This window comes from Schistocerca americana, chromosome 10, assembly GCF_021461395.2.
Source record: "Schistocerca americana isolate TAMUIC-IGC-003095 chromosome 10, iqSchAmer2.1, whole genome shotgun sequence".
Taxonomy (NCBI): Eukaryota; Metazoa; Arthropoda; class Insecta; order Orthoptera; family Acrididae; genus Schistocerca; species Schistocerca americana.
Window position 1 is genome coordinate 31493733 of NC_060128.1, and position 144179 is coordinate 31637911.

Genomic DNA, 144179 nt, shown 5'->3' on the forward strand with positions numbered 1-144179 from the left:
GAATTGGGGAGAAGAGGAGTTTGTGGCACAACTTGACAAGAAGAAGGGACTGGTTGGTAGGACATGTTCTGAGGCATCAAGGGACCACCAATTTAGTACTGGAGGGCAGCGTGGAGGGTAAAAATCGTAGAGCGAGACCAAGAGATGAATAGACTAAGCAGATTAAGAAGGGTGTAGGTTGCAGTAAGTACTGGGAGATGATGATTGCACAGTTTAGAGTAGCATGGAGAGTTGCATCAAACCAGTCTCATGACTGAAGGGCACAACAACAACTACAACAACAACAACGACAATTCTTTCAAATTAGGTTTTGACTTAAAGTTTTGGGAACTATTTATTAATAGAATGTATTATTTCCTTTGAAATTTTCATCTTAGTGGAAGGATGATTGTTGTATCTTCATTTCTATGAAAATGTACTCTTTGTGCCTACAACCAGCAACGTGTGAACACATTTGTCTAACTACTGTTGCATTTTTAGCAGTTACATGGAAGAATGAGTATGCTTTGCAATCTTGTTGGCTAAATCAATGTCAAGAAGTAAAGAAATTCAAAGCAGATTTCCATATCCACTCTGTGAGGAAATATACTGAAGATGCACATATATTCCATCAAAACTAGCTAATACGGAATTTTCCCTTACAAATGAGAAAATACGAAAATCCAGTGCAAAAGAGAACAGAGCCAATATGAGCAATTTACGTACAATGCATTTAAATCTTGCAGTCCAAACACAGATTTCTGAGCAGGAACAGAAATATACGAGAACACAGATCGTGTGGTGAAACCAGATTCTGTATCATACGAAATGAAATCATATGTGAAGTCTGTAGAAACCCTTACACTGCTGCACCTCCACCACCACTATTGCTCATTAGAGTAGTGCACTGTTCACTTGCTTAGTGTCCCGAACAGAAGCCACTGATCTCAATCCTGCACCTCTATTGCCTGCAGCTGAAACAGCTGTCCTTGGCAGGCAAATGTTTCTCATGTAGCTACCTACCTCATACTTATGCTGACACGTCCTTACTAACTAGACCATTTCTAACAGCCACACGTTTTATTGGGTCCAGAGTTAGAAAACAAGTGTAACCAAGTACAACTTTCAAACACTCAGTTTGTGTGACTTTCTTCTTGTACCTTGCCTACGAATGTGGTACCTCTACCACTTGTCTGGCACCAGCAATTTACTATAGCCACCTCGGAAAAACTAGTGGCTACGTTAATGGTTCAGGTTCCACCATCACAGGTGCTACCCACGATGGTTTATGTCATACGACGACTCTGCTGAAGAAGTGAAACATGAAAACTGGCTACACCAACACCTTATTGCATTCAGGATAATTGACACATAAACTTAAGGGTTTGTTGGGGATTCCTGCCATGTGTCCAACAGTAGTTGTGCTTTAAATGAACTGGCCTCACACTTTTGATGAAACGTGTAGTTTGTCATCACCTTATAGCCACGAGCGCATTCAAATCAGTGTCACTTGTGTAGAGTTTTACCAGTAACGCAGGCAGTCACATCAGTCTTATCAGGATTAGGTAGCAGAGCTGAAGGGTTTGAGGGCCCTAAGTGTCACTTTGTTCCTAAAAGCTCCACAGAATCTAACGCAGACTTTGCAGTTGATGATATGATCATCTGCCTAGTGCCGAATAAGGATATTCGTCAGAGAACCCTTTGAAGTGAAGATCTGTCTGCAGAAAACTTTTTAATACTGGTCATTGTCCAAGTCCCCCATGCAGTAGCCTACCAAATCGAAAAACCAGGCAATGTCACCATCATTTACAGTGAACAATTTCTGCACATGGCACAAGATGAAGACATTGTTGCTCAAGCTGGGAAGCCTAGCTGAGATGGATAAACCCAATGATGATGCTGACAAGGAAACCATGTGGCACTTGCAACAAATCCCTCTCACTTTGTGCGGCGTGAGGAGGCTGCTTGGCCCCCAGATGGTGAGAGTTGTGGGACAACAAAAACTACATGGCTTCAATTTGTCACACCCAGCCATCCTCAATATGAATGGACCTTGACATTCATTCCATTTCATTATTGTCTACAGGTTAGAATGAACTTTTTATTTAAGTGTTTGCACTGAAGAAACCATTATATCCAAAAGTGAACACCATATCAACTGTTCCACTCCTCAGCTCTCAGACTCTCACACAGATCAGCTCCCTCCGTCAGCAACCATCAAATGCCATGTGCTAAGCTACAAACGAGCAGCATATTACAATTCTCACTCTGTTTCTGTCCACCACAGCTCATGTGGTTGAACGGACTGCAGATGTGTATTTGGTTATTAATGATACCAACACCAAAAATTTGTTTGGGTTCCATGCTTTTGTTACTTTCGAATTTTCTATAAATTAAAATATGTATCTTTTGTCAGATCTGGTTCCTTATCAAGACCAGGATTAATTGTGTTCTGAATTTTTGGATTTGTTTTCTGTGCGATTATGGTGTGTGAGCAACTTCATAGCACACATCAGTGTAACAATTTGGCTTGACTGCATTTTTTTCATGTCCTTACATGAATGAGTACAACTGAATCTCTCGAGTCACCAGGCATAATTCAACTGCTTTAGACAAGTGAGTGGGCTACATGATTATTTTTGTTTGTTTATTTATTTAATGATCAAAAAAAAATAAACAGGTGTGTCACCTCCAACTTTGTGGAGACATGAAATTTATCACAGTCATGTTATCTGCACATACCTTCTGCCACGAGCTGATGAGTTACTTGCAAAATTGCACTAATCCTTTTCCCAAACTGACTGGGGTATGGTCTCCCTCCAGGTTCCATTAAAAGACCAGACACTGCAGCTTTCCAGTTCACAGTACCACTCTCATGGAGGAGGCCAGCAACTGTGCATCTCTGCACACACAACTTTCATTCCCACTCAGCAGTTCACACAAAATGGGAACTGTTGACACCTGTCATGACCGCTTCAAAACTATGAATGTGTCAACTTTAGTGCACCACAGAGGTGCTGGCATCTGGTCACTTTTCCCCCCCGAAGCAATGAGAGTTTGCAGTAACATACACACTACTGTACCTTTGCCATCACTAATGTACAGTGTGTTGGTATGTGTGCTGATTTGGGTAGCGTGCTGTTCAGCTGTTGTGTGCCCCCACCCGAGAACCCTGACCTCTGTCCAACACCTTTATCACATGCAGACAAAAGCCTAGTGCATGGCATGTAGGAGCTCCAACTGGAAAACTTGTTTATGGTCTCTAAACTGTATTGTACTTATGCCTTCACACCATGACTTAATAGGTATTAGGTTGGGGTATAATTTTGTAGCTTTTGTGTTTTGCATGTTGTTATTCCAATTGCTGTGAATTTATTTATTGCTTATTTTTTATTTGAGGTTCACCATTGCTTGTCAAGTTTATATATTGTCATTTTTTTCAGTTAAAGGCACCTTAACCCACGATGAACTACATCAGTGTACTTGAGAACAGGGAAATACGATTAAGTGTGATCATTTTACCATATGTTACATTTGCATGCAAAAGGGGAATATTCAAAAACTGTTTTTACAGGTATCGTGTGCTCCAAGCCAAAATCACAAAAACCGGCAGGGGTACATCTGTGTCTCACTGCTTGATCGGATTCTAGTGGTTCATTAAGAACACCAATGATTCCTATCCTGTATTGTCACAGGCCTTGAGAAATGGTGTGTGTATGCTAACACAAGGAAAAGAAAGGAATGATTGCGTCCAGACAAAGCAGCAACTCCCCATACAAAGATCTGCACACATCAACAAAAGATTCACAAAGAAAATCCATTCATTTTAAACAACTACGACTTCTTGCAGATGCAATCCTAGAACAATGACCAGGAAGACTGTATGAAGTGATGCTGCTCCATTATAGCAGCCTCTATCATTCTGCTAGACTGACAAAAAATATTGTACATGAGTTTATTTTAGAAGTCATTCCAGACCAATGTGGTTCACTTAATCTTGTGCACTCAGATTTTCACCTTTTTTGCTCTCTGCATAACAACCTTTAAGAAACTTACTTCCTTTCTTTCTGGATGAAAAGGCACTGTGAACATGGATTGGTGAGTTCTTTGCCTCAAAACCACACGATTTCTAGTCACAGAATAGTAAAGTTCTCCCAGTTTTGGCAGACTGTTGTAAATAGTGAAGAACAACACATTAGTGGTGACAAATCTCTTATGTGTGTGTCTTGTGTTTATCTAAATTGGAAAAATGATATGAACATATACACCAACCCAGTATTTGCTTTCTTACTGCCATGACTTTCATCAAGTTCACCATACACACTATCATTTTCTCTCTAAAAGATGTAAATGAATCTCACGCTCAACACAAGCAACATATTAACAGTTCAATTTGGAGACTAAGATGCAGAAGTCCTAATCACATACGGAGGACAAGAAAAAAAAAAAAAATCACACAATGAGATCCACACATTGGACTGAAAAACGTGGAGCACTTCAAATCGCCTAAGAGCATACCAGAATTGTGTTTCCAGAAGTCCCTGCACGAGTTTCAGTCCCTCTACTGTCATGCACAAATGGAAATTCCATCTTTCATTCTGATTTCGAAACTCCTGCTTTCTACACATTAGTTTGTGTGGTGTTTGTTTCCTTTTCTTTTGTTTTGTATTTGGGTGCAAAAGCAACTATAATGATATGCGCCCATATCAGAACTATACAACATGAAGACTAGTGTAGTCATTTCTACCTCCTCTCTTATTCACAATCGATGGAACAGAAGAATGCTAAAACAAAGACGTGGAGAAAAGTGTATAAAGTATGCCATAGAGTAATGGAGGTCCTGAAATAAAAATTACATGGTCTTCGCCATATTGCTTTTATGGATAAAAAGCAACACGCGGTCAACAGCTCGCTTGTCGTTCGCTAAAACAGGCGATAATTCAGATGGAAAACTCAAACAGGCACACAAACTATTAAAAAAAAAACACCATTCTGCCAGGAAATGCCTGACATTTTAACATTGCACCCAATGTCCACAACATGCTGGGGGAGCGCCACTTAACAAATGGCGAAGGCTGAAAAGGCAGTGCAAAATACGCAGCCTAGATAAAATGACCTCATGAAGGGAGGGCTGACAGGAGTTTGTCCAAGCCACAGGGAGAAGCTTCATAACCCAGAGCTTATTCCATTGAATGGAGAACCAGTGAAGCTAAAGTGGCACCACCTTCTGACAGATGGCAACACAGTGATCATTAGAGGGAATTTATGAACCAATGGGCTGAGGTAAAATTACTGCACCCTTGGCACCAGTATCAGTAGCTTTGTTTCCTGCCACACCGACATGGGCATGAACCCACATGAACATCTCAGTGGCTCTACCACGAGTGATCAAATGACAGTTTTCCTGGAACGATTGCACTAAGGGATGGGTGGTGTACAGCCCACAGAGGCTTTCAAGGGTGCCGACAGTGTCTGACACATCTAAAAAGCCTGTGTCGCCAAATGTATTCAGTGGCCTGATACAGGGTGAAAACTACGCTGTAAATACTGAGCAGTGCACCAGAAGCCAATAACTAAAGACGTTGGCACCAATGACAATGGTGTACCCAACACCATGGTCAATCCGAGAACCATCAGTATACACAAAGGTACAGTCACTGAGGAAGGAATACTCAGGAACACAATCTTCAGGAATAAAGGTGATTGAGTTTTCAAGGCCCAAGTGTCCTCTCCCTTGTCAGTCTTTGGTATCCTGTGCACTCTCTACACACGGGACTTTCATGGCAGCCTGAACTATTTCCTTGAGGAATTTTTCAGTCATGGAGCATGTGTCTTAGGTTTTCTCCAAAGCATAAAACATGGTCATAATCTGGGATTTCTGGAGGAAACCATTCATAACACGGGTGGACGTAGTGACGAGATGGTGAATTGCAGAACAGCGTCCTCGATATCCACTCTGTGCAGTGGTTAGTAAATTGCGAGACTCGAGCCAACATACCACCCAGGCATAAAACATATGCTGCATCACCTTGCAAACGAATCTGGCAAGAGAAATTGGGTATAACTAGAAAGAATGCGTTTGTCCTTACCGGGCTTAGGTATGGGTATGACAATGGCTTCCCACCAGTGACTGGGAAACGTGCATTCTGGTTGTCCACAAGAGAGTGTTGCTCTCTCATATCATAGGCAGTACTGTGCCTCACAATTCAGAGAAGGGAAAGGTATCACTCGAGCCACCTCCATTCATTTCTGATGGAAGAAGGCCGGGTGACAGTGGGAAGAGCTTGAAATTTCCGCAAAATGATGACCTAAGGTGTTTGACATGCATTGTATAGACGAAGATCAGGGAACAGAACGTTCTGCGGTGATACGGATAATGTTTGTAAGATATTCTACCTGGCATCACAATTGGGGAAGTGTTGGTCATTGTAAGGACAATCACGATGAGGATAAAAGTCGAGGGGTTTCACCTCCGTGCTCTGGTGGCACGGAGGCTGGCCAGGTGAAGGTAGTACATGATGACACCATCGAAGAGTATCTCCGAGTCAGTTTAGGAGAAGACCGTTTGCCTTTGTTGGATTTCTTGAGCCTTTCCAGTTGGCAGAGGAAGTCTTAGAGGTTGGTTGACTGAAAGGAGATAGGAAGTCTTCATGGGAGTATTTCATCTGTCCTTTCTAGCAGGTCGGTTATGTATCTGGTGACTTCTCCCATTGTGGCGAGGGTTTGATGGCTTGTTGCACAGCTGGACAAGGGGATGGTGATACTACCATGACAATGGAAGATTTCACAATCTCTGAGATGTATTTGAGCTCACATGTCTGCACGGCCATGTCCTTCATGGAGCAAGATGAAGCAAGAACCACATTATAAGTGCCTGACAGTAGGACACAGGGTTTTTAACTAGCCAGTAACTTGCGAGTGACCGGGTAAGGAACTTTTTCCTTTACCCAGATCTCCTACACAGCTGCTCATCAAAACGTAACAGATAATTACAACAGGAGGTGGCATGATAACCATTGCAGTAGATGCAGCAGCAAGGTGGTTAGCTTCCCTACATCAAGTTACACAGTTGGCCGCGTGACAACAGGACTATAAAGTGTGGTTGAAATGATGACACTGGGAGCAGCACTTTAGGTTCATAATGTACAGTCAGACTGTGATAACATCATAGCCCGCTTTGATCCTGGACAGATTCTCCCACTGTAACAAAGATAAGAAAAGGTAGATGCCTCCTTAGTGCCCACAAGCACTATTTTTCTCGTCACCCGATGGACTGCAATGCCACCGTGATCAGACATACATTTGGATTTAGGCCTCTGTTAGACTGTTGAGCAGCACTGTGATGCAGCTGGGAGGGTCTTTGAATTGGGAGCTTCATTCCATTTATGTTTGGTAGACGTGGACTGCAAAGATGATAATTGGCTCACTTTGAGGAAATCTCCCATGACTGCCAGCATGTCTGATGGCTTGCTCCCTCCAACTGGGTGCCCCTTTCAAATGGGCACACAGCAGCCTTAGGTGATTGCTGATTGTTCACTCCTAAGTCACATGTACCAATTTAGGAAGGTAGCAGTTCAGGCAAGCGCCCCTCTCTGGGCCTGGCCTGCACCAGGTGGTACATACAAACATTACTAGTTGGCCCAAGGCTGGGAATTACATGTTACCCAGTCACCTACAACATTTTAGATGCATTTACTGGCCTTCGCGTGGACAAAGGGAGGAAGAAGGACAAAGAGGAGCCTCAAATATTGAAGAGGAGGAAGGATAGGAGAAAGTGAATGAAGGAAGGAAGGAAAATAGGCATGAAAACCAGTGGTGAGACTGTGTATGTCAGCTATGGACAGTGTGCAACATTCCCAAAAAAACACCAGACATGTTCTCCAAGGAAAGGGAAAAATGATACTAACATGATAGACATGCAGCACGAAAGGGAAAAGATGCTGCAAAGGCTGGGAGCCTGTGGTAGCCAAGCATGAACCCACCAAAGAGCACCGAGTCCCGTGGAGGTTGTGAGCTCAAGGTTGAAGTGTAAGGTGGGCATTATGTTGTGAGCAGAGAGTACTGTTAATGGATGTGATAGGAGTTGTTAGTAAACAAAATGCACAGCACACATCTTCAGCATTGGCAGTGTTGTGATATTTTTAGTGCAATACAGATACTGAGCTAATCTGGCATGAAAACAAATGGAATGCAATAACTCTCAAATGAGTTACTGGAGAGCGCAGACCCCTTATGCCAAAATACAGAAAAGGTAACCCTAAATAACCTCTGAAAGCTGGTTGGCGGAGGACTGTTTCACTGTACATGTGGAGTGCTGCTGGATCTGTCTTACGACAGATTTAAACTGGAGTCAGTCTGTCTGTCCTGTTCTGACGATCTTTCTTCATCTGTTTCTATGCGCATCTTCTCCTATGTCGTCTGCCACTCCAATTCTTTGTTATAGACAATTCCCACACAGTATACATCAGAGGCAATACTAGTAACTGAAGAAGTGAAATCGATGGATGGATGGATGGATCAGTGAATAACTGACTTTCTTGCATCTCATCAGCAGAGTGGCACCAGCTCTAACAGATGCAAGAGCTGGGAGACCCCGATGCTGTACATTAGCCACTCCTCCTTTCGCTGCCCCATTCAGCCGCTGATTGATACAGGTGTGGTATGGTACATATGCGTGATCGTGGGCTCAACCACAGGTGCTCAACCACAGGTGCTCAACCACAGGTGCTCAACCACAGGTGCTCAACCACAGGAAAAAAATTTGGAAGTCGGGAGATGTTTAAAAACTGTCAATTAAAACACAACTGGAACAAGAAGAAAACGAGGAGAGACAGGGGTGTATGTGGCTGGCTGACCATTTACAATATACACTGAAAAAGTATTTATAAGTGAGAGGTCCTTGAGGAGCAGAAGTTGGTCATATAGTAATTTAATGAAGCAAGTCAATTTTGTAACTCCCCATGAAGGCTCTAGAAGTTATTCATCCAAAGAATGATGAAGTCAGATTTTATTTGGGGGGGGGGGGGGGTTATGAAACAGTCTGGCTTCCAAGTATTCCGTAACCCCCTTGATGTTCACATGGATGTTTAAATCTAAATTCTTGTGTTCAAAGCGGTTTCTGGAATATAGTCTGGGTATTACTGAGCTAACGAATAACATGGGGATTCTAGTAGCAGTCACAAGACATTTGTGTCACAGGACCAACAGCAACGAAAGAAAGTGGATTATGATCAAATGGCTGTTAACTTAGTGGGGAATAGAAAATGCAATGTTTTAAAGCTGCCACAATGTCCCTTGGGTGACACTTTTGGTTGGCTAAGTCAGAGAAGGAGGCAGCAACAATGAAATTAGCATGTTTAACTGTGCTACCAGCATTGAGGCTCTTATCTGCAAGTAGGATTCATCATGTTCACTTAGTTAGACTCCCTTCTCACTGCACCTGTAGGATCCAGCCACTGGATAAAATGTTCATGGGACTGCTGAAGACCTATTACAGTGAAGAAATGTGGCATTGACTGAGGATGCAATATAACACTAGGACCGGACCAACTAATGTTGCAAAACTCTGGTCAAACCTATATGAAAGTTCAGGATTACTTATTCCTGATGTGGAAAGGTGCTTCTGGATGCTATGGCGAACAGAGGTTTTTGCCAATTGCAGACGGTGGCTCATGTTGGTACTAAAACTGATCTGATCCAAAGCAACACACACAGTGCGTCTGCTTTTGGTGGCTAGCTGATTTGGTAAAGATTGCCTGTCTTGCTATTTGAAGGTGGAGCTCACTATCAATAGCATTATGACAGAATTGACCATGGTCCTTTGAAACGTACCACCAATTCAGCTCTGTATCAGGGGCTACGACAGTCCTGCACTCAGTCTGCAGATTCTCTGACTTGTGCCTTACGGTGTTGTGTTTCCTGGGTTTTGCTTAATATGTCAGGGGACCACTACACACAGGAGGTGCCTACTCGGATAGTGGGGGCTGTGTTGTGGTGAATGGCTGTCTTACTATATTAGAGAGTCTCAGTAAGCTACAGAATGGTTGACAGTTTAAAACAGTCCAGGGCAAAAACAGGATGAAGGTAGTTTTAGATGCAGTTGGTATTGCAACTGTAAATTATTGTAGCTGTGTTCGGAAAGATCCAGAACACCAATCGCTAATAGAAAGCACTGAAGCTTACATACCTTGTTTAACCAACCACCTGAATGAGTTGCTGAACAGCTCAAAGAAGAGCTTAGTCATTCCAAATAGGTACCCCAGTCATACAAACACAGTTGATGATGACTTCAATCTTGCCTCCATATGTTGGCTAAAATACATGTCGCAAGTCGATTTTAGGTATGTCATCTGACATACCAAAAGCTTTCTCAGAGAAGTATTTACAGCAATAATTATTAGTGCAGGTGCCCACATTAATTGTAAATTATTGGAAAAGCATTGTTGACTACTTAGCAACAAATAATAATGAGCAAATAGGGAGCATTACGATGGATACACAGGTCAGTGTCCACATGCTTACTGTAGCGAGACAATGTTGTAAGATCCAAACACACAAAAATAAACGTAAAGTATACATATAGAAACACAGTTAAAAATGCACTTGACACCTTTTTCAGAGGCAGCCTGAACTCCATCTGATCTGACTATGTAGGCCTAGACCAGAGATCATGGATTAAATAAATGGAAACAATGGCAGTTGAGAGCTATAATAAGAGGTCCCACATAGTACACAAAACCGATTGGAACACTATTACAGAAGGTATGAAGAAATGAAAGCCAAATGTAAAACAATGTAAAATCCCAGTGTGAGAGGCTTTTAGTAAGTTCCACAATGAAACTGGCCTTAAAACTAGAAGAATCGATAGAGATATTGGTCATATGTAAAGTACAACAACACCAACAAGGAATCAATACCTTCACTCTGCGATAACAATAGTGATGTTACTGATGAAGTGAGACTAAAGCTGAGTTACAGAAAGCATAGTTTGCTTTGCTGAAAGAATTTCAAAAACCAAGAATGTATTCTAGTATTCAAATCAAGAATGAATGCCAACATGACTAACTTGGTAGCAGGTTTTCTCCATGTTGAGAAGCAGCTTACATTACTTAATAAAGAATGCTTCTGGTCGGGATTGTATGCCACTCAGGTTTGTTTCAGAGTATGCTTACACAGTAACTCCATAATTAGACGAATGGAAAAACTGGTAGAAGCCGACGTCGGGGAAGATCAGTTTGAATTCCGTAGAAATATTGGAACACGTGAGGCAATACTGACCTTACGACTTATCTTAGAAGAAAGATTAAGGAAACGCAAACCTACATTTCTAGCATTTGTAGACTTCGACAATGTTGACTAGAATACTCTCTTTCAAATTCTGAAGGTGGCAGGGGTAAAATACTGGGAGCGAAAGGCTATTTACAATTTGTACAGAAACCAGATAGCAGGTATTAGAGTTGAGGTACATGAAAGGGAAGCAATGGTTGGGAAGGGAGTGAGACAGGGTTGTAGCCTCTCCCTAATGTTATTCAATCTGTATATTGAGAAAGCAGTAAAGGAAACAAAAGAAAAATTTGGAGTAGGTATTAAAATCCATGGAGAAGAAATAAAAGTGTTGAGGTTCACCGATGACACTAATTCTGCCAGACACAGCAAAAGACCTGGAAGAGCAGCTGAACGGAATGGACAGTGTCTTGAAAGGGGGATATAAGATGAACATCAACAAAAGCAAAATGAGGATAATGGAATGTAGTCTAATTAAGTCGGGTGATGCTGAGGGAATTAGATTAGGAAATGAGACACAAAGTAGTGAAAGAGTTTTGCTATTTGGGGAGCAAAATTACTGATGATGGCCGAAGTAGAGAAGATTATAAAATGTAAACTGGCAATGGCAAGAAGAGAAATTTGTTAACATCGAGTGTAGATTTAAGTGTCATGAAGTCATTTCTGAAAGTATTTGTATGGAGTGAAACATGGACGATAAATAGTTTGGACAGGAAGAGAATAGAAGATTTCGAAATGTGGTGCTACAGAAAAATGCTGAAGATTAGATGGGTAGATCACGTAACTAATGAATAGGTATTGAATAGAATTGGGGAGAAGAGGAGTTTGTGGCATAACTTGACAATAAGAAGGGACTGTTGGTAGGACATGTTCTGTGGCAACAAGGGATCACAAATTTAACATTGGAGGGCAGCGTGGAGGGTAAAAATTGTAGAGGGAGACCAAGAGATGAATACACTGAGCAGATTCAGAAGGATTTAGGTTGCAGTAGGTACTGGGAGATGAAGAAACTTGCACAGTATAGGGTAGCTTGGAGAGCTGCATCAAACCAGACTCAATACTGAAGACAACAACAACAACAACAACAACAACAACAACAACAACATCATCAACACACCCATTTGCTCTGGGAAAACAATCTGTTGATACACAGTCAGCATGGATTCAGAAAATGTTTTTCTCGTTAAGCAAGGCAACACATCCACACTTTAGTTCCACAATGTAACAATTGAGACTGAAAGGGGGATCCAAAGTGGTGTCATATTTTTAGGCTTCCAGAAGGCTTTCGACACTATTCCTTAGACACAACTTCTAATAAAATTGCATAGTTATGTGTCAAATCTTAGTTATGCACCGGATTCATGATTTCCTGTCAGAAAGGTCATAGGCCATAATAATTTATTGTGAGCCACTGGGCTGTTATAGGCCCTCTGCTGATCCTGATCCACACAAATGATTTAAGAAACAATCTGAGCAGTCCTCTTAGATTGTTAGCAGATGATGCTTTCATTTACCATCTAGCAAGTTGTCAGATGATCAATACGAATTGCAAAATGATTTATACGATATTTGTATGGTGTGAAGAGTAGCAATTGTCTCTCAATAAGGAGAAATGAGAACATCCACAAGAGTACAAGGGGATACCTGCTAAATTTCTGTTTCACAATATCTCAATCTAAAGGCTATCAATTAAGCTTAATACCTAGAAATTACAATTTCAGACAAATTAAATTGGAATGATCATATAGGCATTGTTGTGAGAAAACCTAACCAATGACTGCACTTCATTGACAGTACACTTTGAGAGAACCACAGGTCTACAAGAAAGAGTGCATATAATCAAGATTGTCCACCGTCATCTGAAGTATTGCTGTGCTTTATGAGATCTGCATCAGATATTATTGACAGACTAAATCAGTTCATAGAAGGGCCACTCAATTAGTATTATTATTGCTCAGTTTTGAATAGTTATTTACTATTCCATAACTGTATCTTTAATGACTGTTGTACAATGTGTTTATAAACTACTTATCCAACATAAGATATACCTAACAAGTTTCATAACTGACAAAAGGTTAATAAAAGTACTTCAGGGGGCAATGCAGCTTCACATGTGCACGTGTCAACCTAAACGGACCCTACACGTGGTCTCTGGGTGTTACTAAAAAACTGACACAACTAGCTAACCTGAATACATGAGAAGTACATACCAGTCAGGGAAGGAATGACTCATCATCACATCAAAAGCTCTTTACCAGGGCCTAACATTTACAGAAGTGAGACCAAGTATTAAAACATGCCAACTCTACAATGAAGGCATTAGTTGAACCAACCAAATTCTAGGGAAGATACTGTTTAAGCATGTTATCAACATGGTTGTCCAACAGCAAAGCCAAACTAATCATGGAGATCAGCTACATACAAGAGGAACGTGGCTAGCAAGCATCAATGTGCAGTAGCGCGTGTGACGAGAAATATCTGTAGAGGTTGTAGGTGAGCAGCTGTGCATTGTGTAAAAAACAAAATTCACCGGAAATCCTCAAACTGTGACAAAGGATGAAAAGGAATAAATAAAGGGCTTCTACTACACAAAATTACTCCAGCATTAGACAAAATAGAGACTAACATTGACAATGCACCTCAAATAACCGCAGATAATGGAACTTTCAGGACAGTCAAAAATGGGCACAGGGTATTCACCTTGGTTGGGTTCAAACAGCTCGAACATTTCAGAAACATTAAACCAAACAGGGCAAAGTAGACGTGTGTTAGCCAGATGTAATGTTAAGCAAATATCCGGGTCATTTGTTTAACAAAAATTTATTCCAATTCTGAAGAATTTAAACCACCTTCATAAACAAATTTTGGTTTTGTGGAAAAAAAGCAGGATTGAAAATAAAATACTTCCAACATATGCCAGAGAGAGTGAAAAACCAATGGCCAGATATTCCAAAGCTCAAGTCATAAAGCTGAAGCTGTAATATGTGAAGTTATGATACAGTAAACTAAATGAATTTTGGAAGTTGGCCACTCAGAAACTGAAATTGTCAGAAAACAACCTAGTGCAAACCTGTCACTGTAGTGAGTTAGGATTTATAGAGGAAGGAGAAATGGAAACATGAATACATTTTAATGCTTTTCATGCGAGGAAGACGGGAGCTATCACAGAAAATCTACATCCTTGCATTTTGAATATTTCCTGTAGATCATTTCCATATTGCCATTGCTGTAAACAATCAATGCAATCCCACCAAAGGCCAGGCACTATTAAATTTCAGAATTCAGGAGAGTATGTACAAGCAGAGTGTATTCATTTTAGCATCACTTGACATCAGTTTAGTTCTCAGAGTTGGCCGATTCTGAATAGCTTTGTAAACGCATTCTCTTGCACTTCCTTCCACTAGTCAGACAGAAATGAACAGAAGAGGAGATAGTTTCAGGATTCATCAAGGGAGACAATTAGGGTGCTCCATTCATAAATATGAGCTTGGGAACTGCATCTTCAAGTAAGTCTGAGGAAATGCTGGTCTGCAGGAGAATAATAATGATTAAGATGCTGTGACTAGTACTCAAAATATGATTCAATCATTAGTGGACATGCCTGAAGGTAAATGGGAGGAACAGGTAAAAATACAAGGGTGTTATGTTGATCTGTTCTAAAAACACCTGGTCTGATCAGATGATGCGCTTGTGAAACTCCAGTTAAGAATCATGAGTCATTCCATAGCAAATTGTACCCAGTATCCTTGCCCTAGAAAGTAGTAGTTAATAAAGCAATTAAGAATATGTAGGAGAATCAGATAATTTATAACTCAGGTAGGGAAGGTTCTATTCCAATCCCCACTGTAACAAAAGATGGCAGTGTCATTTACTAACTGATGCTCATGATGAAATGATGCAGTTTACTGTACAATGTGACCAACTGGAAGATGAAGGCATAGCAGGCAGAACACAGGCTTTCTGTGGAGTGGAAGGTGTTACCAGTTTAAAAGAATGGCCTTTGGTCTGTCAGTATCATCAGTGGCCTTTATGACAGCACTTAACGAAGTTCAAAGAGAAGAATTATTGACACACTTAGTCCGCAGCTCGTGGTCGTGCGGTAGCGTTCTCGCTTCCCGGCAGGGTCAGTGATTTTCTCTGCCTCGTGATGACTGGATGTTCTGTGATGTCCTTAGGTTAGTTAGGTTTAAGTAGTTCTAAGTTCTAGGGGACTGATGACCATAGATGTTAAGTCCCATAGTGCTCAGAGCCATTCAAACCATTGACACACCTAACATTATGTAGGCAGTATACAAATTAGTACTGCCTTTAGAGAGCACATTTAGACATTCTGTGCCATGTAATTGAAGGGTTTAGTGGAGCAAGAGTCACATTAAGGATGGATAAATAAGAATTTGCCAAATTGCAAAACAATTTCCCTGGGCATGTCATTTCTTTGTGTGGAATCATATCTGATCTGATGAAAATGAAACCAGTGAGAAATTTTCCTGCACAAATATGCTGTAGACAACTGAAAAATCTCTCATTTCATTTCATGCAATTTCTATCACAGTATTCATCCTTGATTTTTTTTATCTTCACAAGTCCATCTCCATCTGAAAATGGAATAAGGAATATCAAGAAGCATTTGAGTTAATTAAAAACCAGCTGCATGAGGCACCAGTACTTCATCATCCTGATTTCAGAAGAAATTTCTACATCGGTACTGATTCCATTTATTCCTACTGGTTGCTTAGTACATTTAATCCACCACAGGAAATGAATATGAGTATAGCAATCTCTCTAAATAGGCACATTGAAAGTATTTAGAAACATTCTAGAGAACTACTCAAGCTCTTTGCCTTCTATCCAATCGTAAAGTTACTGAATCACAGTAATAGAGATGAACAGTGAAAGAATGGAAGTGTGCAAACATGTCTAACTTCCCCTACACTGCAAGTCAATGGGAGTAAACTGCTAAATCAAACCTACTGCAGCTCACTATCTTGGTAATGACCCGATCAGATCCCCCAACATAATTACAAGTAAATCACGGAGGAACAACTTATGGAAACAGCTGTCTCATGCTTTTGATGGTATTTGTGGGTCTTTGGATTGTGGTAGTCCACACTCACATGCTCCGAGTCCTGTATCCACTAACAGAAGTTCATATTCAAACAACAACAGTTAACAGACACTTTGTATACTTGGTCCCCTGTATTGCAGTGATCAGTATCAGAAGAAGAATGGAACATGTGTTTAAGTAAAGATATGACATAGGAGAATCAAGAACCTTCCACAGCTGGGAACTGCTTCTAACTTTAGCCATAAATTAATGGATTGAGTTAATGATTTATGACCACCCAACAACCATGTACACAAACAAGATCTACACTAATCAATGTTCATGTACCCAAAATTCTTACACATTAAGTAAGAAATGTGCATGGAGTGGACATGCATGGACACATGCATCTGATGGAGAAAAATCTGTAGCCAATGGCTAGTGTAATAAAAAACAGAAGAGCCCCAATGAAGATGCACTATATTAATAACAAGGCTTTTTGACATAATAAGTCACTTTACAATCAGACAGTATTGCGAAACTAAACATCACTTATTAAACTAATGTTATTCCAGTAACTGACCTTCAAGTTAACTCTTACACTGTGGTACGGGAGATTCAGTTGTATATCCTGGAACCCAGTACCAGTCGCAAGTTGCCTAATTAAAGCCTTCCAGGAACTAGAAAAAATATTTTGCTTAATTATTGATGGACTTTAACACAACAAGACATTTTTGATGTTAGATTATACGTCTTAGCGAGTAGATATTGGCCAGTAGTACAGTGGGAAACTGTGTGCTTGTCAAGGCAGTGTAACTTTATTTGTTGAGTATTTCAGGATGAGTGCACTTACAGTCTTCTGACGACTTCACGCATTTAAGGAAGAAAACGTCAAGCAAATGTTTGCAATTATGCTTTAAGTGAAACATTGAGCTCATTAACTTATTTGCATACCAGTCAGAAGATTAACTCTTGTGTATAAAATGGCATCATAGTCTGAACAATTGGCAATTTGTTGATACCTTTACAAAATCTGGATGGTAAGGTACTAAATTTTCACATATGAACAACAGGAACATGCAAATATCACTCTAATTTGTGTACATATGATTATCACAACAGGGATATTATGAATACAAAGACATTATTGCAGTAACTTGTGAACCACAAAAAAGTTTGTTGTAACAGTAAGTGTGCCATATATACATTCTTGCTGACAGCACATGCACTCAGAATATATTTATGAACAAACTATTGTAATATTACCTGTTGTGTTTCAGTCACATTCTTCACCACTGTAATACTGAATTTACAAGGGAAACATGGAAGTTGATAACTGAAAACTCCAAACTGAGGTGATATTACTACAAAAGATATCTAAACTGAGAATCATATGGACTTCACCAAATAATGATGTTTTTGTATTATTGCATATTTATATTGATTAGGTGAGACTAAAGCAAAGCTTCTTAAATGCAAGATTTTTGTGACTATTGAGCCTACACTCAACACATGCCATCCACCTGCTCACTAATAATTCCAGAGTGTTTCACAATTCCTATTACAGAGAGGTTCTTGAGCAAACTTTATCCACCAGGTTTCATTAATGAACCCATGTCTGGAAACATACAAAGTCCCTTCTATAACTCTTATACACCTGTAATAGGAATTCTGACATGCCTTGGGTACAGCAAGAGGAATCTGTGGCAGTTTTACAACAGATTGCATGTTTTACATTAAATGCATGTAACACCAATGAAAATATCCCAGAAGCATATGGCATTTAAGACTAAATAAATAAATGACCAAAATAACGACTCTACCATTTCTATTACCCATTTAATTCTGAAGTTATGTGATCCTGCCTAACCACACCAGGTCTTACTGGATGTGTCTTAAAACATCTGGAAGGGAATTCCACATCTGAAGTGCTGGGTTAACACTGGAAACTTGCACAATATTTATTTTAAGCTGGCTCCTTCCACACCAGACAATTGTGAAATCCACAACCACTTAACATCACTTTCTGACCAATATGAAGTGCTGTGAGTAGCTACAGTGTCGACACATGATGGAGATTCCACAACTTTTAGTTGACGACACTCGTGAGCTACCCTTAATACATTTGTGCTCTGGCTTTTATAATGCTGATGCACATTTTTGGGAAGGTGAAGCATGCAAATGGCTGGAAAAAGTGTGATGCTCAGCAAGTAGGGCTTCTGATGTGAGACAGTTTGGTGCCTTCCCCAAGTGATAGGCTGCAGGTAAAGGTACTTCAGGAATCTGACAATGCTAGCTGGATGTTGTGTCATCTTCCCGTTAGCAGCCTTGGAGAACATTCACCCATGATGACAATTATCTGTCTCCCAGTAGTGGACACCAAAATACAAATGATAGGAGCAGAGCAGACATCCACGAGGTCTGGGATGAGAGACATCACTCTGAACATAGTAGCATCTGGGAAACTGAAATAGAAATGAGGACAGGACTTCGTGATGGAGCAGTGTTGAAAGTATGAGGTACTGCTGTATCTCCTCACAAGAGAGTATCTTCTTGCTAAACAGTCTTCTCCAAACATCTGGCACCTCCAAATTACTTTTGTGTCCATCAGGGATGTCCAGTCTTTTGCACAACTTCACGGAAATTTAATAATGCTCCACCACAGCATGGTCATCACTCTGGAGAAATCTTTAGCAATACTTGTATCAGAACAGACACTTTGAGGAGATACTAGATTGTATCACAACTGCTTCCTCTTCATCTTGTTCTTGTTCTTGTTCTTGTTCTTGTTCTTCAATACATGAGCATGTCCTCCTTCCATCAGAGAGAAGATTAAATAAAGAAAATGAAAGACGCCCTCTGGCCTCGCAACCTAATACCATTGGGGTCGAAAAGATCAAGAGTTGGTCAAGTGAGACTGACAGGAAAGAAAACAGAATATGTCTGACACAAGTAAGTGGAAGTAATGTCAGACATTTCTAGAAAGGTGATAGTGAGACACACATGATTGTTCTGTTTATGGCAAGTGGTATTTGACCATATTTAAAACCAAAGATCATGTCAAATTTAATACTGTGAGATTTACATGTTTATGCTGAGCCAACAAGTTGGCAATACCATGTTTCCTAACATCACATGTACATTGTTTGGTCATGGTACAATTAACAATGGGTAAATATACAGAAGTGCAACATTAAATTATTCAAAAATGTAACAGCACTTTATGCACTGATGTATGCTGTTAGATATTCCTTCCAAGTTACTGGTACCTTGCTGATATTAAATTGTTTGAAATTTTATTTTTACAACACAGACACATTAATGAAATTTAACATCTAACAAGCATCTGTAGTCAGTACAGGCTACACCTCAGCTAACATTAAATAATAAGTGTTAAAAGGAATTATTAGCACCTATTACAATTTAAATAACTATGCAGCTTGTTTGAGCTGATCATAATACACAAAATAGTATGTCCTACATTACTAAATTGGAACATTGGATTGTCTAAAATGCTCAATTAATTGTATGAGGGATATACAGTAAGTAATGCAACAATTTTTCAGAAAGCAGGTTGGTTCTATTCAGGATTCCGTAACACCATATTATTTCCTATCATCTTTGATACAAAACCTGAGTTTCCAACATAATTTCTGTTCAATTTGATGGCCTTATGCCACCTTTCTGGGAGGCCTTGTATACCTGTGCCACACCAATCTACTGATTGACATTGGTGCCATCTTGTTGCTTCAACAACTACCCTATCATCCACACACTGCTTTCTGTAGAGAGCGTCCTTCAATGGCTAGTTCTTCCTTGTCCACACAACAGTCTGGATAACGCACCTTCTGGCTTTTGTTTCTTTGTCCCAATGAAGTATGTGTGCTCCTCTAAAGTGTGCAGACTTGGTGCAGTGTTGCCATGCCATGGAGAAGGAAAAGTTCGTTTCAATTTTTGTGGTGATCTACATGCTGAAGTCATTTGTCAACTTCCTGATGGTAGTGCAGAACACTACATTATGATGGAGGTAAGCACAAAGAATAACAACTTCAAAATTTCAGAAGACCACCACCATGACTTCATTGGTTGAGGATGCAGCTTTGAACTTTTTCTTCAGAGGAGGTGATGTGGCACTACTCTGTGGATTGCTGTTTTGTTTCTCAGTTCAAAGTGTTTCACCGTCTGACAAATTCAACAAAAATTATCACTATAACCCTCCTAATGCACAGTCTGTTTGGCACAGATGGTCGTTCGTTGGTGTTTACCATCTCTAGTTTGCCGGAACAGAGCAGGGCACATCTTTGATTACCCTAACTGGTGGACAACTGTGTCTGCACTAACAACAGAGATGTCCAGCTGAGAAACAAGATTGTTCCATCCATTGTGATTGCCAGATCACCATCAGAGTGTTTGCATGTTCCGACACAGCAGAGTCACAACTGCAAGTGCCTATGAATAACTGTGATGGTCTGCTTTTGCACTGAAAACTCAACAGGTCCCTGCTTGGAACATACCTCTGTTACAAACAATTTTTAAGGCACAATTAGTGCCGCCACTTAATGGAACTTTGTGGAATATTCCTACTTCAGCTCCTATAGTTTCATCATATCCAAAGACGTTTTGTGCACATTTTTTTGAACTGGAATAGAAACATGAATAGAAATATGTTCCATTACTTAGTGAATGCCCCTCCTACATTGGGTTACAAATGCAGACTGTCATTATACAGAAAAGCATCATACGGAAATATCAAAGTTGAGAGAAACTAGAATTTTAGGGAAACATACTGCTATTGTGGTAATGGTATGAAAATGCGCAGATAACAATTTAATCAACACAAAATATGTTAATTGCCTGTATACACAGGTTACCTAACACATGGTAAATATAACATTCCACAAATTCCTCTGAGTTTCTAAATTATGCTAAAGTAAGTTTTCTATGAATAAATAAAATTTAAAAACTAATAACAATCATATTTACAATGTCATTAACAAACTCCCATACCTTCTTGACCAGCAGTTATGGTAGCTACATTTAACAAGTTTGATTATATGCACGTCCGCAGCCTCCAAATATGATAATCATTTTGTAAAAGAAAACATCGTCCACTGTAGACTGCACTGGAAAATATGCACCATGTTCCATGAAATGTGATATACAGATAATGAACAGCCCACACACACAGGCACACATGAACAACAGTATGTTCTGTATCAAATACAAAGGAAGGAGCAGTACAGTATGTGAAAATATCCATACCTAGTATAATTTAAGAATGAAGATCCTGTCCTTTCACCTCAGAACCATACTGGATCATGTGTAAACTACAACTAATCGAATCTACCAGTAACATCAACACACAGAATGAGGGATTAATCAGCTCTTCCAATTTCCACCACAGACACATTAAAAAACAATATACAAGTCTTCCGATACTGTATGCCAAGGCACATTACATAGTTTTCTGCTGTGCCAATTAGTGTCAGTTGAATCTTACATTCTAAAATAGACCAAAATGGTATAAACACTGTTACTGGAATGTTAGCAACAACTGTATGCAGTGAGACGACTGATCATATCCAGTCACTCACGATTGCCATCTCATACTTTAGTATTATAAAATATGCATCATATTAGTATAGTAAAGTGCTCTGTCAATCTTGAAAGATTGCAGCTTAGTAGAAATGTATGTACATCATGAACTGCTTTTTCAAGTTTTAATGCATGTATCCTTGTAACAAACTACTAACATTCTGATTATTAGGACAATGGCACAATACATTTCAGCCAACACGTGTATCCATTAATTATCTGTGACGTACAGTTAGAAGAGAAACCTATAACTGAAACTTCTAATAATACTTAGTAATCATTTAGGATATATACTATTGTTTCATCTGCATAAGAGAATTTCAGGCATGAGTGACGAGCCACATTATTGTAAAAATATGCTCAATTTATGATGCACAATAAGTATCTTCCATATAAAACTTACTCAGTATGTTTAAGGAATCAAACTACAATGTGTATAACAACTTCATACTTCTGACTGCTTTGCAAATGCACAAGTATGTTCTGACATTTAGCATTTATGAGAGGTTTGAAATTATGTTTGAAGTTTTTGGAAATCACAAAGTGCTCTCATTATGAAACATTGGATATTTGCAGTATATATAAATAGCGCAACTCGAGCAACACTGCTGCAAGACGTGTATGCACAGTTTCCGACTGTAATACTCGTCCTACAGGGTAAAACTTTTGTTGCAACATATAAGTACTAAATTATGGCAGGGATTTAAATTCACTCTACATTTGTATTAAATACTGAAAATCAAAGAAAGAACTTATATAGGCTACATGCAACTGGTACTGTGTGTCATGAACCTGATAAGTCATCTAGTAGTACAGCCAGAACAGAGTTTGGGTAAAGAAACACCTTCTGTCCTTCCGAGTCCTTCAGCATCTCTGATTTATGCTAAGATCTGCCTGCAGTAGTGAATGGTGTATAGTGGAAATGTACCATGTTTACAGATGACACCATCATTGTAACAGAATATCTGTCAAACACAGTCTCCAATAACATTTCACAAAACTTTTGTAACAGGTTCATTAACTCCCTTCCTGTCAATATAAACATGTTAAATTTTATGCAATTTATATGAACTCACAGAAAGCCAGACAAAACACCCAGTGACACTGAATAACCAGCATATTATCAGTTGATACCATCAAGTTATTGGGCATTGACATCCACTGCAAATCATGCAAGTAATGTCACATTTATCACGCTGAGCAGAGTGTCAGCTCAGCAGCTTTTGTTCTCTCATTCTGGATGATGAAGGGGTCAGACAGGTAGCTTATTCTGCTTCTGTGCACTCTATAGTGTCACATAGAAATATGCCCTGGGGGAACTCTTCCTTAATCAAACTGCTGAGAATATTTGCTACTGCTTCTCAACACTTATTTTCTCTAATGTATAGTGTTCCTGGAGACTGGATCCTTTGTGACAGAACTCAGCAGCTCACAGGTGTGGCACTAAACAAAGAATTATGTACACTGTCTCTGCTGCAGCGAGATGCTATGTATGCTGCTGTAAAAATTCTCGACCTCCTTCCCACTGAGCTGAAAATCTTATGGAATAGTGATTCAAGAGAAAGTTATGTAATTTAGTTTTTAATAGATATTTACTATGTTGTAATATATGTTGTAATATATGTTTATAAACTACTTATCCAACATAAGATAAACTTTTATTAACCTTCTGTCAGTTATGAAGCTTGTTAGCTATATCAGGGGTCAATGTAGCTTCACAAGTGCATGTGTCAACCTCAAAGGACTCTCCATGTGATCCCTGGGTGGTACTACAAAAAAGAACACAACTGGCTAATCTCCCAACTACATGAGAAGTACATACATCAAGAAAGGAATGACTCATCAAGAGCTCTTTACCTGTGCCAAACATCTACAGAAGTGAGACCAAGTATTAAAACATGTCAACTAAACATTGAAGCATTAGTTGAACCAAAGGCCTAATTCTAGGAAAGATACTGTTTATGCATGTTAACGTGGTTGTCCAACAATGAAGTCATACAAATACGTGCAAGAAGAAAGTGACTAGAAAGTGATGTCATAGTTACAAAGTACCACTGTAACTAATGAAGGGAGCAGTACCCATACATCTTTGAATCTAATATCCCCGACAGCATTAATGTACAGTAGCACACATGGCAAAAAATGTCAATAGAGGTTGTGGGTGAGTGGTAGTGTGCACTGGAGAAAATGAAATCCACCAGCAAGTCATTCACTATGAGGAAGTGTCGACGGAATAAATAGAGGGCTGCTACTGCACAACATTAATGCAGCATTAAGCAAAGTAGAGACTAACATTGATAATGCAACTCAAATAATTGTAGATAACGCAACTTTCAGGACAATCAAAAAAGGCCACAGGATGTATGCCATGGTTGGGTTCAAACAGTTCATACATTTATTTCAGAGACATTAAACGGAACAGGGCAAAATAGACACATGCATTAGCCACATGTAATGTTAAGCACATATCTGGGTCATTTGTGTAACCAAAAATTATTCGAAAGGTGAAGAATTTTAAGCCACATTCTTAAACAAATTTTGGTTTTGTGAAAAGCAACAGGACTAAAAACCAAAAATTCCAACATATGCAGGAGAAAGAGAGCAAAAATAATGGCTAGAATTTCCACAAGCCCAAGTCATAATATGAGAAGTCGTGATTCAGCAAACTAAATAAAGTTTTGGAAATGGGTCACTCCAAAACTGAAGTTGTCGGAAATGGATCAGAAGTCACAATGAACACTACCAAGTGCAAACCTTTCACTGAAGTGAAAGAAGATTTATAGAGGGAGGAAACACAGCATCATAAATACATTTTAATGCCTTTTGTGGAGGTCCAAATATGCTGAATTATGGATGTAACAGCAATTTCGTTGGGTAGAATGGGAATTATTATGGAAAATCTACCTCATTGCATTTTCGGTATTTCCTGTTAATAATTTGCATATTGCCATTGCTGTGAACAATCAAAGTAAACCCATTAAGGATACTGGGTACTTTTAATTGGTGGAAAAACCTAAATTTTTTAATGACTTTATTACATTCTATAGTCTTTCCCGATTACATTGATATATGTACATTATAGGGTTTCAAATGAAAAATGACCTACATATAGCAAATTTTAGCGTTATGGACATGTATGCCACCACACCCCCTTTATTTCTGTTGCAAAAACCAGTATTATTTTGGGAAGAACAGTGAACTTTCTGTTTCCAGTGATTATTCGTATGATACATTGTATATGTTAGTAACAGTGCAGGTTTCTAGTGTCTGTAAATGATTATCTTTGTTAGTATTTACCACTGTTCTGCTGAAACAGTTTACGCACGTGTTACTGAATGTCTGTTGCCCAAGTGCTACATAAATGACAAAGCAAGCCACACTGTTGAAAGTAACTTGTGTATCATTTCTTTGGGGAGAAATTCCCACCATGCCTCCCAGTGATTAAAATTTTTTGTTAACAATGATGCTGTCTGTAGTGGATTTGTTGTTGGTGATGAGGGCATTTTTTTCTTCTTTGATAAAGGAAGTGGGGAAATGTAAGCAGCGTGATGGTGTAGGCTGTCTGGAGATAACTGAACAACAAGGTAGCAGGAAGGGTTTAGCATCAGAAGTAGCTGTTCTGTGTACATCCTCCAATAAATAACCTCAAAAATGACTTTGAACATTGTGCATAATACATATGGTGTGAATCTAAAGTTAGTGCCTGCATGTGTGCAATACAAAAAGGGAAAAGGCTACTCAAACATTTTGTGGTTTGATGGACCTTCCTCTTCCTCAAACTAGGTTCAACAAGTACATAAAAATACTTTTAGGTGCCTTGACAGTTGTGCCTAAGGCATCTACAAAATGTGCAGTTAAAGAAACTGTAAATATTAGTGGAACCAGGGACATCGCCATGTCCCATCAAGTGCAACAGCAATGTCAAGGACATTGTTTCTTGAATGGTGTTTTAAGTGGTACTTCTCTGGAGAATGGAAAAGTAGTTGATGATGAGTGCTTATCTAAGAACTGCCACACCTGTGATGGTAACATTGAAGTATGTATTGAACATCAGTGTTCTAAGAATTATGGTGTTTACAGTGGTGGTACGGAGTGTGATGGAGCTCTAAAAAATATTTCAGAGGTTGGTGCCCAATTATAATGTTACATATACGAAGTACCTAGGCGATGGGGACTCTAAAGCTTTCAACAAAATTTGTTACAAAGGTGTCACCATAGACACTGAAGTCATTAAACTGGAGTGTTGTGGAAATATGCAAAAGAGGATGGGTGCTAGATTGAGGAAGCTATGATGAGAAACGAAAGGAAAGTTGCTATCGGATGGAAAATCTCTGTCTGGCCAGAGCAGATTGACAGAAACTGAAATAGACCTTCATTCAGAGGTGCATGTCATCTAAAGGTCAGTCCATAACAACTCTGAAGATGTTACAGCAATGAGAAAAGCTGTATGGGCTACCTACTTTTACGAGTTGCCCACAGATGACCACCCTGTTCACAGACTTTGACCTGTCAGATTCTTGGTGTGGTTACAATAAAGAAAAAAAATTTTTTTTTCAGATATATCATTATAAGCATTCTCTTCCTGAGCCTGTTATGAATAAAATAAAACCAATTTTTAGAGATGTGAGTGACCTTGTTTTGCTTAGTAAATGTCTTCATGGGGGCACTCATAATAAAAATGAAAGTTTCAACCACTGCGTATGGGAAAGATTACGCAACAATGTTTTTCTAAGACTAAATACATTAAAAATGGTGTACTAGATGCAGTGATATGTTTCAATGATGGAATGATAGGAAGGTATGAAGCTCTGAGAAATTTAGGCATAAAATGTGGATCTAATATGGAACATCAATTGCTTGTGTGTGATGGACAATGGGTACATGAAGCTGAAAGATTCAGCTCTTGAAGTTACCTAAGAAGCAAGAAGTGCTAAAAGGAGGGCCAAGAGGGAGCTTGAAGATGAATAAATGCTGCAGGGTGAAGAATATGCTTCAGCAATGTTCTGAGGCACGATTTAATTGGACTCCTCTTCAATCACAATTTCCCACAACCTGTATTTTTCAGATTTCAAGTACAAATATTTCCTCGAGTTATATACCATTGCTCTAATATTTTTCTTTAACTTGTAATGGTTGATAGTTAGGTAGTAGGTATAAGGTATATTGCAGAATCAACTAAATTATAGAAAATGTAACATTTTTATTAGGATAAAAATTGTAAAGGTTAAAATGTAAGATACAATGTTTTCATACTTGTAATATACATAATAGGTGGAATTAAATAGGTCTAGCACGTCAGCCATAATATCATGCATATCTGGTAAAAATTTGGTCTCCTTCAAATGTGCAACATTGGATTAAAATGGCATGTCAATTTGAGGAAGCATTTTGGGGAAAACAGTTGCATCAGTTTCTATGTAATGTTTTTGAATAACCTTAAGCAGGTTCAAAAATATTGAAAATACTTCTAATTTATTTAGAAAGTGTGCTGCATAATCTGATATCAACAAAAAAATCTGTAAAACATATACAATATAAACAGTGCCTGAAAGAAATAGGTGTTGATTTTCACATAATATGGAGCTGGAAAAGTACCCTGTATAATTGAAGACCAGGCACTGTTAAAATTCAGAATTCAGGAAAGTATGTGTGAGCAGAGGGAATTCATTTTTGGATCACTTAATATCAGTTTATTTCTCAGAATTGACCGATTCTGAATAGCTTTGTAAATGCATTCCCCTACATTTCATTTCTGTCTGACTAGTGGAGGGAACACAAGAGAAGAGTGTTTCAGGATTCAACAAGGGAGACCATTAGGGAGCTGCAATCATAAATATGAGCTTATTCATTTTCGACAAAAGGGGGAACTGCAACTTTAAGTAAGTCTGAGGAAGATACCGAGTTCCAGGAGAATAATATTGATGAAGATGCTCTCACTAATCCTCACAGTATGATTCAAACATTAGTGGACATGCCTCTAGCTAAATGGAAGAAACAGGTAAAAATATTAAGGTCTATATATTTTAAAAACACCTGGTCTGATCAGATGTTGCACTTGTAAGACTGTAGTTAAGAATCGTGAGTCATTCCATAGCATACTGTATCCAGTACCCTTGCCCTAGAAAGCAGTAGTTAAAGTAATTAATGGTAAGTTGGAGAATCAGGTAATTTAACACTGAGATAGTGAATGTTCTAATCCGATCCACACTGTAGCACAAAGGGATGGCAGTGCGAATTTACTAACTGATGCTCATGGTGCAGTGATGTGGTTTACTGTGCAATGTGACCAACTGGAAGATGAAGGTATAGCTGGAAAAACACAGGCTTTCTGTTGAATGGAACATGTTACGAGTTTAAACGAATACCCTTCAGTCTGTCAGGATCATCAGTAGCCTTTATGACAGAACTCACAGAAGTTCTAAGAGAAGAATTGACACACTCAGCATTATGTGGGTCATATTCTAATTAGTGCTGTCTTTAGGGAGAACATTTACACACACTGTGCTATGTAATTTAAGCATTTAGTGTAGCATGAGTCACATTAAAGATGGATAAAAAAGAATTCACCAAGTCACAAAACAATTTCCTTGGGCACATTTCTTTGTGCAGGATCATATCTGATCTGACAAAAATAGAACCAGAGGGAAAATTTCCTGCGCCAAAATACTGTAGACAACTGAAAGTCACACAGTGTATGTAATTTCTATCACAGTTTTCAACCTCAAAGTTGTTCATCTTCACAAGTCGATCTCCATTTGGAAATGGAATAAGGAATATCAAGAAGCATTTAAGTTAATTAAAAAACCAGCTGTGTAAGGCACCGATACTTCATCATTCTAATTTAAGCAAAATTTCTACATTGGTTCTGATTTTGTTTATTTTTCCCTTGGTGCAGGAAACTGTGAGGGTAACTGAGTCATTTAACATTTCACTGTAGCATTCACAATTAGTGTACTCACAAACTCAATCACTCACTGGGAGACGTAGTACATAGTTACTGGAAGAGATGCACTTTCCATGGCAAAGTTTTGCTGTTACTGGGATGTCATATTGTCACATATAATAATACACTTTGATTCTTACTAAATTGGTGACTACTATCCAGCAGACTAAACCAATTGAGAGTTAGAATTTGAAGGTTGTGATTTTTAAATTCAGTGTATACCAGTACAACAAAAATAATATCTCAGCAAAACCAAGTGATAATTCTTGTTGAGAGAAATTTAGGAGGTGAGCATCTTAGAGAAAATTTTGTGTGTAATACCAGATGGGAGTAGGTGGTGGTTGAAATTCTTAAGAGGAATAATAAAAATATGGTGTTCCTGATGCAGACAATGGTTTTAATGGAAGCATTATTTTCTTGTTAGGAAAAAAAGAAAGAAAGAAAAAAGAAAGAAAGAAAAAAAGAAAAAAAAGAAAAAAATTGTGCTCAATGATGGTAGAAGAGCAGGAGCTTTCAAAATGTGGCTGAACATTTTATATCACAGCATTCACGATCCTCCCCCCCCCCCCCCCCCACACCAAACAACGATGTGTGGGAGCCTCATTAGCAAATGCAAAACACATGAAGTTTAGCTCTCACCTCCTTTTGTTTTGAAACCTGGAAGAAGTAGTAGCATTTATTTCCCATCTCTGTGTTTCATGGTCAATGTGAAGGTAAACCTGCACTGGTGCAACTTTTCTAATACTGGTCTCCCAGGAGCCGCTCAAAACACAAACTCTTAGAAGATTCACTCTTCTTGTACTTAAGTCGGCATTGTCCCTTTTGTATTCAATCCCGATGCAAATTCTGTGTTTTATGGTCAACGTGAAGGTCAAAGGGATACAGTAAACATGCAAAGGTGCATCGGAATTGTTATATCTTAGCCAGGAATGCCAACCGAGCCCGCTGCCAAAAGATTGGCAGCATCAAAGTCCGGACGCCGTCCGCATAAGCAGCGCCAGCGATACAGGAAATCGTCGCAAGTCTACGCGCGCCACCGCTGTTCTGGCTGCTTAAGCGCTGGAGTCGCGAGCGCTAGGACAGTTCTGTATTCGCCGCTCAGTTGTATACTCGCCACCGAATTGTGTACTTGCTAGTCAATTGTGTGTTCATCGCAGCAGAGTTGTTGTCTGTCGTCAGCCGACGCTGACCTAGCCGCTCCGACTCGAACTAGACAGATCTCTGTAGACACGGCGTTCACTACTGTGTTCTGTATCTTCGTTAATAATAAGTACAGACTTTATTTAATCAGAGTGTTTGGGTTTTCATCTTTCTGTTCACTGTTCCAGCGGACCGGTCGGCCCGCTATTAAAAGTGTGGCGGTGACTTCGTAAGCCGTTTCTACAGCGAATTGCTTGTCGCTACGAACACCGCCACAAAACTGGCGACGAGGACTTCCGAACTCGTGTGCAGGGCTGGTTCAACTTGTTCTTGTTGTACTAATTATGGAGATAAAATTTTGGGGGCTGGTTTAATTTGTGTTCACTATGTCTGCCGACTTACAACAGTTGATCTTGTTACAGAGTCAGCAAATACAAAGTCTGGTGGAAGCAATCGCCAAACAAGCGGCTAATCCTCCAACACAAAAGGAACAAGCACAGGCAGAACCACCTTTCCGTGCTTTTGATGCATCAAGATAAGAATGGCGAGAATATTTCGCGCAGTTGCAGGCGCACATGACAGTCTACAAAATCACAGGTACTGATCGGCAGCTTTATTTAATTTCCACTGCAGGCGTGGAAGTCTATCGACTACTTTGTAAGTTGTTCCCGGAATCCCAGCCAGAAGCTTTAGACTATGACGTTGTTAACAAGCTTGCTGAGTATTTCGAGTCGCGAGTTCATGTGGCAGCAGCCAGATTCAAGTTCTTCAGATTAAAGAAACTGCCACATCAATCTAATAAACAGTGGTTAACAGATTTACGGGGCCTCACCCGTCAGTGCCGATTTATTTGTGTGTGTGGAACTTCCTACAGTGATGTCATGTTACGAGACGCTATTACTCAAAACATTGCAGATTCTCGTATTCGTGCTGCTATCTTAAAGTTGCCTGACCCGTCATTAGAGACTGTGATGAACATCATTGAAGCCCAAGATACTTTTGACTATGCTGAGTGTGAGTTAGATCAGCCATGTATTTCTCAAATTGCCTGTGTTAAGCAAGTTCGGTCACGCCCGCGGCCCCACCGGCAGAGTCAGACTGTAAACACTAGCCGGCCGCGTCATGTTAAACACATTCGTCAGCCGCGTGTGCAAAATGATAGAGTTAAGTCTTGCCCTAAGTGTGTTCTTGCTCCTCCTCGTGAACGTTGCCCGTTAAGAAACGCGGTTTGTCACTTTTGTCACAGGAAAGGACACATCCAGACTGTTTGTTTGCGTAAACGCAAGAACAATTCTAGTGCTGCCCAGCCCATGGATATTCATGTTCTTCAAAGCCAGCCCGCCCAGGAGGTCGCGTTTAAAGACTCTTCCACGGTTCGTGTGGGTAATAAACTTGTTCGCAATAAGCCATCCACCCAGCCCTCTGCTATGCGACCCAGGCGTAATTCAACGCTGTAAAAAGTAATGTACAGACTGCAAGTGAAGCGGGTGTTGTTGTTCCACCCGCCCAACCCACGAGTTGTAAGCAGCGAACACGCGCTAAACGCGCTGATTTTGTGTCTTCCGCCTCCACTGCACCGATCCAGAGACAGTGTAAAACTATTTGTGAAGCTACGCATACAGGATAAGACCTTCAATTTTCAATTAGACACTGGTGCGTCTGTGACTCTCATAAATAGTGCTACGTATGCGGCTATCGGCCGCCCTAAACTTTCAGCGGCAAAACATTCTTTGGCTACTTATAGTGGCGAACACATTCCTGTGTTAGGTGTATGTAGCGTGCCAGCCACATTCCGTGGCAATACAAAAACAGTTTCATTCACAGTGCTCCGCGCTACAGACAGTGTAAACATTTTCGGATTAGACTCTTGACTTGTTTGGCCTATCTATCCAAGACAATGTGTTGCAAATTAATTCTGTTGTTGTTCCTCAAGACAGCATAAACGATTTGTGTAAACGATACAGTGACATATTTAAAGACGAACTAGGTTGTGCGGCGAACTTTGCCGCTCATATTACGTTAAAAGATAATGCTCAGCCTCGATTTTTTCGTGCTCGTCCAGTGCCTCACGCCCTCCGGGCACCTGTAGAAGATGAACTTCGTCGTTGGCAAAACAACGGTGTTATTCAACCCGTTTCAGCGAGCCAGTGGGCTTCTCCCTTAGTTATTATAAAGAAACCGTTTGACAAGTTACGTTTGTGTGCTGGTTTTAAGTCGACAGTTAATCCTCAGACTGTCATTGATTCTTTGCCTAGACCGGACGAGCTGATGAATAAGTTAGGGGAAGCTCTTTTCTTTTCCAAAATTGATCTCCGTGAAACATATTTGCAACTGCCCCTCGACGAGCAATCACAACAGTATTTTGTCATAAACACGTCGTTGGGGTTGTTCCGTTTTCTGCGTTTGCCTTTTGTTTGTGCGTCAGCTCCAGCTGTTTTTCAGCGTTTTTTGTCACAACTTCTGGCTAATGTGCCATCGTGTTGCAACTATTTAGACGATATTGTTGTGTCTGGTCGGACGCCTGCTGAACATTCCCGTAATTTGGAGTGTTTGTTTAAAGTGTTGTCTCAGGCAGGCATACGTTGCAACATCGATAAATGTTCATTTTTCCTTACGGAGATGGAGTATCTGGGACATGTTATTAATGCTCAAGGCATTCATCCCTCCCAGTCACATTTAGCAGCTATTCGTGATTTGCCCGCCCCTCGCAATCTGCATGAATTGCAAGCAGTTCTTGGCAAATTGACATATTATATTAGGTTTATACCTAATGCATCACAGATTGCTGCACCGTTGCATCGTCTCCGCCGTAAGAATGTTCCTTTTGTGTGGTCAGCTGATTGCCAATCAGCCTTTCAGCAGCTTAAAGAGGCTTTATTGAATGATCGTTGTCTGGTCCATTACGACCCTAACAAGCCTCTGGTGTTAGCTTGTGATGCCTCTTCTTTCGGCCTCGGTGGTGTGTTGTATCACCGAGTCGGTAACACCGAACGTCCTATTGCGTTCGCATCTAAATTGCTAAACAAAGCTCAGTGTAATTATAGCCAATTAGACAAGGAAGCGTTGGCTATTGTGTTCGGTGTCACAAAATTCCATCACTACCTCTATGGTAGACCATTCTGTTTAGTAACAGATCACAAGCCCCTGACATCACTGTTTCATCCGTTTAAACCAGTTCCTCAGCGGACAGCTCAGAGACTACAACGTTGGGCTCTTTTGTTGTCACAATACCAGTATGAGATACTGTATCGCCCTACAGCTCAGCATGCATTCGCTGACGCGCTTTCTAGATTGCCGATTGCTGCGGATGATGTCTTCGAATCCTCTGACGACTCTTGCCATCAGATTGACGCCGATGAGCATCAATCCCTCCGGGATTTTCCGATTGATTATCGTCAGGTGGCACGTGAGACAGCTACGGATCCTCATCTGAGTTTACTATTACGTTTTGTTCAACGTGGTTGGCCGTCCAAGGCAAAGGACATATCGGATCCTGTGGTTCGTCGCTATTATCCGCAACGACATCTGTTGTCTGTTTCGCACGGAGTTTTGCTGTTACGCACCGAGAATGACCAGCTTCGTGTAGTGGTTCCCCAAGTGCTCCAATCCAAGGTCCTCGACTTGTTGCATCAAGGTCATTGGGGAGTGGTCCGCACCAAGCAGCTTGCCCGCCGTCATTGTACATGGATCGGCATTGATAAGCAGATTACGCAGATGTCTACAGATTGTTCGACTTGTGCCGAACACCAAGCTGCTCCGCCTCAACGCTATTTTGAGTGGGCACGCCCTGCCGGTCCCTGGCAGCGAGTACATATTGATTTCGCTGGTCCATATTGGAATTCTCGTTGGCTCATCGTGATAGATGCACTTAGTAATTTTCCGTTTGTTGTGCCCATGCAGTCTACAACGTCTGCACAAACTATACAGGCGTTGACTTCAATTTTTTGTATTGAGGGTCTTCCAGAAGTTTTAGTGTCTGACAATGGTCCACAATTTACCTCTGCTGAATTTGAAAGTTTTTGTTCTGCCAATGGCGTTCGCCATGTTCTTACTCCGCCGTTCCACCCTCAATCGAATGGTGCAGCGGAACGTTTTGTACGCACATTCAAGGATCATATGGACCACATTCGTGCTACGCACTCTCGTCAGCAGGCCCTCATCACATTCCTGTCGTCGTACCGGACCACTTCCCCTGCGGGTCCGGGGATTAGAATAGGCCCGCGGTATTCCTGCCTGTCGTAAGAGGCGACTAAAAGGAGTCCATACCCCTCACGGGGGTAGTTAGCGCCTGCGTCCGGAGACGGACGGTTCCACGACCTATAATCGTGGTCTTTTTGGTTTTTCACTTCTCGTTTCTTCCTTCCTTTTGTTGGTTCCTTTCCTTGCTCTTCTCGACCTCACTGTCTTCCTTACTCTTTCCCTTGACTTCTCCTTGCCTTCTCATTGCCTTTTTCTCCTTGCCTTCTCATTCCCTTTTTTCCTTGCCTTCTCCTTGCCTTTTTCTCCTTGCCTTCTCATTACCTTCTCCTTGCCTTCTCTGGTCTCCGCCTCGGCGTTTGAGGCAGTCTGTCCTCGTTCTCCCTCTTTCTCTTCTTTTTCCTCTTCTTCCTTCCTCCCTGTGCGTGCCTGAAGGCCGACCCACGCGTTCGCACGCGTAGCCGGTGACGGGGTAACGCGTAATTCCCCGCCCTGGGTAGACATGTAAGGCACGCGCGTACCCCCTGGTAAAGGCCAGGCCCGGGGAGGGGTGATTGCCTGAGCTGATACCTTCTGACCATGCCGATTGGTCCCTCCGTCTGTTTCTCGGGAGGTGTGACCTGAGGTGTAAACATTCACCTAAGGCGGGAGTGCCCTCTGCGAGGGTCCCCACAAGGAAGGAGCGCGCCATCGGAGACGGTGGCAATCATGGGGGATTCCTCCGCAATGGATTCTACTCCATCTCTTTCGACTTCGACTCAAAAACGGAAACGTGACCAGCCAACAGTGACAAAAGTACTACCGCCTGCCCCACAGTTCCTCGTAGTTTCTCGATCTGAGGACGGAAAGGATTTTTCCTCTGTCAACCCTTTCGTTATTCAGAAGGGCGTAGATGCCATAGCCGGATCTGTCAAATCTTGTACCAGGTTGCGAAACGGCACCTTATTACTAGAAACTGAGAGTGCCTTTCAGGCACAAAAACTGCTTCGGGCCACCCTCCTGTACACGTTCCCTGTCCGGGTGGAGGCCCACCGAACTTTGAACTCGTCTCGTGGTGTAGTCTATACTAGCTCCCTCGACGGATTGACTGATGAGGAGCTTCAATCATTCCTCGCTGAGCGGGGCGTGACGGCTGTCCATAGGGTCATAAAAAAGGTCAACAATGACCTTGTACCGACCCGGACAATTTTCTTGACCTTCGATAGTGTTAAGCTGCCATCGCGCATCAAGGCGGGCTACGAGGTTATTTCTGTTCGCCCCTATGTCCCGACACCTACGCGCTGCTACCAGTGTCAGCGTTTCAATCACACTAGACAGTCTTGTTCCAATGCGGCTAAATGTGTCACTTGTGGCAGGGATGCCCATGAGGGTGACTGTCCACCTCCGTCTCCTCATTGTGTGAACTGTCAGGGTGACCATGCCGCATCCTCCCGCGACTGTCCTGTCTATAAGGAAGAACGCTGTATCCAAGAAATTCGGGTCAAAGAGAAAGTGTCCACCTCGGCTGCTCGCAAGCTATTGGCTAGTAGGAAGCCCACGCTGCTCCCAGCGGGGAAATACAGTACTGTCCTCGCCTATCCTCGGACTACCCGGGAGGTAGCAACCCAGACATGCGATCTGACCTTCAGCACCACGGTCGTCCGTTCGGCCAGTGCTAAGATCGCGCGGTCGACGTCTCCTCTTCCTCCCATCACCCCACAGACACGAGCACCTTCCTCAGCTTCTGCTAAGACGAAGACATCGAAGTCAGATGCACGGGCCTTCAAGAAGGAACCATCCCGTGCAGACTTCCTCCGTACCTCGACCTCCCAGCCTTCGACCGGTACTTCCACTACACGTCCTTCCAAAAAGGCGCATAGGAAGCACAGTTCTCCTTCTCCGCCACGGCGCATTCCTTCTCCTGCGCCACCCAGCGGTTGCCGCCCCAGGCCGTCATCTGTTTCGCCTGGCCGCACCGCTGGTAGCCGTACATCTGGCCGTTCACTGGCGGAGGAAGCTCCCCCTCCCGGCCATCCTCCCGAGATGGCCGATGACCCTATAGACCACATGGACGATGACTGTCCGCCTACTGATAGCGGCGGCAGTGCTCGCTCGAAGCCAGGCCCTAAGCGGCCTTCGAGGGGACCCCTTTTTTTACCTTCCCTTTCTTACGATGGCACTTATTCACTGGAGTATTCGCAGCATTCGCTCCAATCGAGAGGACTTGAAGTTGCTGCTCCGCTTGCACCGTCCGCTCGTCGTAGCCCTCCAGGAAACGAAGCTACGCCCAAGCGATCAAATTGCCTTGGCACACTACACCTCTGTGCGTTTTGACCTACCCCCTGTGGTAGGAATCCCGGCTCATGGAGGGGTCATGTTGCTGGTCCGGGATGATATTTACTATGATCCCATCACGTTGCACACCGGCCTGCAGGCAGTTGCCATCCGCATTACTCTCCCCACTTTTACATTTTCCATTTGTACCGTTTACACTCCATCGTCATCTGCCGTTACCAGGGCAGACATGATGCAACTTATTGCTCAGCTACCTGCACCATTTTTGTTAACTGGAGACTTCAATGCCCACCATCCCCTTTGGGGCTCTCCAGCATCCTGCCCGAGGGGCTCCTTGTTAGCAGACCTTTTCAACCAGCTCGATCTTGTCTGCCTCAATACTGGCGCCCCTACTTTTCTTTCGGACACATCTCACACCTATTCCCATTTAGACCTCTCTATATGTACTCCCCAACTTGCACGACGGTTTGAGTGGTATGCACTTTCTGATACATATTCGAGCGACCACTTCCCGTGTGTTATCCATCTCCTGCAGCATACCCCCTCTCCGTGCTTCTCTAATTGGACCATCTCCAAGGCAGACTGGGGGCTCTTCTCTTCCAGGGCGACCTTTCAGGATCAAACCTTTACAAGCTGCGATCGTCAGGTCGCACACCTCACGGAAGTCATTCTCGCTGCTGCTGAACATTCCATCCCTCACCCTCCTTCTTCTCCACGTCGCGTACCGGTCCCCTGGTGGACCGCGGCATGTAGAGACGCTTTACGTGCTCGTCGACGTGCTTTACACACATTTAAACGCCACCCTACAGTGGCGAATTGTATCAATTATAAACGATTACGTGCTCAGTGTCGTCGTATTATCAAAGAAAGCAAGAAAGCCAGCTGGGCTGCTTTCACAAGCACCTTCAACAGTCTTACTCCTTCTGTTGTCTGGGGTAGCCTGCGCCGGCTATCTGGCACTAAGGTCCACTCACCAGTTTCTGGCTTGAAGGTCGCGAATGACGTCCTTGTAGCCCCTGAGGCTGTCTCCAATGCCTTCGGCCGCTTTTTCGCAGAGGTTTCGAGCTCCGCTCGTTACCACCCTGCCTTCCTCCCCCGCAAACGGGCAAAGGAGGCTAGGCCACCTAACTTCCGCTCCTCGAATTGTGAAAATTATAATGCCCCATTCACCATGCGGGAACTCTAAACCGCACTTGGTCGATCACGGTCCTCCGCTCCAGGGCCTGATTCTATTCATATTCAGATGATGAAGAACCTTTCTCCTGCGGGTAAAGGTTTTCTTCTTCGTACATACAATCACATCTGGATTGAGGGACATGTTCCCGCATGCTGGCGCGAGTCTATTGTTGTCCCGATTCCTAAGCCGGGGAAGGACAAGCACTTGCCTTCCAGTTATCGACCCATCTCGCTTACCAGCTGTGTCTGTAAAGTGATGGAGCGAATGGTTAACTCTCGATTGGTTTGGCTGCTAGAGCCTCGACGCCTACTTACCAATGTACAATGTGGATTTCGTAGGCGCCGCTCTGCTGTTGACCATCTGGTTACCTTGTCGACCTTCATTATGAATAACTTCTTGCGGAAGCGCCCGACCGCGGCTGTGTTCTTTGATTTGGAGAAGGCTTACGACACCTGTTGGAAGGCGGGCATTCTCCGCACCATGCATACATGGGGCCTTCGCGGTCGCCACCCTCTTTTTATTCGTTCCTTTTTAATGGATCGACAGTTCAGGGTACGTGTGGGTTCTGTCCTGACCGACACCTTTCGCCAGGAGAATCGGGTGCCACAGGGCTCAGTTTTGAGCATCGCTCTCTTCGCCATCGCGATCAATCCAATAATGGATTGCCTCCCAGCTGATGTATCTGGCTCCCTTTTCGTGGACGATTTTACAATCTATTGCAGCGCGCAGTGTACACGTGTCCTGGAGCGCTGTCTTCAGCGTTCTCTTGACTGTCTTTACTCCTGGAGTGTCGCCAGTGGCTTCCGTTTTTCTGCCGAGAAGACGGTCTGTATCAACTTCTGGCGCTACAAAGAGTTTCTCCCACCGTCCTTACGGCTCGGTCCCGTTGCTCTCCCAATCGTGGAGACAACCAAATTTTTAGACCTTACATTTGACAGGAAACTTAGCTGGTCTCCACATGTGTCATATTTGGCCGCCCGTTGTACCCGTTCTTTAAATGTCCTCCGTGTTCTCAGTGGTCTGTCGTGGGGAGCGGATCGAACCGTCCTACTTCGTCTATATCGGTCGATCGTCCGCTCCAAGCTGGATTATGGGAGCTTCGTATACTCCTCTGCACGGCCATCCATCTTACGCCGCCTCAACTCCATACAACATCGGGGTTTACGACTTGCGATCGGAGCATTTTATACCAGTCCCTTAGAGAGTCTTCATGCTGACGCTGGCGAATTGCCACTCACCTACCGGCGCGATATACTGCTTTGTCGGTATGCCTGTCGGCTACTGTCAATGCCCGACCATCCGTCTTATCGTTCCTTTTTTGACGACTCTCTTGACCGTCAATACGGGTTGTATGTCTCTGCCCTGCTACCCCCTGGAGTTCGCTTTCGTCGCCTCCTTCAACACCTTAATTTTTCACTCCCTGCAACCTTTCGAGTGGGCGAGAGCCGCACGCCACCTTGGCTCCAGGCTCAGGTCCGCGTTCACCTTGACCTCAGCTCGCTCCCAAAAGAGGTCACTCCCGGTTCGGTCTACCACTCCCGTTTTTTGGAACTTCGTTCGAAGTTCTTCGACATGACTTTCATTTATACAGATGGCTCTAAGACCAATGACGGGGTCGGGTGTTCGTTTATTGTCGAGGCACAAAGTTTCAAATACCGGCTCCATGGCCATTGTTCTGTCTTCACAGCTGAGCTCTTTGCCCTCTACCAGGCTGTTCTTTACATCTGCCGCCACCGACATTCTGCTTATGTCATCTGCTCAGATTCCCTGAGCGCCATCCAGAGCCTCAGTGATCCGTACCCGGTTCACCCTTTCGTACGCCGGATCCAACGCTCTCTTCAGCAGCTGGTGGACGTCGGTTCTCCAGTTAGCTTTATGTGGGTTCCTGGCCATGTCGGTATCCCTGGGTACGAAGCTGCAGATGCCGCGGCCAAGGCTGCGGTCCTCCAGCCTCGGACAGCTTTTTGTTGCGTCCCTTCGTCCGATTTTAGCAGGGTGATTTGTCGGCGCATCTTATCTCTGTGGCATGCCGATTGGGCTGCACTTACTGACAACAAGCTTCGGGCCTTAAAACCTCTTCCCGTGGCTTGGACGTCCTCCTCACGCCCTTCTCGGCGGGAGGAGGTCGTTTTAGCCCGGTTAAGAATTGGACACTGCCGGTTCAGCCATCGCCATCTGCTGACGGCTGCGCCGGCGCCGTTCTGCCCATGTGGGCACTTGCTGACGGTTAGACACATTTTAATGTCCTGTCCAGATCTTAACATACTGCGCCTCGATCTTAACCTGCCAAATATTTTCAATGCCATTTTAGCAGATGACCCACGAGCAGCTGCTCGTGTTCTTCGTTTTATCAATTTGACAAACCTCGCTAAGGACATTTGATGATGCTGTTTTTTAATCCTATGCCTGTCAGTCTGTCTTTTATCGTGTTTTCCCTTTTAGTTGTTGTGGTCAACTTGTGCCTCGCGGTGTATTCTTAGAGTAGTCAGGGCGCTAATGACCATTGAAGTTGTGCGCCCTAAAACCACAAAAAAAAAAAAAAAAAAAGTACCGGACCACGCCACGCGACGCGACGGCCCTTCGCCTGCGGAGCTTCTCCACGGCCGTCGTCATGGCACCCTACTACGGTTGTTGCACCCCCCGGATCGACCCGCCGCTTCTGAGCATCGCACGCGTTTTCAGCGCAACGACGCCGTTTTTTTCAGAGTTTATCACGGTCGCCGTCGTTGGGAACGTGGTACCGTGATAAGTGTCCAGGGTCGCGGTTTTTATACTGTTCAAGGTGCTACTGGGGTGCACAGGAGGCATCAGAACCAGTTGCGCCGCGCTGGCCGCCCGGATTCTGCCGCTCGTTCTTTGTCCACAGATTTGGTCCGCGGCGGGTTCCAGCCGCGCCTTCCGACTTCGCTGCCGCCCCCAGGGCAGCAGCAGCAGCAGCCGTCGCCGCTACCACGCCGACAGCCCGTCCCGTTGATGCCTCCCGCGCAGCTTCATCCGGGAGCGCCCCAGGTGGTCGCTCCGGCGCCTGCAGTCCCTCTTCAGTCGCCACCGCCTTCGGAGCTGATGGACGTCGACCCCTCGGCCGGGCCGCCTTCCCATGTGGTGGCTGTGCAGCCTGTCCTGCAGCCGCTTTTCTTGGGCACCCCCAAGGAGTCTGACACCGCAGCGCCTTGTCCGGCGCCCACTCAGCAGCCGTCGACGCAGCGTCAGGAGTCGCTGCCTCTCTTCGTGGGTCCCGACGCCCCGTCGCGTCCAGTCCAAGTAGCTGCGCCCGTGGTCACAGGCGTGCACCCTGACCTCGGTTTACAGTAGGTGTTTCCCGAGGCCCCGCGCGGCCAATGCTGGGGTGCGGACCGGGGACTGCCACCGACAACAGTCTCCGCCCCGGTCTCTTCTGCTACGCCTGCGGCCAGACCCTTCCCCCGCCGTCGACGCTAGCCACGTCATTATTCAACGACGGTGCGGCGATTTGGGGGGGAGGAGTGTTATATCCTAGCCAGTAATGCCAACCGAGCCCGCTGCCAAAAGGTTGGCAGCATCAAAGTCCGGACGCCGTCCGCATAAGCAGCGCCAGCGATATAGGAAATCGCCGCAAATATGAGCGCGCCACCGCTGGCTTCTAGCTTCTTAAGCGCTGGAGTCGCGAGCGCTAGGACAGTTCTGTATTCGCTGCTCAGTTGTATACTCGCCACCGAATTGTGTACTTGTTAGTCAATTGTGTGTTCATCGCAGCAGAGTAGTTGTCTGTCGTCAGCCGACGCTGACCTAGCCGCTCCGACTCGAACTAGACAGATCTCTGTAGACACGGCGTTCACTACTGTGTTCTGTATCTTCGTTAATAATAAGCACCGACTTTATTTAATCAGAGTGTTTGGGTTTTCATCTTTCTGTTCACTGTTCCAGCGCTATTAAAAGTGTGGCGGTGACTTCGTAAGCCGTTTCTACAGCGAATTGCTTGTCGCTACGAACACCGCCACAAAAGGAATCAATTTATGGTCTCCCTGGAGCCGCTCAAAGCACAAACTCTTAGAAGATTCACTCTTCTTGTACATACGTCGGCATTGTGCATTTTGTATTCAATCCCGATGCGAGTTCTGTGTTTCATGGGAAATGTGAAGGTCCAAGGGATACAGTAAACCTGCACTGATGCATCGGAATCTAATACTGGTTTCCCAGGAGCCGCTCAAACCACAAACTCTTGGAAGATTCACTCTTCTTGTACCTTTAGTCGGCATTGTCCCTTTTGTATTCAATCCCGATGCAATTTCTGTATTTCATGGTCAATGTGAAGGTCCAAGGGATACAGTAAACCTGCACTGGTGCATCGGAATCTAATACTGGTCTCCCAGGAGGCGCTCATAGCACTAACGCTTAGAAGATTCACTCTTGTACGTATGTCGGCATTGTGCCTTTTGTATTCAATCCCGATGCGATTTCTGTGTTTCTTGGTCAATGTGAAGGTCGAAGAGATACAGTAAACCTGCACTGGTGCATCGGAATCTAATACTGGTCTCCCTGGAGTACAGAGTTTCAGGGAGAGCAATAGGGAACAATTGACAGGAATGGGGGAAAGAAATACAGTAGAAAAAGAATGGGTAGCTTTGAGGGATGAAATAGTGAAGGCAGCAGAGGATTAAGTAGGTAAAAAGACGAGGGCTAGTAGAAATCCATGGATAACAGAAGAAATATTGAATTTAATTGATTAAAGGAGAAAATATAAAAATGCAGTAAATGAAGCAGGCAAAAAGGAATACAAACATCTCAAAAATTATATTGACAGGAAGTGCAAAATGGCTAAGAAGGGATGGCTAGTGGACAAATGTAAGGATGCAGAGGCTTATCTCACTGGAGGTAGGATAGATACTGCCTACAGGGAAATTATAGAGACCTTTGGAGAAAGGAGAACCACTTGCATGAATATCAAGAGCTCAGATGGAAACCCAGTTCTAAGCAAAGAAGGGAAAGCAGAAAGGTGGAAGGAGTATTTAGTGGGTCTATACAAGGGCAATGTACTTTAAGACAATATTATGGAAATGGAAGAGGATGTAGATGCAATGGGAGATATGATACTGCGTGAAGAGTTTGACAGAGCACTGAAAGACCTAAGTCGAAACAAGGCCCCAGGAATAGATAACATTCCATTAGAACTACTGACAGCCTTGGGAGAGCCAGTCCTTACGAAACTCTATACCATCAGGTGAGCGAGATGTATGAGACCGGCGAAATTCCCTCAGACTTCCAGAAGAATATAATAATTCCAATTCCGAAGATAGCAGGCATTGACAGATGTGAAAATTACCGAACTCTCAGTTTAATTCGTCACAGCTGCAAATTACTAATGTGAATTCTTCACTAACAAATGAAAAAACTGATAGAAGCTGAACTCGATGAAGATCAGTTTGGATTCCGTAGAAATGTTGGAACATGTGAGGCAATACTGACCCTACGACTTACCTTAGAAGAAAGTTTAAAGAAAGGCAAACCTACATTTTGAGCATTTGTAGACTTAGAGAAAGTTTTTGATAATGTTGACTGGAATACTCTCCAATTCTGAAGGTGGCAGGGGTAAAATACTGGGAGCGAAAAGCTATTTGCAATTACTACAGAAAGCAGATGGCAGATATAAGAGTCGAGGGGTATAAAAGGGAAGCAGTGGTTGGGAAGGGAGTGAGATAGGGTTGTAGCCTATCCCCGATGTTATTCAATCTGTATACTGAGCAAGCAATAAAGGAAACAAAAGAAAAGTTTGGAGTAGGTATTAAAATCCACGGAGAAGAAATAAAAACTTTAACAGAATTACAATGTCATCGGCGAACGTCAGGGACAGCAAAAGACTTGGAAGAGCAGTTGAACAGAATGGACAGTGTCTTGAAAGGAGGGTATAAGATGAACATCAAGAAAAGCAAAACAAGGATAATGGAATGTAGTCTAATTAAGTCGGGTGATGCTGAGGTAATTAGATTAGGAAATGAGACACTTAAAGTAGTAAAGGAGTTTTGCTATTTGGGGAGCAAAATAACTGATGATGGTCGAAGTAGAGAGGATGTAAAATGTAGACTAGCAATGGCAAGGAGAGAGTTTCTGAAGAAGAGAAATTTGTTAACATCGAGTATAGATTTAAGTGTCAGGAAGTCGTTTCTGAAAGTATTTGTATGGAGTGTTGCCACATATGGAAGTGAAATGTGGGTGATAAATAGTTTAGCCAAGTAAATAATAGACGCTTTTGAAACGTGGTGCTACAGAGTAATGCTGAAGATTAGATCGGTAGATCACATAACTAATGAGGAGGTATTGAATAGAATTGGTGAGAAGAGGAGCTTGTGGCACAACTTGACTAGAAGAAGGGATCGGTTGGTAGGACATGTTCTGAGGCATCGAGGGATCACCAATTTAGTATTGGAGGGCAGTGTGGAGGGTAAAAATCATAGAGGGAGACCAAGAGATGAATACACCAAGCAGATTCAGAAGGATGTAGGTTGCAGTAGGTACTGGGAGGTGAAGAAGCTTGCACAGGATAGAGTAGCATGGAGAGCTGCATCAAACCAATCTCAGGACTGCAGACAACAACAACAACAACAACAACAACAACAACTAATGGTGCTCAGTTGCTACTATCTGAACTGTGTTCTTCACATTTGCGATATATGAAAATCAATATGAAATTGGGAATGGTGGTCACGCATGTGCTAACTGTGGATGAAGGATGTCATTGGCAAGATAGTTGAGGAGGGAGCAGGTCGAGCATGTGTCGGCGTCTTTTGGTCTCTGTTCTTGCCTGAGTAATGCATTAAGAGCTTCAGCATATGATGTGTCACCTGTGTGCTGAAGTGGTCAGTGCATCGGTTTAGAACTTGGTAATGTGTATTCATTCTGAATACTGATTTTTGGTACTGAATAGCAATTCAGCAATAACTATTAAAAGTGATTAATTTTTCCTGTCAACATTGTGGCACACAGCACAAGGACACTGGCATATGCTCAATGCTGCCTGTACACGCTCTGCTGCTTCTGACTGCACTGCTATTTCAAATCACATTTATTACACTATCTATAACATTAACCTCTGTAGTTGTCAGTACATCCCTACCCTAATAGCCTGTTACCATATCATCCGGTTTAATATTCGACATTTATTGGTGTTTTGCAATATAGTCATTGACTTTCCCTTGTGATTCTCATATTTCTTTAGGGCACAATGGAAGGTTATGCAACCAGACACCGACGTTAGTAGTGAAAACACTAAAGCAACAGAATTTACTCTAGTGGAACTATATAGTTCCAGAGGCCTCAAACACCAATGATATATACATGGAGACTCAAAAGAAAGAAAATTAATTGTGAAAGGCAGGATTTGAACCCAAGCCCCCTGCTCATTAGGCAGATGTGCTAACCACTATAGTTAATAAGATGGCAAAGTGGTTTTGCATAACCTCACCAATTATCCTGCATGCTTCACACCTCAATCTGAACTCCGATTCATGCCACAGCCCACTCAGTATTCCCCAAAAACTAACAGCACTTCATAGAGTCTCAGTATGTAGGTTGTTACTATAAAACCACTGGAGAACACATACACTACTGTAGTTTCATTTGCTTATTTTCGCTTTACAATTTTGTTACTATGAACAAAAGCATTAGGTTGCACAGTAACCTGACAAATGCCAATAGATGAATGAGATATGGACAACAGGTCCCACAGCTGCTGGTTCCTTGTCAGATCCTACTGCTGCAGCAGCTAAGTCCTCTAATGCTCCAGTACTTTAAAGTAATTAAGGAGTAGTAAAAGGAGTGACCTCAGGAGAATTCTACCCCATGATGATGCCAGGGGTGCCAGATCCCCCATGCCATCAGACTCAGGACCCAATTTAATCAACATTCTTCTAGTTCAATTGATGGAGGTGGAACAAAATTTTGGTCATCAACAGAGGATAGTACAGTGGTAGCAAGCAATGATGGGTGCCGTAATGAACGACACGTCTCCCAACATTACGACGAGCTCCTCTGAGTACTATCATTTTGAGAGGCAAAATATTCGTCGTACAATTCGATAGGTCACAAAAAACTTGCAGGTAAAAGACTTCAATGGCTCTCTTGTGCTCTACCTGTCACAATATTAAGGTTGATGTGCAGCTCCTTAGAAGTGGAATTGTGTATCAGCATGTGGCCTCTTCCTTAGATGTCCTGTCATGTGTTACTTTCGACCTACTGATTACAACCAGTGTAAGCTGATACCAAACAACATCACACTCAAATTTCCAACAATCTGACTGTTTAGAAGTCTTGCCCATTTCCTCAGATACATGGTTCCAAAGAAATAATAGTTTCTGACAATCCATGTAGTCCTGCACAACTGGTTATCACATATTTGTCTAACTTACTTGTAAGTCTAAGACACATGATATCAGAAAACCATTGCACCAGAATTTGTTAAATTTGTTTCCTGACTGATAATGTCGAGTAGCTATGGAGGGCACTCAAATGTTTTGCTTCAGCCATACAGACCAAATAACAGAATTTCACTTGGTTATGATATTTATATACCATCCAACTGCCACACGCATTGGCTCTTGTACCCCCACAAAGGAATAAAAACAATTATGTCAGTTAAGTTCAGCAAAAACAGCCATTACTAGCAGAGATCAGTGGCATATAATGTTAAGATTGTTAAGGTTACATTCATGACCCCAGGAAATAATCATTCGAGAGTAAGTCTCTCCCAACAGTGACAAGCCAAGTGGTAATTGACAACAGTGAGGACAGAGGGCAGGGTTATGAATAACTGGTTTCGCTCTTTTAGTGATATTGCATATGGTAGGTGCGAGAAAGATGGCGTCTGGCCAAATCAATTACAACCAATAATGAAACTTAAGGGAACAATTGTGAGGGAGGAGGAAAGGTTGAATGTGAATTACTTTGAACTACATGTGGCAATGACCTAAGTTAGCAGCAACTTTTCTCACTATTGCACTCCTTACACAACACACAATTTTAAGGGTAGATTATTTAAGTGAACAAGAAGCCCTAATCAATTTCAGCAGTTCAAAAATAAAGCTCACAGTAAACGGTATCTGTGTGTTGTTAAAGAAAGCTGCATCAAACCATACTTTCGACTGAAGACAACATGGACAAAATCTGGAAACTGTGTTTTGTGACAAGATATCTCAATTATGGTCAGATTAAAATTAGGACAGCTTACATTTGTCACTTTCCGCTGCACTGCTATCACATTGTCAGCCTGCTGCTGCTCATTTATGGGCTGCACACAAAGATAGTGTGACACATCACAAAGGCTGTTAATGTGTAACAAGAGCAATTTTCAAAATAGGCTCACGCATCTTAGGCTCATGGGCAGAAATTTGTATGTCAGTGCATGTACCTTGTAAGTAAATTTTTGAATGTCTCACCTACAGTTAAGGCACATTATACAAGCAAGCTATTGCAAAGATAATATTTAAGCATTTCAAAGGTATCTACAAAAACTGGAGTATTACGACTTGAATTTTTGATCGTCATTCTTCCGTCACTGATGGAAGGTAGAGGTGTTGCCACAGCCATACAGACCAAGTAACTGGAAATCAAACACGAAGATTTCTAAATGAGTACGATTCAGAGATCAGTAGCCTCAGATGCCAAAAATGCACAATGACAACAATTATGGCAGTAGGTTCAGTAGAAATGGCTATGAGTAGAAAAAAATTGTCGAGATTGGATCTGCAGGATGAGGAAATAATCCTGTGGGAGACAGTACCTCATAACAACGAAAGCAACACCACCAATGACAACAATTACAAAGATGATGACACAGGTGATAGTTGAGTCAACAGACAGGGTAGAACACATGATGATGATGATTTGTGTGTGTTGTGCTCAACTGGGCAGTTATCAGTGCCTGTACAAATCCTTAAATTTACTCTATCCAATCTCACCACTTTCATGAATGATGATGAAAACTATACGAACACAGTCCACATGTGGAGAAAATACCCAACCGGCCCAGGAATCGAACCCAGGACCCTGTAATCCAGAGGAAGCACTATAAGCCACTAGACAGGCTAAACAGAGCAGACTTTGTAGCAATCACCTTTTACATCATGATGGTATATGGGGATGGTATCTGATACACGTTGTTTCATTTTGTATACATCTACACCTACATACATACTCGGCAAGCCATGGTGTAGTGCATGGTTGAAAGTATCCCATAATTCTAGTAGTCATAACTATTTCTGTTCAACTGGGAAACAGAGTGAAGGGAAAACAATTATCTGAATTGCTCCATTCAAGCCCTAATTTCTCTCTATCTTATGTGAAATGTATGTTGCCAACAGTAGGATCGTTGTGCAGTCAGCTTCAAATAGTGATTCTCTAAATTTTTTCAACAGTGCTCCTAAAAAAGAAAGTTCCCTTTCCTCCAGGCTTCCCGATTTCTATAATACTCACATGTTGTTCAAACCTATGGGTGAAACATCATGCAGCATGCTTCTGAATCTTTCTTTAATCTGACTTTGTACAGAACCCGCAAAGTCATTCACCCTTTTATTATTTCTTTAGGTGAGGTCTTTGTGTTTTGCATGAAGTGGTGTTCTGGTTATCAGCAATATCATGTGTCAAGATGAGAAACCTCACTATTTCAATCACAAAAAATAATTGACGTTTGAATTGTGGGAAGGAGAAAAATTCAGTGCTAATTAGGTTGGCTTAGACGTACCGAGGACATAAGCTGTCACACACACACACACAGTTGTAGGAGAAGATCTTTGTAATTAACACCAAGCAGTATTGAGTTTCAGTGGTGCAAAAACAGAGCCGAGTGTAAATGGAATTTGTGTGTTATGGGTTTGATGCAGCTGCTCTTAATATTTGCACTGAAGCCCACAACAAGAAAATGGTTTGAAAACTGTTTTGGGAAAAGATATCGGAACAGCTTGACTGATGTTTCTCACTCCATCTAGATCATGAACTGAACTAGGATTCTTTGAAGGGGGGTACAGGTGAGATCGGAATGTCATCAGGTTGACAGTTCTTCAGATTCAGGCAGACTGTAACTTGTTTATATTTTGTGATTCCAACGTCATGAGAAAGGGAGGTAGAGAAAGAACCGGCACTAAAAGGATGCAACATATTGGCGGAGGCATCGAATTCCTTTGCCATGCAGTGCAACACTTTACAAATCCATCCAAAATTAAATGCCAACCTGGGACACTCAGATTTCTCGCATTTACCACTGGACGGCATACCAGTAGGCTGGCACTGTGATGTTCATGAAATGTTTTCACTGTTTCAAATATGAACAGCCATCAGTTGTATAATGGAATGACAATCATGAAAATTTCTGCCGGGCCAGGACTCTCAGCCAGATTTCTCCTTATTGCACAAGGTAGTATTACCATTATGCTATCGAAGCACAATTCATGGGCAAACCCAGACTTCCACTTATTGTCAACCATGTGTCTTCAACTCTCACTCTTACATTCACTAGGTACACTCCTGTATGGGTGAAATATTGTGATTGAAATGCACATTTTGATTCAAATGTCACTTACCTGGTGTCAGGGGAGAGACATGCTCTGTGTTGTTAAGAAGTACCGTCCAGTGTTCCTTCGGACCGGCATGCATGTCCAAAGCAACAGTGCATCATACTTCTGAGCATCACTAGCACTGCGTTACCCCACTCCAGTGTTCAGATTGCCACGCTTCACACACTATATAAGGAACCACAGATAATTGCAATTACCATACAGGTATGACTAGCAGCTTCATTCTGACTTCAATCAAGGCTGTCAAAGAATGTGCAACAATTTTTGTAGCTGTGACATAAAATATGGGTGTACAAAGTATTCAGGTATGTGTTGATACAAATACAACAGTTTTTTAACCAAGACCAGAGGCTTTTTGTTCAATGTCACATCTGTGAAAGTTGTTGCAGAGCTATTTCACAGATAAAGGTATTGTGCTATGTAACGGACTGAAATTAAGAAGTTTCTGTACCATGTTCTTCATAACTAATCAAAAGAGTGGCCTAATATTAATAAACTGCCTTACTGAGGTAAAACTTTAGTCTAACTGGTTGAGCAAAGCAGGATGTAAGGATGAAATCATGCCTATTTTCATGATGAATAGTCCAGTCCTTGAAGTACATTCTATGCATACACACTAAGGATTACTCTACTGGAGTCATTAATGACATACTTTATGTGCTGAACTACAGAGTCCCAAAAGATAAAGGTTCACCTCTATGCAACAGATTTGGAATCTGTATTACAATTCAGGAGAATACTATAAAAATTACTGTATGTCATATATTCAGAACATATTGACTGGTACATTGTTAAGCTGAAGGCTGTTGGAAGTCAGCTTTGGAACTAGAGGATAGGAAATCAGACACAAAGCAGATAGGAGGCAGAGTGACAGTATTTAGAATACCAGAGGTAGATAGTATTGCCTCCAAGTAGCAGGCACTAACTGACCCAGGGTAGAATCTTCAGTTCAGAAAATTAAATGGCAACAGCATCCACTGCCTAAATGCTGCTGAACAGTGTCACTTTAGAAGATGGCTGCCCACACACCCACCCAATAACCGTCCACAAACACACAAAATGTCTTATGGGCAAGTATCAAGCCTGCTGCCTATGCTAACTGCAATTTAGTTTGTTTACACAGGTTAGAATCTGATGAGAAAGGGGAACAGTGCTGCAACTTCACTCCCCACTCATGAGATGCCTCAGGGTAGTGCCAGGTGACATAGAACATGGTTGTTGCTAGTCGTAATACAAAGTGCAGTGACCTTCAGCATTCGTTGCTACAAAACTTGGAGTTAATTTAATGGCCAGATCGTCACCACCTACACAATAGGAGAAGAGAAACGATACAAAGTTGCTAGCCCGAGACACCAGGGAAGTACAAAGCCACAATGCATGTGGTATGAGTGGATTGGTTGGCGAACTACAGATAACGAGAATTAGTGTGCTGCCACTATCCCTCAAAAACCCATATTTTTTATTCTGGGCAAGTTTTCTATCTGACCATTGGGGCCCCAACTCCTTGTCATTCATAGCCAGCCTCTACTTCTACATTGCTCCAGCAGATTGCCACAACTCTGGATCTCTTATTATATTGGCCACAGTAGTGGAGAGGAGATGGTCCACTTCACATACAAGTGGTGGAAACTAGGGTCTCCATACCTGTACTGAGGGATTGCCAATCAACACTTACGTTTTCTGGAATAATTTCTCTCTTGTTTTTCAAGCACGTGAATTGTCTCGATTATGAACCTTGCATGAATGCCAGGATTCTTGGCTTATCCCAAGCAGACGATATCAAGTACTGATACTGCCTGGTCTCTATCATGACCCCTCTCTCCAGACATTGGAAACCTTTCATATGCACACTAACACACAGTGGAAATTACAATGGGTTTATTACTGAAGTTTAATGAGAAGCAATCATATAACAAAGTAATTACCACTAGAAAAAAATCATATGCTGCCACCTGACCCAATCTAACACTTCTACAAGCATATTTGATAGTACACTGCCAGCAAGTCTTATTTTTTCATCCTATGCAGTACCAGTTCATTCAACACAAGATGGTATGTGCAAACTTGTAACCATTGAGATCTGAACTTATGACACACAGACCATTAGGACTTGACAACTCTGTCAAATATGCATATCTATGATGTGTATCTTAGGTGGCTTTCCGTACCTTCACTTCTGCAAGGTACCAAACGGCAACCCTCCAGAATTATGGAGGGGTACAAAGTTTAACATAAATTATCATTGTTCAGAGCCAATAACTCCATTGACACTATGGCCTCAAATAATAAGGAGAACAAGGCTACATTATCACATGTCCTCCACACGGATCAGCCAAACAGTACAGGTACAAGGCTGCAGACATTTTAACTACTAAAGTGTTCCAGGTATTAGTTATTAAGAACCAAATACAGGGTAATGCAACTGTCGTTCAGATACTTCTCTGAAAATGCACCTGTTCTGGTGAGAATTTTTTTTACCACCCAGTCTCACAAGCTATTAAAAAGATTTCTCTAATGAAATTGTGTTTTTCAAGCTTTTTGGCACTAAATGTATGATAGTATCCCTTACTACCAAATATACTGACAACCTTGAAAAAAAATAAAAATGTACAAGAGATTGTATAGCCGTGGATAGTCATGAAATTATGCCAATATTTGGCATTTTGCATTTGACAAGTTTAGAGAAAGGTCAGCATGTAAATGTAAAAGAATTTCCGGAGTCAGGCAGTACACATATGAATATCCTGAATGCCATAATGAGCTACAAGGGATTTCTGCTTGTAATACATTGTATGAGATTTGCTGACATTTCCACTCCAAATGAAAGGAAAAAACTTGACAGCATAACTGCTGTCAGAAAATGTCCACATTCCTTTGCAGTCAACCTGAAGTGATTCTATAATCCTGCTGATTATGTTACAGTCCATGAAATGTTGACTGTTTAGAGGCTGCTACTCCTGGACCCTATATATACACCACACAAACCCACAAAATATTCAATTAAAATATGTGCCATGAGTGACAAAAAGGTTTTATACCAGTAATATTGAAGTATATGTAGGAAAGCAGCTAGATGGACCATTTCTAGTAACAAACAGCCCAGCAATAATTGTAGGAAGGCTTGTCAGTGACATCAAAGATACACACAGAAATGTCATCATTGACAATTGTCACACAAACTGCCAGTAGTGGAGGACATGTTGGAGAAAAAATTGACCATTCTAGGCACTCTTCACAAGAAGGAAAGAGAGATACCTCTTGAATTTTGCATCTAAGAGACCAACCTGTGGAGTTTCAAAATGTTGCTACCCAACCAAGAAGTAACTGTTTGCTGATACTCCTATCTACAATGCATGACGTGGATGATATCAACACCAAAACAGGGAAGCCAATTATCATTTTTTTTTACATTCACACTGAAGGAGGAGTGGATACTGTAGATAAAATGATTACAGGTTATTCTGTTTCCAAAATCAGAAGATGTTGGCCTATGGTGTTATTTTATAGTAAGCTAACCATATCTGGGATAAATTGCCAAATTTTGGATTCACTTTCAAAACCAAAAGGAACCGTAAAAATTTGATGTAATTTTCTGAAGAATTTAGCATTTCCATTAACAAATGAACACTTAAAAAATAGATTGGAAATCATATCACTCAGGAGTAAAATTCGGAGTAGGTATTAAAATACATGGAGAAGAAATAAAAATTATGAGGTTCGCCGATGACATTGTGATTCTGTCACAGACAGCAAAGGACTTGGAAGAACAGTTGAATGGAATGGACAGTGTCTTGAAAGGAGGATATAAGATGAACATCAACAAAAGCAAAACGAGGATAATGGAATGTAGTCAAATTAAGTCTGGTGATGCTGAGGGAATTACATTAGGAAATGAGGCACTTAAAGTAGTAAAGGAGTTTTGATATTTGAGGAGACAAATAAATGATGGTCAAAGTAGAGAGGATATAAAATGTAGACTAGCAACGGCAAGGAAAGTGTTTCTGAAGAAGAGAAATTTGTTAAAATTGAGTGTGGATGTAAGTGTCAGGCAGTCATTTCTGAAAGTATTTGTATGGAGTGTAGCTATGTATGGAAGTGAAACATGGACGATAAATAATCTGGACAAGAAGAGAATAGAAGCTTTCAAAATGTGGCTCTACATCAGAATGCTGAAGATTACATGGGTTGTCACATAACTAATGAGGAGGTATTGAATAGAATTGGGGAGAAGAGGAGTTTGTGGCACAACTTGACAAGAAGAAGGGACTGGTTGGTAGGACATGTTCTGAGGCATCAAGGGACCACCAATTTAGTACTGGAGGGCAGCGTGGAGGGTAAAAATCGTAGAGCGAGACCAAGAGATGAATAGACTAAGCAGATTAAGAAGGGTGTAGGTTGCAGTAAGTACTGGGAGATGATGATTGCACAGTTTAGAGTAGCATGGAGAGTTGCATCAAACCAGTCTCATGACTGAAGGGCACAACAACAACTACAACAACAACAACGACAATTCTTTCAAATTAGGTTTTGACTTAAAGTTTTGGGAACTATTTATTAATAGAATGTATTATTTCCTTTGAAATTTTCATCTTAGTGGAAGGATGATTGTTGTATCTTCATTTCTATGAAAATGTACTCTTTGTGCCTACAACCAGCAACGTGTGAACACATTTGTCTAACTACTGTTGCATTTTTAGCAGTTACATGGAAGAATGAGTATGCTTTGCAATCTTGTTGGCTAAATCAATGTCAAGAAGTAAAGAAATTCAAAGCAGATTTCCATATCCACTCTGTGAGGAAATATACTGAAGATGCACATATATTCCATCAAAACTAGCTAATACGGAATTTTCCCTTACAAATGAGAAAATACGAAAATCCAGTGCAAAAGAGAACAGAGCCAATATGAGCAATTTACGTACAATGCATTTAAATCTTGCAGTCCAAACACAGATTTCTGAGCAGGAACAGAAATATACGAGAACACAGATCGTGTGGTGAAACCAGATTCTGTATCATACGAAATGAAATCATATGTGAAGTCTGTAGAAACCCTTACACTGCTGCACCTCCACCACCACTATTGCTCATTAGAGTAGTGCACTGTTCACTTGCTTAGTGTCCCGAACAGAAGCCACTGATCTCAATCCTGCACCTCTATTGCCTGCAGCTGAAACAGCTGTCCTTGGCAGGCAAATGTTTCTCATGTAGCTACCTACCTCATACTTATGCTGACACGTCCTTACTAACTAGACCATTTCTAACAGCCACACGTTTTATTGGGTCCAGAGTTTGAAAGTTGTACTTGGTTACACTTGTTTTCTAACACTCAGTTTGTGTGACTTTCTTCTTGTACCTTGCCTACGAATGTGGTACCTCTACCACTTGTCTGGCACCAGCAATTTACTATAGCCACCTCGGAAAAACTAGTGGCTACGTTAATGGTTCAGGTTCCACCATCACAGGTGCTACCCACGATGGTTTATGTCATACGACGACTCTGCTGAAGAAGTGAAACATGAAAACTGGCTACACCAACACCTTATTGCATTCAGGATAATTGACACATAAACTTAAGGGTTTGTTGGGGATTCCTGCCATGTGTCCAACAGTAGTTGTGCTTTAAATGAACTGGCCTCACACTTTTGATGAAACGTGTAGTTTGTCATCACCTTATAGCCACGAGCGCATTCAAATCAGTGTCACTTGTGTAGAGTTTTACCAGTAACGCAGGCAGTCACATCAGTCTTATCAGGATTAGGTAGCAGAGCTGAAGGGTTTGAGGGCCCTAAGTGTCACTTTGTTCCTAAAAGCTCCACAGAATCTAACGCAGACTTTGCAGTTGATGATATGATCATCTGCCTAGTGCCGAATAAGGATATTCGTCAGAGAACCCTTTGAAGTGAAGATCTGTCTGCAGAAAACTTTTTAATACTGGTCATTGTCCAAGTCCCCCATGCAGTAGCCTACCAAATCGAAAAACCAGGCAATGTCACCATCATTTACAGTGAACAATTTCTGCACATGGCACAAGATGAAGACATTGTTGCTCAAGCTGGGAAGCCTAGCTGAGATGGATAAACCCAATGATGATGCTGACAAGGAAACCATGTGGCACTTGCAACAAATCCCTCTCACTTTGTGCGGCGTGAGGAGGCTGCTTGGCCCCCAGATGGTGAGAGTTGTGGGACAACAAAAACTACATGGCTTCAATTTGTCACACCCAGCCATCCTCAATATGAATGGACCTTGACATTCATTCCATTTCATTATTGTCTACAGGTTAGAATGAACTTTTTATTTAAGTGTTTGCACTGAAGAAACCATTATATCCAAAAGTGAACACCATATCAACTGTTCCACTCCTCAGCTCTCAGACTCTCACACAGATCAGCTCCCTCCGTCAGCAACCATCAAATGCCATGTGCTAAGCTACAAACGAGCAGCATATTACAATTCTCACTCTGTTTCTGTCCACCACAGCTCATGTGGTTGAACGGACTGCAGATGTGTATTTGGTTATTAATGATACCAACACCAAAAATTTGTTTGGGTTCCATGCTTTTGTTACTTTCGAATTTTCTATAAATTAAAATATGTATCTTTTGTCAGATCTGGTTCCTTATCAAGACCAGGATTAATTGTGTTCTGAATTTTTGGATTTGTTTTCTGTGCGATTATGGTGTGTGAGCAACTTCATAGCACACATCAGTGTAACAATTTGGCTTGACTGCATTTTTTTCATGTCCTTACATGAATGAGTACAACTGAATCTCTCGAGTCACCAGGCATAATTCAACTGCTTTAGACAAGTGAGTGGGCTACATGATTATTTTTGTTTGTTTATTTATTTAATGATCAAAAAAAAATAAACAGGTGTGTCACCTCCAACTTTGTGGAGACATGAAATTTATCACAGTCATGTTATCTGCACATACCTTCTGCCACGAGCTGATGAGTTACTTGCAAAATTGCACTAATCCTTTTCCCAAACTGACTGGGGTATGGTCTCCCTCCAGGTTCCATTAAAAGACCAGACACTGCAGCTTTCCAGTTCACAGTACCACTCTCATGGAGGAGGCCAGCAACTGTGCATCTCTGCACACACAACTTTCATTACTACTCAGCAGTTCACACAAAATGGGAACTGTTGACACCTGTCATGACCGCTTCAAAACTATGAATGTGTCAACTTTAGTGCACCACAGAGGTGCTGGCATCTGGTCACTTTTCCCCCCCGAAGCAATGAGAGTTTGCAGTAACATACACACTACTGTACCTTTGCCATCACTAATGTACAGTGTGTTGGTATGTGTGCTGATTTGGGTAGCGTGCTGTTCAGCTGTTGTGTGCCCCCACCCGAGAACCCTGACCTCTGTCCAACACCTTTATCACATGCAGACAAAAGCCTAGTGCATGGCATGTAGGAGCTCCAACTGGAAAACTTGTTTATGGTCTCTAAACTGTATTGTACTTATGCCTTCACACCATGACTTAATAGGTATTAGGTTGGGGTATAATTTTGTAGCTTTTGTGTTTTGCATGTTGTTATTCCAATTGCTATGAATTTATTTATTGCTTATTTTTTATTTGAGGTTCACCATTGCTTGTCAAGTTTATATATTGTCATTTTTTTCAGTTAAAGGCACCTTAACCCACGATGAACTACATCAGTGTACTTGAGAACAGGGAAATACGATTAAGTGTGATCATTTTACCATATGTTACATTTGCATGCAAAAGGGGAATATTCAAAAACTGTTTTTACAGGTATCGTGTGCTCCAAGCCAAAATCACAAAAACCGGCAGGGGTACATCTGTGTCTCACTGCTTGATCGGATTCTAGTGGTTCATTAAGAACACCAATGATTCCTATCCTGTATTGTCACAGGCCTTGAGAAATGGTGTGTGTATGCTAACACAAGGAAAAGAAAGGAATGATTGCGTCCAGACAAAGCAGCAACTCCCCATACAAAGATCTGCACACATCAACAAAAGATTCACAAAGAAAATCCATTCATTTTAAACAACTACGACTTCTTGCAGATGCAATCCTAGAACAATGACCAGGAAGACTGTATGAAGTGATGCTGCTCCATTATAGCAGCCTCTATCATTCTGCTAGACTGACAAAAAATATTGTACATGAGTTTATTTTAGAAGTCATTCCAGACCAATGTGGTTCACTTAATCTTGTGCACTCAGATTTTCACCTTTTTTGCTCTCTGCATAACAACCTTTAAGAAACTTACTTCCTTTCTTTCTGGATGAAAAGGCACTGTGAACATGGATTGGTGAGTTCTTTGCCTCAAAACCACACGATTTCTAGTCACAGAATAGTAAAGTTCTCCCAGTTTTGGCAGACTGTTGTAAATAGTGAAGAACAACACATTAGTGGTGACAAATCTCTTATGTGTGTGTCTTGTGTTTATCTAAATTGGAAAAATGATATGAACATATACACCAACCCAGTATTTGCTTTCTTACTGCCATGACTTTCATCAAGTTCACCATACACACTATCATTTTCTCTCTAAAAGATGTAAATGAATCTCACGCTCAACACAAGCAACATATTAACAGTTCAATTTGGAGACTAAGATGCAGAAGTCCTAATCACATACGGAGGACAAGAAAAAAAAAAAATCACACAATGAGATCCACACATTGGACTGAAAAACGTGGAGCACTTCAAATCGCCTAAGAGCATACCAGAATTGTGTTTCCAGAAGTCCCTGCACGAGTTTCAGTCCCTCTACTGTCATGCACAAATGGAAATTCCATCTTTCATTCTGATTTCGAAACTCCTGCTTTCTACACATTAGTTTGTGTGGTGTTTGTTTCCTTTTCTTTTGTTTTGTATTTGGGTGCAAAAGCAACTATAATGATATGCGCCCATATCAGAACTATACAACATGAAGACTAGTGTAGTCATTTCTACCTCCTCTCTTATTCACAATCGATGGAACAGAAGAATGCTAAAACAAAGACGTGGAGAAAAGTGTATAAAGTATGCCATAGAGTAATGGAGGTCCTGAAATAAAAATTACATGGTCTTCGCCATATTGCTTTTATGGATAAAAAGCAACACGCGGTCAACAGCTCGCTTGTCGTTCGCTAAAACAGGCGATAATTCAGATGGAAAACTCAAACAGGCACACAAACTATTAAAAAAAAAAACACCATTCTGCCAGGAAATGCCTGACATTTTAACATTGCACCCAATGTCCACAACATGCTGGGGGAGCGCCACTTAAATGGCGAAGGCTGAAAAGGCAGTGCAAAATACGCAGCCTAGATAAAATGACCTCATGAAGGGAGGGCTGACAGGAGTTTGTCCAAGCCACAGGGAGAAGCTTCATAACCCAGAGCTTATTCCATTGAATGGAGAACCAGTGAAGCTAAAGTGGCACCACCTTCTGACAGATGGCAACACAGTAATCATTAGAGGGAATTTATGAACCAATGGGCTGAGGTAAAATTACTGCACCCTTGGCACCAGTATCAGTAGCTTTGTTTCCTGCCACACCGACATGGGCATGAACCCACATGAACATCTCAGTGGCTCTACCACGAGTGATCAAATGACAGTTTTCCTGGAACGATTGCACTAAGGGATGGGTGGTGTACAGCCCACAGAGGCTTTCAAGGGTGCCGACAGTGTCTGACACATCTAAAAAGCCTGTGTCGCCAAATGTATTCAGTGGCCTGATACAGGGTGAAAACTACGCTGTAAATACTGAGCAGTGCACCAGAAGCCAATAACTAAAGACGTTGGCACCAATGACAATGGTGTACCCAACACCATGGTCAATCCGAGAACCATCAGTATACACAAAGGTACAGTCACTGAGGAAGGAATACTCAGGAACACAATCTTCAGGAATAAAGGTGATTGAGTTTTCAAGGCCCAAGTGTCCTCTCCCTTGTCAGTCTTTGGTATCCTGTGCACTCTCTACACACGGGACTTTCATGGCAGCCTGAACTATTTCCTTGAGGAATTTTTCAGTCATGGAGCATGTGTCTTAGGTTTTCTCCAAAGCATAAAACATGGTCATAATCTGGGATTTCTGGAGGAAACCATTCATAACACGGGTGGACGTAGTGACGAGATGGTGAATTGCAGAACAGCGTCCTCGATATCCACTCTGTGCAGTGGTTAGTAAATTGCGAGACTCGAGCCAACATACCACCCAGGCATAAAACATATGCTGCATCACCTTGCAAACGAATCTGGCAAGAGAAATTGGGTATAACTAGAAAGAATGCGTTTGTCCTTACCGGGCTTAGGTATGGGTATGACAATGGCTTCCCACCAGTGACTGGGAAACGTGCATTCTGGTTGTCCACAAGAGAGTGTTGCTCTCTCATATCATAGGCAGTACTGTGCCTCACAATTCAGAGAAGGGAAAGGTATCACTCGAGCCACCTCCATTCATTTCTGATGGAAGAAGGCCGGGTGACAGTGGGAAGAGCTTGAAATTTCCGCAAAATGATGACCTAAGGTGTTTGACATGCATTGTATAGACGAAGATCAGGGAACAGAACGTTCTGCGGTGATACGGATAATGTTTGTAAGATATTCTACCTGGCATCACAATTGGGGAAGTGTTGGTCATTGTAAGGACAATCACGATGAGGATAAAAGTCGAGGGGTTTCACCTCCGTGCTCTGGTGGCACGGAGGCTGGCCAGGTGAAGGTAGTACATGATGACACCATCGAAGAGTATCTCCGAGTCAGTTTAGGAGAAGACCGTTTGCCTTTGTTGGATTTCTTGAGCCTTTCCAGTTGGCAGAGGAAGTCTTAGAGGTTGGTTGACTGAAAGGAGATAGGAAGTCTTCATGGGAGTATTTCATCTGTCCTTTCTAGCAGGTCGGTTATGTATCTGGTGACTTCTCCCATTGTGGCGAGGGTTTGATGGCTTGTTGCACAGCTGGACAAGGGGATGGTGATACTACCATGACAATGGAAGATTTCACAATCTCTGAGATGTATTTGAGCTCACATGTCTGCACGGCCATGTCCTTCATGGAGCAAGATGAAGCAAGAACCACATTATAAGTGCCTGACAGTAGGACACAGGGTTTTTAACTAGCCAGTAACTTGCGAGTGACCGGGTAAGGAACTTTTTCCTTTACCCAGATCTCCTACACAGCTGCTCATCAAAACGTAACAGATAATTACAACAGGAGGTGGCATGATAACCATTGCAGTAGATGCAGCAGCAAGGTGGTTAGCTTCCCTACATCAAGTTACACAGTTGGCCGCGTGACAACAGGACTATAAAGTGTGGTTGAAATGATGACACTGGGAGCAGCACTTTAGGTTCATAATGTACAGTCAGACTGTGATAACATCATAGCCCGCTTTGATCCTGGACAGATTCTCCCACTGTAACAAAGATAAGAAAAGGTAGATGCCTCCTTAGTGCCCACAAGCACTATTTTTCTCGTCACCCGATGGACTGCAATGCCACCGTGATCAGACATACATTTGGATTTAGGCCTCTGTTAGACTGTTGAGCAGCACTGTGATGCAGCTGGGAGGGTCTTTGAATTGGGAGCTTCATTCCATTTATGTTTGGTAGACGTGGACTGCAAAGATGATAATTGGCTCACTTTGAGGAAATCTCCCATGACTGCCAGCATGTCTGATGGCTTGCTCCCTCCAACTGGGTGCCCCTTTCAAATGGGCACACAGCAGCCTTAGGTGATTGCTGATTGTTCACTCCTAAGTCACATGTACCAATTTAGGAAGGTAGCAGTTCAGGCAAGTGCCCCTCTCTGGGCCTGGCCTGCACCAGGTGGTACATACAAACATTACTAGTTGGCCCAAGGCTGGGAATTACATGTTACCCAGTCACCTACAACATTTTAGATGCATTTACTGGCCTTCGCGTGGACAAAGGGAGGAAGAAGGACAAAGAGGAGCCTCAAATATTGAAGAGGAGGAAGGATAGGAGAAAGTGAATGAAGGAAGGAAGGAAAATAGGCATGAAAACCAGTGGTGAGACTGTGTATGTCAGCTATGGACAGTGTGCAACATTCCCAAAAAAACACCAGACATGTTCTCCAAGGAAAGGGAAAAATGATACTAACATGATAGACATGCAGCACGAAAGGGAAAAGATGCTGCAAAGGCTGGGAGCCTGTGGTAGCCAAGCATGAACCCACCAAAGAGCACCGAGTCCCGTGGAGGTTGTGAGCTCAAGGTTGAAGTGTAAGGTGGGCATTATGTTGTGAGCAGAGAGTACTGTTAATGGATGTGATAGGAGTTGTTAGTAAACAAAATGCACAGCACACATCTTCAGCATTGGCAGTGTTGTGATATTTTTAGTGCAATACAGATACTGAGCTAATCTGGCATGAAAACAAATGGAATGCAATAACTCTCAAATGAGTTACTGGAGAGCGCAGACCCCTTATGCCAAAATACAGAAAAGGTAACCCTAAATAACCTCTGAAAGCTGGTTGGCGGAGGACTGTTTCACTGTACATGTGGAGTGCTGCTGGATCTGTCTTACGACAGATTTAAACTGGAGTCAGTCTGTCTGTCCTGTTCTGACGATCTTTCTTCATCTGTTTCTATGCGCATCTTCTCCTATGTCGTCTGCCACTCCAATTCTTTGTTATAGACAATTCCCACACAGTATACATCAGAGGCAATACTAGTAACTGAAGAAGTGAAATCGATGGATGGATGGATGGATCAGTGAATAACTGACTTTCTTGCATCTCATCAGCAGAGTGGCACCAGCTCTAACAGATGCAAGAGCTGGGAGACCCCGATGCTGTACATTAGCCACTCCTCCTTTCGCTGCCCCATTCAGCCGCTGATTGATACAGGTGTGGTATGGTACATATGCGTGATCGTGGGCTCAACCACAGGTGCTCAACCACAGGTGCTCAACCACAGGTGCTCAACCACAGGTGCTCAACCACAGGAAAAAAATTTGGAAGTCGGGAGATGTTTAAAAACTGTCAATTAAAACACAACTGGAACAAGAAGAAAACGAGGAGAGACAGGGGTGTATGTGGCTGGCTGACCATTTACAATATACACTGAAAAAGTATTTATAAGTGAGAGGTCCTTGAGGAGCAGAAGTTGGTCATATAGTAATTTAATGAAGCAAGTCAATTTTGTAACTCCCCATGAAGGCTCTAGAAGTTATTCATCCAAAGAATGATGAAGTCAGATTTTATTTGGGGGGGGGGGGGGGGGTTATGAAACAGTCTGGCTTCCAAGTATTCCGTAACCCCCTTGATGTTCACATGGATGTTTAAATCTAAATTCTTGTGTTCAAAGCGGTTTCTGGAATATAGTCTGGGTATTACTGAGCTAACGAATAACATGGGGATTCTAGTAGCAGTCACAAGACATTTGTGTCACAGGACCAACAGCAACGAAAGAAAGTGGATTATGATCAAATGGCTGTTAACTTAGTGGGGAATAGAAAATGCAATGTTTTAAAGCTGCCACAATGTCCCTTGGGTGACACTTTTGGTTGGCTAAGTCAGAGAAGGAGGCAGCAACAATGAAATTAGCATGTTTAACTGTGCTACCAGCATTGAGGCTCTTATCTGCAAGTAGGATTCATCATGTTCACTTAGTTAGACTCCCTTCTCACTGCACCTGTAGGATCCAGCCACTGGATAAAATGTTCATGGGACTGCTGAAGACCTATTACAGTGAAGAAATGTGGCATTGACTGAGGATGCAATATAACACTAGGACCGGACCAACTAATGTTGCAAAACTCTGGTCAAACCTATATGAAAGTTCAGGATTACTTATTCCTGATGTGGAAAGGTGCTTCTGGATGCTATGGCGAACAGAGGTTTTTGCCAATTGCAGACGGTGGCTCATGTTGGTACTAAAACTGATCTGATCCAAAGCAACACACACAGTGCGTCTGCTTTTGGTGGCTAGCTGATTTGGTAAAGATTGCCTGTCTTGCTATTTGAAGGTGGAGCTCACTATCAATAGCATTATGACAGAATTGACCATGGTCCTTTGAAACGTACCACCAATTCAGCTCTGTATCAGGGGCTACGACAGTCCTGCACTCAGTCTGCAGATTCTCTGACTTGTGCCTTACGGTGTTGTGTTTCCTGGGTTTTGCTTAATATGTCAGGGGACCACTACACACAGGAGGTGCCTACTCGGATAGTGGGGGCTGTGTTGTGGTGAATGGCTGTCTTACTATATTAGAGAGTCTCAGTAAGCTACAGAATGGTTGACAGTTTAAAACAGTCCAGGGCAAAAACAGGATGAAGGTAGTTTTAGATGCAGTTGGTATTGCAACTGTAAATTATTGTAGCTGTGTTCGGAAAGATCCAGAACACCAATCGCTAATAGAAAGCACTGAAGCTTACATACCTTGTTTAACCAACCACCTGAATGAGTTGCTGAACAGCTCAAAGAAGAGCTTAGTCATTCCAAATAGGTACCCCAGTCATACAAACACAGTTGATGATGACTTCAATCTTGCCTCCATATGTTGGCTAAAATACATGTCGCAAGTCGATTTTAGGTATGTCATCTGACATACCAAAAGCTTTCTCAGAGAAGTATTTACAGCAATAATTATTAGTGCAGGTGCCCACATTAATTGTAAATTATTGGAAAAGCATTGTTGACTACTTAGCAACAAATAATAATGAGCAAATAGGGAGCATTACGATGGATACACAGGTCAGTGTCCACATGCTTACTGTAGCGAGACAATGTTGTAAGATCCAAACACACAAAAATAAACGTAAAGTATACATATAGAAACACAGTTAAAAATGCACTTGACACCTTTTTCAGAGGCAGCCTGAACTCCATCTGATCTGACTATGTAGGCCTAGACCAGAGATCATGGATTAAATAAATGGAAACAATGGCAGTTGAGAGCTATAATAAGAGGTCCCACATAGTACACAAAACCGATTGGAACACTATTACAGAAGGTATGAAGAAATGAAAGCCAAATGTAAAACAATGTAAAATCCCAGTGTGAGAGGCTTTTAGTAAGTTCCACAATGAAACTGGCCTTAAAACTAGAAGAATCGATAGAGATATTGGTCATATGTAAAGTACAACAACACCAACAAGGAATCAATACCTTCACTCTGCGATAACAATAGTGATGTTACTGATGAAGTGAGACTAAAGCTGAGTTACAGAAAGCATAGTTTGCTTTGCTGAAAGAATTTCAAAAACCAAGAATGTATTCTAGTATTCAAATCAAGAATGAATGCCAACATGACTAACTTGGTAGCAGGTTTTCTCCATGTTGAGAAGCAGCTTACATTACTTAATAAAGAATGCTTCTGGTCGGGATTGTATGCCACTCAGGTTTGTTTCAGAGTATGCTTACACAGTAACTCCATAATTAGACGAATGGAAAAACTGGTAGAAGCCGACGTCGGGGAAGATCAGTTTGAATTCCGTAGAAATATTGGAACACGTGAGGCAATACTGACCTTACGACTTATCTTAGAAGAAAGATTAAGGAAACGCAAACCTACATTTCTAGCATTTGTAGACTTCGACAATGTTGACTAGAATACTCTCTTTCAAATTCTGAAGGTGGCAGGGGTAAAATACTGGGAGCGAAAGGCTATTTACAATTTGTACAGAAACCAGATAGCAGGTATTAGAGTTGAGGTACATGAAAGGGAAGCAATGGTTGGGAAGGGAGTGAGACAGGGTTGTAGCCTCTCCCTAATGTTATTCAATCTGTATATTGAGAAAGCAGTAAAGGAAACAAAAGAAAAATTTGGAGTAGGTATTAAAATCCATGGAGAAGAAATAAAAGTGTTGAGGTTCACCGATGACACTAATTCTGCCAGACACAGCAAAAGACCTGGAAGAGCAGCTGAACGGAATGGACAGTGTCTTGAAAGGGGGATATAAGATGAACATCAACAAAAGCAAAATGAGGATAATGGAATGTAGTCTAATTAAGTCGGGTGATGCTGAGGGAATTAGATTAGGAAATGAGACACAAAGTAGTGAAAGAGTTTTGCTATTTGGGGAGCAAAATTACTGATGATGGCCGAAGTAGAGAAGATTATAAAATGTAAACTGGCAATGGCAAGAAGAGAAATTTGTTAACATCGAGTGTAGATTTAAGTGTCATGAAGTCATTTCTGAAAGTATTTGTATGGAGTGAAACATGGACGATAAATAGTTTGGACAGGAAGAGAATAGAAGATTTCGAAATGTGGTGCTACAGAAAAATGCTGAAGATTAGATGGGTAGATCACGTAACTAATGAATAGGTATTGAATAGAATTGGGGAGAAGAGGAGTTTGTGGCATAACTTGACAATAAGAAGGGACTGTTGGTAGGACATGTTCTGTGGCAACAAGGGATCACAAATTTAACATTGGAGGGCAGCGTGGAGGGTAAAAATTGTAGAGGGAGACCAAGAGATGAATACACTGAGCAGATTCAGAAGGATTTAGGTTGCAGTAGGTACTGGGAGATGAAGAAACTTGCACAGTATAGGGTAGCTTGGAGAGCTGCATCAAACCAGACTCAATACTGAAGACAACAACAACAACAACAACAACAACAACAACATCATCAACACACCCATTTGCTCTGGGAAAACAATCTGTTGATACACAGTCAGCATGGATTCAGAAAATGTTTTTCTCGTTAAGCAAGGCAACACATCCACACTTTAGTTCCACAATGTAACAATTGAGACTGAAAGGGGGATCCAAAGTGGTGTCATATTTTTAGGCTTCCAGAAGGCTTTCGACACTATTCCTTAGACACAACTTCTAATAAAATTGCATAGTTGTGTGTCAAATCTTAGTTATGCACCGGATTCATGATTTCCTGTCAGAAAGGTCATAGGCCATAATAATTTATTGTGAGCCACTGGGCTGTTATAGGCCCTCTGCTGATCCTGATCCACACAAATGATTTAAGAAACAATCTGAGCAGTCCTCTTAGATTGTTAGCAGATGATGCTTTCATTTACCATCTAGCAAGTTGTCAGATGATCAATACGAATTGCAAAATGATTTATACGATATTTGTATGGTGTGAAGAGTAGCAATTGTCTCTCAATAAGGAGAAATGAGAACATCCACAAGAGTACAAGGGGATACCTGCTAAATTTCTGTTTCACAATATCTCAATCTAAAGGCTATCAATTAAGCTTAATACCTAGAAATTACAATTTCAGACAAATTAAATTGGAATGATCATATAGGCATTGTTGTGAGAAAACCTAACCAATGACTGCACTTCATTGACAGTACACTTTGAGAGAACCACAGGTCTACAAGAAAGAGTGCATATAATCAAGATTGTCCACCGTCATCTGAAGTATTGCTGTGCTTTATGAGATCTGCATCAGATATTATTGACAGACTAAATCAGTTCATAGAAGGGCCACTCAATTAGTATTATTATTGCTCAGTTTTGAATAGTTATTTACTATTCCATAACTGTATCTTTAATGACTGTTGTACAATGTGTTTATAAACTACTTATCCAACATAAGATATACCTAACAAGTTTCATAACTGACAAAAGGTTAATAAAAGTACTTCAGGGGGCAATGCAGCTTCACATGTGCACGTGTCAACCTAAACGGACCCTACACGTGGTCTCTGGGTGTTACTAAAAAACTGACACAACTAGCTAACCTGAATACATGAGAAGTACATACCAGTCAGGGAAGGAATGACTCATCATCACATCAAAAGCTCTTTACCAGGGCCTAACATTTACAGAAGTGAGACCAAGTATTAAAACATGCCAACTCTACAATGAAGGCATTAGTTGAACCAACCAAATTCTAGGGAAGATACTGTTTAAGCATGTTATCAACATGGTTGTCCAACAGCAAAGCCAAACTAATCATGGAGATCAGCTACATACAAGAGGAACGTGGCTAGCAAGCATCAATGTGCAGTAGCGCGTGTGACGAGAAATATCTGTAGAGGTTGTAGGTGAGCAGCTGTGCATTGTGTAAAAAACAAAATTCACCGGAAATCCTCAAACTGTGACAAAGGATGAAAAGGAATAAATAAAGGGCTTCTACTACACAAAATTACTCCAGCATTAGACAAAATAGAGACTAACATTGACAATGCACCTCAAATAACCGCAGATAATGGAACTTTCAGGACAGTCAAAAATGGGCACAGGGTATTCACCTTGGTTGGGTTCAAACAGCTCGAACATTTCAGAAACATTAAACCAAACAGGGCAAAGTAGACGTGTGTTAGCCAGATGTAATGTTAAGCAAATATCCGGGTCATTTGTTTAACAAAAATTTATTCCAATTCTGAAGAATTTAAACCACCTTCATAAACAAATTTTGGTTTTGTGGAAAAAAAGCAGGATTGAAAATAAAATACTTCCAACATATGCCAGAGAGAGTGAAAAACCAATGGCCAGATATTCCAAAGCTCAAGTCATAAAGCTGAAGCTGTAATATGTGAAGTTATGATACAGTAAACTAAATGAATTTTGGAAGTTGGCCACTCAGAAACTGAAATTGTCAGAAAACAACCTAGTGCAAACCTGTCACTGTAGTGAGTTAGGATTTATAGAGGAAGGAGAAATGGAAACATGAATACATTTTAATGCTTTTCATGCGAGGAAGACGGGAGCTATCACAGAAAATCTACATCCTTGCATTTTGAATATTTCCTGTAGATCATTTCCATATTGCCATTGCTGTAAACAATCAATGCAATCCCACCAAAGGCCAGGCACTATTAAATTTCAGAATTCAGGAGAGTATGTACAAGCAGAGTGTATTCATTTTAGCATCACTTGACATCAGTTTAGTTCTCAGAGTTGGCTGATTCTGAATAGCTTTGTAAACGCATTCTCTTGCACTTCCTTCCACTAGTCAGACAGAAATGAACAGAAGAGGAGATAGTTTCAGGATTCATCAAGGGAGACAATTAGGGTGCTCCATTCATAAATATGAGCTTGGGAACTGCATCTTCAAGTAAGTCTGAGGAAATGCTGGTCTGCAGGAGAATAATAATGATTAAGATGCTGTGACTAGTACTCAAAATATGATTCAATCATTAGTGGACATGCCTGAAGGTAAATGGGAGGAACAGGTAAAAATACAAGGGTGTTATGTTGATCTGTTCTAAAAACACCTGGTCTGATCAGATGATGCGCTTGTGAAACTCCAGTTAAGAATCATGAGTCATTCCATAGCAAATTGTACCCAGTATCCTTGCCCTAGAAAGTAGTAGTTAATAAAGCAATTAAGAATATGTAGGAGAATCAGATAATTTATAACTCAGGTAGGGAAGGTTCTATTCCAATCCCCACTGTAACAAAAGATGGCAGTGTCATTTACTAACTGATGCTCATGATGAAATGATGCAGTTTACTGTACAATGTGACCAACTGGAAGATGAAGGCATAGCAGGCAGAACACAGGCTTTCTGTGGAGTGGAAGGTGTTACCAGTTTAAAAGAATGGCCTTTGGTCTGTCAGTATCATCAGTGGCCTTTATGACAGCACTTAACGAAGTTCAAAGAGAAGAATTATTGACACACTTAGTCCGCAGCTCGTGGTCGTGCGGTAGCGTTCTCGCTTCCCGGCAGGGTCAGTGATTTTCTCTGCCTCGTGATGACTGGATGTTCTGTGATGTCCTTAGGTTAGTTAGGTTTAAGTAGTTCTAAGTTCTAGGGGACTGATGACCATAGATGTTAAGTCCCATAGTGCTCAGAGCCATTCAAACCATTGACACACCTAACATTATGTAGGCAGTATACAAATTAGTACTGCCTTTAGAGAGCACATTTAGACATTCTGTGCCATGTAATTGAAGGGTTTAGTGGAGCAAGAGTCACATTAAGGATGGATAAATAAGAATTTGCCAAATTGCAAAACAATTTCCCTGGGCATGTCATTTCTTTGTGTGGAATCATATCTGATCTGATGAAAATGAAACCAGTGAGAAATTTTCCTGCACAAATATGCTGTAGACAACTGAAAAATCTCTCATTTCATTTCATGCAATTTCTATCACAGTATTCATCCTTGATTTTTTTTATCTTCACAAGTCCATCTCCATCTGAAAATGGAATAAGGAATATCAAGAAGCATTTGAGTTAATTAAAAACCAGCTGCATGAGGCACCAGTACTTCATCATCCTGATTTCAGAAGAAATTTCTACATCGGTACTGATTCCATTTATTCCTACTGGTTGCTTAGTACATTTAATCCACCACAGGAAATGAATATGAGTATAGCAATCTCTCTAAATAGGCACATTGAAAGTATTTAGAAACATTCTAGAGAACTACTCAAGCTCTTTGCCTTCTATCCAATCGTAAAGTTACTGAATCACAGTAATAGAGATGAACAGTGAAAGAATGGAAGTGTGCAAACATGTCTAACTTCCCCTACACTGCAAGTCAATGGGAGTAAACTGCTAAATCAAACCTACTGCAGCTCACTATCTTGGTAATGACCCGATCAGATCCCCCAACATAATTACAAGTAAATCACGGAGGAACAACTTATGGAAACAGCTGTCTCATGCTTTTGATGGTATTTGTGGGTCTTTGGATTGTGGTAGTCCACACTCACATGCTCCGAGTCCTGTATCCACTAACAGAAGTTCATATTCAAACAACAACAGTTAACAGACACTTTGTATACTTGGTCCCCTGTATTGCAGTGATCAGTATCAGAAGAAGAATGGAACATGTGTTTAAGTAAAGATATGACATAGGAGAATCAAGAACCTTCCACAGCTGGGAACTGCTTCTAACTTTAGCCATAAATTAATGGATTGAGTTAATGATTTATGACCACCCAACAACCATGTACACAAACAAGATCTACACTAATCAATGTTCATGTACCCAAAATTCTTACACATTAAGTAAGAAATGTGCATGGAGTGGACATGCATGGACACATGCATCTGATGGAGAAAAATCTGTAGCCAATGGCTAGTGTAATAAAAAACAGAAGAGCCCCAATGAAGATGCACTATATTAATAACAAGGCTTTTTGACATAATAAGTCACTTTACAATCAGACAGTATTGCGAAACTAAACATCACTTATTAAACTAATGTTATTCCAGTAACTGACCTTCAAGTTAACTCTTACACTGTGGTACGGGAGATTCAGTTGTATATCCTGGAACCCAGTACCAGTCGCAAGTTGCCTAATTAAAGCCTTCCAGGAACTAGAAAAAATATTTTGCTTAATTATTGATGGACTTTAACACAACAAGACATTTTTGATGTTAGATTATACGTCTTAGCGAGTAGATATTGGCCAGTAGTACAGTGGGAAACTGTGTGCTTGTCAAGGCAGTGTAACTTTATTTGTTGAGTATTTCAGGATGAGTGCACTTACAGTCTTCTGACGACTTCACGCATTTAAGGAAGAAAACGTCAAGCAAATGTTTGCAATTATGCTTTAAGTGAAACATTGAGCTCATTAACTTATTTGCATACCAGTCAGAAGATTAACTCTTGTGTATAAAATGGCATCATAGTCTGAACAATTGGCAATTTGTTGATACCTTTACAAAATCTGGATGGTAAGGTACTAAATTTTCACATATGAACAACAGGAACATGCAAATATCACTCTAATTTGTGTACATATGATTATCACAACAGGGATATTATGAATACAAAGACATTATTGCAGTAACTTGTGAACCACAAAAAAGTTTGTTGTAACAGTAAGTGTGCCATATATACATTCTTGCTGACAGCACATGCACTCAGAATATATTTATGAACAAACTATTGTAATATTACCTGTTGTGTTTCAGTCACATTCTTCACCACTGTAATACTGAATTTACAAGGGAAACATGGAAGTTGATAACTGAAAACTCCAAACTGAGGTGATATTACTACAAAAGATATCTAAACTGAGAATCATATGGACTTCACCAAATAATGATGTTTTTGTATTATTGCATATTTATATTGATTAGGTGAGACTAAAGCAAAGCTTCTTAAATGCAAGATTTTTGTGACTATTGAGCCTACACTCAACACATGCCATCCACCTGCTCACTAATAATTCCAGAGTGTTTCACAATTCCTATTACAGAGAGGTTCTTGAGCAAACTTTATCCACCAGGTTTCATTAATGAACCCATGTCTGGAAACATACAAAGTCCCTTCTATAACTCTTATACACCTGTAATAGGAATTCTGACATGCCTTGGGTACAGCAAGAGGAATCTGTGGCAGTTTTACAACAGATTGCATGTTTTACATTAAATGCATGTAACACCAATGAAAATATCCCAGAAGCATATGGCATTTAAGACTAAATAAATAAATGACCAAAATAACGACTCTACCATTTCTATTACCCATTTAATTCTGAAGTTATGTGATCCTGCCTAACCACACCAGGTCTCACTGGATGTGTCTTAAAACATCTGGAAGGGAATTCCACATCTGAAGTGCTGGGTTAACACTGGAAACTTGCACAATATTTATTTTAAGCTGGCTCCTTCCACACCAGACAATTGTGAAATCCACAACCACTTAACATCACTTTCTGACCAATATGAAGTGCTGTGAGTAGCTACAGTGTCGACACATGATGGAGATTCCACAACTTTTAGTTGACGACACTCGTGAGCTACCCTTAATACATTTGTGCTCTGGCTTTTATAATGCTGATGCACATTTTTGGGAAGGTGAAGCATGCAAATGGCTGGAAAAAGTGTGATGCTCAGCAAGTAGGGCTTCTGATGTGAGACAGTTTGGTGCCTTCCCCAAGTGATAGGCTGCAGGTAAAGGTACTTCAGGAATCTGACAATGCTAGCTGGATGTTGTGTCATCTTCCCGTTAGCAGCCTTGGAGAACATTCACCCATGATGACAATTATCTGTCTCCCAGTAGTGGACACCAAAATACAAATGATAGGAGCAGAGCAGACATCCACGAGGTCTGGGATGAGAGACATCACTCTGAACATAGTAGCATCTGGGAAACTGTTTAGCAAGAAGATACTCTCTTGTGAGGAGATACAGCAGTACCTCATACTTTCAACACTGCTCCATCACGAAGTCCTGTCCTCATTTCTATTTCAGTCTTCTCCAAACATCTGGCACCTCCAAATTACTTTTGTGTCCATCAGGGATGTCCAGTCTTTTGCACAACTTCACGGAAATTTAATAATGCTCCACCACAGCATGGTCATCACTCTGTTCTGATACAAGTATTGCTAAAGATTTCTCCAGACACTTTGAGGAGATACTAGATTGTATCACAACTGCTTCCTCTTCATCTTGTTCTTGTTCTTGTTCTTGTTCTTGTTCTTCAATACATGAGCATGTCCTCCTTCCATCAGAGAGAAGATTAAATAAAGAAAATGAAAGACGCCCTCTGGCCTCGCAACCTAATACCATTGGGGTCGAAAAGATCAAGAGTTGGTCAAGTGAGACTGACAGGAAAGAAAACAGAATATGTCTGACACAAGTAAGTGGAAGTAATGTCAGACATTTCTAGAAAGGTGATAGTGAGACACACATGATTGTTCTGTTTATGGCAAGTGGTATTTGACCATATTTAAAACCAAAGATCATGTCAAATTTAATACTGTGAGATTTACATGTTTATGCTGAGCCAACAAGTTGGCAATACCATGTTTCCTAACATCACATGTACATTGTTTGGTCATGGTACAATTAACAATGGGTAAATATACAGAAGTGCAACATTAAATTATTCAAAAATGTAACAGCACTTTATGCACTGATGTATGCTGTTAGATATTCCTTCCAAGTTACTGGTACCTTGCTGATATTAAATTGTTTGAAATTTTATTTTTACAACACAGACACATTAATGAAATTTAACATCTAACAAGCATCTGTAGTCAGTACAGGCTACACCTCAGCTAACATTAAATAATAAGTGTTAAAAGGAATTATTAGCACCTATTACAATTTAAATAACTATGCAGCTTGTTTGAGCTGATCATAATACACAAAATAGTATGTCCTACATTACTAAATTGGAACATTGGATTGTCTAAAATGCTCAATTAATTGTATGAGGGATATACAGTAAGTAATGCAACAATTTTTCAGAAAGCAGGTTGGTTCTATTCAGGATTCCGTAACACCATATTATTTCCTATCATCTTTGATACAAAACCTGAGTTTCCAACATAATTTCTGTTCAATTTGATGGCCTTATGCCACCTTTCTGGGAGGCCTTGTATACCTGTGCCACACCAATCTACTGATTGACATTGGTGCCATCTTGTTGCTTCAACAACTACCCTATCATCCACACACTGCTTTCTGTAGAGAGCGTCCTTCAATGGCTAGTTCTTCCTTGTCCACACAACAGTCTGGATAACGCACCTTCTGGCTTTTGTTTCTTTGTCCCAATGAAGTATGTGTGCTCCTCTAAAGTGTGCAGACTTGGTGCAGTGTTGCCATGCCATGGAGAAGGAAAAGTTCGTTTCAATTTTTGTGGTGATCTACATGCTGAAGTCATTTGTCAACTTCCTGATGGTAGTGCAGAACACTACATTATGATGGAGGTAAGCACAAAGAATAACAACTTCAAAATTTCAGAAGACCACCACCATGACTTCATTGGTTGAGGATGCAGCTTTGAACTTTTTCTTCAGAGGAGGTGATGTGGCACTACTCTGTGGATTGCTGTTTTGTTTCTCAGTTCAAAGTGTTTCACCGTCTGACAAATTCAACAAAAATTATCACTATAACCCTCCTAATGCACAGTCTGTTTGGCACAGATGGTCGTTCGTTGGTGTTTACCATCTCTAGTTTGCCGGAACAGAGCAGGGCACATCTTTGATTACCCTAACTGGTGGACAACTGTGTCTGCACTAACAACAGAGATGTCCAGCTGAGAAACAAGATTGTTCCATCCATTGTGATTGCCAGATCACCATCAGAGTGTTTGCATGTTCCGACACAGCAGAGTCACAACTGCAAGTGCCTATGAATAACTGTGATGGTCTGCTTTTGCACTGAAAACTCAACAGGTCCCTGCTTGGAACATACCTCTGTTACAAACAATTTTTAAGGCACAATTAGTGCCGCCACTTAATGGAACTTTGTGGAATATTCCTACTTCAGCTCCTATAGTTTCATCATATCCAAAGACGTTTTGTGCACATTTTTTTGAACTGGAATAGAAACATGAATAGAAATATGTTCCATTACTTAGTGAATGCCCCTCCTACATTGGGTTACAAATGCAGACTGTCATTATACAGAAAAGCATCATACGGAAATATCAAAGTTGAGAGAAACTAGAATTTTAGGGAAACATACTGCTATTGTGGTAATGGTATGAAAATGCGCAGATAACAATTTAATCAACACAAAATATGTTAATTGCCTGTATACACAGGTTACCTAACACATGGTAAATATAACATTCCACAAATTCCTCTGAGTTTCTAAATTATGCTAAAGTAAGTTTTCTATGAATAAATAAAATTTAAAAACTAATAACAATCATATTTACAATGTCATTAACAAACTCCCATACCTTCTTGACCAGCAGTTATGGTAGCTACATTTAACAAGTTTGATTATATGCACGTCCGCAGCCTCCAAATATGATAATCATTTTGTAAAAGAAAACATCGTCCACTGTAGACTGCACTGGAAAATATGCACCATGTTCCATGAAATGTGATATACAGATAATGAACAGCCCACACACACAGGCACACATGAACAACAGTATGTTCTGTATCAAATACAAAGGAAGGAGCAGTACAGTATGTGAAAATATCCATACCTAGTATAATTTAAGAATGAAGATCCTGTCCTTTCACCTCAGAACCATACTGGATCATGTGTAAACTACAACTAATCGAATCTACCAGTAACATCAACACACAGAATGAGGGATTAATCAGCTCTTCCAATTTCCACCACAGACACATTAAAAAACAATATACAAGTCTTCCGATACTGTATGCCAAGGCACATTACATAGTTTTCTGCTGTGCCAATTAGTGTCAGTTGAATCTTACATTCTAAAATAGACCAAAATGGTATAAACACTGTTACTGGAATGTTAGCAACAACTGTATGCAGTGAGACGACTGATCATATCCAGTCACTCACGATTGCCATCTCATACTTTAGTATTATAAAATATGCATCATATTAGTATAGTAAAGTGCTCTGTCAATCTTGAAAGATTGCAGCTTAGTAGAAATGTATGTACATCATGAACTGCTTTTTCAAGTTTTAATGCATGTATCCTTGTAACAAACTACTAACATTCTGATTATTAGGACAATGGCACAATACATTTCAGCCAACACGTGTATCCATTAATTATCTGTGACGTACAGTTAGAAGAGAAACCTATAACTGAAACTTCTAATAATACTTAGTAATCATTTAGGATATATACTATTGTTTCATCTGCATAAGAGAATTTCAGGCATGAGTGACGAGCCACATTATTGTAAAAATATGCTCAATTTATGATGCACAATAAGTATCTTCCATATAAAACTTACTCAGTATGTTTAAGGAATCAAACTACAATGTGTATAACAACTTCATACTTCTGACTGCTTTGCAAATGCACAAGTATGTTCTGACATTTAGCATTTATGAGAGGTTTGAAATTATGTTTGAAGTTTTTGGAAATCACAAAGTGCTCTCATTATGAAACATTGGATATTTGCAGTATATATAAATAGCGCAACTCGAGCAACACTGCTGCAAGACGTGTATGCACAGTTTCCGACTGTAATACTCGTCCTACAGGGTAAAACTTTTGTTGCAACATATAAGTACTAAATTATGGCAGGGATTTAAATTCACTCTACATTTGTATTAAATACTGAAAATCAAAGAAAGAACTTATATAGGCTACATGCAACTGGTACTGTGTGTCATGAACCTGATAAGTCATCTAGTAGTACAGCCAGAACAGAGTTTGGGTAAAGAAACACCTTCTGTCCTTCCGAGTCCTTCAGCATCTCTGATTTATGCTAAGATCTGCCTGCAGTAGTGAATGGTGTATAGTGGAAATGTACCATGTTTACAGATGACACCATCATTGTAACAGAATATCTGTCAAACACAGTCTCCAATAACATTTCACAAAACTTTTGTAACAGGTTCATTAACTCCCTTCCTGTCAATATAAACATGTTAAATTTTATGCAATTTATATGAACTCACAGAAAGCCAGACAAAACACCCAGTGACACTGAATAACCAGCATATTATCAGTTGATACCATCAAGTTATTGGGCATTGACATCCACTGCAAATCATGCAAGTAATGTCACATTTATCACGCTGAGCAGAGTGTCAGCTCAGCAGCTTTTGTTCTCTCATTCTGGATGATGAAGGGGTCAGACAGGTAGCTTATTCTGCTTCTGTGCACTCTATAGTGTCACATAGAAATATGCCCTGGGGGAACTCTTCCTTAATCAAACTGCTGAGAATATTTGCTACTGCTTCTCAACACTTATTTTCTCTAATGTATAGTGTTCCTGGAGACTGGATCCTTTGTGACAGAACTCAGCAGCTCACAGGTGTGGCACTAAACAAAGAATTATGTACACTGTCTCTGCTGCAGCGAGATGCTATGTATGCTGCTGTAAAAATTCTCGACCTCCTTCCCACTGAGCTGAAAATCTTATGGAATAGTGATTCAAGAGAAAGTTATGTAATTTAGTTTTTAATAGATATTTACTATGTTGTAATATATGTTGTAATATATGTTTATAAACTACTTATCCAACATAAGATAAACTTTTATTAACCTTCTGTCAGTTATGAAGCTTGTTAGCTATATCAGGGGTCAATGTAGCTTCACAAGTGCATGTGTCAACCTCAAAGGACTCTCCATGTGATCCCTGGGTGGTACTACAAAAAAGAACACAACTGGCTAATCTCCCAACTACATGAGAAGTACATACATCAAGAAAGGAATGACTCATCAAGAGCTCTTTACCTGTGCCAAACATCTACAGAAGTGAGACCAAGTATTAAAACATGTCAACTAAACATTGAAGCATTAGTTGAACCAAAGGCCTAATTCTAGGAAAGATACTGTTTATGCATGTTAACGTGGTTGTCCAACAATGAAGTCATACAAATACGTGCAAGAAGAAAGTGACTAGAAAGTGATGTCATAGTTACAAAGTACCACTGTAACTAATGAAGGGAGCAGTACCCATACATCTTTGAATCTAATATCCCCGACAGCATTAATGTACAGTAGCACACATGGCAAAAAATGTCAATAGAGGTTGTGGGTGAGTGGTAGTGTGCACTGGAGAAAATGAAATCCACCAGCAAGTCATTCACTATGAGGAAGTGTCGACGGAATAAATAGAGGGCTGCTACTGCACAACATTAATGCAGCATTAAGCAAAGTAGAGACTAACATTGATAATGCAACTCAAATAATTGTAGATAACGCAACTTTCAGGACAATCAAAAAAGGCCACAGGATGTATGCCATGGTTGGGTTCAAACAGTTCATACATTTATTTCAGAGACATTAAACGGAACAGGGCAAAATAGACACATGCATTAGCCACATGTAATGTTAAGCACATATCTGGGTCATTTGTGTAACCAAAAATTATTCGAAAGGTGAAGAATTTTAAGCCACATTCTTAAACAAATTTTGGTTTTGTGAAAAGCAACAGGACTAAAAACCAAAAATTCCAACATATGCAGGAGAAAGAGAGCAAAAATAATGGCTAGAATTTCCACAAGCCCAAGTCATAATATGAGAAGTCGTGATTCAGCAAACTAAATAAAGTTTTGGAAATGGGTCACTCCAAAACTGAAGTTGTCGGAAATGGATCAGAAGTCACAATGAACACTACCAAGTGCAAACCTTTCACTGAAGTGAAAGAAGATTTATAGAGGGAGGAAACACAGCATCATAAATACATTTTAATGCCTTTTGTGGAGGTCCAAATATGCTGAATTATGGATGTAACAGCAATTTCGTTGGGTAGAATGGGAATTATTATGGAAAATCTACCTCATTGCATTTTCGGTATTTCCTGTTAATAATTTGCATATTGCCATTGCTGTGAACAATCAAAGTAAACCCATTAAGGATACTGGGTACTTTTAATTGGTGGAAAAACCTAAATTTTTTAATGACTTTATTACATTCTATAGTCTTTCCCGATTACATTGATATATGTACATTATAGGGTTTCAAATGAAAAATGACCTACATATAGCAAATTTTAGCGTTATGGACATGTATGCCACCACACCCCCTTTATTTCTGTTGCAAAAACCAGTATTATTTTGGGAAGAACAGTGAACTTTCTGTTTCCAGTGATTATTCGTATGATACATTGTATATGTTAGTAACAGTGCAGGTTTCTAGTGTCTGTAAATGATTATCTTTGTTAGTATTTACCACTGTTCTGCTGAAACAGTTTACGCACGTGTTACTGAATGTCTGTTGCCCAAGTGCTACATAAATGACAAAGCAAGCCACACTGTTGAAAGTAACTTGTGTATCATTTCTTTGGGGAGAAATTCCCACCATGCCTCCCAGTGATTAAAATTTTTTGTTAACAATGATGCTGTCTGTAGTGGATTTGTTGTTGGTGATGAGGGCATTTTTTTCTTCTTTGATAAAGGAAGTGGGGAAATGTAAGCAGCGTGATGGTGTAGGCTGTCTGGAGATAACTGAACAACAAGGTAGCAGGAAGGGTTTAGCATCAGAAGTAGCTGTTCTGTGTACATCCTCCAATAAATAACCTCAAAAATGACTTTGAACATTGTGCATAATACATATGGTGTGAATCTAAAGTTAGTGCCTGCATGTGTGCAATACAAAAAGGGAAAAGGCTACTCAAACATTTTGTGGTTTGATGGACCTTCCTCTTCCTCAAACTAGGTTCAACAAGTACATAAAAATACTTTTAGGTGCCTTGACAGTTGTGCCTAAGGCATCTACAAAATGTGCAGTTAAAGAAACTGTAAATATTAGTGGAACCAGGGACATCGCCATGTCCCATCAAGTGCAACAGCAATGTCAAGGACATTGTTTCTTGAATGGTGTTTTAAGTGGTACTTCTCTGGAGAATGGAAAAGTAGTTGATGATGAGTGCTTATCTAAGAACTGCCACACCTGTGATGGTAACATTGAAGTATGTATTGAACATCAGTGTTCTAAGAATTATGGTGTTTACAGTGGTGGTACGGAGTGTGATGGAGCTCTAAAAAATATTTCAGAGGTTGGTGCCCAATTATAATGTTACATATACGAAGTACCTAGGCGATGGGGACTCTAAAGCTTTCAACAAAATTTGTTACAAAGGTGTCACCATAGACACTGAAGTCATTAAACTGGAGTGTTGTGGAAATATGCAAAAGAGGATGGGTGCTAGATTGAGGAAGCTATGATGAGAAACGAAAGGAAAGTTGCTATCGGATGGAAAATCTCTGTCTGGCCAGAGCAGATTGACAGAAACTGAAATAGACCTTCATTCAGAGGTGCATGTCATCTAAAGGTCAGTCCATAACAACTCTGAAGATGTTACAGCAATGAGAAAAGCTGTATGGGCTACCTACTTTTACGAGTTGCCCACAGATGACCACCCTGTTCACAGACTTTGACCTGTCAGATTCTTGGTGTGGTTACAATAAAGAAAAAAAATTTTTTTTTCAGATATATCATTATAAGCATTCTCTTCCTGAGCCTGTTATGAATAAAATAAAACCAATTTTTAGAGATGTGAGTGACCTTGTTTTGCTTAGTAAATGTCTTCATGGGGGCACTCATAATAAAAATGAAAGTTTCAACCACTGCGTATGGGAAAGATTACGCAACAATGTTTTTCTAAGACTAAATACATTAAAAATGGTGTACTAGATGCAGTGATATGTTTCAATGATGGAATGATAGGAAGGTATGAAGCTCTGAGAAATTTAGGCATAAAATGTGGATCTAATATGGAACATCAATTGCTTGTGTGTGATGGACAATGGGTACATGAAGCTGAAAGATTCAGCTCTTGAAGTTACCTAAGAAGCAAGAAGTGCTAAAAGGAGGGCCAAGAGGGAGCTTGAAGATGAATAAATGCTGCAGGGTGAAGAATATGCTTCAGCAATGTTCTGAGGCACGATTTAATTGGACTCCTCTTCAATCACAATTTCCCACAACCTGTATTTTTCAGATTTCAAGTACAAATATTTCCTCGAGTTATATACCATTGCTCTAATATTTTTCTTTAACTTGTAATAGTTGATAGTTAGGTAGTAGGTATAAGGTATATTGCAGAATCAACTAAATTATAGAAAATGTAACATTTTTATTAGGATAAAAATTGTAAAGGTTAAAATGTAAGATACAATGTTTTCATACTTGTAATATACATAATAGGTGGAATTAAATAGGTCTAGCACGTCAGCCATAATATCATGCATATCTGGTAAAAATTTGGTCTCCTTCAAATGTGCAACATTGGATTAAAATGGCATGTCAATTTGAGGAAGCATTTTGGGGAAAACAGTTGCATCAGTTTCTATGTAATGTTTTTGAATAACCTTAAGCAGGTTCAAAAATATTGAAAATACTTCTAATTTATTTAGAAAGTGTGCTGCATAATCTGATATCAACAAAAAAATCTGTAAAACATATACAATATAAACAGTGCCTGAAAGAAATAGGTGTTGATTTTCACATAATATGGAGCTGGAAAAGTACCCTGTATAATTGAAGACCAGGCACTGTTAAAATTCAGAATTCAGGAAAGTATGTGTGAGCAGAGGGAATTCATTTTTGGATCACTTAATATCAGTTTATTTCTCAGAATTGACCGATTCTGAATAGCTTTGTAAATGCATTCCCCTACATTTCATTTCTGTCTGACTAGTGGAGGGAACACAAGAGAAGAGTGTTTCAGGATTCAACAAGGGAGACCATTAGGGAGCTGCAATCATAAATATGAGCTTATTCATTTTCGACAAAAGGGGGAACTGCAACTTTAAGTAAGTCTGAGGAAGATACCGAGTTCCAGGAGAATAATATTGATGAAGATGCTCTCACTAATCCTCACAGTATGATTCAAACATTAGTGGACATGCCTCTAGCTAAATGGAAGAAACAGGTAAAAATATTAAGGTCTATATATTTTAAAAACACCTGGTCTGATCAGATGTTGCACTTGTAAGACTGTAGTTAAGAATCGTGAGTCATTCCATAGCATACTGTATCCAGTACCCTTGCCCTAGAAAGCAGTAGTTAAAGTAATTAATGGTAAGTTGGAGAATCAGGTAATTGAACACTGAGATAGTGAATGTTCTAATCCGATCCACACTGTAGCACAAAGGGATGGCAGTGCGAATTTACTAACTGATGCTCATGGTGCAGTGATGTGGTTTACTGTGCAATGTGACCAACTGGAAGATGAAGGTATAGCTGGAAAAACACAGGCTTTCTGTTGAATGGAACATGTTACGAGTTTAAACGAATACCCTTCAGTCTGTCAGGATCATCAGTAGCCTTTATGACAGAACTCACAGAAGTTCTAAGAGAAGAATTGACACACTCAGCATTATGTGGGTCATATTCTAATTAGTGCTGTCTTTAGGGAGAACATTTACACACACTGTGCTATGTAATTTAAGCATTTAGTGTAGCATGAGTCACATTAAAGATGGATAAAAAAGAATTCACCAAGTCACAAAACAATTTCCTTGGGCACATTTCTTTGTGCAGGATCATATCTGATCTGACAAAAATAGAACCAGAGGGAAAATTTCCTGCGCCAAAATACTGTAGACAACTGAAAGTCACACAGTGTATGTAATTTCTATCACAGTTTTCAACCTCAAAGTTGTTCATCTTCACAAGTCGATCTCCATTTGGAAATGGAATAAGGAATATCAAGAAGCATTTAAGTTAATTAAAAAACCAGCTGTGTAAGGCACCGATACTTCATCATTCTAATTTAAGCAAAATTTCTACATTGGTTCTGATTTTGTTTATTTTTCCCTTGGTGCAGGAAACTGTGAGGGTAACTGAGTCATTTAACATTTCACTGTAGCATTCACAATTAGTGTACTCACAAACTCAATCACTCACTGGGAGACGTAGTACATAGTTACTGGAAGAGATGCACTTTCCATGGCAAAGTTTTGCTGTTACTGGGATGTCATATTGTCACATATAATAATACACTTTGATTCTTACTAAATTGGGGACTACTATCCAGCAGACTAAACCAATTGAGAGTTAGAATTTGAAGGTTGTGATTTTTAAATTCAGTGTATACCAGTACAACAAAAATAATATCTCAGCAAAACCAAGTGATAATTCTTGTTGAGAGAAATTTAGGAGGTGAGCATCTTAGAGAAAATTTTGTGTGTAATACCAGATGGGAGTAGGTGGTGGTTGAAATTCTTAAGAGGAATAATAAAAATATGGTGTTCCTGATGCAGACAATGGTTTTAATGGAAGCATTATTTTCTTGTTAGGAAAAAAAGAAAGAAAGAAAAAAGAAAGAAAGAAAAAAAGAAAAAAAAGAAAAAAATTGTGCTCAATGATGGTAGAAGAGCAGGAGCTTTCAAAATGTGGCTGAACATTTTATATCACAGCATTCACGATCCTCCCCCCCCCCCCCCCCCCCCCCCCCACACCAAACAACGATGTGTGGGAGCCTCATTAGCAAATGCAAAACACATGAAGTTTAGCTCTCACCTCCTTTTGTTTTGAAACCTGGAAGAAGTAGTAGCATTTATTTCCCATCTCTGTGTTTCATGGTCAATGTGAAGGTAAACCTGCACTGGTGCAACTTTTCTAATACTGGTCTCCCAGGAGCCGCTCAAAACACAAACTCTTAGAAGATTCACTCTTCTTGTACTTAAGTCGGCATTGTCCCTTTTGTATTCAATCCCGATGCAAATTCTGTGTTTTATGGTCAACGTGAAGGTCAAAGGGATACAGTAAACATGCAAAGGTGCATCGGAATTGTTATATCTTAGCCAGGAATGCCAACCGAGCCCGCTGCCAAAAGATTGGCAGCATCAAAGTCCGGACGCCGTCCGCATAAGCAGCGCCAGCGATACAGGAAATCGTCGCAAGTCTACGCGCGCCACCGCTGTTCTGGCTGCTTAAGCGCTGGAGTCGCGAGCGCTAGGACAGTTCTGTATTCGCCGCTCAGTTGTATACTCGCCACCGAATTGTGTACTTGCTAGTCAATTGTGTGTTCATCGCAGCAGAGTTGTTGTCTGTCGTCAGCCGACGCTGACCTAGCCGCTCCGACTCGAACTAGACAGATCTCTGTAGACACGGCGTTCACTACTGTGTTCTGTATCTTCGTTAATAATAAGTACAGACTTTATTTAATCAGAGTGTTTGGGTTTTCATCTTTCTGTTCACTGTTCCAGCGGACCGGTCGGCCCGCTATTAAAAGTGTGGCGGTGACTTCGTAAGCCGTTTCTACAGCGAATTGCTTGTCGCTACGAACACCGCCACAAAACTGGCGACGAGGACTTCCGAACTCGTGTGCAGGGCTGGTTCAACTTGTTCTTGTTGTACTAATTATGGAGATAAAATTTTGGGGGCTGGTTTAATTTGTGTTCACTATGTCTGCCGACTTACAACAGTTGATCTTGTTACAGAGTCAGCAAATACAAAGTCTGGTGGAAGCAATCGCCAAACAAGCGGCTAATCCTCCAACACAAAAGGAACAAGCACAGGCAGAACCACCTTTCCGTGCTTTTGATGCATCAAGATAAGAATGGCGAGAATATTTCGCGCAGTTGCAGGCGCACATGACAGTCTACAAAATCACAGGTACTGATCGGCAGCTTTATTTAATTTCCACTGCAGGCGTGGAAGTCTATCGACTACTTTGTAAGTTGTTCCCGGAATCCCAGCCAGAAGCTTTAGACTATGACGTTGTTAACAAGCTTGCTGAGTATTTCGAGTCGCGAGTTCATGTGGCAGCAGCCAGATTCAAGTTCTTCAGATTAAAGAAACTGCCACATCAATCTAATAAACAGTGGTTAACAGATTTACGGGGCCTCACCCGTCAGTGCCGATTTATTTGTGTGTGTGGAACTTCCTACAGTGATGTCATGTTACGAGACGCTATTACTCAAAACATTGCAGATTCTCGTATTCGTGCTGCTATCTTAAAGTTGCCTGACCCGTCATTAGAGACTGTGATGAACATCATTGAAGCCCAAGATACTTTTGACTATGCTGAGTGTGAGTTAGATCAGCCATGTATTTCTCAAATTGCCTGTGTTAAGCAAGTTCGGTCACGCCCGCGGCCCCACCGGCAGAGTCAGACTGTAAACACTAGCCGGCCGCGTCATGTTAAACACATTCGTCAGCCGCGTGTGCAAAATGATAGAGTTAAGTCTTGCCCTAAGTGTGTTCTTGCTCCTCCTCGTGAACGTTGCCCGTTAAGAAACGCGGTTTGTCACTTTTGTCACAGGAAAAGACACATCCAGACTGTTTGTTTGCGTAAACGCAAGAACAATTCTAGTGCTGCCCAGCCCATGGATATTCATGTTCTTCAAAGCCAGCCCGCCCAGGAGGTCGCGTTTAAAGACTCTTCCACGGTTCGTGTGGGTAATAAACTTGTTCGCAATAAGCCATCCACCCAGCCCTCTGCTATGCGACCCAGGCGTAATTCAACGCTGTAAAAAGTAATGTACAGACTGCAAGTGAAGCGGGTGTTGTTGTTCCACCCGCCCAACCCACGAGTTGTAAGCAGCGAACACGCGCTAAACGCGCTGATTTTGTGTCTTCCGCCTCCACTGCACCGATCCAGAGACAGTGTAAAACTATTTGTGAAGCTACGCATACAGGATAAGACCTTCAATTTTCAATTAGACACTGGTGCGTCTGTGACTCTCATAAATAGTGCTACGTATGCGGCTATCGGCCGCCCTAAACTTTCAGCGGCAAAACATTCTTTGGCTACTTATAGTGGCGAACACATTCCTGTGTTAGGTGTATGTAGCGTGCCAGCCACATTCCGTGGCAATACAAAAACAGTTTCATTCACAGTGCTCCGCGCTACAGACAGTGTAAACATTTTCGGATTAGACTCTTTTGACTTGTTTGGCCTATCTATCCAAGACAATGTGTTGCAAATTAATTCTGTTGTTGTTCCTCAAGACAGCATAAACGATTTGTGTAAACGATACAGTGACATATTTAAAGACGAACTAGGTTGTGCGGCGAACTTTGCCGCTCATATTACGTTAAAAGATAATGCTCAGCCTCGATTTTTTCGTGCTCGTCCAGTGCCTCACGCCCTACGGGCACCTGTAGAAGATGAACTTCGTCGTTGGCAAAACAACGGTGTTATTCAACCCGTTTCAGCGAGCCAGTGGGCTTCTCCCTTAGTTATTATAAAGAAACCGTTTGGCAAGTTACGTTTGTGTGCTGGTTTTAAGTCGACAGTTAATCCTCAGACTGTCATTGATTCTTTGCCTAGACCGGACGAGCTGATGAATAAGTTAGGGGAAGCTCTTTTCTTTTCCAAAATTGATCTCCGTGAAACATATTTGCAACTGCCCCTCGACGAGCAATCACAACAGTATTTTGTCATAAACACGTCGTTGGGGTTGTTCCGTTTTCTGCGTTTGCCTTTTGTTTGTGCGTCAGCTCCAGCTGTTTTTCAGCGTTTTTTGTCACAACTTCTGGCTAATGTGCCATCGTGTTGCAACTATTTAGACGATATTGTTGTGTCTGGTCGGACGCCTGCTGAACATTCCCGTAATTTGGAGTGTTTGTTTAAAGTGTTGTCTCAGGCAGGCATACGTTGCAACATCGATAAATGTTCATTTTTCCTTACGGAGATGGAGTATCTGGGACATGTTATTAATGCTCAAGGCATTCATCCCTCCCAGTCACATTTAGCAGCTATTCGTGATTTGCCCGCCCCTCGCAATCTGCATGAATTGCAAGCAGTTCTTGGCAAATTGACATATTATATTAGGTTTATACCTAATGCATCACAGATTGCTGCACCGTTGCATCGTCTCCGCCGTAAGAATGTTCCTTTTGTGTGGTCAGCTGATTGCCAATCAGCCTTTCAGCAGCTTAAAGAGGCTTTATTGAATGATCGTTGTCTGGTCCATTACGACCCTAACAAGCCTCTGGTGTTAGCTTGTGATGCCTCTTCTTTCGGCCTCGGTGGTGTGTTGTATCACCGAGTCGGTAACACCGAACGTCCTATTGCGTTCGCATCTAAATTGCTAAACAAAGCTCAGTGTAATTATAGCCAATTAGACAAGGAAGCGTTGGCTATTGTGTTCGGTGTCACAAAATTCCATCACTACCTCTATGGTAGACCATTCTGTTTAGTAACAGATCACAAGCCCCTGACATCACTGTTTCATCCGTTTAAACCAGTTCCTCAGCGGACAGCTCAGAGACTACAACGTTGGGCTCTTTTGTTGTCACAATACCAGTATGAGATACTGTATCGCCCTACAGCTCAGCATGCATTCGCTGACGCGCTTTCTAGATTGCCGATTGCTGCGGATGATGTCTTCGAATCCTCTGACGACTCTTGCCATCAGATTGACGCCGATGAGCATCAATCCCTCCGGGATTTTCCGATTGATTATCGTCAGGTGGCACGTGAGACAGCTACGGATCCTCATCTGAGTTTACTATTACGTTTTGTTCAACGTGGTTGGCCGTCCAAGGCAAAGGACATATCGGATCCTGTGGTTCGTCGCTATTATCCGCAACGACATCTGTTGTCTGTTTCGCACGGAGTTTTGCTGTTACGCACCGAGAATGACCAGCTTCGTGTAGTGGTTCCCCAAGTGCTCCAATCCAAGGTCCTCGACTTGTTGCATCAAGGTCATTGGGGAGTGGTCCGCACCAAGCAGCTTGCCCGCCGTCATTGTACATGGATCGGCATTGATAAGCAGATTACGCAGATGTCTACAGATTGTTCGACTTGTGCCGAACACCAAGCTGCTCCGCCTCAACGCTATTTTGAGTGGGCACGCCCTGCCGGTCCCTGGCAGCGAGTACATATTGATTTCGCTGGTCCATATTGGAATTCTCGTTGGCTCATCGTGATAGATGCACTTAGTAATTTTCCGTTTGTTGTGCCCATGCAGTCTACAACGTCTGCACAAACTATACAGGCGTTGACTTCAATTTTTTGTATTGAGGGTCTTCCAGAAGTTTTAGTGTCTGACAATGGTCCACAATTTACCTCTGCTGAATTTGAAAGTTTTTGTTCTGCCAATGGCGTTCGCCATGTTCTTACTCCGCCGTTCCACCCTCAATCGAATGGTGCAGCGGAACGTTTTGTACGCACATTCAAGGATCATATGGACCACATTCGTGCTACGCACTCTCGTCAGCAGGCCCTCATCACATTCCTGTCGTCGTACCGGACCACTTCCCCTGCGGGTCCGGGGATTAGAATAGGCCCGCGGTATTCCTGCCTGTCGTAAGAGGCGACTAAAAGGAGTCCATACCCCTCACGGGGGTAGTTAGCGCCTGCGTCCGGAGACGGACGGTTCCACGACCTATAATCGTGGTCTTTTTGGTTTTTCACTTCTCGTTTCTTCCTTCCTTTTGTTGGTTCCTTTCCTTGCTCTTCTCGACCTCACTGTCTTCCTTACTCTTTCCCTTGACTTCTCCTTGCCTTCTCATTGCCTTTTTCTCCTTGCCTTCTCATTCCCTTTTTTCCTTGCCTTCTCCTTGCCTTTTTCTCCTTGCCTTCTCATTACCTTCTCCTTGCCTTCTCTGGTCTCCGCCTCGGCGTTTGAGGCAGTCTGTCCTCGTTCTCCCTCTTTCTCTTCTTTTTCCTCTTCTTCCTTCCTCCCTGTGCGTGCCTGAAGGCCGACCCACGCGTTCGCACGCGTAGCCGGTGACGGGGTAACGCGTAATTCCCCGCCCTGGGTAGACATGTAAGGCACGCGCGTACCCCCTGGTAAAGGCCAGGCCCGGGGAGGGGTGATTGCCTGAGCTGATACCTTCTGACCATGCCGATTGGTCCCTCCGTCTGTTTCTCGGGAGGTGTGACCTGAGGTGTAAACATTCACCTAAGGCGGGAGTGCCCTCTGCGAGGGTCCCCACAAGGAAGGAGCGCGCCATCGGAGACGGTGGCAATCATGGGGGATTCCTCCGCAATGGATTCTACTCCATCTCTTTCGACTTCGACTCAAAAACGGAAACGTGACCAGCCAACAGTGACAAAAGTACTACCGCCTGCCCCACAGTTCCTCGTAGTTTCTCGATCTGAGGACGGAAAGGATTTTTCCTCTGTCAACCCTTTCGTTATTCAGAAGGGCGTAGATGCCATAGCCGGATCTGTCAAATCTTGTACCACGTTGCGAAACGGCACCTTATTACTAGAAACTGAGAGTGCCTTTCAGGCACAAAAACTGCTTCGGGCCACCCTCCTGTACACGTTCCCTGTCCGGGTGGAGGCCCACCGAACTTTGAACTCGTCTCGTGGTGTAGTCTATACTAGCTCCCTCGACGGATTGACTGATGAGGAGCTTCAATCATTCCTCGCTGAGCGGGGCGTGACGGCTGTCCATAGGGTCATAAAAAAGGTCAACAATGACCTTGTACCGACCCGGACAATTTTCTTGACCTTCGATAGTGTTAAGCTGCCATCGCGCATCAAGGCGGGCTACGAGGTTATTTCTGTTCGCCCCTATGTCCCGACACCTACGCGCTGCTACCAGTGTCAGCGTTTCAATCACACTAGACAGTCTTGTTCCAATGCGGCTAAATGTGTCACTTGTGGCAGGGATGCCCATGAGGGTGACTGTCCACCTCCGTCTCCTCATTGTGTGAACTGTCAGGGTGACCATGCCGCATCCTCCCGCGACTGTCCTGTCTATAAGGAAGAACGCTGTATCCAAGAAATTCGGGTCAAAGAGAAAGTGTCCACCTCGGCTGCTCGCAAGCTATTGGCTAGTAGGAAGCCCACGCTGCTCCCAGCGGGGAAATACAGTACTGTCCTCGCCTATCCTCGGACTACCCGGGAGGTAGCAACCCAGACATGCGATCTGACCTTCAGCACCACGGTCGTCCGTTCGGCCAGTGCTAAGATCGCGCGGTCGACGTCTCCTCTTCCTCCCATCACCCCACAGACACGAGCACCTTCCTCAGCTTCTGCTAAGACGAAGACATCGAAGTCAGATGCACGGGCCTTCAAGAAGGAACCATCCCGTGCAGACTTCCTCCGTACCTCGACCTCCCAGCCTTCGACCGGTACTTCCACTACACGTCCTTCCAAAAAGGCGCATAGGAAGCACAGTTCTCCTTCTCCGCCACGGCGCATTCCTTCTCCTGCGCCACCCAGCGGTTGCCGCCCCAGGCCGTCATCTGTTTCGCCTGGCCGCACCGCTGGTAGCCGTACATCTGGCCGTTCACTGGCGGAGGAAGCTCCCCCTCCCGGCCATCCTCCCGAGATGGCCGATGACCCTATAGACCACATGGACGATGACTGTCCGCCTACTGATAGCGGCGGCAGTGCTCGCTCGAAGCCAGGCCCTAAGCGGCCTTCGAGGGGACCCCTTTTTTTACCTTCCCTTTCTTACGATGGCACTTATTCACTGGAGTATTCGCAGCATTCGCTCCAATCGAGAGGACTTGAAGTTGCTGCTCCGCTTGCACCGTCCGCTCGTCGTAGCCCTCCAGGAAACGAAGCTACGCCCAAGCGATCAAATTGCCTTGGCACACTACACCTCTGTGCGTTTTGACCTACCCCCTGTGGTAGGAATCCCGGCTCATGGAGGGGTCATGTTGCTGGTCCGGGATGATATTTACTATGATCCCATCACGTTGCACACCGGCCTGCAGGCAGTTGCCATCCGCATTACTCTCCCCACTTTTACATTTTCCATTTGTACCGTTTACACTCCATCGTCATCTGCCGTTACCAGGGCAGACATGATGCAACTTATTGCTCAGCTACCTGCACCATTTTTGTTAACTGGAGACTTCAATGCCCACCATCCCCTTTGGGGCTCTCCAGCATCCTGCCCGAGGGGCTCCTTGTTAGCAGACCTTTTCAACCAGCTCGATCTTGTCTGCCTCAATACTGGCGCCCCTACTTTTCTTTCGGACACATCTCACACCTATTCCCATTTAGACCTCTCTATATGTACTCCCCAACTTGCACGACGGTTTGAGTGGTATGCACTTTCTGATACATATTCGAGCGACCACTTCCCGTGTGTTATCCATCTCCTGCAGCATACCCCCTCTCCGTGCTTCTCTAATTGGACCATCTCCAAGGCAGACTGGGGGCTCTTCTCTTCCAGGGCGACCTTTCAGGATCAAACCTTTACAAGCTGCGATCGTCAGGTCGCACACCTCACGGAAGTCATTCTCGCTGCTGCTGAACATTCCATCCCTCACCCTCCTTCTTCTCCACGTCGCGTACCGGTCCCCTGGTGGACCGCGGCATGTAGAGACGCTTTACGTGCTCGTCGACGTGCTTTACACACATTTAAACGCCACCCTACAGTGGCGAATTGTATCAATTATAAACGATTACGTGCTCAGTGTCGTCGTATTATCAAAGAAAGCAAGAAAGCCAGCTGGGCTGCTTTCACAAGCACCTTCAACAGTCTTACTCCTTCTGTTGTCTGGGGTAGCCTGCGCCGGCTATCTGGCACTAAGGTCCACTCACCAGTTTCTGGCTTGAAGGTCGCGAATGACGTCCTTGTAGCCCCTGAGGCTGTCTCCAATGCCTTCGGCCGCTTTTTCGCAGAGGTTTCGAGCTCCGCTCGTTACCACCCTGCCTTCCTCCCCCGCAAACGGGCAAAGGAGGCTAGGCCACCTAACTTCCGCTCCTCGAATTGTGAAAATTATAATGCCCCATTCACCATGCGGGAACTCTAAACCGCACTTGGTCGATCACGGTCCTCCGCTCCAGGGCCTGATTCTATTCATATTCAGATGATGAAGAACCTTTCTCCTGCGGGTAAAGGTTTTCTTCTTCGTACATACAATCACATCTGGATTGAGGGACATGTTCCCGCATGCTGGCGCGAGTCTATTGTTGTCCCGATTCCTAAGCCGGGGAAGGACAAGCACTTGCCTTCCAGTTATCGACCCATCTCGCTTACCAGCTGTGTCTGTAAAGTGATGGAGCGAATGGTTAACTCTCGATTGGTTTGGCTGCTAGAGCCTCGACGCCTACTTACCAATGTACAATGTGGATTTCGTAGGCGCCGCTCTGCTGTTGACCATCTGGTTACCTTGTCGACCTTCATTATGAATAACTTCTTGCGGAAGCGCCCGACCGCGGCTGTGTTCTTTGATTTGGAGAAGGCTTACGACACCTGTTGGAAGGCGGGCATTCTCCGCACCATGCATACATGGGGCCTTCGCGGTCGCCACCCTCTTTTTATTCGTTCCTTTTTAATGGATCGACAGTTCAGGGTACGTGTGGGTTCTGTCCTGACCGACACCTTTCGCCAGGAGAATCGGGTGCCACAGGGCTCAGTTTTGAGCATCGCTCTCTTCGCCATCGCGATCAATCCAATAATGGATTGCCTCCCAGCTGATGTATCTGGCTCCCTTTTCGTGGACGATTTTACAATCTATTGCAGCGCGCAGTGTACACGTGTCCTGGAGCGCTGTCTTCAGCGTTCTCTTGACTGTCTTTACTCCTGGAGTGTCGCCAGTGGCTTCCGTTTTTCTGCCGAGAAGACGGTCTGTATCAACTTCTGGCGCTACAAAGAGTTTCTCCCACCGTCCTTACGGCTCGGTCCCGTTGCTCTCCCAATCGTGGAGACAACCAAATTTTTAGACCTTACATTTGACAGGAAACTTAGCTGGTCTCCACATGTGTCATATTTGGCCGCCCGTTGTACCCGTTCTTTAAATGTCCTCCGTGTTCTCAGTGGTCTGTCGTGGGGAGCGGATCGAACCGTCCTACTTCGTCTATATCGGTCGATCGTCCGCTCCAAGCTGGATTATGGGAGCTTCGTATACTCCTCTGCACGGCCATCCATCTTACGCCGCCTCAACTCCATACAACATCGGGGTTTACGACTTGCGATCGGAGCATTTTATACCAGTCCCTTAGAGAGTCTTCATGCTGACGCTGGCGAATTGCCACTCACCTACCGGCGCGATATACTGCTTTGTCGGTATGCCTGTCGGCTACTGTCAATGCCCGACCATCCGTCTTATCGTTCCTTTTTTGACGACTCTCTTGACCGTCAATACGGGTTGTATGTCTCTGCCCTGCTACCCCCTGGAGTTCGCTTTCGTCGCCTCCTTCAACACCTTAATTTTTCACTCCCTGCAACCTTTCGAGTGGGCGAGAGCCGCACGCCACCTTGGCTCCAGGCTCAGGTCCGCGTTCACCTTGACCTCAGCTCGCTCCCAAAAGAGGTCACTCCCGGTTCGGTCTACCACTCCCGTTTTTTGGAACTTCGTTCGAAGTTCTTCGACATGACTTTCATTTATACAGATGGCTCTAAGACCAATGACGGGGTCGGGTGTTCGTTTATTGTCGAGGCACAAAGTTTCAAATACCGGCTCCATGGCCATTGTTCTGTCTTCACAGCTGAGCTCTTTGCCCTCTACCAGGCTGTTCTTTACATCTGCCGCCACCGACATTCTGCTTATGTCATCTGCTCAGATTCCCTGAGCGCCATCCAGAGCCTCAGTGATCCGTACCCGGTTCACCCTTTCGTACGCCGGATCCAACGCTCTCTTCAGCAGCTGGTGGACGTCGGTTCTCCAGTTAGCTTTATGTGGGTTCCTGGCCATGTCGGTATCCCTGGGTACGAAGCTGCAGATGCCGCGGCCAAGGCTGCGGTCCTCCAGCCTCGGACAGCTTTTTGTTGCGTCCCTTCGTCCGATTTTAGCAGGGTGATTTGTCGGCGCATCTTATCTCTGTGGCATGCCGATTGGGCTGCACTTACTGACAACAAGCTTCGGGCCTTAAAACCTCTTCCCGTGGCTTGGACGTCCTCCTCACGCCCTTCTCGGCGGGAGGAGGTCGTTTTAGCCCGGTTAAGAATTGGACACTGCCGGTTCAGCCATCGCCATCTGCTGACGGCTGCGCCGGCGCCGTTCTGCCCATGTGGGCACTTGCTGACGGTTAGACACATTTTAATGTCCTGTCCAGATCTTAACATACTGCGCCTCGATCTTAACCTGCCAAATATTTTCAATGCCATTTTAGCAGATGACCCACGAGCAGCTGCTCGTGTTCTTCGTTTTATCAATTTGACAAACCTCGCTAAGGACATTTGATGATGCTGTTTTTTAATCCTATGCCTGTCAGTCTGTCTTTTATCGTGTTTTCCCTTTTAGTTGTTGTGGTCAACTTGTGCCTCGCGGTGTATTCTTAGAGTAGTCAGGGCGCTAATGACCATTGAAGTTGTGCGCCCTAAAACCACAAAAAAAAAAAAAAAAAAAGTACCGGACCACGCCACGCGACGCGACGGCCCTTCGCCTGCGGAGCTTCTCCACGGCCGTCGTCATGGCACCCTACTACGGTTGTTGCACCCCCCGGATCGACCCGCCGCTTCTGAGCATCGCACGCGTTTTCAGCGCAACGACGCCGTTTTTTTCAGAGTTTATCACGGTCGCCGTCGTTGGGAACGTGGTACCGTGATAAGTGTCCAGGGTCGCGGTTTTTATACTGTTCAAGGTGCTACTGGGGTGCACAGGAGGCATCAGAACCAGTTGCGCCGCGCTGGCCGCCCGGATTCTGCCGCTCGTTCTTTGTCCACAGATTTGGTCCGCGGCGGGTTCCAGCCGCGCCTTCCGACTTCGCTGCCGCCCCCAGGGCAGCAGCAGCAGCAGCCGTCGCCGCTACCACGCCGACAGCCCGTCCCGTTGATGCCTCCCGCGCAGCTTCATCCGGGAGCGCCCCAGGTGGTCGCTCCGGCGCCTGCAGTCCCTCTTCAGTCGCCACCGCCTTCGGAGCTGATGGACGTCGACCCCTCGGCCGGGCCGCCTTCCCATGTGGTGGCTGTGCAGCCTGTCCTGCAGCCGCTTTTCTTGGGCACCCCCAAGGAGTCTGACACCGCAGCGCCTTGTCCGGCGCCCACTCAGCAGCCGTCGACGCAGCGTCAGGAGTCGCTGCCTCTCTTCGTGGGTCCCGACGCCCCGTCGCGTCCAGTCCAAGTAGCTGCGCCCGTGGTCACAGGCGTGCACCCTGACCTCGGTTTACAGTAGGTGTTTCCCGAGGCCCCGCGCGGCCAATGCTGGGGTGCGGACCGGGGACTGCCACCGACAACAGTCTCCGCCCCGGTCTCTTCTGCTACGCCTGCGGCCAGACCCTTCCCCCGCCGTCGACGCTAGCCACGTCATTATTCAACGACGGTGCGGCGATTTGGGGGGGAGGAGTGTTATATCCTAGCCAGTAATGCCAACCGAGCCCGCTGCCAAAAGGTTGGCAGCATCAAAGTCCGGACGCCGTCCGCATAAGCAGCGCCAGCGATATAGGAAATCGCCGCAAATATGAGCGCGCCACCGCTGGCTTCTAGCTTCTTAAGCGCTGGAGTCGCGAGCGCTAGGACAGTTCTGTATTCGCTGCTCAGTTGTATACTCGCCACCGAATTGTGTACTTGTTAGTCAATTGTGTGTTCATCGCAGCAGAGTAGTTGTCTGTCGTCAGCCGACGCTGACCTAGCCGCTCCGACTCGAACTAGACAGATCTCTGTAGACACGGCGTTCACTACTGTGTTCTGTATCTTCGTTAATAATAAGCACCGACTTTATTTAATCAGAGTGTTTGGGTTTTCATCTTTCTGTTCACTGTTCCAGCGCTATTAAAAGTGTGGCGGTGACTTCGTAAGCCGTTTCTACAGCGAATTGCTTGTCGCTACGAACACCGCCACAAAAGGAATCAATTTATGGTCTCCCTGGAGCCGCTCAAAGCACAAACTCTTAGAAGATTCACTCTTCTTGTACATACGTCGGCATTGTGCATTTTGTATTCAATCCCGATGCGAGTTCTGTGTTTCATGGGAAATGTGAAGGTCCAAGGGATACAGTAAACCTGCACTGATGCATCGGAATCTAATACTGGTTTCCCAGGAGCCGCTCAAACCACAAACTCTTGGAAGATTCACTCTTCTTGTACCTTTAGTCGGCATTGTCCCTTTTGTATTCAATCCCGATGCAATTTCTGTATTTCATGGTCAATGTGAAGGTCCAAGGGATACAGTAAACCTGCACTGGTGCATCGGAATCTAATACTGGTCTCCCAGGAGGCGCTCATAGCACTAACGCTTAGAAGATTCACTCTTGTACGTATGTCGGCATTGTGCCTTTTGTATTCAATCCCGATGCGATTTCTGTGTTTCTTGGTCAATGTGAAGGTCGAAGAGATACAGTAAACCTGCACTGGTGCATCGGAATCTAATACTGGTCTCCCTGGAGTACAGAGTTTCAGGGAGAGCAATAGGGAACAATTGACAGGAATGGGGGAAAGAAATACAGTAGAAAAAGAATGGGTAGCTTTGAGGGATGAAATAGTGAAGGCAGCAGAGGATTAAGTAGGTAAAAAGACGAGGGCTAGTAGAAATCCATGGATAACAGAAGAAATATTGAATTTAATTGATTAAAGGAGAAAATATAAAAATGCAGTAAATGAAGCAGGCAAAAAGGAATACAAACATCTCAAAAATTATATTGACAGGAAGTGCAAAATGGCTAAGAAGGGATGGCTAGTGGACAAATGTAAGGATGCAGAGGCTTATCTCACTGGAGGTAGGATAGATACTGCCTACAGGGAAATTATAGAGACCTTTGGAGAAAGGAGAACCACTTGCATGAATATCAAGAGCTCAGATGGAAACCCAGTTCTAAGCAAAGAAGGGAAAGCAGAAAGGTGGAAGGAGTATTTAGTGGGTCTATACAAGGGCAATGTACTTTAAGACAATATTATGGAAATGGAAGAGGATGTAGATGCAATGGGAGATATGATACTGCGTGAAGAGTTTGACAGAGCACTGAAAGACCTAAGTCGAAACAAGGCCCCAGGAATAGATAACATTCCATTAGAACTACTGACAGCCTTGGGAGAGCCAGTCCTTACGAAACTCTATACCATCAGGTGAGCGAGATGTATGAGACCGGCGAAATTCCCTCAGACTTCCAGAAGAATATAATAATTCCAATTCCGAAGATAGCAGGCATTGACAGATGTGAAAATTACCGAACTCTCAGTTTAATTCGTCACAGCTGCAAATTACTAATGTGAATTCTTCACTAACAAATGAAAAAACTGATAGAAGCTGAACTCGATGAAGATCAGTTTGGATTCCGTAGAAATGTTGGAACATGTGAGGCAATACTGACCCTACGACTTACCTTAGAAGAAAGTTTAAAGAAAGGCAAACCTACATTTTGAGCATTTGTAGACTTAGAGAAAGTTTTTGATAATGTTGACTGGAATACTCTCCAATTCTGAAGGTGGCAGGGGTAAAATACTGGGAGCGAAAAGCTATTTGCAATTACTACAGAAAGCAGATGGCAGATATAAGAGTCGAGGGGTATAAAAGGGAAGCAGTGGTTGGGAAGGGAGTGAGATAGGGTTGTAGCCTATCCCCGATGTTATTCAATCTGTATACTGAGCAAGCAATAAAGGAAACAAAAGAAAAGTTTGGAGTAGGTATTAAAATCCACGGAGAAGAAATAAAAACTTTAACAGAATTACAATGTCATCGGCGAACGTCAGGGACAGCAAAAGACTTGGAAGAGCAGTTGAACAGAATGGACAGTGTCTTGAAAGGAGGGTATAAGATGAACATCAAGAAAAGCAAAACAAGGATAATGGAATGTAGTCTAATTAAGTCGGGTGATGCTGAGGTAATTAGATTAGGAAATGAGACACTTAAAGTAGTAAAGGAGTTTTGCTATTTGGGGAGCAAAATAACTGATGATGGTCGAAGTAGAGAGGATGTAAAATGTAGACTAGCAATGGCAAGGAGAGAGTTTCTGAAGAAGAGAAATTTGTTAACATCGAGTATAGATTTAAGTGTCAGGAAGTCGTTTCTGAAAGTATTTGTATGGAGTGTTGCCACATATGGAAGTGAAATGTGGGTGATAAATAGTTTAGCCAAGTAAATAATAGACGCTTTTGAAACGTGGTGCTACAGAGGAATGCTGAAGATTAGATCGGTAGATCACATAACTAATGAGGAGGTATTGAATAGAATTGGTGAGAAGAGGAGCTTGTGGCACAACTTGACTAGAAGAAGGGATCGGTTGGTAGGACATGTTCTGAGGCATCGAGGGATCACCAATTTAGTATTGGAGGGCAGTGTGGAGGGTAAAAATCATAGAGGGAGACCAAGAGATGAATACACCAAGCAGATTCAGAAGGATGTAGGTTGCAGTAGGTACTGGGAGGTGAAGAAGCTTGCACAGGATAGAGTAGCATGGAGAGCTGCATCAAACCAATCTCAGGACTGCAGACAACAACAACAACAACAACAACAACAACTAATGGTGCTCAGTTGCTACTATCTGAACTGTGTTCTTCACATTTGCGATATATGAAAATCAATATGAAATTGGGAATGGTGGTCACGCATGTGCTAACTGTGGATGAAGGATGTCATTGGCAAGATAGTTGAGGAGGGAGCAGGTCGAGCATGTGTCGGCGTCTTTTGGTCTCTGTTCTTGCCTGAGTAATGCATTAAGAGCTTCAGCATATGATGTGTCACCTGTGTGCTGAAGTGGTCAGTGCATCGGTTTAGAACTTGGTAATGTGTATTCATTCTGAATACTGATTTTTGGTACTGAATAGCAATTCAGCAATAACTATTAAAAGTGATTAATTTTTCCTGTCAACATTGTGGCACACAGCACAAGGACACTGGCATATGCTCAATGCTGCCTGTACACGCTCTGCTGCTTCTGACTGCACTGCTATTTCAAATCACATTTATTACACTATCTATAACATTAACCTCTGTAGTTGTCAGTACATCCCTACCCTAATAGCCTGTTACCATATCATCCGGTTTAATATTCGACATTTATTGGTGTTTTGCAATATAGTCATTGACTTTCCCTTGTGATTCTCATATTTCTTTAGGGCACAATGGAAGGTTATGCAACCAGACACCGACGTTAGTAGTGAAAACACTAAAGCAACAGAATTTACTCTAGTGGAACTATATAGTTCCAGAGGCCTCAAACACCAATGATATATACATGGAGACTCAAAAGAAAGAAAATTAATTGTGAAAGGCAGGATTTGAACCCAAGCCCCCTGCTCATTAGGCAGATGTGCTAACCACTATAGTTAATAAGATGGCAAAGTGGTTTTGCATAACCTCACCAATTATCCTGCATGCTTCACACCTCAATCTGAACTCCGATTCATGCCACAGCCCACTCAGTATTCCCCAAAAACTAACAGCACTTCATAGAGTCTCAGTATGTAGGTTGTTACTATAAAACCACTGGAGAACACATACACTACTGTAGTTTCATTTGCTTATTTTCGCTTTACAATTTTGTTACTATGAACAAAAGCATTAGGTTGCACAGTAACCTGACAAATGCCAATAGATGAATGAGATATGGACAACAGGTCCCACAGCTGCTGGTTCCTTGTCAGATCCTACTGCTGCAGCAGCTAAGTCCTCTAATGCTCCAGTACTTTAAAGTAATTAAAGAGTAGTAAAAGGAGTGACCTCAGGAGAATTCTACCCCATGATGATGCCAGGGGTGCCAGATCCCCCATGCCATCAGACTCAGAACCCAATTTAATCAACATTCTTCTAGTTCAATTGATGGAGGTGGAACAAAATTTTGGTCATCAACAGAGGATAGTACAGTGGTAGCAAGCAATGATGGGTGCCGTAATGAACGACACGTCTCCCAACATTACGACGAGCTCCTCTGAGTACTATCATTTTGAGAGGCAAAATATTCGTCGTACAATTCGATAGGTCACAAAAAACTTGCAGGTAAAAGACTTCAATGGCTCTCTTGTGCTCTACCTGTCACAATATTAAGGTTGATGTGCAGCTCCTTAGAAGTGGAATTGTGTATCAGCATGTGGCCTCTTCCTTAGATGTCCTGTCATGTGTTACTTTCGACCTACTGATTACAACCAGTGTAAGCTGATACCAAACAACATCACACTCAAATTTCCAACAATCTGACTGTTTAGAAGTCTTGCCCATTTCCTCAGATACATGGTTCCAAAGAAATAATAGTTTCTGACAATCCATGTAGTCCTGCACAACTGGTTATCACATATTTGTCTAACTTACTTGTAAGTCTAAGACACATGATATCAGAAAACCATTGCACCAGAATTTGTTAAATTTGTTTCCTGACTGATAATGTCGAGTAGCTATGGAGGGCACTCAAATGTTTTGCTTCAGCCATACAGACCAAATAACAGAATTTCACTTGGTTATGATATTTATATACCATCCAACTGCCACACGCATTGGCTCTTGTACCCCCACAAAGGAATAAAAACAATTATGTCAGTTAAGTTCAGCAAAAACAGCCATTACTAGCAGAGATCAGTGGCATATAATGTTAAGATTGTTAAGGTTACATTCATGACCCCAGGAAATAATCATTCGAGAGTAAGTCTCTCCCAACAGTGACAAGCCAAGTGGTAATTGACAACAGTGAGGACAGAGGGCAGGGTTATGAATAACTGGTTTCGCTCTTTTAGTGATATTGCATATGGTAGGTGCGAGAAAGATGGCGTCTGGCCAAATCAATTACAACCAATAATGAAACTTAAGGGAACAATTGTGAGGGAGGAGGAAAGGTTGAATGTGAATTACTTTGAACTACATGTGGCAATGACCTAAGTTAGCAGCAACTTTTCTCACTATTGCACTCCTTACACAACACACAATTTTAAGGGTAGATTATTTAAGTGAACAAGAAGCCCTAATCAATTTCAGCAGTTCAAAAATAAAGCTCACAGTAAACGGTATCTGTGTGTTGTTAAAGAAAGCTGCATCAAACCATACTTTCGACTGAAGACAACATGGACAAAATCTGGAAACTGTGTTTTGTGACAAGATATCTCAATTATGGTCAGATTAAAATTAGGACAGCTTACATTTGTCACTTTCCGCTGCACTGCTATCACATTGTCAGCCTGCTGCTGCTCATTTATGGGCTGCACACAAAGATAGTGTGACACATCACAAAGGCTGTTAATGTGTAACAAGAGCAATTTTCAAAATAGGCTCACGCATCTTAGGCTCATGGGCAGAAATTTGTATGTCAGTGCATGTACCTTGTAAGTAAATTTTTGAATGTCTCACCTACAGTTAAGGCACATTATACAAGCAAGCTATTGCAAAGATAATATTTAAGCATTTCAAAGGTATCTACAAAAACTGGAGTATTACGACTTGAATTTTTGATCGTCATTCTTCCGTCACTGATGGAAGGTAGAGGTGTTGCCACAGCCATACAGACCAAGTAACTGGAAATCAAACACGAAGATTTCTAAATGAGTACGATTCAGAGATCAGTAGCCTCAGATGCCAAAAATGCACAATGACAACAATTATGGCAGTAGGTTCAGTAGAAATGGCTATGAGTAGAAAAAAATTGTCGAGATTGGATCTGCAGGATGAGGAAATAATCCTGTGGGAGACAGTACCTCATAACAACGAAAGCAACACCACCAATGACAACAATTACAAAGATGATGACACAGGTGATAGTTGAGTCAACAGACAGGGTAGAACACATGATGATGATGATTTGTGTGTGTTGTGCTCAACTGGGCAGTTATCAGTGCCTGTACAAATCCTTAAATTTACTCTATCCAATCTCACCACTTTCATGAATGATGATGAAAACTATACGAACACAGTCCACATGTGGAGAAAATACCCAACCGGCCCAGGAATCGAACCCAGGACCCTGTAATCCAGAGGAAGCACTATAAGCCACTAGACAGGCTAAACAGAGCAGACTTTGTAGCAATCACCTTTTACATCATGATGGTATATGGGGATGGTATCTGATACACGTTGTTTCATTTTGTATACATCTACACCTACATACATACTCGGCAAGCCATGGTGTAGTGCATGGTTGAAAGTATCCCATAATTCTAGTAGTCATAACTATTTCTGTTCAACTGGGAAACAGAGTGAAGGGAAAACAATTATCTGAATTGCTCCATTCAAGCCCTAATTTCTCTCTATCTTATGTGAAATGTATGTTGCCAACAGTAGGATCGTTGTGCAGTCAGCTTCAAATAGTGATTCTCTAAATTTTTTCAACAGTGCTCCTAAAAAAGAAAGTTCCCTTTCCTCCAGGCTTCCCGATTTCTATAATACTCACATGTTGTTCAAACCTATGGGTGAAACATCATGCAGCATGCTTCTGAATCTTTCTTTAATCTGACTTTGTACAGAACCCGCAAAGTCATTCACCCTTTTATTATTTCTTTAGGTGAGGTCTTTGTGTTTTGCATGAAGTGGTGTTCTGGTTATCAGCAATATCATGTGTCAAGATGAGAAACCTCACTATTTCAATCACAAAAAATAATTGACGTTTGAATTGTGGGAAGGAGAAAAATTCAGTGCTAATTAGGTTGGCTTAGACGTACCGAGGACATAAGCTGTCACACACACACACACAGTTGTAGGAGAAGATCTTTGTAATTAACACCAAGCAGTATTGAGTTTCAGTGGTGCAAAAACAGAGCCGAGTGTAAATGGAATTTGTGTGTTATGGGTTTGATGCAGCTGCTCTTAATATTTGCACTGAAGCCCACAACAAGAAAATGGTTTGAAAACTGTTTTGGGAAAAGATATCGGAACAGCTTGACTGATGTTTCTCACTCCATCTAGATCATGAACTGAACTAGGATTCTTTGAAGGGGGGTACAGGTGAGATCGGAATGTCATCAGGTTGACAGTTCTTCAGATTCAGGCAGACTGTAACTTGTTTATATTTTGTGATTCCAACGTCATGAGAAAGGGAGGTAGAGAAAGAACCGGCACTAAAAGGATGCAACATATTGGCGGAGGCATCGAATTCCTTTGCCATGCAGTGCAACACTTTACAAATCCATCCAAAATTAAATGCCAACCTGGGACACTCAGATTTCTCGCATTTACCACTGGACGGCATACCAGTAGGCTGGCACTGTGATGTTCATGAAATGTTTTCACTGTTTCAAATATGAACAGCCATCAGTTGTATAATGGAATGACAATCATGAAAATTTCTGCCGGGCCAGGACTCTCAGCCAGATTTCTCCTTATTGCACAAGGTAGTATTACCATTATGCTATCGAAGCACAATTCATGGGCAAACCCAGACTTCCACTTATTGTCAACCATGTGTCTTCAACTCTCACTCTTACATTCACTAGGTACACTCCTGTATGGGTGAAATATTGTGATTGAAATGCACATTTTGATTCAAATGTCACTTACCTGGTGTCAGGGGAGAGACATGCTCTGTGTTGTTAAGAAGTACCGTCCAGTGTTCCTTCGGACCGGCATGCATGTCCAAAGCAACAGTGCATCATACTTCTGAGCATCACTAGCACTGCGTTACCCCACTCCAGTGTTCAGATTGCCACGCTTCACACACTATATAAGGAACCACAGATAATTGCAATTACCATACAGGTATGACTAGCAGCTTCATTCTGACTTCAATCAAGGCTGTCAAAGAATGTGCAACAATTTTTGTAGCTGTGACATAAAATATGGGTGTACAAAGTATTCAGGTATGTGTTGATACAAATACAACAGTTTTTTAACCAAGACCAGAGGCTTTTTGTTCAATGTCACATCTGTGAAAGTTGTTGCAGAGCTATTTCACAGATAAAGGTATTGTGCTATGTAACGGACTGAAATTAAGAAGTTTCTGTACCATGTTCTTCATAACTAATCAAAAGAGTGGCCTAATATTAATAAACTGCCTTACTGAGGTAAAACTTTAGTCTAACTGGTTGAGCAAAGCAGGATGTAAGGATGAAATCATGCCTATTTTCATGATGAATAGTCCAGTCCTTGAAGTACATTCTATGCATACACACTAAGGATTACTCTACTGGAGTCATTAATGACATACTTTATGTGCTGAACTACAGAGTCCCAAAAGATAAAGGTTCACCTCTATGCAACAGATTTGGAATCTGTATTACAATTCAGGAGAATACTATAAAAATTACTGTATGTCATATATTCAGAACATATTGACTGGTACATTGTTAAGCTGAAGGCTGTTGGAAGTCAGCTTTGGAACTAGAGGATAGGAAATCAGACACAAAGCAGATAGGAGGCAGAGTGACAGTATTTAGAATACCAGAGGTAGATAGTATTGCCTCCAAGTAGCAGGCACTAACTGACCCAGGGTAGAATCTTCAGTTCAGAAAATTAAATGGCAACAGCATCCACTGCCTAAATGCTGCTGAACAGTGTCACTTTAGAAGATGGCTGCCCACACACCCACCCAATAACCGTCCACAAACACACAAAATGTCTTATGGGCAAGTATCAAGCCTGCTGCCTATGCTAACTGCAATTTAGTTTGTTTACACAGGTTAGAATCTGATGAGAAAGGGGAACAGTGCTGCAACTTCACTCCCCACTCATGAGATGCCTCAGGGTAGTGCCAGGTGACATAGAACATGGTTGTTGCTAGTCGTAATACAAAGTGCAGTGACCTTCAGCATTCGTTGCTACAAAACTTGGAGTTAATTTAATGGCCAGATCGTCACCACCTACACAATAGGAGAAGAGAAACGATACAAAGTTGCTAGCCCGAGACACCAGGGAAGTACAAAGCCACAATGCATGTGGTATGAGTGGATTGGTTGGCGAACTACAGATAACGAGAATTAGTGTGCTGCCACTATCCCTCAAAAACCCATATTTTTTATTCTGGGCAAGTTTTCTATCTGACCATTGGGGCCCCAACTCCTTGTCATTCATAGCCAGCCTCTACTTCTACATTGCTCCAGCAGATTGCCACAACTCTGGATCTCTTATTATATTGGCCACAGTAGTGGAGAGGAGATGGTCCACTTCACATACAAGTGGTGGAAACTAGGGTCTCCATACCTGTACTGAGGGATTGCCAATCAACACTTACGTTTTCTGGAATAATTTCTCTCTTGTTTTTCAAGCACGTGAATTGTCTCGATTATGAACCTTGCATGAATGCCAGGATTCTTGGCTTATCCCAAGCAGACGATATCAAGTACTGATACTGCCTGGTCTCTATCATGACCCCTCTCTCCAGACATTGGAAACCTTTCATATGCACACTAACACACAGTGGAAATTACAATGGGTTTATTACTGAAGTTTAATGAGAAGCAATCATATAACAAAGTAATTACCACTAGAAAAAAATCATATGCTGCCACCTGACCCAATCTAACACTTCTACAAGCATATTTGATAGTACACTGCCAGCAAGTCTTATTTTTTCATCCTATGCAGTACCAGTTCATTCAACACAAGATGGTATGTGCAAACTTGTAACCATTGAGATCTGAACTTATGACACACAGACCATTAGGACTTGACAACTCTGTCAAATATGCATATCTATGATGTGTATCTTAGGTGGCTTTCCGTACCTTCACTTCTGCAAGGTACCAAACGGCAACCCTCCAGAATTATGGAGGGGTACAAAGTTTAACATAAATTATCATTGTTCAGAGCCAATAACTCCATTGACACTATGGCCTCAAATAATAAGGAGAACAAGGCTACATTATCACATGTCCTCCACACGGATCAGCCAAACAGTACAGGTACAAGGCTGCAGACATTTTAACTACTAAAGTGTTCCAGGTATTAGTTATTAAGAACCAAATACAGGGTAATGCAACTGTCGTTCAGATACTTCTCTGAAAATGCACCTGTTCTGGTGAGAATTTTTTTTACCACCCAGTCTCACAAGCTATTAAAAAGATTTCTCTAATGAAATTGTGTTTTTCAAGCTTTTTGGCACTAAATGTATGATAGTATCCCTTACTACCAAATATACTGACAACCTTGAAAAAAAATAAAAATGTACAAGAGATTGTATAGCCGTGGATAGTCATGAAATTATGCCAATATTTGGCATTTTGCATTTGACAAGTTTAGAGAAAGGTCAGCATGTAAATGTAAAAGAATTTCCGGAGTCAGGCAGTACACATATGAATATCCTGAATGCCATAATGAGCTACAAGGGATTTCTGCTTGTAATACATTGTATGAGATTTGCTGACATTTCCACTCCAAATGAAAGGAAAAAACTTGACAGCATAACTGCTGTCAGAAAATGTCCACATTCCTTTGCAGTCAACCTGAAGTGATTCTATAATCCTGCTGATTATGTTACAGTCCATGAAATGTTGACTGTTTAGAGGCTGCTACTCCTGGACCCTATATATACACCACACAAACCCACAAAATATTCAATTAAAATATGTGCCATGAGTGACAAAAAGGTTTTATACCAGTAATATTGAAGTATATGTAGGAAAGCAGCTAGATGGACCATTTCTAGTAACAAACAGCCCAGCAATAATTGTAGGAAGGCTTGTCAGTGACATCAAAGATACACACAGAAATGTCATCATTGACAATTGTCACACAAACTGCCAGTAGTGGAGGACATGTTGGAGAAAAAATTGACCATTCTAGGCACTCTTCACAAGAAGGAAAGAGAGATACCTCTTGAATTTTGCATCTAAGAGACCAACCTGTGGAGTTTCAAAATGTTGCTACCCAACCAAGAAGTAACTGTTTGCTGATACTCCTATCTACAATGCATGACGTGGATGATATCAACACCAAAACAGGGAAGCCAATTATCATTTTTTTTTACATTCACACTGAAGGAGGAGTGGATACTGTAGATAAAATGATTACAGGTTATTCTGTTTCCAAAATCAGAAGATGTTGGCCTATGGTGTTATTTTATAGTAAGCTAACCATATCTGGGATAAATTGCCAAATTTTGGATTCACTTTCAAAACCAAAAGGAACCGTAAAAATTTGATGTAATTTTCTGAAGAATTTAGCATTTCCATTAACAAATGAACACTTAAAAAATAGATTGGAAATCATATCACTCAGGAGTAAAATTCGGAGTAGGTATTAAAATACATGGAGAAGAAATAAAAATTATGAGGTTCGCCGATGACATTGTGATTCTGTCACAGACAGCAAAGGACTTGGAAGAACAGTTGAATGGAATGGACAGTGTCTTGAAAGGAGGATATAAGATGAACATCAACAAAAGCAAAACGAGGATAATGGAATGTAGTCAAATTAAGTCTGGTGATGCTGAGGGAATTACATTAGGAAATGAGGCACTTAAAGTAGTAAAGGAGTTTTGATATTTGAGGAGACAAATAAATGATGGTCAAAGTAGAGAGGATATAAAATGTAGACTAGCAACGGCAAGGAAAGTGTTTCTGAAGAAGAGAAATTTGTTAAAATTGAGTATGGATGTAAGTGTCAGGCAGTCATTTCTGAAAGTATTTGTATGGAGTGTAGCTATGTATGGAAGTGAAACATGGACGATAAATAATCTGGACAAGAAGAGAATAGAAGCTTTCAAAATGTGGCTCTACATCAGAATGCTGAAGATTACATGGGTTGTCACATAACTAATGAGGAGGTATTGAATAGAATTGGGGAGAAGAGGAGTTTGTGGCACAACTTGACAAGAAGAAGGGACTGGTTGGTAGGACATGTTCTGAGGCATCAAGGGACCACCAATTTAGTACTGGAGGGCAGCGTGGAGGGTAAAAATCGTAGAGCGAGACCAAGAGATGAATAGACTAAGCAGATTAAGAAGGGTGTAGGTTGCAGTAAGTACTGGGAGATGATGATTGCACAGTTTAGAGTAGCATGGAGAGTTGCATCAAACCAGTCTCATGACTGAAGGGCACAACAACAACTACAACAACAACAACGACAATTCTTTCAAATTAGGTTTTGACTTAAAGTTTTGGGAACTATTTATTAATAGAATGTATTATTTCCTTTGAAATTTTCATCTTAGTGGAAGGATGATTGTTGTATCTTCATTTCTATGAAAATGTACTCTTTGTGCCTACAACCAGCAACGTGTGAACACATTTGTCTAACTACTGTTGCATTTTTAGCAGTTACATGGAAGAATGAGTATGCTTTGCAATCTTGTTGGCTAAATCAATGTCAAGAAGTAAAGAAATTCAAAGCAGATTTCCATATCCACTCTGTGAGGAAATATACTGAAGATGCACATATATTCCATCAAAACTAGCTAATACGGAATTTTCCCTTACAAATGAGAAAATACGAAAATCCAGTGCAAAAGAGAACAGAGCCAATATGAGCAATTTACGTACAATGCATTTAAATCTTGCAGTCCAAACACAGATTTCTGAGCAGGAACAGAAATATACGAGAACACAGATCGTGTGGTGAAACCAGATTCTGTATCATACGAAATGAAATCATATGTGAAGTCTGTAGAAACCCTTACACTGCTGCACCTCCACCACCACTATTGCTCATTAGAGTAGTGCACTGTTCACTTGCTTAGTGTCCCGAACAGAAGCCACTGATCTCAATCCTGCACCTCTATTGCCTGCAGCTGAAACAGCTGTCCTTGGCAGGCAAATGTTTCTCATGTAGCTACCTACCTCATACTTATGCTGACACGTCCTTACTAACTAGACCATTTCTAACAGCCACACGTTTTATTGGGTCCAGAGTTAGAAAACAAGTGTAACCAAGTACAACTTTCAAACACTCAGTTTGTGTGACTTTCTTCTTGTACCTTGCCTACGAATGTGGTACCTCTACCACTTGTCTGGCACCAGCAATTTACTATAGCCACCTCGGAAAAACTAGTGGCTACGTTAATGGTTCAGGTTCCACCATCACAGGTGCTACCCACGATGGTTTATGTCATACGACGACTCTGCTGAAGAAGTGAAACATGAAAACTGGCTACACCAACACCTTATTGCATTCAGGATAATTGACACATAAACTTAAGGGTTTGTTGGGGATTCCTGCCATGTGTCCAACAGTAGTTGTGCTTTAAATGAACTGGCCTCACACTTTTGATGAAACGTGTAGTTTGTCATCACCTTATAGCCACGAGCGCATTCAAATCAGTGTCACTTGTGTAGAGTTTTACCAGTAACGCAGGCAGTCACATCAGTCTTATCAGGATTAGGTAGCAGAGCTGAAGGGTTTGAGGGCCCTAAGTGTCACTTTGTTCCTAAAAGCTCCACAGAATCTAACGCAGACTTTGCAGTTGATGATATGATCATCTGCCTAGTGCCGAATAAGGATATTCGTCAGAGAACCCTTTGAAGTGAAGATCTGTCTGCAGAAAACTTTTTAATACTGGTCATTGTCCAAGTCCCCCATGCAGTAGCCTACCAAATCGAAAAACCAGGCAATGTCACCATCATTTACAGTGAACAATTTCTGCACATGGCACAAGATGAAGACATTGTTGCTCAAGCTGGGAAGCCTAGCTGAGATGGATAAACCCAATGATGATGCTGACAAGGAAACCATGTGGCACTTGCAACAAATCCCTCTCACTTTGTGCGGCGTGAGGAGGCTGCTTGGCCCCCAGATGGTGAGAGTTGTGGGACAACAAAAACTACATGGCTTCAATTTGTCACACCCAGCCATCCTCAATATGAATGGACCTTGACATTCATTCCATTTCATTATTGTCTACAGGTTAGAATGAACTTTTTATTTAAGTGTTTGCACTGAAGAAACCATTATATCCAAAAGTGAACACCATATCAACTGTTCCACTCCTCAGCTCTCAGACTCTCACACAGATCAGCTCCCTCCGTCAGCAACCATCAAATGCCATGTGCTAAGCTACAAACGAGCAGCATATTACAATTCTCACTCTGTTTCTGTCCACCACAGCTCATGTGGTTGAACGGACTGCAGATGTGTATTTGGTTATTAATGATACCAACACCAAAAATTTGTTTGGGTTCCATGCTTTTGTTACTTTCGAATTTTCTATAAATTAAAATATGTATCTTTTGTCAGATCTGGTTCCTTATCAAGACCAGGATTAATTGTGTTCTGAATTTTTGGATTTGTTTTCTGTGCGATTATGGTGTGTGAGCAACTTCATAGCACACATCAGTGTAACAATTTGGCTTGACTGCATTTTTTTCATGTCCTTACATGAATGAGTACAACTGAATCTCTCGAGTCACCAGGCATAATTCAACTGCTTTAGACAAGTGAGTGGGCTACATGATTATTTTTGTTTGTTTATTTATTTAATGATCAAAAAAAAATAAACAGGTGTGTCACCTCCAACTTTGTGGAGACATGAAATTTATCACAGTCATGTTATCTGCACATACCTTCTGCCACGAGCTGATGAGTTACTTGCAAAATTGCACTAATCCTTTTCCCAAACTGACTGGGGTATGGTCTCCCTCCAGGTTCCATTAAAAGACCAGACACTGCAGCTTTCCAGTTCACAGTACCACTCTCATGGAGGAGGCCAGCAACTGTGCATCTCTGCACACACAACTTTCATTCCCACTCAGCAGTTCACACAAAATGGGAACTGTTGACACCTGTCATGACCGCTTCAAAACTATGAATGTGTCAACTTTAGTGCACCACAGAGGTGCTGGCATCTGGTCACTTTTCCCCCCCGAAGCAATGAGAGTTTGCAGTAACATACACACTACTGTACCTTTGCCATCACTAATGTACAGTGTGTTGGTATGTGTGCTGATTTGGGTAGCGTGCTGTTCAGCTGTTGTGTGCCCCCACCCGAGAACCCTGACCTCTGTCCAACACCTTTATCACATGCAGACAAAAGCCTAGTGCATGGCATGTAGGAGCTCCAACTGGAAAACTTGTTTATGGTCTCTAAACTGTATTGTACTTATGCCTTCACACCATGACTTAATAGGTATTAGGTTGGGGTATAATTTTGTAGCTTTTGTGTTTTGCATGTTGTTATTCCAATTGCTATGAATTTATTTATTGCTTATTTTTTATTTGAGGTTCACCATTGCTTGTCAAGTTTATATATTGTCATTTTTTTCAGTTAAAGGCACCTTAACCCACGATGAACTACATCAGTGTACTTGAGAACAGGGAAATACGATTAAGTGTGATCATTTTACCATATGTTACATTTGCATGCAAAAGGGGAATATTCAAAAACTGTTTTTACAGGTATCGTGTGCTCCAAGCCAAAATCACAAAAACCGGCAGGGGTACATCTGTGTCTCACTGCTTGATCGGATTCTAGTGGTTCATTAAGAACACCAATGATTCCTATCCTGTATTGTCACAGGCCTTGAGAAATGGTGTGTGTATGCTAACACAAGGAAAAGAAAGGAATGATTGCGTCCAGACAAAGCAGCAACTCCCCATACAAAGATCTGCACACATCAACAAAAGATTCACAAAGAAAATCCATTCATTTTAAACAACTACGACTTCTTGCAGATGCAATCCTAGAACAATGACCAGGAAGACTGTATGAAGTGATGCTGCTCCATTATAGCAGCCTCTATCATTCTGCTAGACTGACAAAAAATATTGTACATGAGTTTATTTTAGAAGTCATTCCAGACCAATGTGGTTCACTTAATCTTGTGCACTCAGATTTTCACCTTTTTTGCTCTCTGCATAACAACCTTTAAGAAACTTACTTCCTTTCTTTCTGGATGAAAAGGCACTGTGAACATGGATTGGTGAGTTCTTTGCCTCAAAACCACACGATTTCTAGTCACAGAATAGTAAAGTTCTCCCAGTTTTGGCAGACTGTTGTAAATAGTGAAGAACAACACATTAGTGGTGACAAATCTCTTATGTGTGTGTCTTGTGTTTATCTAAATTGGAAAAATGATATGAACATATACACCAACCCAGTATTTGCTTTCTTACTGCCATGACTTTCATCAAGTTCACCATACACACTATCATTTTCTCTCTAAAAGATGTAAATGAATCTCACGCTCAACACAAGCAACATATTAACAGTTCAATTTGGAGACTAAGATGCAGAAGTCCTAATCACATACGGAGGACAAGAAAAAAAAAAAATCACACAATGAGATCCACACATTGGACTGAAAAACGTGGAGCACTTCAAATCGCCTAAGAGCATACCAGAATTGTGTTTCCAGAAGTCCCTGCACGAGTTTCAGTCCCTCTACTGTCATGCACAAATGGAAATTCCATCTTTCATTCTGATTTCGAAACTCCTGCTTTCTACACATTAGTTTGTGTGGTGTTTGTTTCCTTTTCTTTTGTTTTGTATTTGGGTGCAAAAGCAACTATAATGATATGCGCCCATATCAGAACTATACAACATGAAGACTAGTGTAGTCATTTCTACCTCCTCTCTTATTCACAATCGATGGAACAGAAGAATGCTAAAACAAAGACGTGGAGAAAAGTGTATAAAGTATGCCATAGAGTAATGGAGGTCCTGAAATAAAAATTACATGGTCTTCGCCATATTGCTTTTATGGATAAAAAGCAACACGCGGTCAACAGCTCGCTTGTCGTTCGCTAAAACAGGCGATAATTCAGATGGAAAACTCAAACAGGCACACAAACTATTAAAAAAAAAACACCATTCTGCCAGGAAATGCCTGACATTTTAACATTGCACCCAATGTCCACAACATGCTGGGGGAGCGCCACTTAAATGGCGAAGGCTGAAAAGGCAGTGCAAAATACGCAGCCTAGATAAAATGACCTCATGAAGGGAGGGCTGACAGGAGTTTGTCCAAGCCACAGGGAGAAGCTTCATAACCCAGAGCTTATTCCATTGAATGGAGAACCAGTGAAGCTAAAGTGGCACCACCTTCTGACAGATGGCAACACAGTAATCATTAGAGGGAATTTATGAACCAATGGGCTGAGGTAAAATTACTGCACCCTTGGCACCAGTATCAGTAGCTTTGTTTCCTGCCACACCGACATGGGCATGAACCCACATGAACATCTCAGTGGCTCTACCACGAGTGATCAAATGACAGTTTTCCTGGAACGATTGCACTAAGGGATGGGTGGTGTACAGCCCACAGAGGCTTTCAAGGGTGCCGACAGTGTCTGACACATCTAAAAAGCCTGTGTCGCCAAATGTATTCAGTGGCCTGATACAGGGTGAAAACTACGCTGTAAATACTGAGCAGTGCACCAGAAGCCAATAACTAAAGACGTTGGCACCAATGACAATGGTGTACCCAACACCATGGTCAATCCGAGAACCATCAGTATACACAAAGGTACAGTCACTGAGGAAGGAATACTCAGGAACACAATCTTCAGGAATAAAGGTGATTGAGTTTTCAAGGCCCAAGTGTCCTCTCCCTTGTCAGTCTTTGGTATCCTGTGCACTCTCTACACACGGGACTTTCATGGCAGCCTGAACTATTTCCTTGAGGAATTTTTCAGTCATGGAGCATGTGTCTTAGGTTTTCTCCAAAGCATAAAACATGGTCATAATCTGGGATTTCTGGAGGAAACCATTCATAACACGGGTGGACGTAGTGACGAGATGGTGAATTGCAGAACAGCGTCCTCGATATCCACTCTGTGCAGTGGTTAGTAAATTGCGAGACTCGAGCCAACATACCACCCAGGCATAAAACATATGCTGCATCACCTTGCAAACGAATCTGGCAAGAGAAATTGGGTATAACTAGAAAGAATGCGTTTGTCCTTACCGGGCTTAGGTATGGGTATGACAATGGCTTCCCACCAGTGACTGGGAAACGTGCATTCTGGTTGTCCACAAGAGAGTGTTGCTCTCTCATATCATAGGCAGTACTGTGCCTCACAATTCAGAGAAGGGAAAGGTATCACTCGAGCCACCTCCATTCATTTCTGATGGAAGAAGGCCGGGTGACAGTGGGAAGAGCTTGAAATTTCCGCAAAATGATGACCTAAGGTGTTTGACATGCATTGTATAGACGAAGATCAGGGAACAGAACGTTCTGCGGTGATACGGATAATGTTTGTAAGATATTCTACCTGGCATCACAATTGGGGAAGTGTTGGTCATTGTAAGGACAATCACGATGAGGATAAAAGTCGAGGGGTTTCACCTCCGTGCTCTGGTGGCACGGAGGCTGGCCAGGTGAAGGTAGTACATGATGACACCATCGAAGAGTATCTCCGAGTCAGTTTAGGAGAAGACCGTTTGCCTTTGTTGGATTTCTTGAGCCTTTCCAGTTGGCAGAGGAAGTCTTAGAGGTTGGTTGACTGAAAGGAGATAGGAAGTCTTCATGGGAGTATTTCATCTGTCCTTTCTAGCAGGTCGGTTATGTATCTGGTGACTTCTCCCATTGTGGCGAGGGTTTGATGGCTTGTTGCACAGCTGGACAAGGGGATGGTGATACTACCATGACAATGGAAGATTTCACAATCTCTGAGATGTATTTGAGCTCACATGTCTGCACGGCCATGTCCTTCATGGAGCAAGATGAAGCAAGAACCACATTATAAGTGCCTGACAGTAGGACACAGGGTTTTTAACTAGCCAGTAACTTGCGAGTGACCGGGTAAGGAACTTTTTCCTTTACCCAGATCTCCTACACAGCTGCTCATCAAAACGTAACAGATAATTACAACAGGAGGTGGCATGATAACCATTGCAGTAGATGCAGCAGCAAGGTGGTTAGCTTCCCTACATCAAGTTACACAGTTGGCCGCGTGACAACAGGACTATAAAGTGTGGTTGAAATGATGACACTGGGAGCAGCACTTTAGGTTCATAATGTACAGTCAGACTGTGATAACATCATAGCCCGCTTTGATCCTGGACAGATTCTCCCACTGTAACAAAGATAAGAAAAGGTAGATGCCTCCTTAGTGCCCACAAGCACTATTTTTCTCGTCACCCGATGGACTGCAATGCCACCGTGATCAGACATACATTTGGATTTAGGCCTCTGTTAGACTGTTGAGCAGCACTGTGATGCAGCTGGGAGGGTCTTTGAATTGGGAGCTTCATTCCATTTATGTTTGGTAGACGTGGACTGCAAAGATGATAATTGGCTCACTTTGAGGAAATCTCCCATGACTGCCAGCATGTCTGATGGCTTGCTCCCTCCAACTGGGTGCCCCTTTCAAATGGGCACACAGCAGCCTTAGGTGATTGCTGATTGTTCACTCCTAAGTCACATGTACCAATTTAGGAAGGTAGCAGTTCAGGCAAGTGCCCCTCTCTGGGCCTGGCCTGCACCAGGTGGTACATACAAACATTACTAGTTGGCCCAAGGCTGGGAATTACATGTTACCCAGTCACCTACAACATTTTAGATGCATTTACTGGCCTTCGCGTGGACAAAGGGAGGAAGAAGGACAAAGAGGAGCCTCAAATATTGAAGAGGAGGAAGGATAGGAGAAAGTGAATGAAGGAAGGAAGGAAAATAGGCATGAAAACCAGTGGTGAGACTGTGTATGTCAGCTATGGACAGTGTGCAACATTCCCAAAAAAACACCAGACATGTTCTCCAAGGAAAGGGAAAAATGATACTAACATGATAGACATGCAGCACGAAAGGGAAAAGATGCTGCAAAGGCTGGGAGCCTGTGGTAGCCAAGCATGAACCCACCAAAGAGCACCGAGTCCCGTGGAGGTTGTGAGCTCAAGGTTGAAGTGTAAGGTGGGCATTATGTTGTGAGCAGAGAGTACTGTTAATGGATGTGATAGGAGTTGTTAGTAAACAAAATGCACAGCACACATCTTCAGCATTGGCAGTGTTGTGATATTTTTAGTGCAATACAGATACTGAGCTAATCTGGCATGAAAACAAATGGAATGCAATAACTCTCAAATGAGTTACTGGAGAGCGCAGACCCCTTATGCCAAAATACAGAAAAGGTAACCCTAAATAACCTCTGAAAGCTGGTTGGCGGAGGACTGTTTCACTGTACATGTGGAGTGCTGCTGGATCTGTCTTACGACAGATTTAAACTGGAGTCAGTCTGTCTGTCCTGTTCTGACGATCTTTCTTCATCTGTTTCTATGCGCATCTTCTCCTATGTCGTCTGCCACTCCAATTCTTTGTTATAGACAATTCCCACACAGTATACATCAGAGGCAATACTAGTAACTGAAGAAGTGAAATCGATGGATGGATGGATGGATCAGTGAATAACTGACTTTCTTGCATCTCATCAGCAGAGTGGCACCAGCTCTAACAGATGCAAGAGCTGGAAGACCCCGATGCTGTACATTAGCCACTCCTCCTTTCGCTGCCCCATTCAGCCGCTGATTGATACAGGTGTGGTATGGTACATATGCGTGATCGTGGGCTCAACCACAGGTGCTCAACCACAGGTGCTCAACCACAGGTGCTCAACCACAGGTGCTCAACCACAGGTGCTCAACCACAGGAAAAAAATTTGGAAGTCGGGAGATGTTTAAAAACTGTCAATTAAAACACAACTGGAACAAGAAGAAAACGAGGAGAGACAGGGGTGTATGTGGCTGGCTGACCATTTACAATATACACTGAAAAAGTATTTATAAGTGAGAGGTCCTTGAGGAGCAGAAGTTGGTCATATAGTAATTTAATGAAGCAAGTCAATTTTGTAACTCCCCATGAAGGCTCTAGAAGTTATTCATCCAAAGAATGATGAAGTCAGATTTTATTTGGGGGGGGGGGGGGGGTTATGAAACAGTCTGGCTTCCAAGTATTCCGTAACCCCCTTGATGTTCACATGGATGTTTAAATCTAAATTCTTGTGTTCAAAGCGGTTTCTGGAATATAGTCTGGGTATTACTGAGCTAACGAATAACATGGGGATTCTAGTAGCAGTCACAAGACATTTGTGTCACAGGACCAACAGCAACGAAAGAAAGTGGATTATGATCAAATGGCTGTTAACTTAGTGGGGAATAGAAAATGCAATGTTTTAAAGCTGCCACAATGTCCCTTGGGTGACACTTTTGGTTGGCTAAGTCAGAGAAGGAGGCAGCAACAATGAAATTAGCATGTTTAACTGTGCTACCAGCATTGAGGCTCTTATCTGCAAGTAGGATTCATCATGTTCACTTAGTTAGACTCCCTTCTCACTGCACCTGTAGGATCCAGCCACTGGATAAAATGTTCATGGGACTGCTGAAGACCTATTACAGTGAAGAAATGTGGCATTGACTGAGGATGCAATATAACACTAGGACCGGACCAACTAATGTTGCAAAACTCTGGTCAAACCTATATGAAAGTTCAGGATTACTTATTCCTGATGTGGAAAGGTGCTTCTGGATGCTATGGCGAACAGAGGTTTTTGCCAATTGCAGACGGTGGCTCATGTTGGTACTAAAACTGATCTGATCCAAAGCAACACACACAGTGCGTCTGCTTTTGGTGGCTAGCTGATTTGGTAAAGATTGCCTGTCTTGCTATTTGAAGGTGGAGCTCACTATCAATAGCATTATGACAGAATTGACCATGGTCCTTTGAAACGTACCACCAATTCAGCTCTGTATCAGGGGCTACGACAGTCCTGCACTCAGTCTGCAGATTCTCTGACTTGTGCCTTACGGTGTTGTGTTTCCTGGGTTTTGCTTAATATGTCAGGGGACCACTACACACAGGAGGTGCCTACTCGGATAGTGGGGGCTGTGTTGTGGTGAATGGCTGTCTTACTATATTAGAGAGTCTCAGTAAGCTACAGAATGGTTGACAGTTTAAAACAGTCCAGGGCAAAAACAGGATGAAGGTAGTTTTAGATGCAGTTGGTATTGCAACTGTAAATTATTGTAGCTGTGTTCGGAAAGATCCAGAACACCAATCGCTAATAGAAAGCACTGAAGCTTACATACCTTGTTTAACCAACCACCTGAATGAGTTGCTGAACAGCTCAAAGAAGAGCTTAGTCATTCCAAATAGGTACCCCAGTCATACAAACACAGTTGATGATGACTTCAATCTTGCCTCCATATGTTGGCTAAAATACATGTCGCAAGTCGATTTTAGGTATGTCATCTGACATACCAAAAGCTTTCTCAGAGAAGTATTTACAGCAATAATTATTAGTGCAGGTGCCCACATTAATTGTAAATTATTGGAAAAGCATTGTTGACTACTTAGCAACAAATAATAATGAGCAAATAGGGAGCATTACGATGGATACACAGGTCAGTGTCCACATGCTTACTGTAGCGAGACAATGTTGTAAGATCCAAACACACAAAAATAAACGTAAAGTATACATATAGAAACACAGTTAAAAATGCACTTGACACCTTTTTCAGAGGCAGCCTGAACTCCATCTGATCTGACTATGTAGGCCTAGACCAGAGATCATGGATTAAATAAATGGAAACAATGGCAGTTGAGAGCTATAATAAGAGGTCCCACATAGTACACAAAACCGATTGGAACACTATTACAGAAGGTATGAAGAAATGAAAGCCAAATGTAAAACAATGTAAAATCCCAGTGTGAGAGGCTTTTAGTAAGTTCCACAATGAAACTGGCCTTAAAACTAGAAGAATCGATAGAGATATTGGTCATATGTAAAGTACAACAACACCAACAAGGAATCAATACCTTCACTCTGCGATAACAATAGTGATGTTACTGATGAAGTGAGACTAAAGCTGAGTTACAGAAAGCATAGTTTGCTTTGCTGAAAGAATTTCAAAAACCAAGAATGTATTCTAGTATTCAAATCAAGAATGAATGCCAACATGACTAACTTGGTAGCAGGTTTTCTCCATGTTGAGAAGCAGCTTACATTACTTAATAAAGAATGCTTCTGGTCGGGATTGTATGCCACTCAGGTTTGTTTCAGAGTATGCTTACACAGTAACTCCATAATTAGACGAATGGAAAAACTGGTAGAAGCCGACGTCGGGGAAGATCAGTTTGAATTCCGTAGAAATATTGGAACACGTGAGGCAATACTGACCTTACGACTTATCTTAGAAGAAAGATTAAGGAAACGCAAACCTACATTTCTAGCATTTGTAGACTTCGACAATGTTGACTAGAATACTCTCTTTCAAATTCTGAAGGTGGCAGGGGTAAAATACTGGGAGCGAAAGGCTATTTACAATTTGTACAGAAACCAGATAGCAGGTATTAGAGTTGAGGTACATGAAAGGGAAGCAATGGTTGGGAAGGGAGTGAGACAGGGTTGTAGCCTCTCCCTAATGTTATTCAATCTGTATATTGAGAAAGCAGTAAAGGAAACAAAAGAAAAATTTGGAGTAGGTATTAAAATCCATGGAGAAGAAATAAAAGTGTTGAGGTTCACCGATGACACTAATTCTGCCAGACACAGCAAAAGACCTGGAAGAGCAGCTGAACGGAATGGACAGTGTCTTGAAAGGGGGATATAAGATGAACATCAACAAAAGCAAAATGAGGATAATGGAATGTAGTCTAATTAAGTCGGGTGATGCTGAGGGAATTAGATTAGGAAATGAGACACAAAGTAGTGAAAGAGTTTTGCTATTTGGGGAGCAAAATTACTGATGATGGCCGAAGTAGAGAAGATTATAAAATGTAAACTGGCAATGGCAAGAAGAGAAATTTGTTAACATCGAGTGTAGATTTAAGTGTCATGAAGTCATTTCTGAAAGTATTTGTATGGAGTGAAACATGGACGATAAATAGTTTGGACAGGAAGAGAATAGAAGATTTCGAAATGTGGTGCTACAGAAAAATGCTGAAGATTAGATGGGTAGATCACGTAACTAATGAATAGGTATTGAATAGAATTGGGGAGAAGAGGAGTTTGTGGCATAACTTGACAATAAGAAGGGACTGTTGGTAGGACATGTTCTGTGGCAACAAGGGATCACAAATTTAACATTGGAGGGCAGCGTGGAGGGTAAAAATTGTAGAGGGAGACCAAGAGATGAATACACTGAGCAGATTCAGAAGGATTTAGGTTGCAGTAGGTACTGGGAGATGAAGAAACTTGCACAGTATAGGGTAGCTTGGAGAGCTGCATCAAACCAGACTCAATACTGAAGACAACAACAACAACAACAACAACAACAACAACAACAACAACAACAACAACAACATCATCAACACACCCATTTGCTCTGGGAAAACAATCTGTTGATACACAGTCAGCATGGATTCAGAAAATGTTTTTCTCGTTAAGCAAGGCAACACATCCACACTTTAGTTCCACAATGTAACAATTGAGACTGAAAGGGGGATCCAAAGTGGTGTCATATTTTTAGGCTTCCAGAAGGCTTTCGACACTATTCCTTAGACACAACTTCTAATAAAATTGCATAGTTGTGTGTCAAATCTTAGTTATGCACCGGATTCATGATTTCCTGTCAGAAAGGTCATAGGCCATAATAATTTATTGTGAGCCACTGGGCTGTTATAGGCCCTCTGCTGATCCTGATCCACACAAATGATTTAAGAAACAATCTGAGCAGTCCTCTTAGATTGTTAGCAGATGATGCTTTCATTTACCATCTAGCAAGTTGTCAGATGATCAATACGAATTGCAAAATGATTTATACGATATTTGTATGGTGTGAAGAGTAGCAATTGTCTCTCAATAAGGAGAAATGAGAACATCCACAAGAGTACAAGGGGATACCTGCTAAATTTCTGTTTCACAATATCTCAATCTAAAGGCTATCAATTAAGCTTAATACCTAGAAATTACAATTTCAGACAAATTAAATTGGAATGATCATATAGGCATTGTTGTGAGAAAACCTAACCAATGACTGCACTTCATTGACAGTACACTTTGAGAGAACCACAGGTCTACAAGAAAGAGTGCATATAATCAAGATTGTCCACCGTCATCTGAAGTATTGCTGTGCTTTATGAGATCTGCATCAGATATTATTGACAGACTAAATCAGTTCATAGAAGGGCCACTCAATTAGTATTATTATTGCTCAGTTTTGAATAGTTATTTACTATTCCATAACTGTATCTTTAATGACTGTTGTACAATGTGTTTATAAACTACTTATCCAACATAAGATATACCTAACAAGTTTCATAACTGACAAAAGGTTAATAAAAGTACTTCAGGGGGCAATGCAGCTTCACATGTGCACGTGTCAACCTAAACGGACCCTACACGTGGTCTCTGGGTGTTACTAAAAAACTGACACAACTAGCTAACCTGAATACATGAGAAGTACATACCAGTCAGGGAAGGAATGACTCATCATCACATCAAAAGCTCTTTACCAGGGCCTAACATTTACAGAAGTGAGACCAAGTATTAAAACATGCCAACTCTACAATGAAGGCATTAGTTGAACCAACCAAATTCTAGGGAAGATACTGTTTAAGCATGTTATCAACATGGTTGTCCAACAGCAAAGCCAAACTAATCATGGAGATCAGCTACATACAAGAGGAACGTGGCTAGCAAGCATCAATGTGCAGTAGCGCGTGTGACGAGAAATATCTGTAGAGGTTGTAGGTGAGCAGCTGTGCATTGTGTAAAAAACAAAATTCACCGGAAATCCTCAAACTGTGACAAAGGATGAAAAGGAATAAATAAAGGGCTTCTACTACACAAAATTACTCCAGCATTAGACAAAATAGAGACTAACATTGACAATGCACCTCAAATAACCGCAGATAATGGAACTTTCAGGACAGTCAAAAATGGGCACAGGGTATTCACCTTGGTTGGGTTCAAACAGCTCGAACATTTCAGAAACATTAAACCAAACAGGGCAAAGTAGACGTGTGTTAGCCAGATGTAATGTTAAGCAAATATCCGGGTCATTTGTTTAACAAAAATTTATTCCAATTCTGAAGAATTTAAACCACCTTCATAAACAAATTTTGGTTTTGTGGAAAAAAAGCAGGATTGAAAATAAAATACTTCCAACATATGCCAGAGAGAGTGAAAAACCAATGGCCAGATATTCCAAAGCTCAAGTCATAAAGCTGAAGCTGTAATATGTGAAGTTATGATACAGTAAACTAAATGAATTTTGGAAGTTGGCCACTCAGAAACTGAAATTGTCAGAAAACAACCTAGTGCAAACCTGTCACTGTAGTGAGTTAGGATTTATAGAGGAAGGAGAAATGGAAACATGAATACATTTTAATGCTTTTCATGCGAGGAAGACGGGAGCTATCACAGAAAATCTACATCCTTGCATTTTGAATATTTCCTGTAGATCATTTCCATATTGCCATTGCTGTAAACAATCAATGCAATCCCACCAAAGGCCAGGCACTATTAAATTTCAGAATTCAGGAGAGTATGTACAAGCAGAGTGTATTCATTTTAGCATCACTTGACATCAGTTTAGTTCTCAGAGTTGGCTGATTCTGAATAGCTTTGTAAACGCATTCTCTTGCACTTCCTTCCACTAGTCAGACAGAAATGAACAGAAGAGGAGATAGTTTCAGGATTCATCAAGGGAGACAATTAGGGTGCTCCATTCATAAATATGAGCTTGGGAACTGCATCTTCAAGTAAGTCTGAGGAAATGCTGGTCTGCAGGAGAATAATAATGATTAAGATGCTGTGACTAGTACTCAAAATATGATTCAATCATTAGTGGACATGCCTGAAGGTAAATGGGAGGAACAGGTAAAAATACAAGGGTGTTATGTTGATCTGTTCTAAAAACACCTGGTCTGATCAGATGATGCGCTTGTGAAACTCCAGTTAAGAATCATGAGTCATTCCATAGCAAATTGTACCCAGTATCCTTGCCCTAGAAAGTAGTAGTTAATAAAGCAATTAAGAATATGTAGGAGAATCAGATAATTTATAACTCAGGTAGGGAAGGTTCTATTCCAATCCCCACTGTAACAAAAGATGGCAGTGTCATTTACTAACTGATGCTCATGATGAAATGATGCAGTTTACTGTACAATGTGACCAACTGGAAGATGAAGGCATAGCAGGCAGAACACAGGCTTTCTGTGGAGTGGAAGGTGTTACCAGTTTAAAAGAATGGCCTTTGGTCTGTCAGTATCATCAGTGGCCTTTATGACAGCACTTAACGAAGTTCAAAGAGAAGAATTATTGACACACTTAGTCCGCAGCTCGTGGTCGTGCGGTAGCGTTCTCGCTTCCCGGCAGGGTCAGTGATTTTCTCTGCCTCGTGATGACTGGATGTTCTGTGATGTCCTTAGGTTAGTTAGGTTTAAGTAGTTCTAAGTTCTAGGGGACTGATGACCATAGATGTTAAGTCCCATAGTGCTCAGAGCCATTCAAACCATTGACACACCTAACATTATGTAGGCAGTATACAAATTAGTACTGCCTTTAGAGAGCACATTTAGACATTCTGTGCCATGTAATTGAAGGGTTTAGTGGAGCAAGAGTCACATTAAGGATGGATAAATAAGAATTTGCCAAATTGCAAAACAATTTCCCTGGGCATGTCATTTCTTTGTGTGGAATCATATCTGATCTGATGAAAATGAAACCAGTGAGAAATTTTCCTGCACAAATATGCTGTAGACAACTGAAAAATCTCTCATTTCATTTCATGCAATTTCTATCACAGTATTCATCCTTGATTTTTTTTATCTTCACAAGTCCATCTCCATCTGAAAATGGAATAAGGAATATCAAGAAGCATTTGAGTTAATTAAAAACCAGCTGCATGAGGCACCAGTACTTCATCATCCTGATTTCAGAAGAAATTTCTACATCGGTACTGATTCCATTTATTCCTACTGGTTGCTTAGTACATTTAATCCACCACAGGAAATGAATATGAGTATAGCAATCTCTCTAAATAGGCACATTGAAAGTATTTAGAAACATTCTAGAGAACTACTCAAGCTCTTTGCCTTCTATCCAATCGTAAAGTTACTGAATCACAGTAATAGAGATGAACAGTGAAAGAATGGAAGTGTGCAAACATGTCTAACTTCCCCTACACTGCAAGTCAATGGGAGTAAACTGCTAAATCAAACCTACTGCAGCTCACTATCTTGGTAATGACCCGATCAGATCCCCCAACATAATTACAAGTAAATCACGGAGGAACAACTTATGGAAACAGCTGTCTCATGCTTTTGATGGTATTTGTGGGTCTTTGGATTGTGGTAGTCCACACTCACATGCTCCGAGTCCTGTATCCACTAACAGAAGTTCATATTCAAACAACAACAGTTAACAGACACTTTGTATACTTGGTCCCCTGTATTGCAGTGATCAGTATCAGAAGAAGAATGGAACATGTGTTTAAGTAAAGATATGACATAGGAGAATCAAGAACCTTCCACAGCTGGGAACTGCTTCTAACTTTAGCCATAAATTAATGGATTGAGTTAATGATTTATGACCACCCAACAACCATGTACACAAACAAGATCTACACTAATCAATGTTCATGTACCCAAAATTCTTACACATTAAGTAAGAAATGTGCATGGAGTGGACATGCATGGACACATGCATCTGATGGAGAAAAATCTGTAGCCAATGGCTAGTGTAATAAAAAACAGAAGAGCCCCAATGAAGATGCACTATATTAATAACAAGGCTTTTTGACATAATAAGTCACTTTACAATCAGACAGTATTGCGAAACTAAACATCACTTATTAAACTAATGTTATTCCAGTAACTGACCTTCAAGTTAACTCTTACACTGTGGTACGGGAGATTCAGTTGTATATCCTGGAACCCAGTACCAGTCGCAAGTTGCCTAATTAAAGCCTTCCAGGAACTAGAAAAAATATTTTGCTTAATTATTGATGGACTTTAACACAACAAGACATTTTTGATGTTAGATTATACGTCTTAGCGAGTAGATATTGGCCAGTAGTACAGTGGGAAACTGTGTGCTTGTCAAGGCAGTGTAACTTTATTTGTTGAGTATTTCAGGATGAGTGCACTTACAGTCTTCTGACGACTTCACGCATTTAAGGAAGAAAACGTCAAGCAAATGTTTGCAATTATGCTTTAAGTGAAACATTGAGCTCATTAACTTATTTGCATACCAGTCAGAAGATTAACTCTTGTGTATAAAATGGCATCATAGTCTGAACAATTGGCAATTTGTTGATACCTTTACAAAATCTGGATGGTAAGGTACTAAATTTTCACATATGAACAACAGGAACATGCAAATATCACTCTAATTTGTGTACATATGATTATCACAACAGGGATATTATGAATACAAAGACATTATTGCAGTAACTTGTGAACCACAAAAAAGTTTGTTGTAACAGTAAGTGTGCCATATATACATTCTTGCTGACAGCACATGCACTCAGAATATATTTATGAACAAACTATTGTAATATTACCTGTTGTGTTTCAGTCACATTCTTCACCACTGTAATACTGAATTTACAAGGGAAACATGGAAGTTGATAACTGAAAACTCCAAACTGAGGTGATATTACTACAAAAGATATCTAAACTGAGAATCATATGGACTTCACCAAATAATGATGTTTTTGTATTATTGCATATTTATATTGATTAGGTGAGACTAAAGCAAAGCTTCTTAAATGCAAGATTTTTGTGACTATTGAGCCTACACTCAACACATGCCATCCACCTGCTCACTAATAATTCCAGAGTGTTTCACAATTCCTATTACAGAGAGGTTCTTGAGCAAACTTTATCCACCAGGTTTCATTAATGAACCCATGTCTGGAAACATACAAAGTCCCTTCTATAACTCTTATACACCTGTAATAGGAATTCTGACATGCCTTGGGTACAGCAAGAGGAATCTGTGGCAGTTTTACAACAGATTGCATGTTTTACATTAAATGCATGTAACACCAATGAAAATATCCCAGAAGCATATGGCATTTAAGACTAAATAAATAAATGACCAAAATAACGACTCTACCATTTCTATTACCCATTTAATTCTGAAGTTATGTGATCCTGCCTAACCACACCAGGTCTTACTGGATGTGTCTTAAAACATCTGGAAGGGAATTCCACATCTGAAGTGCTGGGTTAACACTGGAAACTTGCACAATATTTATTTTAAGCTGGCTCCTTCCACACCAGACAATTGTGAAATCCACAACCACTTAACATCACTTTCTGACCAATATGAAGTGCTGTGAGTAGCTACAGTGTCGACACATGATGGAGATTCCACAACTTTTAGTTGACGACACTCGTGAGCTACCCTTAATACATTTGTGCTCTGGCTTTTATAATGCTGATGCACATTTTTGGGAAGGTGAAGCATGCAAATGGCTGGAAAAAGTGTGATGCTCAGCAAGTAGGGCTTCTGATGTGAGACAGTTTGGTGCCTTCCCCAAGTGATAGGCTGCAGGTAAAGGTACTTCAGGAATCTGACAATGCTAGCTGGATGTTGTGTCATCTTCCCGTTAGCAGCCTTGGAGAACATTCACCCATGATGACAATTATCTGTCTCCCAGTAGTGGACACCAAAATACAAATGATAGGAGCAGAGCAGACATCCACGAGGTCTGGGATGAGAGACATCACTCTGAACATAGTAGCATCTGGGAAACTGTTTAGCAAGAAGATACTCTCTTGTGAGGAGATACAGCAGTACCTCATACTTTCAACACTGCTCCATCACGAAGTCCTGTCCTCATTTCTATTTCAGTCTTCTCCAAACATCTGGCACCTCCAAATTACTTTTGTGTCCATCAGGGATGTCCAGTCTTTTGCACAACTTCACGGAAATTTAATAATGCTCCACCACAGCATGGTCATCACTCTGTTCTGATACAAGTATTGCTAAAGATTTCTCCAGACACTTTGAGGAGATACTAGATTGTATCACAACTGCTTCCTCTTCATCTTGTTCTTGTTCTTGTTCTTGTTCTTGTTCTTCAATACATGAGCATGTCCTCCTTCCATCAGAGAGAAGATTAAATAAAGAAAATGAAAGACGCCCTCTGGCCTCGCAACCTAATACCATTGGGGTCGAAAAGATCAAGAGTTGGTCAAGTGAGACTGACAGGAAAGAAAACAGAATATGTCTGACACAAGTAAGTGGAAGTAATGTCAGACATTTCTAGAAAGGTGATAGTGAGACACACATGATTGTTCTGTTTATGGCAAGTGGTATTTGACCATATTTAAAACCAAAGATCATGTCAAATTTAATACTGTGAGATTTACATGTTTATGCTGAGCCAACAAGTTGGCAATACCATGTTTCCTAACATCACATGTACATTGTTTGGTCATGGTACAATTAACAATGGGTAAATATACAGAAGTGCAACATTAAATTATTCAAAAATGTAACAGCACTTTATGCACTGATGTATGCTGTTAGATATTCCTTCCAAGTTACTGGTACCTTGCTGATATTAAATTGTTTGAAATTTTATTTTTACAACACAGACACATTAATGAAATTTAACATCTAACAAGCATCTGTAGTCAGTACAGGCTACACCTCAGCTAACATTAAATAATAAGTGTTAAAAGGAATTATTAGCACCTATTACAATTTAAATAACTATGCAGCTTGTTTGAGCTGATCATAATACACAAAATAGTATGTCCTACATTACTAAATTGGAACATTGGATTGTCTAAAATGCTCAATTAATTGTATGAGGGATATACAGTAAGTAATGCAACAATTTTTCAGAAAGCAGGTTGGTTCTATTCAGGATTCCGTAACACCATATTATTTCCTATCATCTTTGATACAAAACCTGAGTTTCCAACATAATTTCTGTTCAATTTGATGGCCTTATGCCACCTTTCTGGGAGGCCTTGTATACCTGTGCCACACCAATCTACTGATTGACATTGGTGCCATCTTGTTGCTTCAACAACTACCCTATCATCCACACACTGCTTTCTGTAGAGAGCGTCCTTCAATGGCTAGTTCTTCCTTGTCCACACAACAGTCTGGATAACGCACCTTCTGGCTTTTGTTTCTTTGTCCCAATGAAGTATGTGTGCTCCTCTAAAGTGTGCAGACTTGGTGCAGTGTTGCCATGCCATGGAGAAGGAAAAGTTCGTTTCAATTTTTGTGGTGATCTACATGCTGAAGTCATTTGTCAACTTCCTGATGGTAGTGCAGAACACTACATTATGATGGAGGTAAGCACAAAGAATAACAACTTCAAAATTTCAGAAGACCACCACCATGACTTCATTGGTTGAGGATGCAGCTTTGAACTTTTTCTTCAGAGGAGGTGATGTGGCACTACTCTGTGGATTGCTGTTTTGTTTCTCAGTTCAAAGTGTTTCACCGTCTGACAAATTCAACAAAAATTATCACTATAACCCTCCTAATGCACAGTCTGTTTGGCACAGATGGTCGTTCGTTGGTGTTTACCATCTCTAGTTTGCCGGAACAGAGCAGGGCACATCTTTGATTACCCTAACTGGTGGACAACTGTGTCTGCACTAACAACAGAGATGTCCAGCTGAGAAACAAGATTGTTCCATCCATTGTGATTGCCAGATCACCATCAGAGTGTTTGCATGTTCCGACACAGCAGAGTCACAACTGCAAGTGCCTATGAATAACTGTGATGGTCTGCTTTTGCACTGAAAACTCAACAGGTCCCTGCTTGGAACATACCTCTGTTACAAACAATTTTTAAGGCACAATTAGTGCCGCCACTTAATGGAACTTTGTGGAATATTCCTACTTCAGCTCCTATAGTTTCATCATATCCAAAGACGTTTTGTGCACATTTTTTTGAACTGGAATAGAAACATGAATAGAAATATGTTCCATTACTTAGTGAATGCCCCTCCTACATTGGGTTACAAATGCAGACTGTCATTATACAGAAAAGCATCATACGGAAATATCAAAGTTGAGAGAAACTAGAATTTTAGGGAAACATACTGCTATTGTGGTAATGGTATGAAAATGCGCAGATAACAATTTAATCAACACAAAATATGTTAATTGCCTGTATACACAGGTTACCTAACACATGGTAAATATAACATTCCACAAATTCCTCTGAGTTTCTAAATTATGCTAAAGTAAGTTTTCTATGAATAAATAAAATTTAAAAACTAATAACAATCATATTTACAATGTCATTAACAAACTCCCATACCTTCTTGACCAGCAGTTATGGTAGCTACATTTAACAAGTTTGATTATATGCACGTCCGCAGCCTCCAAATATGATAATCATTTTGTAAAAGAAAACATCGTCCACTGTAGACTGCACTGGAAAATATGCACCATGTTCCATGAAATGTGATATACAGATAATGAACAGCCCACACACACAGGCACACATGAACAACAGTATGTTCTGTATCAAATACAAAGGAAGGAGCAGTACAGTATGTGAAAATATCCATACCTAGTATAATTTAAGAATGAAGATCCTGTCCTTTCACCTCAGAACCATACTGGATCATGTGTAAACTACAACTAATCGAATCTACCAGTAACATCAACACACAGAATGAGGGATTAATCAGCTCTTCCAATTTCCACCACAGACACATTAAAAAACAATATACAAGTCTTCCGATACTGTATGCCAAGGCACATTACATAGTTTTCTGCTGTGCCAATTAGTGTCAGTTGAATCTTACATTCTAAAATAGACCAAAATGGTATAAACACTGTTACTGGAATGTTAGCAACAACTGTATGCAGTGAGACGACTGATCATATCCAGTCACTCACGATTGCCATCTCATACTTTAGTATTATAAAATATGCATCATATTAGTATAGTAAAGTGCTCTGTCAATCTTGAAAGATTGCAGCTTAGTAGAAATGTATGTACATCATGAACTGCTTTTTCAAGTTTTAATGCATGTATCCTTGTAACAAACTACTAACATTCTGATTATTAGGACAATGGCACAATACATTTCAGCCAACACGTGTATCCATTAATTATCTGTGACGTACAGTTAGAAGAGAAACCTATAACTGAAACTTCTAATAATACTTAGTAATCATTTAGGATATATACTATTGTTTCATCTGCATAAGAGAATTTCAGGCATGAGTGACGAGCCACATTATTGTAAAAATATGCTCAATTTATGATGCACAATAAGTATCTTCCATATAAAACTTACTCAGTATGTTTAAGGAATCAAACTACAATGTGTATAACAACTTCATACTTCTGACTGCTTTGCAAATGCACAAGTATGTTCTGACATTTAGCATTTATGAGAGGTTTGAAATTATGTTTGAAGTTTTTGGAAATCACAAAGTGCTCTCATTATGAAACATTGGATATTTGCAGTATATATAAATAGCGCAACTCGAGCAACACTGCTGCAAGACGTGTATGCACAGTTTCCGACTGTAATACTCGTCCTACAGGGTAAAACTTTTGTTGCAACATATAAGTACTAAATTATGGCAGGGATTTAAATTCACTCTACATTTGTATTAAATACTGAAAATCAAAGAAAGAACTTATATAGGCTACATGCAACTGGTACTGTGTGTCATGAACCTGATAAGTCATCTAGTAGTACAGCCAGAACAGAGTTTGGGTAAAGAAACACCTTCTGTCCTTCCGAGTCCTTCAGCATCTCTGATTTATGCTAAGATCTGCCTGCAGTAGTGAATGGTGTATAGTGGAAATGTACCATGTTTACAGATGACACCATCATTGTAACAGAATATCTGTCAAACACAGTCTCCAATAACATTTCACAAAACTTTTGTAACAGGTTCATTAACTCCCTTCCTGTCAATATAAACATGTTAAATTTTATGCAATTTATATGAACTCACAGAAAGCCAGACAAAACACCCAGTGACACTGAATAACCAGCATATTATCAGTTGATACCATCAAGTTATTGGGCATTGACATCCACTGCAAATCATGCAAGTAATGTCACATTTATCACGCTGAGCAGAGTGTCAGCTCAGCAGCTTTTGTTCTCTCATTCTGGATGATGAAGGGGTCAGACAGGTAGCTTATTCTGCTTCTGTGCACTCTATAGTGTCACATAGAAATATGCCCTGGGGGAACTCTTCCTTAATCAAACTGCTGAGAATATTTGCTACTGCTTCTCAACACTTATTTTCTCTAATGTATAGTGTTCCTGGAGACTGGATCCTTTGTGACAGAACTCAGCAGCTCACAGGTGTGGCACTAAACAAAGAATTATGTACACTGTCTCTGCTGCAGCGAGATGCTATGTATGCTGCTGTAAAAATTCTCGACCTCCTTCCCACTGAGCTGAAAATCTTATGGAATAGTGATTCAAGAGAAAGTTATGTAATTTAGTTTTTAATAGATATTTACTATGTTGTAATATATGTTGTAATATATGTTTATAAACTACTTATCCAACATAAGATAAACTTTTATTAACCTTCTGTCAGTTATGAAGCTTGTTAGCTATATCAGGGGTCAATGTAGCTTCACAAGTGCATGTGTCAACCTCAAAGGACTCTCCATGTGATCCCTGGGTGGTACTACAAAAAAGAACACAACTGGCTAATCTCCCAACTACATGAGAAGTACATACATCAAGAAAGGAATGACTCATCAAGAGCTCTTTACCTGTGCCAAACATCTACAGAAGTGAGACCAAGTATTAAAACATGTCAACTAAACATTGAAGCATTAGTTGAACCAAAGGCCTAATTCTAGGAAAGATACTGTTTATGCATGTTAACGTGGTTGTCCAACAATGAAGTCATACAAATACGTGCAAGAAGAAAGTGACTAGAAAGTGATGTCATAGTTACAAAGTACCACTGTAACTAATGAAGGGAGCAGTACCCATACATCTTTGAATCTAATATCCCCGACAGCATTAATGTACAGTAGCACACATGGCAAAAAATGTCAATAGAGGTTGTGGGTGAGTGGTAGTGTGCACTGGAGAAAATGAAATCCACCAGCAAGTCATTCACTATGAGGAAGTGTCGACGGAATAAATAGAGGGCTGCTACTGCACAACATTAATGCAGCATTAAGCAAAGTAGAGACTAACATTGATAATGCAACTCAAATAATTGTAGATAACGCAACTTTCAGGACAATCAAAAAAGGCCACAGGATGTATGCCATGGTTGGGTTCAAACAGTTCATACATTTATTTCAGAGACATTAAACGGAACAGGGCAAAATAGACACATGCATTAGCCACATGTAATGTTAAGCACATATCTGGGTCATTTGTGTAACCAAAAATTATTCGAAAGGTGAAGAATTTTAAGCCACATTCTTAAACAAATTTTGGTTTTGTGAAAAGCAACAGGACTAAAAACCAAAAATTCCAACATATGCAGGAGAAAGAGAGCAAAAATAATGGCTAGAATTTCCACAAGCCCAAGTCATAATATGAGAAGTCGTGATTCAGCAAACTAAATAAAGTTTTGGAAATGGGTCACTCCAAAACTGAAGTTGTCGGAAATGGATCAGAAGTCACAATGAACACTACCAAGTGCAAACCTTTCACTGAAGTGAAAGAAGATTTATAGAGGGAGGAAACACAGCATCATAAATACATTTTAATGCCTTTTGTGGAGGTCCAAATATGCTGAATTATGGATGTAACAGCAATTTCGTTGGGTAGAATGGGAATTATTATGGAAAATCTACCTCATTGCATTTTCGGTATTTCCTGTTAATAATTTGCATATTGCCATTGCTGTGAACAATCAAAGTAAACCCATTAAGGATACTGGGTACTTTTAATTGGTGGAAAAACCTAAATTTTTTAATGACTTTATTACATTCTATAGTCTTTCCCGATTACATTGATATATGTACATTATAGGGTTTCAAATGAAAAATGACCTACATATAGCAAATTTTAGCGTTATGGACATGTATGCCACCACACCCCCTTTATTTCTGTTGCAAAAACCAGTATTATTTTGGGAAGAACAGTGAACTTTCTGTTTCCAGTGATTATTCGTATGATACATTGTATATGTTAGTAACAGTGCAGGTTTCTAGTGTCTGTAAATGATTATCTTTGTTAGTATTTACCACTGTTCTGCTGAAACAGTTTACGCACGTGTTACTGAATGTCTGTTGCCCAAGTGCTACATAAATGACAAAGCAAGCCACACTGTTGAAAGTAACTTGTGTATCATTTCTTTGGGGAGAAATTCCCACCATGCCTCCCAGTGATTAAAATTTTTTGTTAACAATGATGCTGTCTGTAGTGGATTTGTTGTTGGTGATGAGGGCATTTTTTTCTTCTTTGATAAAGGAAGTGGGGAAATGTAAGCAGCGTGATGGTGTAGGCTGTCTGGAGATAACTGAACAACAAGGTAGCAGGAAGGGTTTAGCATCAGAAGTAGCTGTTCTGTGTACATCCTCCAATAAATAACCTCAAAAATGACTTTGAACATTGTGCATAATACATATGGTGTGAATCTAAAGTTAGTGCCTGCATGTGTGCAATACAAAAAGGGAAAAGGCTACTCAAACATTTTGTGGTTTGATGGACCTTCCTCTTCCTCAAACTAGGTTCAACAAGTACATAAAAATACTTTTAGGTGCCTTGACAGTTGTGCCTAAGGCATCTACAAAATGTGCAGTTAAAGAAACTGTAAATATTAGTGGAACCAGGGACATCGCCATGTCCCATCAAGTGCAACAGCAATGTCAAGGACATTGTTTCTTGAATGGTGTTTTAAGTGGTACTTCTCTGGAGAATGGAAAAGTAGTTGATGATGAGTGCTTATCTAAGAACTGCCACACCTGTGATGGTAACATTGAAGTATGTATTGAACATCAGTGTTCTAAGAATTATGGTGTTTACAGTGGTGGTACGGAGTGTGATGGAGCTCTAAAAAATATTTCAGAGGTTGGTGCCCAATTATAATGTTACATATACGAAGTACCTAGGCGATGGGGACTCTAAAGCTTTCAACAAAATTTGTTACAAAGGTGTCACCATAGACACTGAAGTCATTAAACTGGAGTGTTGTGGAAATATGCAAAAGAGGATGGGTGCTAGATTGAGGAAGCTATGATGAGAAACGAAAGGAAAGTTGCTATCGGATGGAAAATCTCTGTCTGGCCAGAGCAGATTGACAGAAACTGAAATAGACCTTCATTCAGAGGTGCATGTCATCTAAAGGTCAGTCCATAACAACTCTGAAGATGTTACAGCAATGAGAAAAGCTGTATGGGCTACCTACTTTTACGAGTTGCCCACAGATGACCACCCTGTTCACAGACTTTGACCTGTCAGATTCTTGGTGTGGTTACAATAAAGAAAAAAAATTTTTTTTTCAGATATATCATTATAAGCATTCTCTTCCTGAGCCTGTTATGAATAAAATAAAACCAATTTTTAGAGATGTGAGTGACCTTGTTTTGCTTAGTAAATGTCTTCATGGGGGCACTCATAATAAAAATGAAAGTTTCAACCACTGCGTATGGGAAAGATTACGCAACAATGTTTTTCTAAGACTAAATACATTAAAAATGGTGTACTAGATGCAGTGATATGTTTCAATGATGGAATGATAGGAAGGTATGAAGCTCTGAGAAATTTAGGCATAAAATGTGGATCTAATATGGAACATCAATTGCTTGTGTGTGATGGACAATGGGTACATGAAGCTGAAAGATTCAGCTCTTGAAGTTACCTAAGAAGCAAGAAGTGCTAAAAGGAGGGCCAAGAGGGAGCTTGAAGATGAATAAATGCTGCAGGGTGAAGAATATGCTTCAGCAATGTTCTGAGGCACGATTTAATTGGACTCCTCTTCAATCACAATTTCCCACAACCTGTATTTTTCAGATTTCAAGTACAAATATTTCCTCGAGTTATATACCATTGCTCTAATATTTTTCTTTAACTTGTAATAGTTGATAGTTAGGTAGTAGGTATAAGGTATATTGCAGAATCAACTAAATTATAGAAAATGTAACATTTTTATTAGGATAAAAATTGTAAAGGTTAAAATGTAAGATACAATGTTTTCATACTTGTAATATACATAATAGGTGGAATTAAATAGGTCTAGCACGTCAGCCATAATATCATGCATATCTGGTAAAAATTTGGTCTCCTTCAAATGTGCAACATTGGATTAAAATGGCATGTCAATTTGAGGAAGCATTTTGGGGAAAACAGTTGCATCAGTTTCTATGTAATGTTTTTGAATAACCTTAAGCAGGTTCAAAAATATTGAAAATACTTCTAATTTATTTAGAAAGTGTGCTGCATAATCTGATATCAACAAAAAAATCTGTAAAACATATACAATATAAACAGTGCCTGAAAGAAATAGGTGTTGATTTTCACATAATATGGAGCTGGAAAAGTACCCTGTATAATTGAAGACCAGGCACTGTTAAAATTTAGAATTCAGGAAAGTATGTGTGAGCAGAGGGAATTCATTTTTGGATCACTTAATATCAGTTTATTTCTCAGAATTGACCGATTCTGAATAGCTTTGTAAATGCATTCCCCTACATTTCATTTCTGTCTGACTAGTGGAGGGAACACAAGAGAAGAGTGTTTCAGGATTCAACAAGGGAGACCATTAGGGAGCTGCAATCATAAATATGAGCTTATTCATTTTCGACAAAAGGGGGAACTGCAACTTTAAGTAAGTCTGAGGAAGATACCGAGTTCCAGGAGAATAATATTGATGAAGATGCTCTCACTAATCCTCACAGTATGATTCAAACATTAGTGGACATGCCTCTAGCTAAATGGAAGAAACAGGTAAAAATATTAAGGTCTATATATTTTAAAAACACCTGGTCTGATCAGATGTTGCACTTGTAAGACTGTAGTTAAGAATCGTGAGTCATTCCATAGCATACTGTATCCAGTACCCTTGCCCTAGAAAGCAGTAGTTAAAGTAATTAATGGTAAGTTGGAGAATCAGGTAATTTAACACTGAGATAGTGAATGTTCTAATCCGATCCACACTGTAGCACAAAGGGATGGCAGTGCGAATTTACTAACTGATGCTCATGGTGCAGTGATGTGGTTTACTGTGCAATGTGACCAACTGGAAGATGAAGGTATAGCTGGAAAAACACAGGCTTTCTGTTGAATGGAACATGTTACGAGTTTAAACGAATACCCTTCAGTCTGTCAGGATCATCAGTAGCCTTTATGACAGAACTCACAGAAGTTCTAAGAGAAGAATTGACACACTCAGCATTATGTGGGTCATATTCTAATTAGTGCTGTCTTTAGGGAGAACATTTACACACACTGTGCTATGTAATTTAAGCATTTAGTGTAGCATGAGTCACATTAAAGATGGATAAAAAAGAATTCACCAAGTCACAAAACAATTTCCTTGGGCACATTTCTTTGTGCAGGATCATATCTGATCTGACAAAAATAGAACCAGAGGGAAAATTTCCTGCGCCAAAATACTGTAGACAACTGAAAGTCACACAGTGTATGTAATTTCTATCACAGTTTTCAACCTCAAAGTTGTTCATCTTCACAAGTCGATCTCCATTTGGAAATGGAATAAGGAATATCAAGAAGCATTTAAGTTAATTAAAAAACCAGCTGTGTAAGGCACCGATACTTCATCATTCTAATTTAAGCAAAATTTCTACATTGGTTCTGATTTTGTTTATTTTTCCCTTGGTGCAGGAAACTGTGAGGGTAACTGAGTCATTTAACATTTCACTGTAGCATTCACAATTAGTGTACTCACAAACTCAATCACTCACTGGGAGACGTAGTACATAGTTACTGGAAGAGATGCACTTTCCATGGCAAAGTTTTGCTGTTACTGGGATGTCATATTGTCACATATAATAATACACTTTGATTCTTACTAAATTGGTGACTACTATCCAGCAGACTAAACCAATTGAGAGTTAGAATTTGAAGGTTGTGATTTTTAAATTCAGTGTATACCAGTACAACAAAAATAATATCTCAGCAAAACCAAGTGATAATTCTTGTTGAGAGAAATTTAGGAGGTGAGCATCTTAGAGAAAATTTTGTGTGTAATACCAGATGGGAGTAGGTGGTGGTTGAAATTCTTAAGAGGAATAATAAAAATATGGTGTTCCTGATGCAGACAATGGTTTTAATGGAAGCATTATTTTCTTGTTAGGAAAAAAAGAAAAAGAAAAAAGAAAGAAAGAAAAAAGAAAAAAAAGAAAAAAATTGTGCTCAATGATGGTAGAAGAGCAGGAGCTTTCAAAATGTGGCTGAACATTTTATATCACAGCATTCACGATCCCCCCCCCCCCCCCCCCCCCCACACCAAACAACGATGTGTGGGAGCCTCATTAGCAAATGCAAAACACATGAAGTTTAGCTCTCACCTCCTTTTGTTTTGAAACCTGGAAGAAGTAGTAGCATTTATTTCCCATCTCTGTGTTTCATGGTCAATGTGAAGGTAAACCTGCACTGGTGCAACTTTTCTAATACTGGTCTCCCAGGAGCCGCTCAAAACACAAACTCTTAGAAGATTCACTCTTCTTGTACTTAAGTCGGCATTGTCCCTTTTGTATTCAATCCCGATGCAAATTCTGTGTTTTATGGTCAACGTGAAGGTCAAAGGGATACAGGAAACTTGCATGGTGCATCGGAATCTATTACTGGTCTCCCAGAAGCCGCTGAAACCACAAACCCTTGGAAGATTCACTCTTTTTTGTGTGTGTGTGTGTGTGTGTGTGTGTGTGTGTGTGTGTGTGTGTGTGTGTGTGTGTGTGTGTGTGAGAGAGAGAGAGAGAGAGAGAGAGAGAGAGAGGCTTATGGGCGCTAAACAGCGGGGTCATCAGCGCCCAAACGCATAAAAACAGGAACACATGCAGTGAAGGGACTAAGACGAACAGCGAACAAGGGGAACAGCTAAAAGACACAGACCTGACGCAGTTCCAAATCCTCACATACAGAGGCAAAACAAGAGGAGGAGTGCACTAAAAAAGGAAAGGAAACAAGGAAGGGAGGACAGAAACCGAAGGGAAACAAGGAGGTATTCGTGAGTGGCGGACCTCTTACCTAAAATCTGGGTGAGCCAGTCATCCAGCAGCACATTAAAACCCTCTCCCTAAAATCCGTGGCAACAAATTGGACATGACACAAAACCGTAAAACCTTCACCACAGACGATGCGTCATCTTTCAAAATAGAGGGCAAATCCGGTGGCAAAGAAACCACCGCCCTCTGGTCAGAGAATAAAAGACAGTCAAGTAAAATGAGGCGGACAGTAATCTGGACGCCACAAGCACTGCAGATTGGGGGATCCTCCCGCCGGAGTAAAAAACCATGTGTGAAGGGACTGTGCCCGATGCGGAGGCGAGTGAGGAGAACCTCATCCCGCCTGCATGACTGGTAGGACGTACGCCATGGCCGCGTGGTGGCCTTGACCAGACGCAGCTTATTTTCACCGACTGCCAGCCACTCCTCTTCCCACTGACGCATAACGCGAAAACGCAGGAGGGAGGTAACAGCATGGAGGGGGACGGCACAGTCAACAACGTGAGGGAGGGAACATGCATCTTTGGCAGCCACATCCGCCAACTCGTTTCCCCTAATACTCACGTGCCCCGGCACCCAGCAGAAGGAAACCTCCTTCCCCTGCCGCTGCAGGTGGAGGAGGGCATCATGGATGTTCTGGACGACCGTATCCGCTGGGTACAAGTGTTGCATGGTCTGAAGGGCACTCAGGGAGTCAGAACAGATGAGGAACTTACGACTGGGAACGCATCTCATCTGCTCCAATGCCCGCAAGATCACAAACAATTCGGCATCAAAGATGGTAAACGCCGCAGGAAGCCATAACTTGACGACTCGATCAAGGAAAACAACAGCACAACCAACAGAGTCCCCCTGTTTAGAGCCATCCGTAAATACTGGTACATGGTCGGGATGCTGGTTTAAAATATCATAAAATAAGGCGGTAAAAACAAACGCAGGAGTGCAGCTCCTCTGGTACTCCGACAAGTCTAAAAGGACGCAGGGCCTCTGGAGAAACCAGGGAGGCAGGCGAGTAAAACCTTGTCGTTGGGGGGCCATACGCTCCACACCAAGGGACTCAAGCAAATGCTTGGCACGAATCCCAAATGGTCTCGGTGCCCTGGGACGACTGGAAAAGAGGCGTTCCATAGGCGGTCGGGCAACGGTAGGGTACGCAGGGGAGGTAGGACAGGCAAGAAATTGACACACCCGTCGCACCATGAGTAGTTGCCACCGGATGGCGAGCGGCGGTTCCCCTGCCTCAGCACACAGGCTGGGGATGGGGCTAGTACGGAAGGCACCAGTGGCCAGCCTGATACCCTCATGGTGTACTGCGTCAAGAATCTTCAGATACGAAGGCCTTGCTGACCCATACACGGTGCAACCATAGTCAAGACGCGATCGGACGAAAGCCCTATAAAACTGCAGCAGACGCGCCCGATCTGCTCCCCAGGACCGATGGCTCAGACACTTCAAAATATTCAGTGCCTTCAGGGCCCGCACCTTGAGGTCTTTAAGGTGAGGCAACCACGACAGTTTGGAATCAAAAGTGAGGCCCAGGAACCGCACAGTGTCGCTAAAAGGAAGAATGGTGTCCCTCAGACGCAATTCAGGGGAGGTAAAAAGACGTCGAGAACGACTAAAATGAACACACACACATTTGTCGGCAGAAAAGGTAAAACCCGTCTTCACAGTCCATGCCGCTAATCGCTGTATCGTAAGCTGCAACTGCCGACTAGCAGTGACAAGACTGGAGGAAGAACAGAAAACAGCAAAATCGTCCACAAACAAGGAGCATTGGGCAGGACTCCGGATAGTGGACGTGATACTGTTAATGGCGACGGCAAAGAGGGTCACACTCAAAACGCTTCCCTGAGGAACACCATTCTCCTGCACATACAAATCAGATAGCACATTACCAACCCTATATCGAAAGAGGCGGTGGGAAAGAAAGGACCGAAGGAAGATGGGGAGACGGCCACGAAAACCCCACTCATGGAGTTGATTGAGGATATGGCGGCGCCAAGTAGTGTCATACGCCTTATGAATGTCAAAGAAGACACCGAGACAATGCTGGTTACGGAGGAAGGCCTGCTGGATGGCCGCCTCAAGCAGGGTCAAGTTGTCTATAGTTGAACGACATCTCCGAAAGCCACACTGCGAGGGGCTAAGGAGCTGCCTGGTTTCGAGCAGCCAAACCAGGCGACGGTTGACCATGCGTTCTAACGTCTTCCCGACACAGCTCGTCAAAGCGATACTTCGATAACTGCTGGGATGCGTTCAGTCATTCCCCGGTTTGAGGAGGGGGATCAAAATCGCCTCCTTCCACAAGTCAGGGTACGTGCCAGATAACCATATCATATTAAAAAAGGTCAGGAGAACTTCCTTGGAAGGCAGTAACAAGTGCTGCAGCATGCTGTACCGGATTTGATCATGGCCAGGCGCAGTATCATGAGCCACAGACAGCGCCGAATCCAGTTCCCACATTATAAAGGGGCAGTTGTAGGGTTCAGAATTAGGAGACCTTAAGTCCAAGTGACCCCTCTCGATGGCAGTGCGGTAGCGGCAGAAATCTGGATCACAGTTAATAGTGGCGGTAGATTCTGCAAAATGCATGGCCAGTGTCTGGGCAATGTCTCTCGGCGCCATGAGGAGACTTCCCTGATGCAGCAATGCCGTGACAGGTAGCTGGCCGAGTTTCCCGGAAATCCTCCTGATGGCTTCCCACACTTTCGTAGAACTAGTGGAGTGGGAGATGGAGTTCAAGAACGATTGCCATGACCGTCGTTTGCTCTCTTTAACCACTCGCCGCGCCTTGGCCCTTGCCACCCGAAAGGCCGCAAGATTGTCAGCTGAGGGACGGCACTTGCAGCGGCGCAGAGCTGCACGGCGGGCTCGGATAGCTGAGCGGCACTCAGTGGTCCACCAAGGGACAGGACGCCTCTTGAGATGACCGGATGACCGTTGGATTGACAATTCAGCAGCATGGGAGATCACGGCTATAACATGGTCTACCTATTCGTGGACGCTGGCACGGTGTTCCAGAACAGCCAGTTGGCTGAAAAGTGTCCAGTCAGCCCTGCAGAGATGCCACCGGGGCGGTACCGGAAATGCCATAGCCTCATCCAGGAGGCGAATCCAAAGGGGAAAGTGGTCACTAGAATGGAGGTCAGCAGCAACCTCCCACAGAGCAGAATCCGCGAGTGCTGGAGAGCAAAAGGAAAGGTCAATAGCTGATGACGACCCAGAAGCAGTACAGAAATGAGTGGGAGCACCAGAGTTGAGGATGCACAGTTCTTCAGACATCATGAGGCTTTCCAGAATGCGACCCCTGGGGCAAGTAGTCGAAGAGTCCCATAAGACATGAGCATTGAAATCCCCCAGAAGAAGAAATGGGCGGGGAAGTTGGCTAATAAGGTCTGTGAGAGCCTCAAAGTCTATCGCATCCTGAGGGGGGTAAGTAAAGTGAACAGACCGTGAGCCTCCGACCCACAAGAAGGTCAACTGCAACTGCTTGCAAGTCTGTAACGAGAGGGAGCTCAGATGAGGGGTGCATGTCACGGACAAAAACCGCAACACCACCCTTTGCCCTTCCCCCCGCCAGATCATCTTTCCGATAGATGGTATAGCCCCGTAAAGAAGGAGCATCAGTGGCCTGAAAATGTGTCTCTTGGAGACATAAGCACAAAGGGAACTCACGTACAAGGAGTTGTAGTTCGGCCACATGCGTCCTGAACCCATTCAGGTTCCACTGTAATATGGGAGCCAGTGATCAGGGTGGCTGAACTCTCACCCTGCCTCTGTGCTTTGGAGGAGAGCCCGTACTGGCCAGAGATTTATTCCTGGGGCAAGAAGATCGCCCCCGGTCGATGTCAATGTCCATCAGCTCCGATGACGACCCACGGGAGATGTCAGACAGTACGATGGCCTCGTCATCGGATCGACCCTGACTAGTCTCCGCAGGTGGCAAATCCTTCAGCTTTGGCGACTTTGTCTTGGGGGGCTTAGAATGCAGAGCCTTGTCAACAGGTGGAGCATTACTCGCCTGGGCAGAAGGCCCCACATGGGGAGAGGGAGGATGTACCCCAATGTCAGCAACCACAACCTTGTCCGACGTTGCGGGGAGAGCCGCAGGTTGCAAAACAACCGCAGCAGCACAAGTGCACTGGCAAACGCAGGTATTAGTTCTCACACTAGCAACCTCCGTTTGCGTAGCAACAGTGGCTATTTGTACCGGTTTTTTCAGAGCAGAAGCGAAAGATCTAGTAAACATAGGAGGTTGCATGGCCTTAAAGAGCTTCTTGGCCTCACCATAGGGGATGCGCTTAGATGTTTTTATCTCCTGTATCTTCCGTTCGTCGAGATAGATGGGGCAGACCCGGCTCTAGACTGGGTGAATCCCAGAGCAATTCACGCACGTCACAGGCGATGAACAATCAGCTCCTTCATGGGCAGGCTGACCACATTTACCACAAGTGGCTATCCCATTGCACCCCAACGTAGTATGCCCAAAGCGCTGACATTTAAGGAAGCGCATTGGGTTGGGGAAATATGGCCTTACTGGCAAACGTAAGAACCCCGCTTTAACATGCTCTGGGAGTCGTGGGCAACTGGACGTGAGAATAAACGAGTCGGATTGGACTAGGTCCCCATCGACTCGTTTCATAATATGCTGCACGTCAACAATACCTTCATCAGCCCATTCAGATTTTAACTCGTCTATGGGGATATCCACCAAGTCCCTACATGTCACAACACCCTTACTGTAATTCAGAGTGGAGTGGAGCTCGGTCTCGATAGCGTACTCACTAAGACAGGTTGCTTTCCGAAGAGAAGCGACTTGACAGGAACTAGATGTCTCAACTAACAGAGTCCCATTGCGCAGTCGCTTCACAGATTTAAGTGTTCCTGCAATTCCCTCAAGACCCTTGTGGATGTGAAAGGAAGAAACCCTCTCAAAGCTACCCTCCTTCCGTTTAATAATCAAAAACACATTCTGATTATCAGCATGTGCTCTGTTACGACAGTCTTACAAATCTCGATCAACACTAGGCACTGGAGGACTCTCAGCACGAAGTCGCTTTTTCGATGGGGTGTGTTTTCCTACGAGTGGCCCACCCAAGCCACTGGTAGGGGGAAATGTAGAGGTCGCAGGGTCCATTGCGATCCCACGAGCAGCTAGGGAACTAATTGTCCGCTCAGACAGAGCCCTGGTGCCTGAGTAAGCCTTATACAACTGGGGTGCGGCAGGTGCCCCAGAGGTTGCCCGCTTCCGACTGTTCCACCTCAACAGCCATGCATCTCATAGGCACGGAGCACACCGGAAGATTGAGGGGTTTTTTAGAGGTCGGCCTTCCTCGCAATCCAGGCGGTCAAGCCAAGATTACCATTACCCGCAGCACACAACATTCCACCGCCGCGCCATACGGTGGTCGCTGAAGCATGTCCGGGGGTTACGGTGACAGGAGACTGGCGGCGCCGACCAGTCCCCAGCTCAGGACCCGGGATCGCCAAGCCCATACTCAGCAAATGAATGCTGAGCCCCTGGGGGCTTCATGGTCAATGTGAAGGTCCAAGGGATACAGTAAACCTGGAGTGGTGCATCGGAATCTAATAGCGTTCTCCCAGGAAAGTCTCACAGAGCTTACTTTTAGAATAGTCACTCATACTTAAAACAAATAAATAATAACCTCAAATGCCGACTTATTTTTCAGATAACGTATTTAAAATTTCTTTTTTTGTCGAAGTTAATATAACAATCAGCACCTACGGAGGATGGCAGGCAACCTCCTGCTCACATCTCCGAGACTGGCAGACCAGTAGCAAAACAGTTCAAATTTGTAAGATATAATTTACCTCACAATCCTTCCTGCCCTCTTTCCAGGGTGCGCACATAATCAGCTCAGGGCTTTCAGCCAATGCAATACTTCCTCCTTGTGTATGCTGCCCTGCACACTTCCAACTTAATAAAATAAACTCCTTTCCACATATCCTATTCATCTCTATTTCATTCACGTTACATGTTCCACTCCAGTCTTTTGTGACCGCACAACCTTTGCATCTCCTTTTGCACTGGTAACTGATATTTTATCTCAAGTGTAAATTGTCTGCTGAACAATCCAAAATATTTCTTAAAGAATACTCGCATACTGACTCTCCATTTAGAATAGGAACTCTTCTCAATAACTAAAGGCAGTACATGGACTAGTGGTTGGTGTCTAGAAATTTAATGACAGGCAACATTCATCTTTGTCACCACAGCCATTACATTCGGAGAACAGTGTTCGCAGATCTAAGGGCATAGCATATCATTCAACAATAATGAGATGGTATGGAATAAAGCACTCAAAAGAGCTGTTACAGTGAAGTGTGATTAAGCAGCTACTGTTGTCCCACATTGCAGAAATGCTTCACCCACCTGCACCGGATTTCGTGCAGAAGAGAGAGAACTAAATGGTATGAAAGTGTAAATAATGTATTTTAACTAAAATAGCTATATGGTAGCCACCATCATTCATACGTACTATAGACATTGTGAAATACACAAGCTTATCAAATTAATATGTTATATCACAGTGAGGTGGTAACTGTCAAATTTAATTAAACCTAAGTTGTCAAAAATATGTTTATTGCAATTGCACCTTCAAGTACCTTACTAAAATGATGGAAGAACCATTCGTTGTTCCCTTATGGGTCTGGGGGTTAGAATAGGCCCAAGGTACTCCTGCCTGCCTTGCGAGGCGAATAAAACGAATTTCACACATTGCGGTCTTTATGTGATGGTCCCCTGTAGGGTTTGACCTCTATTGTTCAAAATTTTCCCAAAGAACAAGCCAATTGGAGAAGGGCGCTTTACAAGGTCCATCATGTCCATCATGCATTGAGATCATTAGCCCCTATCTCGTTGTTGCAATGCAGTCCTGCCCATTCTCCACCTCTTGGGTGAGGACACCTTCCTGGGTGCGTTTTCCACCGTGCACTATGCAGTGACAATTTCTCCATTGACAATGGCCATGGACTTCTTTGCACCTGATATCCGGCACAGTAGCCAGTCTGTTGTGGTGGGTCTGCCATGTACCCTGTTGGTAGAGCCCCGTGACCACACAGTTAACTTCCTACATATGCCAAGGGTTAGATGCCCATCCCCCTGGGGCATTGAGACTCCCGACAATGACCATCCTGTCAGGTGGAATTTGCTGCAGCTAGCTGGTGCCTGTAGGGTGGGTCCCTGATCAGAGTGGGTGGCATCAGGGTGGATGACACGT